This window comes from Strix aluco, chromosome 16, assembly GCF_031877795.1.
Source record: "Strix aluco isolate bStrAlu1 chromosome 16, bStrAlu1.hap1, whole genome shotgun sequence".
Lineage (NCBI taxonomy): Eukaryota > Metazoa > Chordata > Aves > Strigiformes > Strigidae > Strix > Strix aluco.
This window is the reverse complement of record NC_133946.1, coordinates 324,487-468,665: the sequence shown is the minus strand read 5'-3', so window position 1 is coordinate 468,665 and position 144,179 is coordinate 324,487. Positions and strand designations below refer to the sequence as shown.

The following is a 144,179-nucleotide window of genomic DNA, read 5'->3' as shown; positions in this document are numbered from 1 at the left end:
GAATGTAACCTGAGTGTCTTAGAAAGAGGAGTATGTGACTTGAAATTGTGTCTGTCTTGTCTTATTCAGTTGGTGGTAATTGGCCTAATACAGCCAAACAGTAGCTTTTCTTGTAAAATAACACCATTCCTAAAGTGTGTATGCTCTGCTTCATTTGTTGTAAAATATGTTGATTGCTTAGCTGTATCTAACATCTCTGTACTGCTGCCAATGTATACATCTGTCTTAAAAAATAAATCTGAAGTACAAAGTCAGCAGGAATTAGCTGTATTGTGTGAAAAAGGGCATTTTATCAGTTATGTTAAATAGTAGTCTGAGTAACGCTAGTTTTTTAATCTTCTTTTTTTGGCTGACTTTAGGCACTGAAAGGAGGGCTTCAAGAGTGTCTACTGTGTTTATGCAGGTAGTGCCAGGACATTTGGATGTAAATCTATCCAATAGCTTTGCTCGAGGAGGTTAGTAAGACTAGCTCAAAGTCTATTATTTGAAGTAATAAATGCTAACAAAATATTAGTGAAATGAAAATAATTACACTACTTACCGATTCATTACTCTCTAAAACAACAAAACAGAAATTACAGATTAGCCTCAGTTCGTAACATTAAGTCCTTTACTTACCATTGAAATAAAGCTTGTTTCATGTTGGAAATTAGTGGAAAATTCAGCATTCAATTAGGAATTAGTTTCTAAATACTTTGTGATTCTTCCATATTTTTAATTTGTCTAAAATGTATGGCCTGAAAATGCATATTTTGTATTAAGATTGAATGCACTTTAGACTCTCCAATTACAGATCATTCCAGCATTTGGCTGAAGATTAGCTGATGCTTTATAAAGTTACAAGTAATCTATCTGAATAATTTTACTCTAGTTAAAGGAGGGAGTTATGTGGCCAGGTGTAGTAAATAGGGAGATACAGTGCGCTCTTTGGAAATAATTATTCTGAAAAGGGAGCATTTTATATTTCGTTTATTACCTTTTAGCCCTGAAGGCTCCTCTTACAATTATTTCTAAGCATCTAAAAAAGTTGCTTTTCTTCCTTTTTGATACCTCATCTCAAATTAGTTAGACCTACATTGACCTGCTGAGGTCCATTCCAGCCTAAATTATTATACGATAGAAAAACTGTAGCTTCATATGAGGAAGAATAAAACAATTTTGTAGAGAAAACCTTCCAGAAGGGGTGGATGGGATTAGAGAAATGAAGGAAGAAGGCAGGAGGGTGGGAGAAAGGGAAGAAGGAAAATACTGAGAGCTGTATAGAGAAGTTATGTGAGAATTGTAGCAGAAGGGAAGAGAGGAAAGACAGTTGAACGGTGATCACCAAAAAATGGAAAATTCTGTGCATTTTCATTAATCGTAGTATATGCATATTTCATATCTAAAAGTTCTGTTTATGTTCTCTGCTCACTGTCTCATTATTGTAGTACATAGAGATGAAAACAGACAGTGATTTTAATCGGATAGGTAAAATGACTAGGAGAACAGGAGTTAATAGTTTCTGGAATTGTTAGATAAATTGGTGGCTGTGCCCAGCCTGACTTAGTACTGGAATAATGAAAATGCTGGGTAGCTCACAGCAGACGTTTGGTTGTACTCCATCTCCTCGTGTTGGGATAAAAGTGCCAACAGCGAAGTGGTGCTGAGGGGCGGTGAAGGTGCTCCAGATAAGTAAGGGAAAGCTTGCTGGTTGACTGTATGGAAGTTGTCTTTTGAAGATAAAAGGATTACTGAAATAGCTATTGCTGGTTTCTGGGATTAGAGTTTGTGGTAAGTGTGATAGGATGAGTTTGTTGCTACTCGGTGAAGAAAAAAAAGGAGTCTCAAGGCAGTGTTAGGTCACAGATGTGTTGTTTTGTTGGACATTGAAGTCTCTTGGCTAAATTTCAGCAGTAATCAGGAAGAGGGCAGAGAAGTTATCTTGTGTCTTGCTGGATTGATGCCACACCTGCTCTATATATCTGAAAGGTGTAATAACAGCCCAGTATCTGCAGTCTATTCACAGTTCAGCAGAATACATGAGGACTTTGCTGAAACATAAGAATGTTTGACAAGTACAGTGGGAGCCCTAGTGAAGGTGAGAAGTTGACTGGGTAAGAGAGAACAGGGAAAAGGAATATCTCCCTGTAGAATGTAAACACTAGGTTTTTTTAGATTAGCTAACACAATTCTTTTAGAAGAAGCTCTAAAATGCACAAAGTATATAGAATCTCTAAAATTGTTCTCAAATAAATTAATTCACGTGATTCAGTTTTTCACTACTTATCCACAGCTGGTTATTTTTCAAATGTGAAGTGGTGTCACAAGACAGTATACAGGACCAAAAATACAGGTTTTTGGTCAGCTGAATAAACAGACTTACGCAGGCAGTCTGAAAAAGATGATTTCTCTCTCCTTCATATTCCTAATAACTCAAAAAGCAAAAAAAGAAAAAGGAAGGAAAAAAAAGACAATTGGGTGAGCTAGTTACTTTATCATAGCAAGCAGCTATGGATTATGCACTACGCTGTACTACAATAGCAGTACTTTTGTGAGTTTGATTCTGGATCCCTCTTTCTTTCCTTGTTTTTATTCTCACACATACCAGGGCTCAAAAGCCAGGTTCAGCTATGATGCACCAATTGAAAATGACATTTTCTACTTTTTGTGCCACACAATGTATTTTTAATGCAGATCCTTTAAAAATTTTAAGTTAAAAGATATTTGCCAATGCTTGAATAGTATTTCTCATTTTTAAAAATCATCATTGTACTGAATACTCATCAATTGGCTGGAATATTTATGTCTGTGTCAGGTATGGGTTTTTACTTTACGTGGAACAGTGTAACAAAGTATTTGCCTAAAGTCCAGTTAAGTTATTTCTGATCTGAAATACTTGGCCAAATACTTATATTTCATAATATATTTTCATTCTTGGACCTTTTCTTTGGCAATTCCTTGGTTGACATCTTTCCTAAGAATTGTAAGTTCACTCAAAATACATACTTTTTCTTCTTATATTACTTTATAAGTATAGTGTGGTTCTATGGAACTGCACTTCTTACCTGGTATTGTGTAATTCAGTAGAATAAAATGTTTTCTTCTTGTGAATTGCTGCCGTTGGAAAAATACTAGGATATTTAATAAATACAGACTCAGCTCAGACATTTATTTTGAAAGCAGGAGACACTTAACACTTAGGGTGTATGTTTTAATAGAATATTTGTATTTTAAAAAGTTGCATTGATGTGCCTTTTGAGCCAAAAATGTACCCTCTGATAAGCATGTAGGGATCCCACTGAAAATGAAAAGTTTTGAAAGGGGGGGTGAAATCTCTTTGATACATATTACATGTTTTCTAAATTATATACCTTTACACAGTCCTTTAAAAATGTTTGTAGGTGTATAGAACTAACATCTTGCACTCTGATTTGATTTTGATGTCCATCAAATTACGTATCTAAAGTAGACTAAAAAAGAGTTTTAAAAAAGCACTAAAGTTGGGACTTTTAATAAAGCTACCTTTCAGCTGGATAGAAGCTTTCAATAAAGTCTTCAGCAGAATGATTTAATCATTACATTTCCCTTGGTATTATAATCATGGAAAAACACATGATGGCTGTGCTACATGTTTGAAACTATTGCAATGACAATGAAAATTACTCCTTTTTGATAAATGGGTACTTCATTCCCATTCTATATTGGTTTTCTGGCTTGATTGATGTTTTGTCTTGTGATGACTAAGATTTGTGCTGTCTGATAAATCATGTACTATAAAGAAATTCAATATATACTAGATCTTTGGAAATTAATAAGTAACCCTTTTCTTTTCTCCTGCAATGTGTCTCGCTGCAATGTGCATTCCATTCCTCCTCCTTCTGTCTTAACTGTTATCTACCAGTGCTTGGGTACAGAGATAAGTGTTTCACTCATTCAAATTCCAAATCAGGAACTAAGGGAAGAGTCCATCAAGGTACTGTATTCTGTGTCCTGAAAACACATTCATTTCTACCATCTCCATAACTACTACAATATCTTAATACATGCTAAAGTGATACTGACAGAAAGCCTTGATTCTACCTTAACAAAATTTTAGTTTTTTAGTTCAGTGTTGTGGTTTGGTTTTGTTTTGAGGTTTTTTGGCCATTGAATGTAGTGATGCAGTGACAGTGATTAGTCACATACTTGTTATTCGTTAATAATGTTATGATCTAATTCAGCATGATATGTAGAAAATTTTATGTGTGAAAATTTTAAACAGCAAAAAATTACTTTTGCAAAAGAGCATTTAGTATTTGTACTGCTTTAGTAAAATAACTAAGAAATAGTGTTCCCTAGTCAAAATTATTGTTAACGTTAGTGAACAAAGAAAAGTTTATTTCTATCAAATTAGAAAGTCATAATAATACGGTTTATGTCAAATAATGAAAGCTAGATACTGCGAACAAAAAATAAGGTACTAGGCAAAATTAGAATAGAAATATAATTGTGTATTTTAATCACTGTTATCCATTGCTGTTAAACATCTTCACCTGCATGTTATTTGTAACCAGTTTTGTTGCTTTTGATGTGCTACAGGTGCTAATGATGGTGTACATTTGTAAAATGTTAGAAAGTGACATTGAATGTTTGTATATATCAGGTTTGGGGACAGTTGTCTCTGTTTTAGTTCGCATTTTTTCATATCAAATGAACAAGAAATTATTTCTTATTATTAAATGCTTGCTGTGATTTCGGTGCTAAAGTCTTTATTTCATCTGTAGTAGTTGAGATGTGGAACAAAAGCTTATCCTAAACATACTACTTTACTGTATGAGGTATTTTATAGAACTGGCTGTCTTTGAAGTGGAAACTGTTTAGAACTGCTACCAATTTGTAAATTCCTAGCCAACCATTCTCAGTTACTCCTATTCGTTTGCTCACATCTGAGACTAGTAGCCAGACAGGCAGACAAGCTAAACTTTACAGAAAAGTCCCTGTTGAGGATTACTATACAGAATTATTCTTTTATAGAAACATGATCCTGCTTCTAAAAAATAGAAGAAAATTATTTTGCTGGTTGAGCTATCTCAGTGGAATTTTACTGTTATCTGCAGCTTTTTTTCTTCTGTGCAAGAAATGTTAACTATGCATATTATTGGATTTTCCTGAAGTGGTTGGAGGGTGTTTTTGGTACTGTAGTATCTAAATTTCTACTACTACAAGGGGTTTCTGGTGCCTCTTTTGGATATCTTGCTTCACAGATTTATGGACAAGAGCCTCTTGTGATAACCTGATTTATTGCATATTGGGTTAAAGAATTTCACACTGCCATTTGAATGCCAAATTTAGTATACTTTAAGGGATTTGATTTTCAAGTAGTGCTATTTATATTCTGAAAATCAAGTACCTTCCACATACCTCACATTGGACACACAAAAACAGCCTCACAAAATTTCTGTTATTAATTAAGGCACAAGAAACAGAAAAACATTTACTACTTGTCTTCTGCTAGTGCTAAACAGTCCTTAGCAATCTGGTTTATCACTACTTTATGTTGAAATCACAAAACTTGCTTAAGCATGATCAGATCAGACCATGTCTGTATGCTGAAGGAATTTCTTCCTCTGGAAATGACAATATAGCTACGTCAGCAAGGCACAATATACAAACTAGAAATGCTGTTGAGAGGCAGAGGTTATTAGGTTGGTGCGGTGCCATTCAGATATTGCTGGGCTGCTTTCAGATACAAGTCCGTGGTTCCACATCACACTGCACTGTTTCAGGCTCGTGTTGTTGCTGTCTTTGGGATCTGTGTACCATGCCTTGCTGCCAGAGTAATGCCAGATTAAAGCTGTAAGGCTGTGATCTTCTAGGCATCCTTCTCTCTACTCACACAACTATACCGTAGTCACATCTGCTAGAATACAGTTGTGAAACACACGATTAAAAAAAGAACTTCCGTACATTCGTTTTCATTTCTAATTGCCCATTAGAGATGGACAATTAAATACTAAAATTCATGGCATTCTGCATTTTAATCATGGCATTTCAAGAGTAAATACAGAATACTTTATCCTGAAATGTAATATTTGAATTGAACATAGTTACATACATTTTTATTATAATACAATGTGGTTGATACTATCACATTGTGTAGGGCAAAAGGAAAACAGGAATGCTAGGTAACAGGGAATTTTAAGTGATACTATTTCCAATTTTGAAGAAAGTAATTATATAATATTCTTACTAGTTAGACTTCCAAAATAATATGCCTTTGACAAGGAAATACATCAAATTTTTGACCCTACTTCTGAAAAGAACAACACTAGCAATTTCATTTCCATACACTTAAATGGACATTAATTACTTGCAAGTTGTGATTCATTTTATCATGATATCATAGCAACCATTTTCTCTACAGTAGAAAGCACTGTGCAGTTTGAGCAGTATCTTAGATTAAATGACAATGTAGTAGGATGCTTTTAACAATTTTTGTTATGAAAATATTACGTGCTGTTATTTATGTCCTATGAAGGATGCAAATGACATGTTTACGTACTTTACTTTCCAAATTCTGTTTTAGCATATGCCTTAATAAGTATGATCTCCAGTGCCTCACACAAAGAGGTTTTTAAATATTTTTCATCTTTATGAAGGTGTATGGGCAAGTCTTCGTTCAAGCAACCGATTTATCAACACTCAGACTCCATTCATTGATGTTGGCGCACGACTTGCAGGGAAAGATAATGCCACTTCCTACAGCAGCAGCACTTTTCTGCAAAGTCAGCTTTTGAGACGACAAGCAGCCCTCTATGTATTTGGAGAAAAATCTCAGTTACGGGTAATGGCAATTTTTTTTTTATATTAACATAGTTTTTATTTTGCTTGAGTTCAATAACCCTAATGTTGTTACAAAACAGTAAATAATATTCTAGATAAGGCAGATGGATAACTCTCCTAAAGGCGTAAACTCTTATGAGGATTATTCCTATACACAGGATAACAATGCCATAGAACTCAGTGGGCCTAGGATGGTGAAAAATCAAGCTCTGTGATTATACAGTACAACAAAGTTAACATAAATTAAAATATACTAAATTATCTTAAGGAGCAGTTAAAAATCAGGCTCCAACTCACAAAAGTTCTGTGAGTAGAGCCCTATTTGTTACTTTTGCTCAAGTGCTGACGTGTAGTAGAGCTAAGAGATACAAAGATGGGTAACATGACTAGAGGAATGGAATAGCTTTTGTACAAAGAGCATTCAAATTGGGAAAGACATGGCTAGGAGGGAGATACATTGCTAGGCAACAGCATCCAGCAAAGCCCTCCTATTTGGAAGTCACCATGTCTCAACTGTCTCCCTGCACTGGCTTTGCAGGGGGCAAGGGCAGCAGCTTGGCTGTGTTCAGTGTAGCTGCTGGGGTAAAGATGAATGATGGGACTGTAGACAAATGGAGCGGGGCTGGTGTAGCAGCAGCGGAGCTTGCAGCCCCTTTCACAGACTGTTCAGGGCTGTTCCAAGGGAAGAGCTGAAGTTCTGTATCTGTAAGTCCTTGCTTTCAGAGCCACTCTTGATTACACCTAAATACATACTACTGTACTCTGATTCTGCTAGTGTTCAGCTGAGTCATTGTCTCAGTGATTTCTATTTTGGGAAACATGAAACAGACTTATTTGGTAATTTAAAGTGCAATTTTATTTTTCCTGATATGTTGAAGTATGTTATGAAGCAAAGGGAATGTTGTTAGTCAGGAAAGCAATTACCAGAGAAGAAAACCTTGGTTACTGTGGGCAGCAGTTAAACTCATATGAGGCCAAACTGATGTGAATAAGGCCAACCCAGAAGTCTGTCCATCTGGTGTGATTACATGAAGAGGACCGTAATGTCTACAGTTTCATACATCTTTTTGGATAGATTTTATTTTAGATGCAGTTGTTTAAGAAACAGGTATCCTCTACATTAAATCTTGGTAGTTTTACTTCTTTTTTAGGAAATGTTTGCAATGAATTTTTTTAAATCTTAGCATTCAAAGATTGAAAAATCAATTGTTTTCTACTCTTATTCAAAATGTGAACATACATAAAATATTATGTATTTTTTGAAATATATAACTTCCCAAATCAGTTATTGGTAGTAGGAAAATACATCAGTATTCAATTCTTTCTGAATTTGTTATGTCAAGAGATGGAAGAACCATGATGTATCAGAATGATGACTCAAAATTCTTTGCAGATTTTGTTTCTATTTTGACTTTTCTTTGTAATTTCAAATGTTCTTTTATATCTTCTTTGTATTTTCAGTTGTATTTTTAAAAGATGACTATATAGCAGGCATTAGTTCTTATTCCATATTTACTTTCTTTTATAATTGATTTGTAAATTAATTTTCCTTTTGGTTTCGTCATTACACATTGGCACATAAAGTAGTCATTTTTAATTAGTTAGATTTCATTTGACATTCTATTGCTTTCTAATATAATTAGCACAGCAATAATTTACAGAAATAGACTGTTAAGTCTATAATCAAAGTGTTCTGATATGATAAAGCGTAAGAATATAACATAAAAGAGTAAACAGACATTTCAAAAGTAAACATCATTTATCATTATTAGAACAAACTGTTCTTTTGAACAGTAAGAAAGCTCTTTATTTTCCTGCAAAATTTTTCAGTTTTATTGAGTTGGCATTTTCATTTGCTGTTCTGTAGAACATTCTTCCCAAAGTTTTCAAGCAGGTCTATTCATACCAATTTTTCGTCTTGTTAAGTCATCTTTTAAAAACATAAGCCCCAGAAGACTCTGACCACAGAAACACTTTGATGAAAAGGAGTACAGGAAGAGTAACGCAAGAGAAACAACTACATAGAATTAAATTGTCATAATCCAGTAGTAACAATTATTCATGTTTCTATTTGTTTGATTTAATGAATTGTAAGTGAAGAGTTCACTCATGCACCTAAAGATACGTAGTAGAAACATCTTTAGTGTGCTGCTTTGAGGTGACCCTTTAGATCATTTGTGCAAAAAATGGAAGTTGTTTAATGTATCAGCAGTCACAAACTAGGCAGGGATAATACGTTAGTGCTTGGTATAGGTGAAAGCATTTTTATTACCGTACAGGTATGTATTATTATGCAGAATATAAAAAGAGCTGGTATTGGATGTGTAAACAACAAGAGTTGGACAAAATCAGCACGAAATGGTCTGAAGTCCATTATGATGTATATAATTTGGAAATTGTTTAAAAATCAATACTGGATTATTTTTGCTGGTTTAGAGTTTATGGGTTTTTCACTTTTTTGTTGTTTTGTTTACTAACACAATTTTGCAGAAGATTAGTCATCTCTGGGCATTTCTAAGGAAAAGTGTATTGTGTTAGCAAATGTGAGAATAAAATTACATAGTGATTAAGTGATTATTTTGGACCTTCTCGTTGATTTGTATCTAGTCTATAAGGTCAATTCAACTTTTGTTTTTGTATAAAGAAATCTTGTTGATTTTTCATTGTGAAGTATTTTCCTACCTTTTGCTAGCATCCTGCTAACTTGGAATTTGCTGGCTTTGTGAAGGGCTTGGCAGAGCGTGCGTTACTGATGTTGACTTCTCTAAGGACCTGCTTTATTCTGCTAAATATCATGTCACATAAATTGAGCGTACAAACAGAAATATATAACATTTTAAGGAAATTGTGCTAGTTTTCTGAAGTGCTTTTATCTTACATTATTACATCTTAGCATTGTAAAAAAGCAAGTTCGCTAGTTGAACTATTGAATTTATTTTTGAACCATGCCAAAATATAAGCAGAAGTAAATCTGGGCTTTCACTTTCCTACATTTTTGCTTGGCATCCCATGAAGCAGCTTATTGAAGATTATTTGCAGACCGAGTTTAATTCCATGAAAGAGCAATTTCTTAAGAAAACTGACAAAGTTTGCTGAGAAGATCTTCGGTGATGCTTCATACATGAGAATTGGTTTTCCTAAAAATGTTCTCTATATTATCCTTTTCATCATAGTTGTCGTTTTTTCAGTTAGCTAACTTGATCTCTTAATTAAGTCTTTTTCTCTTTTTGCTCATTTTCTATATGCAGTAAGTAAAACAAAGCATGAAGAATTCTGCTAGGAAAGCCTCACATACCTCTTGGAAAATATATCAGATATTCCCCGACTGCTGTTCTGTGTTGAACTAGGTACTTTAGGCAAAATGTCTCAGTGTGCAGTGACTGCTTAGATGAGTCAGCTAGGTTGCAGTTTTGGGCAGTACATTCTGCTGTTATGAGTTGTAGATGGGTACTTTATTATGGTACATTTTGCAAGTGTTGTAAGGATTTTTATTATCCTGGGCAGGTGTTTAACTAAACAGATTTTGAATTAGGAATTGAAATATTTAGCAATAAAGCAGGCAAGACTTTGAGATTTAATAAGACTATCAGTAAAAGACACACTTCCCTTTTAAATTACATCTGCTCTTGTCCTTTTCATACAGGGATTCAAACTTGATTTTGCTTTGAATTGTGAATTTGTTCCTGTTGAATTCAGTGACATCCGACAGACAAAGGCAAGCTTTAAAAAGCTGATGAGAGCTTGTGTTCCCAGCACTATTCCTACAGATTCTGAGGCAACATTCCTTAAAGCACTTGGGGAGTCAGAGTGGTTCCCACAGGTAATTTATATGACAAGTACTTCTAATAGTCTATATTCAGTACTGCTTGCACAAAATGAATTCCATGTTTTTCTGACAGGGAACTATTTGTTCTAACCAGCTGTTCTTCTTTGTTCATTGTAATTATTTTGCATGCTATCAATTCTGTCATTACATAAGCATTATTATTTTAATACAGTCATAACATTTACAAATGTGGGAGGCATTTTTTATAACATAATTTATGGTTTATAACATGGAACACATACACAATTTATGGTCTTGGTTTTAACTGCTTTTTCTTATTTTATATATTTTAAAAATCAGAAAAAGTTATATAACAATAAATGAGCCTTTTGATTTTAAAAACCATATCCTACTCCTCATATGTGTTCCCACCATGAATTTCCATGTGCACAAGTATTTCACAAATAAGCTAGCATATGTTATCTGTTGTGGGACATGGTGAAATGTTTGCAGAGCAGAGGGTCTGCTGAACTGTTCTTTCTGAATCTGTTCCTTAACTTCCTTATCTCATATTCCCTTACATAAAGATTAACCAAACAAAGGCAAGACTGGAAGTAACTTTGCAAGATTCAAAATAAGAAGGATGTGGGGAAGTCGGTTCTTTGTAAATCTAAAACCATTTTAATTATAGTGAATGTTTTTTTAACAGTTGCATGTTGTGTTTTGGAATCCTCTGCTGAATATATTCTTCTCAAATGCAATTAATCACAGCTAACAGAATAGACTCTTATGCTGATTTCTTAAGGAGCAAATACATGTGAGTAACACAGCCATTTCAGCAATTATGCACCAGAAAACGTACTCCTGGATGAAATGTGCTACCGTGCAAGGAGTGGCTTTTCTTTCCTTGAGGTCTGATCACTCCTTAGAGAGCACAGGTGCTGGTCACTGCTCTGTCTGGCCACTGCCTTCTTCAAGAAGCAGAGAAGTGGGAAGATCATGAAGACTTGACTTCCTCGTCATGTGAACATTTTCAGTCACAGAGTAGTTGAGCAAGTTGATAGGTGTAGATAAATGAATCGAATGTCACTTTGATGAAATAAACATGTCCCTATAGCAGCACAGAGATCCAGGGGAGATTATAACATTGGAGTTACTCTCTTTAAGAGGAAAAGTAATAGTTTATCACTCTGCTCAGGACTAAATCATCATGTAAACCACATTTCTGTGGTTTAAATCATGTTGGATGTGACTTATGTGAAGAAGTTAATTTATGACTGATTTGACACATTTTCTGCTATTACTGCAAAAGAACGTAAATCTGCCATCTTGGAAATGTGTTTTTATCGTATTAAGCTTTTCTCTCCTGGGCAATAAAAGTTACACAGTATTGGTTTTAACACCATATAGGCTAAATATTTCTTTATAAGGATGTGAATATAGAAGAAGAAATTTGAAATGCTGCCCATCTTCTGAATACAAATGATAAAAATAGTATTTTGCTTTTTTTAGTATTGAATCTGTATAACCAGGTTGCATATCAGTTTCTTCATTAAGGACAGCAAAAACCAGCCTTTCTTCTATTCTACTGCCTAAGAAAGTATAGAACAATAAACAAACTGCTTAGCTTTAAAAGGGGTTCTCTTTTCAATCTTTTTAATCTTCAATTAAAAATTGCAGGAAAATTAGTCACTTTTATTTTCTAAGTAATGGCTATGTGGATGTTCAGAGGAGTTAAGTGTTTTCCATCACAATTTCCATAGTAATATTCATATGATTGGGGTATTTTAAGAAGTAAAAATGGGACTGCCCTAAACAAGTATGAATTTTCTAGGGTTTAGCTGTTGATTGGTTGATCTTTTTTCCTCTTACTTTCTCCAATTTAATTTTGTTCTCCCTGAGTCACTTTCCTGTGCCTTCTGTACTTTCTGAACTTATTTTTTTCCTTGCATAAAAGATCTTAAATGTCTCTTGCCATCTTTTGTTTATTTGTTTTTCCTATACTGCTTTCTCCTTTCTTTCAGGCTTTCATCTTTCCTACTGCTGCTATTAGTTGGGTTGTATTCAGAGAGCAGTTTCATTCAACTGTAAAAAAACTGAATTGCTTACATATTGTCTGTTATGTTGTTAACCAAGAATGCCATCATAGTATGACAAAAATGGTAGAGGCATCATATAGATTTTCCTTTTAGTAACAATAATATGAGGTCTCATAGTAAGATAAAATTTCAAAAATTCACCTAAATTTTTTAACCTGCTTATACCTATGTTTGAATCAATCTCATTCAAGTCAATAACCCTTCCCAGAGAAATTAGCTAACCCACCTGTTCAATGAATCTGAGTATTACTGCATAAGGAATATTAGAATGCAAATAATTAATGTGACCTCTTCTCATATGTTTTAGCCAGTCTGCCCAAGTATAAGAAACACTGTTTAATCTATCTAAACTATTTCCAGATTATAGAATTAGGATTTTTCTGTGTTTGTTTTTAGGTTTGGTTTTGGTTTTTTTCATTGTTATTGTTGTTATTATTATTAAATTCATTCATTTCCAACTTTCATGGGATTAAGCATTAGAAATATTATCTTGTAAATATCTCACATGGGTTCTCCGATCAAAGTACTTAGTGACTTCATGGAACCTTAACATTTCACAGGAAATTATTTTAGAGTTAAGCCCAGGATGGAATTTCTCTACAATAAATCTGTCAGCTGTGTTGTTCCCTTTCTCCTTTTTATGACAGCTATTTTATTACCGTACTCATTGGTTTTAATACTTTAAGTTCCTATCTTCAAATCTTTGCTTACTTTTATTATAGTTCAGATTAAAATCCTGAGACTTACATTTTATAGCTTTCTGATCTGTTGCATCATTGCATTTCTCTGTGCTATATGTAGATTTCAGAATACATGTTTTAATATTAAATGTTAAAAGATTCTAGTATTGACAGTCTCTAGAAATTTCTCTTATACTTGAGTATGTTACTTATTTCTAATACTTTATAGCTTCACAGGATAATGCAATTGGCTGTGATCATCTCTGAGCTGCTGGAAAATGGTTCTTCTGTTATGGTTTGTTTGGAAGATGGCTGGGATATTACTGCACAAGTAAGCTGTTATTAAAGCCTTGAAAAAGCTAAATATTAAGAAAAAACACCAGGCAATACTTTTTTACACAAGTGACTGATAATTTGGTGTAACAATAAATTTGTGTTGTGGCAGCAGAGAAGAAATTAGAATGCATGAATTCTTGCATTCATTTGCAATTTACACCGTGAAAGAGTTGCTTAAAATGAATTTGTTCCAAGGGTCCTGATGGACTTACAGCTCTAAGGCTTAGATATAAAATCTGCATTCCTACACCTCACCGTATGTAAGAAGGAAAGCTGAAAGTTGCCACAACTGTTCATTTATCTTTGTAAACAGAGAGAGAGGAATTCTTTCTCTTGCCATTCACTTTCCATAAAAACGTACAGGGAGAAAACTAAATTTGTGCTAAAGTGACTGTAACACCTACTGCAAGGACAGATCACCACAACAGATAATTGTTTCCAAAACAAACTATGAATTAGGTGAATGAAGACCCGCTGCCTCATTTAATGGATGCATTGTGTCCATGTAGTTTTTTCATAATTCGGAAGATAAACACAGATATCAATAATTCTAGTAAATAAAAACTTCATGTGCAGCCAGCATCCTGATACCAGGTAAACAAAGCCAAAAAAGAATGTTAACATAATTATTGGAATCATTGTGAAACAATGAAGAATAGAGAAGGGGACCTACATAGCTGGAAATGAAAGAAATCTGTACTGTGTTTTAAAGTCTCCTGAGATGCTGTCTGTAAAAACAGGTTGAAGCTGGCTGGTGAGCACCATAGCATGGCAACACAGGAGAAACTCTAAAAGTCACCCTCAGAACCAATTCTTTAACACTTTCTTTGCTGAGGTAGCCGATACTATTTTATAAATATTTATTATCTTTGTTTTATTAATAAAATTTGTTTTATTTCAAGTGTAATTTAAATGTGGTAAGCATTATAATAACTTCCAAAGTCTATAGTTGCTCAGGTTTGACTTTTACAGTTATTGTAAAGTCTCAGTGTAATTGAAGCTTTTTCATGCGAGAGATTATTTGGTTTGTCTTAAAAAAATACTTAATGTATGTGGTAAAATACTTGTAATTGAGTTTACATGAAGGCTTTTGTTTCCTTGAACTATAAACCGATTATGGATTATTTATATTCATTGACAAAAGTGTTCTAACTTCTGTCACTTTTAACACAATATATCATGTCTTGTGATCTAGGTAGTATCTCTGGTGCAGTTACTCAGTGATCCCTTCTATAGGACACTTGAAGGCTTCCGAATGCTGGTGGAAAAGGAATGGCTCTCTTTTGGTCATAAATTCAGTCAACGGAGTAATCTGACTCTCAATTGTCAGGGTAGTGGATTTGCTCCTGTTTTCTTACAGTTCTTAGACTGTGTGCATCAGGTAAATTAATCTCTAATTTTAATTTACAAGAATTCTTAAGTAAGTGTGTAGATGCCACTATTTCAGATGTTATAGATAATGGTCTGAGAGAAGACTAGTAACGCCCTTCTCTAGGTTTTATTAAAGTGAATGGATTTCACCTTAAGAAGAGTTGGAATGGTTGCCTAGAGGAGACTGACCCATCCACGCAAAACAGACTAAGAGGGATGTTTGGCATTACCGATCCTCTAAGGTCATTTATGCGGAGATTTCTAAGTTTTTTAAGCTTAAGCCTGTTTTTTGGCAGTCTTGAAGTACCTTTATTCAGAACAAGAAACTGACTGTTAGTACAGTGAGTAGACAGTTTTTAATTCCTTGTGCCTGATGATGAGCGTTGTACTCCGTAAGTTCTGGAAACAACAAGCTACAAACCAGGGGGTCCTGACATGTTCTTATTTTTATATATACTGCATGTTCAGAAGAAGGTGAACACCAACAGTTACGTTGTGTAGGAAGAAGTTAGGTTAAGAATATTACACTCATTTCAGGTTAATTCTAAAGTCTGTCCTTTTCTTCATCTCAAACCAGTAAATTTAAATGCTTTGCAGAGTCTCTATGTATGCAAACACAATAGAGGAGCTTGCATAGTTCCCCTTGTACATATGTCTTTCTTCTCCCAGTTCTCTCATTTTTCTTGCTGAAAAAGCTGAAAAGTCTCTTGGACATTATTAACCTGTATTAAAATTTATGGATGACTGTGTCTCACAGAAGATGACTGTTAAACCAGTCTTACTGGGAACAGACATTCACAGCGAATACTTCCACGAAGTAGACTCTGAAAGAGAAGTCAGCGAGTAGACTTACTCTGCTACTGAAGCAAAGTCTACAGATTAAATAACTTGCTAAACAAGTGAAAAACAATCATTACATATCTATGGGACTGATAATGAATGAGCTTATAAGAAGATGAGTAAAGACTTACTGAAGAACACGTTGCAAAAAAGAAAAATCTTGTTTGTATTCCAACATTAAGCACCAACAGCCATCATTATTGCTGTCTTGCAAGTTAATCAATCATACACTTGGAATTTGGTTCGATTCCTACAGCATTCCCCATCAGAAAACCTTAGAAGTATTTGTCACGTCTCATGTTTCATTGATGTGTTTCCCAATGGCTGTGGTCCTCAGGTAATTTTTATTTAAAATGGGGAGATTTCTCTAAAGAGAGTCAGTACTGCATTTTTCATTCAAACAAGTTAATATCCCGAATTGTCACAGTAACTATTCCTTACAATAGCTTAAGGTTATTGGTCCTTTTCTGAAGTAGAAAAAACCAAATTCTTAGCTGCAGTGGCTACAACAGGACAGAATAGCCATGTCTTTTAATACTGAAACCCATCTGCTTGGTGGTTTGTGCAATTTTGTGTGTAAATCATTCATCTGGTGCTGTATTCTCTCTGCTGTGAGATGTCTTCTCCAAGCTTTAATGAGCTGACTGGATAACACTGTTAGTAGAATGGAGTAAACCTACATTTGATTTCAAGCAGTAGTGTAATTTTGAAGTGAATCCCTCCAGCATCTTCCCCTTACCATTTGTTGATGCTGTTTTGGTGCATGTGTACCAGATTTTTCCTGAAAGAATTTAACCTAAAAGGTCTGCTTCAGAATGTACTAAAAACTCACCAGCTCTTAAAAGGATCTGAACCAATGATTCATCACTTAAGTTATAACCAATGAGAGTCATAAATGTACAATGAGGTCATCAACTCAACTGGACTAAATCTAGTCCAAAGTAAAACAGTAAATGTGTAGTATAGCTGCAGGGACCTCAACCCCAGCTGCTTCAGTCTGCTCCTTTTGCTCTGAATTACTTGCTAATGTAGACATAGCCTACATCCTGTTTGTGACCCTGGAAATACTTTGTTCCAGTTTTACTGTAATAAATCTTAGAAAGTTGGCATAAAGAAAAGCAAGGAGATTATCCTCACATACTTGTGCAGTATTTTTTTTCTCAAGTCCGGAGATCACACAAACTTTGGAAACAAATGGATTATCCAAAGATTTTGGTTTATTCTCATAAAATAGAATGTACCATGGTTGTTTTCATGGCAGAATTCTTGGTTTTTCTTGGTTTAACACGATCTGCAGATAAGAACATGGAATAATGGATTATAATCATCCTGGCTTTAAAAGTTAGGATGAAATGTAAAGTGGTATAAACCCCTGCTGTTAACAGCTGTCAGGTATGATTTTTGCCTCCAGCTGCAAGGTGCCTAAACTATTGCTACTATACATGTGAATGTGTCAAGGAAATATAAGAACATTGCCATTGTAATTCATCTCAGATAGCAGCTTTGATGCATGTCACTAGGTATCTGACTCTTCTCTATCTTTAAGAGGCAGTATAAAGTATGCAAGTTATTACCAGATATATTTTACAGAAAGACCTGTATTTTCTGGGTTTTGGTGTTAAGCTGTGTCCATATGCCCTGGCTTCAGCTAGCAGAAAGACTACATCCTGCAGGCCATCTGGAGCTAGTAGAGGTAGACTTCTCTGGTAGAGATACTACCCTTCCAGTCAGTTAGCTAAGGGGTTCATGTGAACCTACCTCCTTTTCCAATCAAAATGGTAGAAAAAATTTTGTAGAAAAGACCATCTTATTTTGAAGGATGTGGATTTAGAAGCAGTTCAGTAGGTCAATCTGAAGGAGGCAGTAACTTCTCATGAGGAAAGATAAGGCTGTCTAGGGGTTATAAACTTTTCAGCCAGTGTAATCTTCAGCCAAGGGCATGGGAGCACAGGTTTACTGCATAATCAGTGTAATATAGATAATATAGACTTGTCTGTTATTAGGAAAAAAACTTTAAGATAAATGACTTAAAATCCTATTTAGAATACAACTCGTGAGTATGTTTTTTAGAAAACAGACTCACAAGGGTTGGTCTTCTAATTGATGATGGCATAGTATTGACTTACCAAATTCCTACAGTATGGTTGTAAACTCTAGGGAAATTAATTTTGATGTCAAATTAATGATTGAAGTTTCATAGGAGTTACTATGAAAAATTTACTTAACATTTGTACTTTAACATTTCTGTTAAGTTTCATTGGTTTCCATGCAGCTTGTTAGACAACTACAGAATCCAATTAGATCGCAACTTGACCCTGAAGTGTAATATATTATGATCAATTTTTTAAAATTGCCCATTCACTGGAAACAAATATTTGGTCCTTTCAAAATATTTTTAACCATTATAGTCTCGATATACTAGGTGCAGTAGAAAGTCACCACAGAGCCAGTATGTGCGTTAAATGTCATGGGTTAAACTAAAGATACAGAGAAAACAAATGAAGCAGTTACTTCTAAATTAGAACTGCATCATCTTGTAAAAAGTCATTGTTTATGCCAGTATCTCCAGGTGTCAGCTGAATTATTAATGTAAAATCATTCTTTCACAATAGCAGCATCTGGCAGATACACTCTCTGCTTTGAAGAAGATTGAGTTTATGACAGTGATGTCAGTGCAGGAAACTTTTCTTATTTTTTTCTGTATCTATTTGGTAATTTATTAAATATAATTAAACCAGAATGATTTTCTAGAGCTGACTTCTTCTAAGCTCAATAAGGAGCTGTGTTACAGCACCCTGTGTAAGAGGAGGTGACTGTGCTACTCCCATGGTAGATGTGTTCAGTTATTCCAGTGTTTGCAGGAGTAGCCATTTAGTGATGACAAGCCCAGGACATTTTGGAGTACTGTATTTCTTATTTAAACTAAGTAAATATTGGTATATAATGGGATTACAAAACGAAAATGTATTGGAAAACTAAGGAAAGGTGATAGAAGTGTAAGATTATTAAATCATCTGGGAGATATTTAAGTTAATTGGGAACATGGTGATTTGGAAAAGAATTCTAAAATGCTGAGTTACTCTAATCATAATATTGGAAACACCTACTGGTCTACTCGAGTTTTAAATGTTCATATATTATGGAGAATAAGCATTTTAAAAGATGACGCAGTTGTAATTTTCAATGATACTGTCCCTATAGACTTATCTTTCTAGGTGGTATGTGTTGAAATTGTATAAAACATTGCTTCTAACTTACATGTAAATTTTGAGTATATCCCTTAAAATCAATTAATTAACTGAAATGGCACCAAAGAGTTATCAGAGATAAACCAGCTGTATTTAACCTCAGCGTAAGTGGTTACATTGCCTACTGTAATAAAAATGTCTTTTATGTTTAATTGCTTAAATTAATACAATTATTTTCTCCTATGTTATATTTCTAATTTATCACTTCAGATGTTGGAGCTGTATTTTATCAGGAGGTTTTTTTCCCTGATAGCTCAGCCATATTTTAAATTTTGCGGACTGCACTGCAGCTAAACAAATCATCAATAACAGCTTCACCTAGCTGTGGCGTCTTTCCCATCTCCAGGTGTGCTGAAATCAGCCACAGCCATTAGAACACAGACAATAACAGTAACTACATTATTCATCGTTATCAAAGAAGAGTTCTAGATGATAGTTGTTTTCACTTAAAAAGTAAATTATATTATTATAACTTCTAGTTACTTGTAGTTCCAGAAATCTCAGAATTGGGATCATTCACAACACCTAGATCCATGACAGGATTTTAGTAGCAGCTTATTCTTGTAAGTGTTCAAATGTGTTAAAGTAATTATTGGACCATAAGTAGACATTTAGGACCCTGTATAAGTCATGTCAAATAGCAGAATGTAGCCTTTCCTTCTCATAATATCTTAAAGAAGACTTCTAACAAGGAAAAAACATATACTAAAGTATTTGTATATTTGTGTCTGTGTGTCTAAATGCACACACATCTGCAGAGCTTTTTATATTTCAGCTCAAATGTCATTTTTGAACAGAATTTGTGTACTTGGATTATATTTTAATATATGTCAGAAAAAATATTTTTTATAAAGAGAACTAAAAAGTTGCTCTGTCTATGAAGTCTTGAATTTATTATAGAAAAAGTTTTGCTTAGCTTTATTCCTACGAAACAGTGCAGGAATGTGGTCATTTGTATCAGGGGAGAAGTGGGGATAAAGTAAGTGTGGGTATATTGAACTGAGAAAGTATCTTAGCATTTTAAATGCCTAGCCACAAGCTAAGATTTAGATATGATAACAACAAATTCTTTAACTGAGGATAACAATTTAAGATGTTACATAGTTTTTACTGTTTTAAAAGAATAATGGCAAGAGACCTCCTCAGTATGGTGGGGATATTTTTGTACTATAATATTTTGGCACATATTTTGAAAAGGAAGAAATATGTGTAGACTAGCAAGTACTTCATAAATCGGGTGTTTCAGTGATGGTAGATGGAATATCATTTGCAGCATTACCTCTGTACATTTCTGCTAACGTTGGGATCTTAGCAACAGCAAGAAATCTGCTGCAAAACATTCTGATTAAAGTTTGGTTTCCAGCTACGCCCAGGAGTAGCATCTTTGCCTATGAAGTTACATGGTGCTTTAAGAGTTATCGTAAAAGATTTACATCCAGTTTGATTATTTAGAAGAATCCTGGAGTTTGTGTAATACTGCTTATTATACAGTACACCCTATCTGCTCTGAAACATTTTTTGTAGCATAGGCAATACATGAATTTAATTAGCTCTGAAATATTTTTAGACAAAATGTAGAAGGATCTGTATGTACAGACAAGACAGTTGTGTATGGATGTATTTGTTGTCAGCATGCACGGGGGAATTATTTTGCTGTCTTATTTCACATTATTATTTCTTACATATCTATTTGTATTATACCTCAATATCCTCTTTTTTTCCTTTCTTTTCCTTTTTTTTTTTTTTTTTTTTTTTAGATTCATAACCAATACCCAACAGAGTTTGAGTTCAATCAATATTACCTGAAGTTTCTGGCTTTTCATCACATATCAAATCGATTTAAAACATTTCTTCTGGATTCAGACTATGAAAGACTAGAACATGGTATGTGTGATGTTTGATTATTGCATATTGGTTTTGTAGTCATGGGTATTTTTCTCGTCAATATTTGGTCTAAAAAATTTCTTCAGTTTGAGATGGTCCAATAATTGCATCGTGATGATGTAATGAATTCCATTTTAGGATTATAAAGCAAAACGGAGGTGAAGAACATGTAGAATTTTCTGAATTAGTGATTCCTGAGCCATGCCACTGATGGGACTAAGAGAAAGTGGAAGAAATTAGTGCCATGCCTCAGGGGTTTTTAGCAATTTACCCACATGGTTCAGTTTCCCCTACTAAATACCTTATTTTAACAGAAACAAAGTCCTTGGGAATCCTTCAGATTGCATGAGGTTTCAGGAAAGGAAAGCCTTTTCATCTGTTATCTCTCACTTTTCTCTTGCATTCTCTTCAGTATTTCTCTTCAATATTTCCTTTTTATGCCATCTATCATGTGCAACCTTACTGGTTCCAAGATGTTATCTACTCTCAGAGCCCTCTTAATAAGACTGCACAATTACACTTGAGGCCGTTCTTGGAACTTGTTCACCAAGCAAAACACTTACGTGCTCTGAATTTCACTGCTTTGTGGGGTGGTTCTCGTGGCATATGGTCAATTTGAATGCTTTTCTTAAAAACTGTAGTACCTGTGGAACAGACTAAACTTGAGCAACCATTTCATTTTGACAAAAACTTAATTTTCATTATTAACCTTCATTTGACCAAAAGCAAGGAGTTGGAGTCAAATGACCTTCTGCTTCCTTCCAACCTGGGTTGTTACATGGTTCTACAGTTTGGGGGGGGTTGTTTATTCAGGGGTAAACTACCTTTCAAATAACATTTAATGCAATATAAAATCCTGTTTCCAGTAGTCTTTGGATAAACTATATGTCCTTCCAAAGTCATTTTGGATAGCACAAATCTATGGCTAACTTCTTTACACTAGCCTGATCTGTTTTCCTCAAAATGAGTTAGCAAGTAATTTCAGGTGCAGCTGGTCCAGCAGATTGGAAGGGCTGGTCCCAGTAACCTTGGGTGGTGGGGGGCAGAATCAGTTAGCAGGGCTTGGTGGTCTGCTGAGTCAGCATAGCCACAGGCAGAAAGGGATATTCATAAATATACTCAAGTATTTCAGTAAATTTCAGAACAGGTTTATAAATACAATGCTACTGAATAGTTGTGGTTGCAAAGCACAGCGGGTGTTTTATCAAATACAGTCTCTTGCAGGGGCATTTGATAGTAGATTTTACTATACATTTAGCATGTGAAATTCCTTTTGGCTATGCTTTAGTGTTTGTTATGTATTATCATGAAGCTATTTTTGCTGCTATTATTTTCTCTAGGGACATTGTTTGAAGATAAAGGAGATAAACATGCCAAAAAAGGAATTTGTATTTGGGAATGTATTGAAAAGATGCACAAAAGGAGCCCTATTTTCTTCAATTACCTCTATGCCCCTGCTGAAATAGAGGTATGATTTTTTAATACCGGTGGTTTTGTTATTCTCAGTGATTCCTTGTGTACATTTTGATACTTTAATTGTTCTCAACTGAATTAAGCATTTGGTGGACAAAGTTCACCCACCTTGATTGACTGGAGCAGTGTCTCATAGGTTTATATTCTCAGTCATCTTAGTTATGGAAATGTCATTTAAAGGGCTAAATTCTGGAACATGTATTTATGCATCCCACTGAGGTAAATGAGAATCTTCATTTTATTTCATTTAATTATACAAATTATTATAAAAATTATCTTAAAGTTTGCACAGATTGTTTAAAAAAAATTCCATACTGTAAACCACAGTTAGTGGGGAAAGGAGTTCAGAGTCGTAAGGGGATACATTTTATAATGATCTGATTGAATCACATTATCTATATCACTGTCTCATATGATAATGGATGTCGACTAGATTGGACTGTGTCTTGAATAATTATATAAAATTCACAATTCACTCACCATTATAGAATTCTGCAGTAGCTGGGGAAGAAGCAGTCAAGATATCTCAGGAACTGCCAGAAAAGGGTGCTGTTCTTACTGTAGTTCTGGAGACAAGGCTCTTTTAAGATATTTCTGCCATCCACTGCTGCATAGATGTTCATTCCTGTGCTGGTCTCCCCTGCTTTGGCAGTGAGCTTCACCCTGATAAATAATTTGTCTGCATGTCTGTCCACTGCTGGTGACCAGAAAACATAATGACAGGACAGTCTCCACTGTCTCAGAGGCCATGGCACCACTGATATTTTTGCTGGTGTTTCTTGGTTTCCCTTTTTCCTCAAGTTGTTTCACCACATTGTATCTTAGCATACATAGCACCCAAATATGCTGTATAAACTGACCCCATTAAAAAAAAATTTAAAAATATTATTTGCTTTAAGGTATTTTGAGTCTGCATGAGATCATTATTGCAGTCAACAGTGCAGCCACCTTCAACCCACACACATGTGCACACACACTTCCCTAATAAAATGGTGGTGCAGGAGGGAGGAAGGAGAAAACAGAGGGTGCATTCAGTAGATTGAAAGTGCTTCAGCTGTCTTTGTTTTAGAGAAACATCTGTTTTCTCTGTAGAACCATCACTGTGATGAATTTGGAGCTTGATGGGCTGCTTGTTCGTTGTATGTTCTATCCATTTTGCTGTAAGCAGTAGCCTGATCAGTAAGCAATTAGGAGTAGCTTTCAATATTTTGATAGTTTTCTTTCTTTTCTTTAGAAGAAACTATATTTCCTTATATGAAATGGTATCATAGTAGCAGAATTAGTCATAGTAGCAGAATTAGTCATAATAGCAGAATTAGTCATTATGACTGAGCATTACTCTTCAGACTTCAAAATTGCACGTTCACCTAAGGCAGTAATTCCCTTCAAGTAAGGTGCATGCCAACTGAAAGTCTTACCTTATTTTTTAAAAGAAAAAGAAACCAAAGCATTTTTAATACGAATTGATCTGTTTTAAACTACTCTGAAAGATCTACAGTTTCTGGCTGCCTAATTTATATTACTGTGTTTTTTCCAAGTGTCATGTCCACCTACATTATACAACCTGTCTCCTTTCTCTGATGGTAAAGGATCTTGGATTTTCTGCTGAGAAAAACTGAAGGGGGATTGCTATCGAGTGCCTTTTGTATCTTTAACAGGAGGCACAAAGACTGTGAGAATACCAACTATATATGCTGAATTAGAGATCTTGGTAGTCACATGGTTTAGTAGAAGGATAAAAATGAGCAGTATATTCCCAAAGCTAGTATTAGTTTTAGGTTTTGATCTGACTAAGCCGAGATCTTGCTGTGGAAATTATCAAACTACAGCACTAATCACAAGTGCAATATGATGTTTAGAACAAATTTAAATATATAATATTGTTTAGAATAATCTAGAAAATGTAAGTATTGTATTGTAAGTCTGAAATTCCAAGGCGTCCTTTCTGTCATTATAATAAAACTATGTTTCAAATAGGCACTGAAACCAAATGTAAATATGTCCAGCCTCAAGAAGTGGGATTATTATGTTGAAGAGATTTTGGCTACAGGTCCTTCCTATGATTGGACCATGGTAACAGCAAAATGCAGTGTTTCAGAGGAAGCTGACCAAACAGATGGTTCACTCTCTCAGACCAAGAGGAAAATAGTATGGCCATGTTATGATGATGTTAAAAAAATACAGCCTGATGCCATCAGCAGCCTTTTAAATGTAAGTGCGTGTGTTACACAGAACACTAAGTTATCTTATGCTCATTAAATTCATATTTAGTTTTTATTTAAGTTATTGCCTTATAGATACACTGTTATTAAAAGGATCGTGATAGATTGTCAAAAGAGGTGTTTAGTAGAACTGACTGGTTGATGTAGAGATGTGGTGTCTGGTCTGGGAATCAATCAGACTTCCTGTAAAGCTTATGTTCTGAATGAAAGCTTTTCTGGGAGTACACTTCAATAGTAGTTAAAAATTATGAGAAAGCCAGTCATGGATTCAGTTTTTCACTGTTCTTTTTAAATAATAAGGTAGGTAGAGTAATAAATTTTTAGGTTGCCTTTTGTAAGAAATGCAGGAACTGTTCTTTTCATTTGGGCAAATGTTGAATCTAGCTTTCTTGTCCTCTTTCTACTCAGTTTAAAGTAGGTGTGTGGTAAAATGACAAAGACCCAGGTTTCCAGACAGATCAGAAGACAGAATCTGATGGTTGTTGATTTTAACAAGTGGGAAACAGATACACAAACATAAACTGAACATCTTGACCCAAATTTCTCAAAAAAGCTTTCCATGATGGCTCTTATGTTTACTAGGACCAAACTGGTAAATTTAGATTCTTCAGAATATTTTGGTACTTGAAATAGATGCTTGATTTTGGCTTTTGTTTGGGCTCATGTAGGCTGTTTAGGTTTTGTCCTTTCTTTATTAGAAGATGAAAAAGGATCCTATTATTGTGATAATGGTTGTAGTTATTTAGAATTGTGTAAAATCTGTATTTTCTTAAATGTGTGTTGGTTGATTATAATTGACGGTCCTAATATTTAGATTATCATCTTGATTCATAGAGCAGGAAAACAGCAAGGACACTCTGCTTCCTGGAGTTATTGTTTCAAGCCACATGCATATTCAGATACACATCACCATGTACAGCTTTTTATTTTGAACACTATGGGATTATGGAGCCAAATATTGGAGTGCTTGGAAAATTGGGATATGCTGTGTGTCCCCTAACTGCCTTGAATCAAAGATGATTTTTAGCAGTCTTAAGGCAGGAAGTTTTTGACTGGATTTGAGTCCTTGAGGACAGACTTGCTTTTGCTAGAAAGTTTGGTTTATTCCGGCACATTTCTCAATTTTCTTTTGGTCCATTCCTTCCAATCATAATTGATCAAACATGGGAACAATGCCCAATTTAAAGTAAAATAATAATCATCACTTGTAAAACTCCCCTTGATTCAAAATAAGATAGCCAGAACTTCTCAGAGCTTGTAACTTCACAAATGCAAAGAAAGAGCAGTCTCTCAGCAGGGGTCATATCAGGGATTCTTTAGCAAAAAACCACAGAGCTTTCATATCAGGTAACTAAAGGCCAGAAGTACATCAGGAATATAGCAACAGTGTTGTTCTGTGTTTCTTTCTGAGGTAGATGCCAAACTCTCCATATCCACAACTGTGAGAAACTGCCATGTAACAGGGAAATTAGCCATATTATATTCTAAAGATATGTGGGTCAGGTTTTATAGACTTTTGAATGTTATTTGTGAATTAGATTATAATAATAAAAGATAGCAGTGGAGAAGAACATGTGGAAAACTTTGAAGAGGTGGTTTAAAGGTTACAAAAATATTCTAAGTTTCAAAAGCAACGTGAACCTTCTTTTAAAACAAGTTGTTAATTTAGGGCTATTGCTGATGCAGGAGAAAGTCCTCTCTTTAATGTTAAATCAATTGCGGATGTGTTGGTATCCAAAAAATGTTTGAACTGAGACTATATTTGCCAATGGTAAATTACTAGGGAAGATTGATTCTCCCTTAGTTTATAATGATAAGCCCAAAATTGTTTGTTTTAAAGATATTGTTCAGTCGAAAACTAGGTAGTGCTCTTCAGGATGTAAAGCTGAAACAGAGAGTTTATTGAGTGTCTTAATTCAGAATTTTCCTGGGTAGAATGTGGTGCTTTTCTGTTAAGAGCAAAAAGTGTAATTTTTAGCAGTAAATGTTCTAGTGTATATTTTGGGTACATAACAATCTGCCTCTAACCAGATGTGCGTGATGACTCTATGGTTTCCACAAATCCTTATGACTTTTAGGAAGTTAACCAATTTGCACATTTCATTCGTTTCATCCTGCATGAAGCCTTGTAAAGATTGCAGAAGATAAAATGCATTTTAAAATACAGATTTGTATACAAAGCTTCTCAATTCACTTCTCCCACATCAGAGGCAGCCAACAAATAAAAGTTAGGTTGTTCAAACCTTAAATTCTTAGAAGTGTACTTTGGAGACATAAATGTTCAAAAGCAGATCCAAACAGAGGTGCTTCCCTTTAAGACCATTTTCTGATGGCCTTTCTGCATGATAGAAGTTAGGAACGAGGTACCGACAGTAAGAGTAGCTACCCATCCATTTTTTAAAGAAAATGAAGGGTACTTGTGAAACAGCACACCTATGCCTCTGTTTCCTCTTTCAGAAATTGGTTGCAAATACTTTTAGAATAATTTCTCCATTAAAAAAAGGTAGATTTCTCCATAAAACTGAAGAACAACTAATTTGACAGGAAATTTGAGGTTCCTGCTCCTTTTTTTTTTTTTATAAGCACTTGCTTTCCCTTGCTAGTTAAATTCAATAAAATAATACCACAGTGTAGCATATCCAAGAGCTATGTCTTCAGTACAGGCTAAAGTGCTGGGTTACATGTTTCCCATAAAGACTAGCTCTTCAAATGATCCATGAGCTGCTAACTTTTCCGAGTGATGTTCAACAAAGGGAAGTGCAAAGTCCTGCACCTGGGGAGGAACAACCCCATGCACCAATGTATGCTGGGAGCACCCAGCTGGAAAACAGCTTTGCAGAAAGGGCCTAGGGAGTCCTGGGGAACAGCAAACTGACCATGAGCCAACAACATGCCCTTGCAGCAATGATGGCCAGTGGTATCCTGGCTTGGATTAGGAGTGTTGCCTAATCCAGGAGGTTGGGGGCGGTGATCCTTTCCCTCTATTCAGCCCTGCTAAGGCTAAATCTGGAGTACTAGGCCCAGTTCTGGGCTCCCTGGTACAGGAGAGAGATGGGGCTACTGGAGAGAGTCCAGCAAATGGCCACAATGATAATTAAATGATTGAAGCATCTCTCTTATGAGAAAGGTCTGAGAGCTGGGACTGTTTAGCCTGCAGATGAGAAGGCTCAGGGGGAAATTATCAGTGTATCTGTATATCTGAAGAGTAGGTGTAAAGAAGATGGAGCTTCTCTCTTTGTTGGTGCCCCGTGACAGGACCAGAGGCAATGGTCACAAAGTGAAGCAGAGGAGGTTCCATCTGAACATCAGGAAACGGTTTTTCATTGTGAGGGTGACTGAGCGCTGGCATAGGTTGCCCGGAGAGGTTGTAGAGTTTCCATCCTTGGAGATACTCAAAAGCCATCTGGCCACAGTCCTGGGCAACTGACTTCAGGTGGCCCTGCTGCAGCAGGGGGATTGGACCAGATGATCTCCAGAGGTCACTTCCATCCTCAACCATTCTGTGATGTATGCCTGGTTGCTGGTTATATTAGAGGTAGTAATCTACCTATATTTCAGCGAAAATGCAAATCAAAATCCCTGAGGGCAGACACATCTCCACTGTTTCCCACTAATTTGCTAACGTTCCTAGAAAGGAAATGTATTCAGTCCCCTTAATTCACTGGGAGTGGCTCAGATTCCAGAACTTTCAAGAACTGTGAGAGATAAACCTACATGTCCTATTCTTACATATCAGCAGTTACATCACTTAACATTAGATGGTGTTGCTCAGAGGTTGGCAAACTCAAACACTTCAGGATGCCAGTCACCCAGATTAACTCTGCCATAAATATAAAAACTGTAAAAAACTGAAGCTATGTAAGGGGTCGATGAATAACCAGCAAAATAATAAAAATAGAACTTATGATTGCGAGCTGGTTTATAAATTTGGGTTATGTGCCAAAAAGACTGATCCATCGAAGTGGACCCTGAACCAAAAAGTTTACTCCAAATATTGCACAACTAGTCATATACAACTTGTGGCACACACAAGTGATCACTTGACAGAGGCAGCAGTTCAGTCACTGGGTACATATTCAGCAGTTTTGCATTTGTAGTCAAAGTCTCAGAAGCCTTCTAGTCCAAGAGTTGAAGAGAAAATACTGACAAGGAAGGGCTTCCAAAACAGGGTGCTCTGTTAGAGACACTTTGCTACTGTAGGACTTTGCCCAGATTATTTTTTGTGTGCACAAACACACCATGGATACAAAAGAGGTGATTAGTCTCCACAGTTCTGGACTGTCTGCAGTTAACTCCTGTCAGTACCATTCAAATATTACAAAGCAGATTACTTAGCAGATACATCTTTTGAAAGGCACAATAATGCTAACTGCTTGTAATTACTGATTTCAGGAAACTGATATTCATACAGTTGTATTTGTTATAACCTTTCTTTTTATACATATTGACTTCCACTCCTGTAAGTCTAGGCAACAGGAGATGAACCAGAAAGATTAAGGAATTTTTCTTTCAAGGAAATGCAACTATTCATAGTCCATTCCACACATGGAAGGAAAAAAATCTGACGTTTTCAGTAAAATTTAAAACTGAAGGGTAAGAGTAAATCTTAGTGATTTACTGCCATGTAAGTTTTTTACATAGGGTTTGTTAAAGGACAATTTATTCCTAACTTTTCAAGTTATATATAGGAGATTGTTGAAAGTTTTTCATTTTAAGTTCTGGAAGCGCTACTCATTGTGGAGCCAAAAAAGAAAGAATGTGACCCAGTTGCCAAGTAACAAGTTTCAGTTACTTTCAGATTCTGCAGAGAAAGATTCATACTCAGCAGTCAAGACTAGGGCAGAAAGAGAATGAGCAGATTAAAACCTGACTAAGTACTAAAGAGCTTGTATCCTTTTGCAGCAATTTGGAAAGCCTTTTACATAAAAAGTCTGTGGTAACTTGTTTCAGTTATATGTATCCATCAGGAAGTGTTTTACATTCAGCACTTTGAAAGAGGAACAAGTGATCTAGAGAAGCCTTTAGTCTGGCTTGTCTTCACCATTCCTTATTTTTGTATCTACCTATGAAGAAACTATTCTGGTTTTATTTCTTGTCAGGAAGAGTGTCCCATAATATTTAATGTATATGTGGCTTTCAACTACCTTCAGTATTTAAAACTTTTGATTTGATTCTTGCTGTTAAGCCAGATTTCTTATATTTAGTTATACTTTTGAGTTTTCTAATATACCTTCAGCAAGGAAGAGTTAGTAGAAATATTTTGTTCCTGTTATACTGTCAAATACTGGCTTTTTTATTTTCACTTCCCAGTTCAAAGTTTAGTTCAGGAATTAATTTCCCAGTCAAAATGTTTTCTTACCTTAAAAATATAGTCATTTTCTGTAAGTCTTTTAATCAACAACAATTTCCTGAAGAAACTCTCATTCTAAGAGACCAGTAAGAGTTGGAGGATATTATGAAATCTACTTTAATTATTTGGTATAGTAGAAGTAAATAAAGTCTTTAAAGACTTACTGTCTCTACTTTGACAATAAATGTCTTGGGTTTTACTTGGCTTTCATATAGCATGGGAATTCTCTGTTCTATGGCAATTTTTTCGTCCAACAGCAATTCTTAATTGGATTTGCAAATTTGAGTTTTTAATTTGATTTCATTAAGAATCAGATTTTTATAACAATATAGTTGTTGAAAGAAAACATATAGAAAGAAAGCATGGCAAAGAATATGGACCATACCTCAAGGTAATGACAAGTGTATCCATGAGTGTTCACAAGTAAATATAAACTAATGAAATTGCCTCTTTTTACTTAACTTTGCATGTACTGTCTTATTAACAGGAAATAACCCTAACTGGAGGTTATCAACATAGGTCATATTCCCAAGTTCCACAACAAGAACATGTTGTTACAGTTTAGCGTCCAAATTGAATAAATCTTTCTGTTTCATTTCCTTCTTTTATTACAGCTGTGTATCACATTTTATAAACCAGGGTAAATGTTAATATTGGCAATGTACAATGCTGGTGTCACAGCACAGGATTTCTTCTTTGTAAATATTTTTATAAAATATAGCCTATCTTATCATTGTTGTGTTTCTATTATGGCAAGTGGTGTTGAATTTTGAATGTTCAGGAGAACTGGCAGAGAATTGCCAGCATAATGGCTCCTCCAACCTGTGACAGGCAAGAACAGCATGGCTGATGCTGCACTTGGTTGCCTTTGACTCCTGAGTCTGGTTGATTTCATTTGATAGCTGGTTTGACACAGGTTTTTGTACTTCACTGGGCAACATGGCCTAAAAGTTCCCTGTGTAAAAATATTGACTAAAAAATGGTTGTATAACAATGATTGTCAGGAAGTGATCAGTTAGAAACGTTTATCCTTAAGAAAACCCTTGTTATTTGTTTCAGGAAATCGAAAGATTGGAAAGTAAATTAAATCAGAGCTCAGAAAGGTGGCAGATCTTGTGGGAAAGAGTCAAAATTAATCTAAAGGATGACACCAGACAAGACAATGTAAGTAGTAAAAGAGTTCATCCAATAGAATAATTCCACTCCTGCTATATAGGCTACCTGGGGCACTGACAAAATCACTGTATTTCTTGGAGTAAAATACTGCTTTTGAAAAATTGAATATGTTGTTCTAACCCATGATACTGGTTCTGTATTTCTACATGTAGAAAACGGTATTTATACTTGTCCTATCCCTTTGTGCTATAAGGGATTCCTTTTCCAGAGTAGATCATGGCATGCAGACAAAATGAGCATGAGCATTTTACTAATACACACATATATGACTTGATATATTTAAAAGATGCTTGAAGTACAAAAAAAAATCGGTGCCTGAAAGTAGCCAGAGGGCATCACAGAGTTTCATAGATGCATAAAGCTATTTCCATGTCTAAATGGAATTTTGGAATTGTAGATCCTAGTAAAGGTAGGAAGTGTTCACGCTTGCGTTTCCAATTCCTGACAGCAGTAGAAAGAATAGCTGACAATATAAATGTTTTCTAAGTCAAAGGCTGCCTCTTTGCTATCTACATGCACTAGAAAGAATGTTAGATACTGCTTTTTGTGAGCTTTCCCTGTAAACTTGGCACAGTGAGTTACCAGCTCAAGACTACCCTAACTCTTCAGCTTCATGTGCTTGTTCAGATTTGCCAGCCTCCACACAATGGTTAGTCTGTAGCACCACTCTATTATTTGCCCTTTGCTCTCAGGAAAGCAATATGCTTTATGTCGTCAGAGTCATTCAAGTTCACTTTATACTCTAGACAAATTCAAGATGAAAAATGTTTTCTCTTAGCAAAGCAAAGGATCTTTTTATTAAATTGGAAGCAGAAAAGAAAATGCAAATAGCTAAGGGTCAACCCCAAAAAACTCTATCTCTAGGATGCTGTCATTTAGATTAAGGCTAAATTCAGGATCTCTCTTGTTCCAGGTTATTGAGATTCTACTAAAATGATTTGGAACTATAAGGTAGCTCTTGGAAACTGCGCTCTTTTTTCCCCCTTCCCCTTCCCCCTCAATGAAATTAGGGACATTTATTGTATCCAAATATCTGTCTAGTTCTAGATGCTTTTGAGAAAGCAAGGGAAACGTTGTTCAAGATTATGTCACTGAAATATACACAGCTTTTCTAAAATACTGATTTCTCACACCATGTGAACCCTTCTGTTTAAGAAATGCATTGAATTGCCATCCCTCTGACTTCTTTTCTGAGACAGCACTGACTTCTATTATGAAGACTTTTTTGGCCTCATGGCAGTTCACAACTTAAGTTTTATACCGTGTATTATCAGTATAATGTTGAGACAGTCTCATAATGCAAGACACATTGCGTTACCTTTTTTCTTTTATTTTCATCTTTTTTAGCTCCAGAAACATCCTTCTGGCTCCTCAGGGATGATGTCAGCTAATCTACATTCCTATCAAAAGAGATCTTTGTTGGAAATACCTGACAGTGGGCTGGGTGAGGAACAGAGTGCAAGCGTTTCTCCCTCTAATGGAGTAGATAGAAGAACAACTACACTATACAATCACTTCACATCAAAGACTGATGAAAACAGGTAAACTGAATAATCATAGAGTATTTGTGAACCTTGTATTAGATTGGTACAAGTCTCTGCCTTAGGGAAAAAAAACCTTAAATCTTCATATGCACAGAATGCTTTGTAACCACTTTATTCGTTCTTTGTGGCTTTGATTACATTTAGTTGTCTCAGTGGGTGGGCCTCTTATCTCCTAGCAGTATCTTTCAATCTTCCCCTTTATATGCCCAAACTAATCGTAGCTGCACATTTAATGCATCCAAAGTACTGAAACGGTGTTTATCAGTGTATCACAGTTGTGAATAACTAAACTATTGGTTTAAAACCAATTTGTTTTACTGCAGTAAAATAATTGTTTGAATCTATATGTAGTCATTTTGGGGCTTTTATGTATCACCACTATTCATATTATGGATTCACGTGCCATTTGTATTTTCTGTACCTTTCAGATCTTTTGAAGGTACGCTATACAAAAGAGGAGCTTTATTAAAAGGTTGGAAACCTCGCTGGTTTGTGCTGGATGTGACGAAACACCAGGTAAAACCTTTTCAGATAATGGATTTTTTTATGACTAGTTTGCTGCTTTTTTATTTACTGGGTTTGTATGGATTGATTTTTACAAATAATACTGATAATGATTATTTTCAGATGCGATGAAACCCACTTTAGAGAGTTAAAACTCCCTTCGTTTTCCCACTATGCAATGTGTGTGTTAATCATTATCGACCATATATCTATCTTTATCTTGTGTATCTTGTAGTTGCTACAGCATTCTCACTGGACAGAGGGTTTTTTAGTATTTTGGGGTTTTTTTAAAACAGTGATAACTGTTTAGCCTATAATCATAAAAGACTTCTTGGACTGGAAGTCATGCATTATTGTTTAGGCCCAAATATTTTTTTGCCTGCTTCATACCTCTGGAAAAAAAAGCCAGGTAGTGCCTGAGGACATTTTCTGGCATTGTGGTATACAAGCAATGCAAGCAATTTTTTTTAAAACATTGCTAACTCTAGAATGTCATTAAGCAGTTAAGTGGTGAGCATAATTTGCCCTTTAATATGACCTCTTTAGTTACCAAAAGAACTAAAAACTCTTTCTGAATTAGAGTGTGAAAAACTTTGAAGGTATTTGCTAGAGCTCAACTGGGATGCAGAGAGCTAATATGGTTACTGATAGCAAGTTTAATTCAGGCATTCATGTTGAAACTGTAGTAGTTATTGTATGCTCAGTGTGTATTTAACAGCCTCTTTGTTCCTCAAGCAATTTGCCATAAGCATTTTTATTCGCAAATGAAAGGGCATTATATACTCTGGAAAATCATAGTCTGAATTGCTTCAGCAGAAAAATCCATTTATCTCACTTGACTTTTTAGTGTTTTTCTGTAACCTGTATTTGAGAAAGCTGACCTGGAATCTCTGTATGAAAGTCTTTTCAAATATGGGGAACAGGATCACGGATCGCTCTGAAATGAGTTTGAATTTTGTAACTTACTTAAAACGTCTTAAAATTTAATCTCAATTCTGTCTTCCTAAAAGTTCTGAAATGCCGAGTTCCTGATTGAACAATAATTTAAGGTGCTATATACAGAAGTATTTTAGATGAGTCCTAGTGATGTAAATTTAGTGGCAAAATTATTCATAAATATTCTGACAAATCATTGTACATCAAGAAGCACTGAAAACAGAGGAGATCTGTTGTATTTTACCCAATTTGCAATGTATGCCAGAATTCTGCAGTGGAAATTTGTGGTCTCATGTACTTTAAATAATGTTGGGTCATTAGGCAGTAATCTTCATTAAGACAAATATTCCACACTGTGGATTGTAATCTCTGAAACTCATGTATGCTTTTGTTTAAAAAATATTAATTTATTGTAATCAATACACTTCAAAATATGTAATACAGGCAAAGACAGTCATCTTATAGAAATCCTCAATTAGCATTTTTAATTAGCGTGGTAAAATACCAACAAATGTGCTGATTTGCTGATTATAATTATTATTGCTGAAATACAGGAGAAGAGGTTCATTTTGCAGAAGAAAAAAATGCTTTCACATTTTTTGTTTAACCAAATATTCTCCTGAGTATCATAGATGTAGGAGTAATACCTGTCAATCTTAGTTGGAATTCTGTTGTTCAACCTTTGCTGTGAAGATTTGCTTTACTATTTTGCATTTGTTTATGAGATTTTTTTTTTTTTTAATTAAGTATCAGATTTTTCTCCTCTGGAACTTTTTTGCGTATTAAAACTCAGTTTACAGAGTGGTTAACATTCATATCACAGTATCTTTGCAAGGAGAAAAAAAAAAAAGCAAGCTTCATTCAACCGCGAAGTGCAGTATAGGAAAATGTGAGTTTTCTACATAGTTTATAATTATCTAAAATTATACTTAAAGTTTTGCTGATCATTTTAAATTCTTGAAATATAAAGAATAAGTGTTCTGTTAACTCCTTGGTGAAGTAAAGCTTTTGTGTTAGTTTCAATGTAATGAACAGTGAAGAGGTGGTTTCTGTTAGAAAAACTGATGAGGAATGCTGAATCCCACAGACCAGGTTCTACTTTCATCCTTCACATGTCCTCTGCCCAGAAGCAATGCACAACTATTTGAAGCTTCTCTGCTCTGAAACTCTGGTGACAAAATGCTTCTCTGCCAACTCCATGTCCACACAGGAGCAGATGTTAGAGACTTGGATGTTACCCAGAAATGTCAAATAGAGGACTGGCCAGTTAAGGGCTATCACATGTCCTACCATTTTGTATATACTAAATCTATGGTTTCTGTCAGTGGTGTCTTAGAAATTTCCCATGTCTGATGTCCTCGAATCCTAATATTTGTTCCTCCCACCCTTACCACACCATGCCCCCAGGTTGTGTCCAGGAAAAGGGAAGAAGTAGTGAAAGGTCTATCTAAATAGCATATTTGGATTTTTTTTTCTCTCATGGTCTAGCTGCGATACTATGATTCTGGTGAGGATACAAGCTGTAAGGGACACATAGACCTTGCAGAAGTAGAAACTGTGATTCCTGCTTCTCCAACAATTGGAGCCCCAAAACATGCAAGTGAAAAAGCATTTTTTGATGTAAGTATATCTGGTCTTTACATGATCTTTACGTAAAACTTCATCTTGATATGTTTAACCTACTACTTTCAGTCCTGCTGGAAGGTGTGAACTAGGAAGGAGCTGTCATGCCAACTCAAGACAAAAAGTATTTACACAGCTAGCATCTGGACCTCACTCCCAACAGCAGAAGTTCAAAAAATGTTACATTTAGACCCAACTAGTACACTGAGTATTACAGTTTAAAGTAGGGTTTGAAAGTTTTTTTCTATTTTGTGTGCCTAATTGTCTGTGTTCATGTTCTTATTTTTCTTTTGCAGTTGAAGACAAATAAACGTGTATATAATTTTTGTGCCCAAGATGCACAGAGTGCTCAGCAATGGATGGATAGGATCCAGAGTTGCATTTCAGATGCTTAGAAAGGAAAAACGTTCCACAATAAAGACATGTTTAAAGCATCTCTTTCTGCAAGAAGCTAAGTTCTGAAATGTTACTGACAGACAACCAGCCTGCCTTACATTTCAGCTATAGAAGTTCATGCTAAAGTTCCTTTTCTGTTTAATAATTATAACCACTGTAACTGCTACTTTTTTCTGCAGGGAGGACTTTGAAAAATAATAATCCATCTATCCTGAATTTCCACTTTCTTCAGTACAATTCCTAGCTACAAAAGTGGGCTGTATTTGCACTATCATCTAATCCTGGTTTTCTCATTTCAGAGCTATTCTGATAGGAAACCTGTCCAAAGGAAACTGTAGAAGTTTTCCCTCCAACAGGAAGTGTATTTTCACTTTATTTATATTTTTAAGCAGAATCCTATTTCCAAACTAGTCATGAATATGAGGGAACATGTCTACAATTCCTAAAAATAAATAAATAAATCAAGCTTTTGATTCCAGTGACATATATATCAGGTTGCCAACGTTTATAGACAGTTGATATTTTTAAAGACCAGAAAGTGAAATTGCCCAATGCCAGACTTTCAGGTGTCTTCTAAATGTGCAGGTCATTCTCTAATCTTGTGCTCTACTGAGTGCTTCTGCAATGTTGTGATGGAATTTCAAATTCTAGGTATTATCTGAAGATCATAGCACTTTTACTTTAGATTCTGTTTGCAATTACAGTGGGATAAATGAAAGAAAACTGGCCAACACTATACAGGAGAAATGGAAAACAACAAACTAGGAATTCAGTAGAAGAAAGATCTCTTATGTGTGAGTTGTTTATGTTAATTTATATGCTGTTCTGCTCACTGTAAAATAGAAAATAACGCATGATAATGCACTAAACAATGAAGCAAGCACTTGCACTGAAATCTTTAAAATGCAGACATTTTGCAGGACAGAGGTAAGTTATTTATAGCGGAACAATACTAGCTAGTTAACAACATTTACAGATATTAAATATGTACATAATCAGGTTTGATGTGTCGTGATTTGATACTTTTTAAACATTTTTTGCACATGAATTGGAAGACTGTTTATAGATTTTTACATTTGATAAAGTTGTGTTTGTTCAGCTTAAAATCCTGGCAAAACATTTTTAATAGCCCCAAATTAGTAGAAATATTACAGTCTACAAACAGTGATGACTTTGAGTAGAATATGTGGGTAATTAAGCCATTGTTTTTATTTTGAAATGTTAATATGTTAAATAGCACACTAATATTACAAAAGTTTGTATATATGATTCACTATTTTCTCATTTTTCCAGACGTTCTGCTTGTAATTTAATGTCATCCTAACCAAACTGACTATACTTATAAGATTTTTTTCAGTTATTAAATTGTTTGTGGGTTTTTTTAATAACTAATGTATTTTGTCAAAAAGGAACATAAATTTCTCACCACACACAATAGAAAATGCAGCTGTTTTTAATGCATTTGCAATTTCAAAACAAAAATATGAAGGATTTTTCTAGCATTTTTCAATTGACAGATTTCCACCTGTGACAATGGTGTTTGCACATTTGTATTTTTCTTTGTATATGAAGTACTTTTATATGTACTTTGTAAAATACTGATCCTGTTCTTAGGTTATATGAAAATATACATACCACTGCTTATTTTGTAATTAGTTAATTTTAACTCTTGTATGTTATGTGATATATGTATGCTAACCATCTTGTAATAAATACACTTCTTAAGGAAAAGTAAAACCTTTCCTTTTACTGTAAAAGAGAAAAAAAGCAAGGCCCACATGTTGAAATATTTCCACAGGCACAAGACAAATCCTTATTTACTCTGTATTGTGGGTGTATTAAAAAACCTATGTGGTCTTTTGTATCCTTGTAAATATTCTTACATAAAAGTTGCACTTGAGCATCCTTAACTCAAACACTTGTCAACAGTAACACTAAAGACTAAAGAAATCAGAATTTAAAGCAAAATTATCATTCTAACAAGTCTCAATGTATAGCCTTTACTAAAAGGCTAAATACGTGTAATGTTCATACTAAGTCATTGAATAATGATGTTAAATATATTTTTAAAAAACAATCCGATATGGTATCACAACATAAATGAACTGCGTACTTTCACCCTGAAACGTATCTCACTCATTTATACCACCTTATGCAAAAATTATCTAGTTCATAAGAAGTAAAATATAAAAAATTACAAGGTCTTACTTGAGAATGTGCATCTAAACTGAATTACTGAGTGTAGTGTGGGATAGCAGAGTTAAAATGGAAAGGGAATGTGTGATGGAGGTAGGGGACCTGTGACAATTCCTGGATGCTGTGGTGCTTAGGTTTGCATATTGAGCTTGGCATGGATGCTAATGTTGCCTTAAATGTTGATCTCAATTTTTAGTGTATGTATTGATGGAAAATGGACTTGAGCAACTTAACTTAAAAATATCCAAATAAAAGCTGAAATGAGATATATGATATCTGTGGTGTTTATATAAGGAATATACAAAGGAATGGTAGGCATAGCTCTTGGTGTGAATACACAAAGTTGCTGTGTCCCTGCTGGTCTCTTCTATACAAAATGAAGATTCAAACAGAGACTTAGGAAAATGTGGAGAAGTTAGCATAGTATAAATACAGGGTTTGTCAGTGTGTTTGAGCTGTGGCAGCAGAAGTAGAGAATTAGGAACAGAGAATTTGCTTGAGAAAAATTCTGTGTATGAAGGGATCTATCTTCATATTATATGAAAATTTTCCAGAAAAAGGAATCCATCCAGGACTTGGGGATGAGATAAAAATGTGCTCCCTCTGGTGTGTCATATCACTATTCCCATACTGTGTATTGTAACATTCCTACTGTAGAAAAGAGAATTATCAGGGGCTTTACATAAGGGAAGAAGATGGCTTGCCCTTCTCTCTGCTGATTAACAAAATGCCCACATAATAGGTGGCAGAATGAACAGAGTTTAAGTTCTGAAGAGTTGTTACTGGTATATTATATTAGTTATTTGTCTTTCCTATCTAGCATACAAGTATTTTCTATAAAAGTCCTTGCTTTTGGTGGAACTTTAGAATTAGTATAGTAAATAATAAAATACTTAGCATGCCACATGTGTGGGTCACTGGTTATGTAATAAATCACAAACAGCTCGTAGACCTAGGAATAAATGTTCAAAATTTTGCATCACATCCCACACACATTATTTGTATCTGATATTTTGTGAATTGCAGACATAACAAAAATGTGGTGATCGTGTCCAAAAACTGTCATTTTGTCTCTTCATCCTGTAATATTCTTGGAGTATGTCTAAGTGGCTGCACCACATTTCTCATTTTTCATATTTGTGATCATTTAGATATTTTGTCTGTTTATGATTATCCTGTGGTTGCTTTGGGGAGTCAGAAAACTGAAATCAATCTGCTAGTTCCCCAGTTATGCTAAAGTTCATGCTGTCACACCTACTTTCTGGGGTTTTGTCTGTGTTTGATCAGTTTCTTCCCAGGTTTTGTCTACCGTGCAAGCCAAGGGTGCTATTAGCATCCACATTCTCATTTAGGAAATTTTCATCTTCGAGTTTGTTAACATACGATTTTTTCTTAATTGACTATCAAATAAGGATGCTGCAAGTTCACTGTTGTTTTCTCTCTTTACTTACTAGTCCAGCTAGGCTCTCAAAGGAATGGATTACTAATACAAATACTGCTGATAAGAATTGGGTTTGTGTTTCTTTTTGCAGAATACTAAATCTCCAAAGACTAATTTTACCTTTTTTTATTTTTCTGCTGTAGACCTTTCCAGTCTAAGCCTCTATGTTTTTTCCCCCAAAGGAACACTTCAGTTCTTTAATTCACTACTCTTTAAGATTGTAAGAGCAGATCAATTAAGTGTAATCAACTATGGCAACCATCTTTATCCACAATCATGCTCAGTAATCAAAACCCAGATGCTAACTTCCCTTCTTAACCACTGACAGTTATGGAAGTTTCTCCCTTATCACAAGACTGCCCATCGAGAGCTGAAGGGACTGAACACTGATGTCATTTCAAGTTTAGCAAGCAACTATGAAATAAACACAGCTTTTAATGAGTTGAGATTGCCATCATGCTTATCTAAGTTACTCCTGAGAAGACAGAGTCTTTCTTAAACTGAGATATTTGATTTCATATGTGGAGTCTGTTACTCCTAGGAAGTTATCAAAACCCAGTCTTGGAACAAAAGGTAAAAGCTGTGTTTTAAAGGCAGACTCTCCAACATAATTTATTTGTTTATACCTTGATCTCTATGCAGACCCTACAAACCAGGAGATCTGCTAGTGGCAGCTGAATTATAATTCCAGATTGCTAGTTATATCTAGCCAAAGTACTGTTCTATTTATCTTTTTCACAGTGGTCTAATCTGTTCTTAACTAATCTCTGCTTCTCTAGAATATTGCTTATTGTCAACATCCAGTAGGCAATTACATTTTGTCCTGTCCCAGGTTGCACCATATAGTTCAAGATTCTTCCTTTCCCTTTGTGTTAAAAGTCTCCATTAATTGTCCAAAATTTATACTAGGTACAACATACCTGTTTAATGACTGACAGATGAAACTTCTTTGAATTTAACACCCGGGAAGAGTGTTCTGTGCAAATGCTTTCTCAATAAGGAGAAAATATCAAGTAGATCAAGAAACAAGTGTCACACTGACAGCACTGGGATTTGCCAGGTTACACTGACTGTGGACCATCTTCATTAGTAGTACTAGTGAGTTAAAAATTCTATTCACAGCAAGACCTCCAGTAAATTAAAATTTACAACTTCATAAAATTGTATATAATTATGAATTGAGCTCAATACAGTAAGCTGTAGTACAGGTAAAATTGCTGTCATGTTTAAAAACTTATGTGTTCAGGTTTTATATATGTTGCACTGGTTTTGTGCCATCATAATAGTTAAAACTTGGATTTTTATTTCTGCTGTGCTCAGATTATCCCTGGCAAATATTTTAATGCAGTAGTTGAAGAAAATGCTCAGTGCTAATGTTTTTGAATCAAAAATACTTACATTGTATAGCATAAAGCATTCAAATGTTTGAAATGTTTCGAGCAGGCAAATGATTTAGGATTGGAATTTTGAAAAAAAATTGGAGAGTTGGTGATGCATTTACCATTGAATTTTGATGAAGTTGGACAGCCTGTTCCTCTGACATGCCTGTAAGATGTTTTCTTTATTATATTATTTTTAAATTTTAAAAGGGCTTTTATTTAAAATATCCAGCTTGCTCCTAGTGCCTCCTGAATTAGAGTGTCAGTAATTCATGTATTTGATTCAAAGTGAAATGCAATTAAGTTCAAAAATCTCTTCTGCTTTTCTTACTTTACTCAAAACAACTAATTTTCTTCCTCTTTAGAACTGTTTTCTGGCCAAAAAAAAAAAAAGTTAAATTTTAAGTCAAAATTAACTTGACTTCTTCCACTTCAGGCTCCTGACTCAAAGGATTGCAAGTAAGTCTCCTTTTCTGGTACGAGTATGTAGCAATGCCTGAAAACCTGGAAAATATCCCATCAAGTGACAATGAATCCAAGCCAGGAATAAATTGAGGAGTTAGTTATGGTATGTAGAACCATGTTATTGACCACTGTGTGTATTATGTACATTAGCAGTGTCAGGACAGGCTATAGGTCTTATTACAATCTCAAAGTATCGTATGTTGCTACAGCAATCAGACATCTGTAAAATATCTAGGCTTTGTATCCTCTTCTTCCTGCAGAAATAGTTCTCTGACACTTTGTCTCTTTAGTGACACAAATTTCTGTAGAGAAAATAATTTTCAAGATAAACTCATTTGTACCAATTATTATTTCAGTTGTGAAAACCGCACAGCTGACCACACAGTGGCATAGGTGACAAGTTTCTCAGCCTAGCAATAAAAAACAAACATGTAGCTATTTCCTATGATAATGAATGTGTTTTAGTTCAAAGAATACTGCACACAGATTTTTGTCATGTGAGCAGATTTTCCATTTTTGATATCAAAACTAAATACTGCTGTCAATAAGGTCATGTATACCCTAGCAACTTGCTATAGACTACCACAAAATTTTTTAGCCGTTGTCAGAAAGGCCTCAGTTTAAAAATATTTCTCCCCTATTCTAGGTCACTGCATGCATGTTGCCTTATGATAATCAAATATTTTCTGAAAATACAGTCCTGTGCAACTTTCCCACTTTTTCTTCTCTTCCCCATTTCACAGTGAAACATTATGTGTATTTAAATTGTTATGTATTAAATTCATATAATACTTGAGATAAGGACAGCTTTCCTTATTTGATGATGGTATCTCGTGACAACTTGATAACTTTATTTGAAAAATGAGTATGTATAACCAAAACAGAAATCCTTCAGTTTATTTTGGGATTCCAGCCCACTGATTTCTATTAATTTTCGTTATCAGTCTGAGTTACATGAAAGTGTAGCAAAGCGTTCAGTGACACTTGAAATTACAAGTTGACTGTATTACAGCTCTCATTGGTGTGTATTAGAAGTTAGGATTTTAGATGAACGTTTGTATCTATTTTTTTTCTCACCAAGCCAGGATAGACAGACATTATGAAGGCTATGGACGTCAAAAAGTAGAGAGATGCAGGGGAAAAGCAAGCCCTGGCTGGAAGTTAGTGCCTCGCATAGCAATGACTTGATGCCAGCGTAAAGCAGAGATCAAAATAGCACATGTAAGCAGCTTAGTGCATATCCATCTATTGGACAGATGATAAAGAATTAGAAAGGAAGAAGGCAGTTATCTATGACAGAGTGGAGTATAGGAAAGCTCATACTGCAGATGGGAAGAGTTGCAGTAAGCAAGCCACGAAACTGGATGCCATACACCCACACCTCCAGCAGCAAAGGAAGACTTAAAATCTCCTTTGCTTTCCTCTGAGCAGTTGCGTTATCTGTTCACCAAAATCTCCCTCTATACTTGTCTCACTCCCTCTTTTGTGGTTTTCTGATCATGTCTAAATTAAGATGAGGCATTTTTGAGACGCAGAGATGATCCATGTTAACTTGTTCCCTAGAGGTGCCTAGAATACTTGCAGGTGCTGTGATATAATTAAAGCCAAAAGGGAGAGTCTTTGTTTTTCAAAGTGCTCTGAAACTAGTGGCTAATTCAAGTTGTACATCTGTATTTTGGGGGGTAGGGCAGCAGGGCTGGTGATTGAGTTTGGTCTGTCATAAGGGATAAGGGGCCAGTATGTAAAACTGGATTTGAGCCTGGATTTCAAACACTTTCAGCATCTGACATGTGATTATCACTCTCTGGAATTAGATTTAACAGCACTGAAAGAAAGAGGTTAACGTGAAGCCAACATCAAGTATGCTGAACTCTGGTCATTGAAAATACCATTACTAATATTACTATAAGTGTATTTCGGGTAGAACATCACAGCTTTTTTTATCAAACACAGACTTAGCCAAATTATTATCAGCTGCTGGAGATGGGTACAAAGGATGCACTGTCAAGTCTCTACTTTAATTTCCAAACATGGGCCATTCTTTCCATGATGTAATGTACTTATCTGTTATATGAATATTCTCAAATGTGGAATGATTAATAATATAGAATTTCGTCTATATGATAGAATATGGATGCCTTTGCTTAATGTTTGTTGCTTTAACCAAAACCATTTGTTTATAAATTTTCTTGTGCTTTCTTCAGTGTAGCTGAGCATGAGCTACTGTCAGAGACAGCACAGAAGGCAAAATGGACCAGTGGGCTGACCAAAAATTGCTAATACAGTGCTGTGTCCTATTACTAGGGTAATTACTGCTAATAATATTTGAGCTCTTATGTAATTAATATTGTTATTTCCTGTAAGAATGAGAGAATTCCTAGCAGTCTGGAACACAAACACAACACCTAAAACAAAGTCTCCTTTGATGCGTATGTTGAATGTTTTTCAGCCAGAAACCATGCAGCAAACCCACCTGTTCCATTTTATCTGCATAGGGAAGAAGCAAAACATAGAAGTGATATACCGGTGGAAGCAGACCCAAATATCACTCATCAGTGCTAAGAAATACTTGAGGAAAGTAATGCTACTTGAAACTGTTTTACCTTTCCCCCTCCTAAAGGAACTTGGTAGGTTAATTTTTCAGAGACTGCTTATACATGGTTAAAACAAACCTGAGCTTTTGCAGTATGAAGTAAAGCTGTTCCTTTTAAAGACACAAGCACAGTGGCACTGTGCATTAGACACTGTAAGAAGACATAGTCATACAGCCCTTGAAAAAGATGACCATTAAAACACTATGCAGGATTTCTTGCAAAATCAGAAGGAATCATTGTCAAGGCTTGAAGAGAATGGGAGAGGAGAGAGAAACCTGTAGTCCTTTTTTGAGAATAAACATAGATAGTAGTTACAAAGGCAGATGTGTGCTTAGGAAACAAACCCTCATATTGGCCAACATTCTGAATTATTCACTGCTGAATTAAAAAAAAAAAAAATGCTAATACGGTACAAAATACTTTTTTCTTAAATTAGGAGTGTTATCCTGAATTTCAATATGCAACACAAAATACGGGCCTTTACGAGAGGGCATGTACAAATACAACACATGCATAATAAAAGTATAAAGTAGATCCTAAAACTGTTAGCCCTTGCCTTGTTACACAAAGTAGCATTAAATGAGGAGGAGTGGGACAGAGGAGCTACCTGACCTAGAATTGGCAGGACAGCAGCCAGGCAAATGAAGAAAGCAGGAAATTATTTTTTACATACAAAACTTGAAAAAGGCTGCTATGTTGCTTGGTATTGCACAGGCTAGCAGAGAGCTGAGAAGAATGAAAGACTAAAAATGTTAAGCCCAGGATGGACAGAAATTGCAGACTGCATTTTTATCTAGGGTTCACATGGTTGAATTATCTTGCAGGAGGATGGCAACGTTTTCTTCTGATGTAAAAGACAGAGGACAAACTCAGAGGTAGAAAAACATGTGATTTGCATTAATTTTACCTTTTTAGTAGATGTTATGTCAATTAATACTTTGTTACTCTGAAAGGGAAAAGAAAATTGCCCCAGGGCAATTATTAAAGCCCTTGCCAGAAACACGCTCTGGATGGATAAAATGACAGCTTGTGCACCAGAGGAGTTGCCCTGGGATGGTGGCCTAGAACAACTTAAAATGTGCAAGACAATACAAATGCTTGGACATGGTTAATCAGTATGAAAGTGTCTGCAGCTGCAAACGGCTCTGGTCAGCTGAGGGCAGGGACTGGTGCCTGGTAGCAGGAGGAGGGGGGCTGCTAGTCTCCAGAAAGGCAGGTCTTAAATCCTTACAAAAAAATGAACACAGTGAAGAGAAACATGCCAAATGCATCCTGAAACCCACTTCCCATGCCAGGTGAGGTTTACTCCTACTTGTCCTGGGTGCCCTCTCAGGAAATAAAGAGGTCCTGGGTGCAGGTGTGCCTCCTGCACAGCCCGCTGGGGCAGCAGGCCCTGACGAGTGGCACCTGGGCCTGTGTCTGGGCAGGGCCTGTCTGTCTCTGGGCACAGACAGGATGGGAGCAGTGAACAGGCCCATGATTCTGCCTTTGATCCTGCCTGGGCAGGTGAAAGGTGATGAACTCTGGCAAGAGCAGTCCTCAGTGCCTGCAGAAAAGGTGAGCCTGTGGGACAGAGCTCAGTTGCCAGGAGAACTAGGGGGTTGGGGGTGAAAGAAAACTAGTCCCCAGGCTCTCCTCAGCTAGGTATGAGGCTGAAAATCTCTTTGAGAGGTTTGGGGACTGTGACCCTTGAGGTCTGGCCCAGTAACTCAGCAGCCACATGGCCCTGGGTGGTGGTAAGAGCCAGCGACTGGGAAGCAGCAGGGGTCTGTAATCGGTTACGAGCTGAGGCTGGGCAGGGGAGGGCCTCCTGCATCAGAGCAAGGGCTCCTGCTTGCAGGAGTTCCCCAGGTGCAGCAGGATTCCTCTGCACCTTGACTGAGGAGGGAGCAGAAACTGCCATGTTGCCACTGTGTAGGGCGTAACCCAGTGCTCGAAACATGGATTTGCCCGAGGAGGTTTCAAAAGGTAAGCAGAGGGCATATAGAGTTTGGAGGGCAGTGTTGGAAGTTTTGATATGATGGTGTAATTCCAAGAATTATTGTCCTCTAGAGACTGCTCAAATATGAAGGGCTTTTGAATGTTAATAGTTCAGTATGCAGCAGACTTCTAGCATAGTATTTTGGGAATATTGGTGTTGCTGTGCTTGAGGGTATGTTCTGCTCTAGATGGTTTGTCTGCAGCCTGCATTGGGAAGATACTCACAGATGTGTTAAAGGACCTACTACCTGAAATGAAGGAATGCCCTGGTGATTTTTTTTGTGTGCCATTTTGCATGTCACCTTCGGCTTGCTTCCTAGGGAGCTCTGAAATACATGGTGTAAGACTCAAATGCTGTGATCCAGGTGATGAACTCAGGCCTGAGAAGGGAAGTTTCTACTTACTGTTGAAATAGTTGTTCTAAGACCAGCTGTGTGCCTCAGTGGTTAGTGTTCGAGATGTGCTGCACCGGTCGGTCTCAGTATGTTTTACACAGAGTCGTTAAAGAAGCATGTGGATACTGCTTGAGCTGATCTCTATCAACTTTGAGGTAAATTCAAAGGTGTTTTCCCTTCCTTTAAGTGATAACCCCTAGAGCTTTGCAAAGTCCTCACAAAAACTGCTAATATGCTATAGAAATAGAAGCAAGCCAAAAGGTTGCTGCAGCTATTTGCTAAATTATTACACATTTTGGTTCCATATGTGCCTCTATTGAAAAGAAGTGCTTCAGAATAAGCAAATAAAAATTACACAAATTGGAGAAAATAAGTACAGCTAATCCACCTTCAGCATCTAATTTCTACATTACAGCAGAGCTTTTCTGTATCCAATCCCAACTCCCCAAAGGATTTAGTGTGGATCAGAAATACCTCTGAGTCTAATCATGTCAGTGGAGTTCTTCCACAGAAGAATAAAATAGCAAATCTGCACATATGTTGAACGTGTTGAAGTTGTGTAGAATAAAAGAGTTTGGACATTGTGTTAATGTGATGGAGAATATTTTGATGTTGTAATTTGCTTAAAAAGCATGTGTAAGTAATTGCTATATGAGGCACTGAAGTCAGACTGACTGTTCACAGATGCAAGTGTTTCCATCTCCCAACGAAGGACTCCTGATTCATTTTGCATTACAGTGTGTTATAAAGCACTGATAGGTACTTAGCTTTTTCCTGTTAAGTATGTCTTATGTTTTAATCTAAAAAATTTTCATGCTTTTGTCATCTTAGAAAAGATTTTTTTTTTTAAATTACCATTATGAACAACAAGAAATCTGTGCTCAGAAGGGATAAGGTGTTCCTCTCTATTTTGATCAAAGGAGTATATTTGCATGCTTTGAGTTTTGTGCGTTGCATATGTCGTTGATGTGTATGATGTGCCAATTGAGGTGGAATCTTTTTACATGATGTTGCCCATCCAAACAGCTCATACTAGAAACCATATGACTTAGTATGTGGCTAACTGAAGAAGTTGCCTGTAAGTTGCAGGTGAATGCTATATGTGAATTCCATATAAGTGGCTGGTTTCAGAGGCATGGAGTAGGATGATACCTGTAGATAGCCCTCTTTATGCGATAGGATAAGTACATCATCTTAACCCACTTTTTAAAGATCTCTCAGCTACTGTGTTTTAATGCTTGTAGCAATAACTTCAGATAAGCCTGCAATCTTAAAGGAGATGGATCTTTCTTTGCTTTACTGCAGTGCATTTGGATGTAGCTGACTCAGAAGGGATAAATTGCTCTGCTCTTAAATGATATTGTAGCCAACCAGAGCATTTCTCTGTGATTACATTAATATAAACAGCATATATTGGATGTTATAGTACTTAGTTTGACTTATAACTAACTTCCTGAATAGTATTGTCAACAGTAAAAATATTTGGAGTTCATTTTCTTGGCACATTGACAGGTCTGTTTCTTTGCTGTTGTAGGTAGCAAAATCCAGGAAAATGTGCAGCTGAACAGCTGTCATATGTGGGACTAGGAAAAGGGATATTTTTAGTTCCTTTAGTTTTTTACTCTTGTTTCTGAATTCTTTTGGGGGGGTTAGAATTATGGCCTGCTTAACTCTTTGGCAAAGCTCACCCTGAGTTCAGCAAAGCAGAGATTTCATCCCTCATGAAGGTTATCGTATCTGTTAAATTGAGTTTGAGCTTTGGTCACATGGAAACCAATACTTCTGTTATTATTAAAGCTGCTTTCCTTTTAGCAGCATACTTTGGAACCATGTTTCTGTCCTCTCTGGATTTACCATCATAAGTTCCAAAAAACTGTGTTTTGGAAAAAGAACAAAAATAATACATGTTAATAACCATGGGATGAAGGGAAATTTCAGCTGAGTTTGAAAGTAACACCATAAATTGCTTTTAATTCTGAGGATTTATGATTTCACAAAAGAAATTATGAGATAGCATTTGTTACAAGTAGTAATCAAGAACAATATATGATGCAGGAATTAACTTCTCGCAGAGTCAGCTAGTTTGATTGTAGCTCTTCACTAATACAGCAACTGTAGAAACTAGTTTGTACTTCATATGCAGTGTGTTCTGGTTATCTGTAAAATATATACAAAGCTTTTGTGTCAAAGCATTCAGCAGTCTTGAGTGCACAGCTAAAGGAGTGACCCTGAGTTCTTGCCCAGGTGGATTATGTTTACTGTGTTAAATGGGACTCAATCCTTCAACCCTTACTTACAGTGACGTAGCTCAAAAGAAACTAGTGTAAAGTCATAATTTATAATGCAGGCTACAGAATTTTTCTCAGTTGCCTCTGGAACTATTTATAAGTAAAACATATATTCCTAGATGTCGGGTCAATATTTGATGGTATGAGGTATATAAAATTCACTACTACGTATAATGAGCAATTGCCCCCAGAGCAGCAGAGGCTTTGACCCAGGCCAAGCTGCCAAGGGAGGGTGCAGGACTGTAGACCTGGGGCTGCAGGGATGCATGGGGCCCCTCTGAGGCTGGGCAGGTAGTGTCCTTGCCTGCCAGTGGTGGGCAGTGGTAGAGAGTCCATGTCACCTAGTAAAGGAGCAGTGGATATATAGGGGTGGTTAAAGTCTCCCATGAGTACCAGAGCCTATGAATGCAGGGCTTCTTCCAGTTGTCTGAAGGCCTCACCTGTTTATGCTTGATCATATGGTTTGTAGCAGACACCCACCACAACGTTGCCCATGTTGGTCTGTCTGCTAATTCTGACCCATGGGTGGTCAGCTGGCCCATTGTAGGGCCCAAGGCAGTGCTCCCTGCACTCCTGCTGCTCTCTCACAAGAAGGGCAACTCCCCCTCTTTATCTTCCTGTCCTGTCATCCCTAGAGAGCCTGTGTCCATCCATCATGGCACTCCAGGTCTGTGAGCTATCCCACCATGTCTCCCTGATGCCAATAAGATTGTAGCCCTGCAACTGCCTGCACACCTCTAATTCTTCCTCTGTGTTTCTCAAGCTGTACATGAGTGCACAGGCAGTTCAAGGAGGCATCCAGGTGTGTTGATTTCCCAGAAAAAGTAGCTTAGTATGTTAGTATTGCTCTCAGTATCACTGAACATTTTAAGATGGACAGCTCTAGTATTAGAAAACAGGTTGACTCAGCACATTGGATAGGGACCTGTTCCTGAAGTGATGTACAGGGCAGCTCTTTGGTTTAGTACAGCCTCTTACAGTGAGCATAAGTATTTACAGCTAAAGAGAAACTTAAGCAGGGCTATATTTGCTCTCCTGAAGTCCTGTGCTGTGAGATATCCACCTGGATAAGTAACACAACTCAGAAACATTCCCTTGTATCATGATTCAGTGCAGGACTGGACTTACTTGATGGGTCCCTCCAGTCAAGTTACAGACCAGCTGAGCAGTTTGAAACCAATAAATTCTTTAAAAGCACAGAGAAATTCAGATCTGTCGTTCTGGTTCAAGCCAAATTCTAGTGAAGCCATGTGATGTAACTTATGCTGGTTATGGCAAAGAAATTCAACATTCCAAATATTTTATGAAGCTAGTTGGAGTTTACATAAGCTTGACAGGCTATGCAATGTGACATATGTCCTGGTCTAGCTTAGTTGCCAGTGTGGTTTGCTAGTGACATTTTTGCTGTGGGAGCAAGATGTGCAATACTTCCAAACCCAGTTTTGCCAGTATTTCTCTACCTCAGACCCTTCAGATGGAGATATTTCATATGGTTTGCATTGCATTTCATATGCTTTGCAATGCATGTACTGCATTGCTCTGTATTTGGACATGGCTTTGTATTGGTCAGTCCTAGGGTCCCACTTCTGTTTTCTAGTCTATCTTTAAAATGTGTCACAGATAAAATTGCTATGTGAAGACACCACAAAAATGCTTCTGTCTCTTCGGCGTTGGTGCTCTGCATGCTGGAAGCATTTATTTAATTTACATTTTTTCCTTTTGAATATCCATTATTTCGAGTGTAGAAACAGTAGCACATCTTCCTTTTAACTCTGGTTTTGATAAAATTAAAAACTTCTGAAGGATCTGAGGCTCTGATCGTTGGAAATAATTTTGCATTTTTTGTGCACAAAGCAGCATAATTCTTAAAAAAGGAAAAAAAGCCTTGTTCTAAATACTGTAAGAGCTAGAGTTATGTCAGCTGCTGTCATCTCTGTGAAGGGTGATGCAGTAGCAAGGGTCCACAAGGTGTATAAATGAGTTCAGGATGTAGTGTTCTTTGTTTGGTTTGGTGGGGGGGGGGGGGGGGGAGTGTCCTCCCCCAGCTATGCCACCTCTGCTATCTTAAAAAACAAAAAGGATATGAGTCCTACTAGTTAACACCTTAAATGGTACTATAGTGTGTGTTAAAGCACGAAGCTCTTAAGTGCATTTTATAGATGGCATGATAAATCTGCATCATCTTCTGTCATTAACATCTGTAAGGCTTGCTCTTTCCTCTCTGCCCCCAGGAAAAAAAAAAAAAAAAAAAACCAAAACTTTCTTGGGTGCTGAAATTTTTTAAAAAGATAAATTGGTGTGAAGTTGCTATATTTACAGTAGAAGAAATAGACCAGGTGTTTTTTATATTTCCTTCATTTTCCCAAAGACACCAATTCAGAGGCATCATGAGGTCAGCTTCATGATTTAAAACAAAACAAGGAAACAAAAAAAAAACCACAAAACAAAGCACAGACACATAACAATAATTCAGTGTTAGACTTCTATAAGGAATTTGCTCAAGCCCACACAACCTCAAGCTGAATATGAAGTCTTTGTGTGTTTAACCCATGAAAAATTGAACTAAATCTGGAAGTGCTAACTAAAACCACTATTCTGTAGTGGAACAGGGAAGAGACCTTGTGAATCAAGAAGCAGAAGCAGCAGAGAATCATACTTGAGTATCCTTTGCTTTTTATCTGAGAAGTCAGTTTTCTCAGAAACTGAAATCATCCAGGTCTGTATCCCAACATCAGGCTTGAAGAAGCTGAAACAGCACAATGGATGTTTGTAAATGAGGAAGATTACATGAAGGCCTGCAGTTCTTCACTGATGCAGAGAAATCTCAGTAGAAAGCCTGGTACTTGGCAATATGGGCAAATATGCTCTCTTTCTGGACTAACTATTCCATAACAAAATACTGTTGTTGGTAATACCAGAGAGCATTTGCAGTCTCTAATGTCTTACAAAATATTTCACTGCACCAGGGTCAGGCTTTCAGTCTTGCAACATGATAGCTTACTCCTAAATTTTCTTTCCTGTGTTATCCAAATGTTCTACTTACTCTGATTATCCTGAGCTTCTCCTCTTGTCATCAATATCTAGAGAAGTTCTTGGCTCATAAAAGATGACTAAAGCAAAAACTTACACTCTGTAGTTTTTCTGGGTGGGCATTTCTAAAAAAATCTGGTGTATTTCAACAGTATTTTTATACCTTTATTCCAGATCTTCTAGTCTTTTGCACAGTAAAAACAAGGTATCAGACAATGTAGCATATTTTTTTCAGGTATATCTCTATGCACAGTTATCCTATGCTGTATGTATATTTAAAATACAGAAGAGATCTCATAATTTATAAAGAAGGTGGGTGCTACTTTGGGTTTGATTTTTTTTCTTTTTGAAGCTCTTTCCTTCTTAATACAAAACAGTTTCTAGACAGCAAATACGACCTTGTGCACTGTAGGAGATGAGTGTTTGGATGAGGGGGTTTTGGGTGTCATTTTTACTTGTTTTCATAGATTATTTTTTTTTCCCTTTAGAAATCTTATTTGAGAGACACTCTTGGCCTAAAAATTCCTTTTGCTGTTAAAAATGTCTCTGATATAGAGCATTTATGCAAATGATGTAATATTTGCTTTCCAACCAAAATGTTACTGTTTGGAAGATGAACTGCTTTGTTTAAATACTGATGGAAGTTTTTCATTTGCTACCCTGTTCTTGAGTGTAACAAACATTGTTTAGATGGAAAATCAAAACCAAAAAGGTTTGAGAGGTTAGTTTTATGAATGTCTTCCTAAATGAATCCTATGACTATACATTATGTTTCTTAATGCTTTTGAGAGTATTCCTAGGTATGACTTCAGATTGTTAGACAATGTCCTTCAGAAATTTTTGCAAAATATTCAAACACAATATACCTTTCATACTAGTGAGTGGAATTCACTACATGTTGTTTGATAGAAACAAATACTCTTAATTGCTAACTTTATAATTCGTAAAAAAATAGGTTTTATGAGGACTCAAAACAATTCCTATTTAACTTGCTCAAGTTTCCCAGGTATCTTATTTCAGGTGACAGCTATTTGTTTTTATGCCAAACTTTGAGGTATCTGTAAGATTGGGTTCCAAAATGTCAATGCCATTATAGAGTATACATCAAATTTGAGGCAGGAGGAAGGGAGGGAAGGAGTGACCACAAGAACCTAGTTTGTTTTCAAAGGACTTCACATACTCATGTGGCCTGGGACATACCTGAGGTCATGTTTCATTAGCCTTTGGTAATAAATTGAGTTTCGCTCTCACTGTTACTAAATAATGCTGATCTAACCTTGTGTAGACATGTTTGATTCCCCCCCCCGGAAACTTACTCCATCCCCCGCACCCAAAGATTAAATGTATTGTTATACTGGGTATGGATATTTATGCTTCAACAGTGCCTTGTGAAATCTTCTACAGTGTGGTTTGTTTAGGAGCAGACCATCTGAACCTAATTCAGTTTCTTGTTTTCAATTTGTTTGGGAACTATTATTATAAACTCTTCCATGTGGAAAAGTCATTGGCTTTTACAGTGTTTTAACCTTGTCCTCTTTTTGCTTCTTTTAGTAACCTCATTTAATGAATAATGTTGCTTGCTGGGATATGTGATTAGTTGTAGTTTCCTCTTTATTCAGTGGTTATCCACGCTAATTCCCTTAGTGTTCATGACAGAGACAGTCTTAGTTCACAGCCTCTACCTTCAGCCCAGCTTCCTCTCCCAGTTCTGTGGGCAGCTGGCACCTGCTCTGCCCAGAAGCAGAAAGGACAGTAGCACAGCCATGTTTCACTTCTTTTCTACTACTTTTGACAGTGAGGCAACCTTTAAAGTCCAGTCACCCTCCATATGTTCCTAATTGTGTTTATCTTTCCTATCGTGGCTGGCGAGAACAAGCAAAACCTTAAGATGTACCATCTTTCTTTAAATAAATCTATCCATATTCCAGAAGAGGTTTCCAGAGTCATCCAGGAAGTTATGAAGCTGTTCCTGCACGATACTCTGGTGCTTGCTATTAAACCCAACTTTAACATGACTGGCTGTGCTTCCTCAAGTGTTACTTTTCTTTGAAGGCTACTAAGTGGAAAAAAAGGATGTCAAATTTATCACATTAGTGCAGGACTACCTAGGCATCAGAGGGAGAACTGTCTGAAGTCTTCAGGATGCGCAGTGATAAAAGCAACAAATATCTGATCTCCTGAGCCGTTTATGCACCCATCCTCAGCTGCACCATGTATTTAGGGATAACTTGTATAGGAACCGTTAAGCCTGAAAAGGACTGATCTTGTAAGTAGGTACCAGCTTTACACAGTGTATGTGATACTTCTAAAACAGCTTACATAATGTAGCATCGTTATTTCCAAGAACATTCACTACTACAGTCTGAAATGCAGCTGTAGTACAGAGTTTACTTTTAGTTTTATTCCGTTATCGTTCCTCAAGGTTAAAACTCAGCATCCTGCAGTTTATTGAACATGAATGCCTTGACCATATAAGCACAGGGAAGTGTGTGTTGTTCTGCTCCAATTTCTTTATACTTTGATAATTAATTTGGAATTGTTTTTAGCTCTCCTGTGGCCCCTAATTGTAGGAATAGATGGAAATGCAAATGTTCTTGTTCAAAACAGCAGTATGTTCTTAACTTGTTAACTCAAATAGAACTTAATTATGGTAGACATGCATTTACTACTGACCTGGACTGAGGTCAGTAAGACCTGGCACTGACAAGATTAGTTTTTGATTTGGTTGCTACAAAATTATTTATATAGGTGAAAGAAAAACTTGGAGTTTGTTTTGAGTCCTAGGCCTCTTGATGCTTTATGACTAGTAACTTGAAAGCATAGTTCTCAGTATGTTCTAAAGGATTTAATTACAAATCTCTGTCCTTGTACACTTCTTCAAACTAGCCTGATAGGTAAACATTTCTGCTTATAAATATTTTTCTCTATTCAAGACAGATTACAACTGCATTTACTTGATTTTATTCAAATGAATATTAGAAATGTGCCTCAGTTGGATCCAAGCTTTTTCAATGTTCAGGAATACTCCTGAACACATCTGGGACTTCAAGGGGAAGGAACTATGAAGTTCTAATTCAGATCCAGATCTTTGCAAAGAGCAGACACAAGTTGTAAGCCCAATAATAAATACTGTGGAGAAGGAGAGGTACCCAGTTGAAGCCTCTTGAAGTTCACTGCATTAATATGTGTGAAACAGACCATTTTCTTTCAGGAGAGGAAGCTTGTGGAGGGGAAAGCAGTTGTGGTTTTCTATATATCCTTTATACTCAAGGGTGTTCTGGCACATGCCTTGCAGCCTTTCTGCAGTAACAGGCCCAAGTGATGGTGAGCAGAAAGTACAGTCAGGCTGTGCCCTTGATGAGGAAGCTGATCTTGTTACACTGTGGTTTGTCTAGAGGAGCTCAAGCCTTGTACTCTGGGGGTGGCATTTTTCTTATTTATTTGTTCTTTGTTTAGCCCTGCATTTTTATGTGCTGGCTGCAGGTCAGTCGTTGCTCAGCCAGCAGCTGTACTGGCCAATTCAAAGAGTCACTAAGCTGAACTAAAATGTTAGCTTGTCTGTTTGTCCCTAGGCTTCCCAGGATTTCCAGCAGTAAATCTGGAAAATACATCTAATCCCACAGAAGCATTCTCCAGCTTTTTTGACATGAAGGATCGTGTGGTGGCCATTGTGATTGGTCTGCACCAATGGAGTTTCTGGGACACAAACCAGTGATTAGGAGCTGTGTGATTTGGGGGGAAAGGGTAGAGTTTGTTTGCTATTTCTGGGTTAAGGAAGGAAGGCAGGTAAACTTTATATTAATGAACTGACTGCAGGAAACAGACCCAAAATCCAAAAATCCTGCCAGATATTAACTTTTTGTTGACGGTAGAATTTGTTCAGTTTATACACCTGCTGTAGAAGTGCTTTTTATCGGAAGTTGGATCATTTCCAGAGATGAATATAAGCCTCTGGCCAATAATAGACAGAACAGAGAAACAAAAACAGAATCACAAGCATCTGTCCATAATGATTTATTCACATTTTCGTCCACATTGAAAGCAAATGTTTTGATTAATTTGCTGCAAGTTTACTTCTCTTGTTTTCCTAACATTTTCCTTTATTATTGGATTTACATCTTAATACAAATAGTCTGCTCTATATTTAGATACATTGTTTAGCTTATAACAATATAATTGGAAAGAAAGATGAAATAGAATATAGCTACTGAGATACAATAAATTAAAGTTTATCAAATTTGTTTTCAGATCTTTTCTGCTTCTTAACTATGAAAGGTTGAAAACCAAAATTTCATGATAATTTTGTTTTCCTTGTTGCAGAGATGGTGGTGCTGACAGGAAAGTTGATGATGACAGAGTACGTTAAAAAGGAAACAAAAAAGAAATCTTGCAGTTTCTTAAAATGGAATGAAAGGAGATCTCTCCTGATGTTGTACTATAACTTTCTGTCTATAGATACGGTACATAACGGAAGCATTTCTCTTCAGAATGGTCTTGCTAAATAAACCAAGGGGGGAATTAAGAAGTTTGGTCTGATGCTGTAACTCCTTGTGAACTTGGACTGTCCTGCAGAGCTGGTGCAGGAAAACTGGGAAGCCTCCAGGCAGAAGTGAATGGATAGATATTCCTTGGTAGGCTTTTTTATTTAAGCATTCTGAACTGTTGGATCCAGTTTGGGACAGAAACTGAGGAAAATCTAAAGTGGTATTACTTGAGACTTTTTGAATTGTTTCCACAAAATTTGTGCAGTTGTATGTTTCGTATACTGGAATAACATACCAACTGCTGGGTGCTTCCCTTTGGAAGAATGCCCAGCTATTAACATCTTTTCTGATCTGCCCAGTGTTAGTTCTGTCAGAGTTGCTGATGTGGAAGCAAGCAGCTCTTTTCCAACAATCTGAAATGAGCAGAGGGATGCTTGCTTTTTCCTTCTCCCTTGCTGGCTCTGTCTGTGTGTGCCAGCTCCTGCCTGTGGCTTTAGAAGGGCCCAGCCTCCTCTTGGCCTCTTGATGCGCAGTGCCAGGAGAGGACTGCAGATCCAGGCTTACCTTTCTCTCCAGGACAAGCGAAGCAATTCTCACCAACTGTTTTGATCTAGCAGAAGTAGCTCTAAGTTATTGAAATAAATAGCACATCTGACTCTCCTGTTTGCTGTCTGAAAAGCTGGATCCTATTTTCCATGGCCTCACTCCTCCTTCCACCCCCGCTCTCTCCTCCATCCCCCAGAGGAGGACAGCGCTGCCATACGGCATAGCAATCCTCAGCACTGGATGTGGCCAGTTCAGGACAACTGGAAAGGAATTTGAGCCATTACTGGAATTCTAATCTCAGACTCTTCTAGAAAAGAGTTTTAACAGCTTTTTGCTTGTCCTCTTGGGTCTGATGTTTGACAGGAAATGAGCTTGAAGGGTTCAGGAGCAGGTCACGGAACTCGCCTTGCTGCCAGCTGCTCTGCCGACCTTAACAGAGTGTTTGCAGAAATCTGATACACTTGCTTATTATTAAAGCCTTTTCTCTGAGAAAAGTTACTTCCAAAGCCAGGTCCTACCAGACGTATCACTAGCATATTGCATCCTCGGCTCTCTGAGTTCTTCTCCACTGACACTTGTTATGACCTAAGACTCTAGCCATGTGAAAAATGCTGTTTTGTAATTCAAGGCAGAGTGAACAGTTGTGTTTGCAGGCATGTTTATGTTTGTCTTTTGCAGCACTTATTTTGTTTGTCCTTTATATGCCCATCTGTGGGATCTCAAAGAAACCCAGATACTTTCCTGATCTTGCATAATTATTGTTAGACTTCATAAAATACCTCAAATCTGGTCTCGAGAAAGCAATTTTAGTGGATGGGCTGACTGTTTCCTGTGTAGCAGCTGAGAAGTATATTCCCAAGCAAATTTAAAAATAAAGCAACCTCCATACTTTCTTGGAATCCTGTTGGCAAGTCAGTGTTGTTCAGACTAGTACGAAGTTCAAACAGGCCATGGAGACTGATGGCATGTCCCTCTTTCTTCACCACGTTTCTGATTTAGAAATCACTTTGCAAATTAAAAATATCAGAACAGGGTAGACCAGATCAGGACAGTGTGGAAGCCCAATAACAGAGCTACGCTGCCAGGAATATTGCAACTAAAAAGCTATCGCAGAAGTACCCTTGATCACCTGCTTTAAGTGCTACGTTTTCCCAAGAGGACAGTTTAGCAGCTTTGTGTGTGATCTTATAGAGGAACACATCCAGAGAACAATCCTTGCACAGAGCCTCTACTTTGAACCCCAGAGGCTTGCTTTTTCCCCTCTTCTTCCTCCTGCCTGTGAAGTTTAGGTGTTTTTGCAAAAATAATTAAGGAGATGAAATTAAAATAAATACACAAAATATGTTAAGACTGATTGTCTATATCACTGCATATTTTTAGCATCTTTGTCTTTTTATTTCTCTCTCATGTCTTCACTTCCGTAGGAATTTGGCTCATCTGCAGCTTCTGCCGCTTTAATCCATTGGTCAGTTTGAACTTCAGTTCAGCCTTCTCAAATGTCTGCTGTCTCTCCAGAACCAGTGTGTCCTGGACAACTAAATGAGTGCAAATACACTGACAAAAACCAGACACATGGAATACATAAATGTACTGTTATTTTGTCTTCTTAGTTTAACTGGTGAAAACTCTTCCAGAAATCTTGAACAACTGAAATGGGCTTGCAAGCTCAAAAGACCTATCATTCATGGATAACAGCTACTTCAGCCCTAATCATTTGTGGTTCCTGCCCCAGTTTAAAAATTACTGTGCAGTCCAGTCTGCTGTTAATTCTGAACTGAATAGTAACCCTCTGATTCAACAGTGTGATTACCAGATTTGGTAAATCTGAGCAAAAATAAGATGTACCTTTTGCTTCAGCACTACATATGTACAGCACTCTATAGAATGGAAAAGCCAGCAATTAATAACAAGTAGGATTCTGACTTGAAATGTCTCCCTGTCTTCCTCAGGGGTTCTTAAAGTCCTGCTGCCTATCCTGAGCTGCACTATTTGAGAGGAACTACTTCTATCTTAATAGGAGCTCACGTTTAAATAAAAGAAGAGTGGAAACGTAGCAAAACTATTATATTACTTTTTAGTGCAATGACTGCTGTGAGTATGGCTAAGTAGAATAAGTCATGAATGGCACAGACAATTCCAAAGCCAGTTGAAGAAGTTGAAGCCTACTGCCTGCTCAGGACCTCCTTCTCGTAGGATACAGGCAGGTGGGTTTCTGTAAGAGCTGGAAAGGGGGTGGGGGGAGAAACCCACCATGTAAAAGCAACAACAACCACCAATGCGCCAGCAGTCTGGTACTTTTGCAAGTGCATCCTTCCCCAAAAACAGAACCAGTTCCCTTGCTGTCGATGGAGGAGCTATAACAGACTGCATAGTTTCCCATAAGAGTGCTTGGGAACTTTAAAGCAGTAAAAAGGCTCCTTAGAATGAACCCTCTGTGCACCTCCTTACTACTGATGAGGCAGCAGTCCCGTCTACATGATCCCTCAAGTAAAACCTCCAGACTTCCAGCCATATAAAGTGACAGCTCAAATTCACATGGGATCCAAGCACTCACTTTCATGTTACAACCAAGTCTTCAGAGTAGAGGACATGTGGGCACTAAGAACCACTGACTTTTGGAATATATGAGCTTCTGTCCTTTTCTGTGGGGTAACAATAGTTTTGTATGCTCAGTGTATCAGGAGAGATGCATTTAGTGTGTGCAAGATGAGAAATTTTTGGGCAGTGTGGGTGGGGATTAGGCATGCTGATAGTGGAGTAAGTATGCATATGACATGCCTGAAGAAACCAGCTATGTTAATTCTTTTTCTAGATAAGATGAAATATGGGACCAACCTGAGCAGCAGGAGTCAGTACTACCTTTAGAATCAGAAGAGAACAAGTAATTTTTCTTGTTGAGATAGACCTAATTAAAAGATTTCCTTCCATAAACATCACTATTTCTAAGACCCTTTTTAAGTATGGACATGGGATGCAATTTGAGTTCCATATTTGTTATGAACAGTTTAGGTTACAAAGAAATGAACGTGTCAGTACAGCAATAATGGAGTTGTAACATACCTGTGTAGTAAGACTGGATGTATCTGGAAGCACATCTGTTCTAGCCATCCAATAAGGATAAATGTCTATTCTCCAAAATACAAAAGTTGTCAAAATTACCTAAATTAATAAAGTGCTACTGCCTAATTCCTTGAGAATATCATATCCTTCTCATTAAGGAAATGCAAAAGTTGACTTGTATTCATCTGTAGGTAGACTCATATGTGAAGTATGATGGAGATAACAAGACTGAAGATAGGCTTAAGAACACTGAAGTGAGAATGAAGCAATTGAAGGACAACCAGTTTGGTGCAAGAGGAAGAGATGCGAAGAGAGACAAAATCTTATCTCAGTAATTTGATGTACAGTAGGCATATAGTGGCAAAAGCCACAGTAGCCTGGGTCTTGGTTAATAGTGACCTTCTGAGACAAGGACGCAATACACTGTTCCTTTAGACCGTAGTAACTTGGCCATGGCTTTGCTGAGGGCTTTTGTAAACTTGGGGTTAAGGTGTGAGAATCCAAAAACTAACTACTTAGTGAAAGGGTGGTCAGCCTTCCTGACTACTTTACCAAAACATCTATGTGGCAGGGGCCACAAAACATGTTTCACTTCCACATTCATCTATCCAAAACCAGAGAATGGATAACCTTCGAAAGTAGCTCACAGAAAGGAGAGCAATAGCTCTGCAGAGGCCTTATCTCCCTGTTTCAGAGGCTGCAATTCTGCTCATAGGTTTACCCTAATCCCTGCCTCAACACAGCACTGGTGTGGTGGTGTTCTGTGGGCACTGTCCTGGAAATGTGCCAGACCCACAGGTTTCCCTCTTTGCCCACGTGAACATAATTAGCTAATTCTTTTGATCATTCAGTTGCTCCTCTGCATCATAAAGAGCTAAGAACTGCACCTTTTAAATTCCTCTATGCTAACTGACTTTTTCTTTAAAATTTTTAAGTGGATTAGCAAAGTACATGGATGAAACAAACATCAAAAAGGAAGTACAGTCTTGGAAAAGTTAAAGACAGGAATGTTTGTAGAGGAGCTTCAGAGTGCGGACCACTACTGACCCAGTGAAGTCACCTGGATGGAACCGCTGAACGTTGCTTCACTGCATACGGTATGGCTTTGGGGGATTCTTTTGCTTATGTTTTTGTGGTTTTGTTTCCTTAAAGAAGAACATTCCTTTTTACTGCAATGGAAGCTGAGAAACCAGTACTGTTCTTCACTGAGCCTTTGTTTCAGAAAGTTCATATCAGGAAAAAAAAAAAAAAGTGACCCAAAAGATAATAATGATTCCAAGAATTGTTAATTTTCCCCTTCTGGACAGAGGCCTGAAAAAACTTGCTTGTAAAGGCAGAATTTCAGGGGAAACTCCAACTTAAAGAGTCATCTTTGACTCACAAGCCAAGCAACTGTAAGCGATGAATTAAGAGCAGTTTAAGTCAAATCTGCATGTGGATTCTCCCATTTTTGTCATACACTATCAGTTTTTCACATTTAAGGTTCTCCTCACTGTTGTAAAAGAGCCACACAAAAATCAGAGGAAACAATGAGCTTGACTGTGCACAACGTGTTTATCAAATGTAAAAGTTCACTGGGGTGGAGAAAAGGAGCAGAACAACACTATTTTCTTTTATCACCTCTAGTCATCCCGGGTATGCTAACAGTACATGGGTGGAAAAAAATATTGAAAACAAATGTTGTTTCCTTAAATTGATCCTATTCACAGCAATTCACTCTTGAGTGCTGAGGCTAGATGCATTGAGCTTTTACTGCCTCATAGGGTCTCTGATTACCTTAAAGGAAAATGCTGATTAAATATATTTTTCTGAAACTAGCTTGATTCTTCCTTCACAGCCACTTTAGTAATCATCTCTTGTGGCCTGATCAAAAAAATCCAGTGGAGCTGCAGGGGGATTCATTTCATTGACTTCAATAAGCTCTGCATCAGACCCGTGGGGAATGAAGAATGACTTTCCCCTAATCTCTTAAATTCTTCTCCTCTCTCGTTCCAAAGCAATTACAAAACGGGTGAAATGGAAGGAATAGTTTCTCTTGGTCTCATGTTCATCATCAATCTTTGGGTTTATTTTAGGCTATAAATCGCCCTAATCATGGATGGTTTCTTGTTTTTGTCTTACAATGTTTAGCTGCAGAAGGCCAAAATGTGTGTTTACTGCCTTTCTGCAGCTGCTGTTGTACTGAGATTGTTTATCTGCATAGTGCCTGTCTGCTGTGGCTTCTTAGGTATTTCACAATCTGAGAAGCTCAAAACTCTTTAGTAGAGTTTTCAAATTGATAAGAGAACTGAACCACAATGTTCTGGGACAGATTCTATCAGACTGAAAAATCTAGGGTTTTTTCTCCTTTTGTGAAAGCATTGCTGAGGGCCAGCATAATAGCAATTTTCTGTGGCTGTGCTGTCTTGCAGTGCTACATGCCCCACTTCATTGCTGGCAGAGCACAGATGTGTGCAGCAAATGGTTAAGGGTTTGCATGAGTCTAATAACAAAATACATACAGTGGTTTTATATAGTTGAACTATGTACTATAAACATCGTGCAGTGAATACAGCCAAAGTAGTTTTAGCTATGTATCACTACAACTGTCCAGTGTTGCAGTGTTTCCAAGCAAGTGTTGGGCTCTGTAGCCAGGCTTCCCAAGATGCGTTGCCACTGCTGTGTAAGATCCTGGGACTTTACATACTGTGTGTTGTGGCATCCAACTGCAAGATGATGGAATTTTGAGGCTTGGAGTGAAATTTAAATTCCCATGATTCTTCTTATCTCACATCCATCTTGTTTTTTGCAACCCAGCCAGCACCAGTTTAAAAACATTGGCAAGCACTGAGATATTCATGGTGATGAGTATAAACAGGCTGTTGCAAACATATCTGAAGACATGCAAAGTTTTCAGGACCAGGGCAATAAGGACAGCCAAGAAGTCACTGCAGGCACACAAGAGTGCCACCCCTACACCTACCAGGGCAGCCTTGCTCAGCAGAGTGTGGTCCATCTTGAGCAGTCAGTGATGACTGGTAACAGGTTAGTTTTGTAGATTAGGGATTACAAATGGGTAGAATTCCCTGTGATCAAAGCCCTCTGAAGGGGTAGCAGGGGATTCGTTATGTAAAAGTGGTTCTCCCTCCTTAAGCACACCATGAGTTAGTCGCTGACTATCTGTGCCTATTGCATAGTCACAGCTCTGACTATCTGTTCCTATTGTATAAGAGCCATGTAGGCTGAACAATCCATAATAGGTACCTGCAAGTCTGTGCATTTGTGACTCCCCAAGTTGTTTGATTTGGATGACTCTATTGCTTACATTTGGAGCCCCTGTAACAATTCCATAAAGAAGGGGCCCACAAAGCCTGCAATTGCAGGTTCACCTGTATTAAGTCATAATGGTCTTGAAAAGCCCCTTGTGCCAGGCTTCCTGCAGCTGTGCTTGCAATTCTTGGCCTTATGGTCTCTGGCTGTGTTCCTCACTGCTACTGCAGAGGAGAGACTAGTCTGCATATTGTCCCTATGTCAGGCACATCACCATCAAACTTTACAGCGATTGCACGAGCTCTTCTGCACAACTTTTCATAAAAGAAAGGGCTGCAACCTCATGCAACTTATGGGGGGAGGAGGCTGGTAGACCCTGAAGGCAGACATCCTATAGCAATTCAAAACATTAAACAAATGCTGCCACGACTGGACTAAAGTCACTCATGCTCCTGCTTTGAGGATTAGGACTGCTCATGGAAAAATGTGTGTTGTGCTTTGTTTGGAACTCATCCCGCATGTTAATGTTGTGATGTATAGTCTCCATCCTCCCCTTAAGTGTGTGGCTGGAGTGGTGAACACGCAGAAATGCTTTATATGGGGGAGGGTTCATGCTTTGTACAGAGAGAGAAGATTTCTAATAATAAACACATTTTGTGTGGGTGTGTGGTGAGTTGTTTGTTTGCTTGGTTGTTCATGTTTTTTCTAAAGAAGTTGTTTGTGAAAGATCATAAGCATGTGTCCTTAGTGCACGCTGGTCATTGAATGCTAAACTGTCCTACTGGCAGGAGGTGGTGTTAAGGGCTCTCCCAGTGCCAAGGATTCTCTTTGCCATCACTTTGTGCAGAAACAGATGACGACGCAGGCTGGGTGGCAGCATGCGGTGTGCCCCAGAAGAGGATAGTTGCAGAAGCAGGGGCTTGCAGAGGGTGCCAAGGCTGCAGTCTGCAACCTGGTGGAGTCTTAGAGTCTGAGTCCCTAGCTGGGTGAAGCAGGCTGACTCTTCAACCTCTGCAGCAGCTGTGTCTGCAAGGCCACTTCTCTGTCCCCTGTTTTCATTTCAGGAACCCTTTCCTCCACTGCTCTGTCTCTTTATTCGCCTCCTGGGATGCCCTTGCGAGCATTTTGAACATGTCGTCATCTCTGGAGCATTTCTTTTTCCTACGTAGATTGAACAAGTATTTGCTTAACGACAATAGCAGCCCTGTCCTTAGTTGCCATGAGTTGTCAGCTGTTGGGGGGAAGGAGAAAATGAGCTATTGTAAGAATGGTGCTTTTGTGCCAACTGGAACAAAGAGCTTGGGTTGCTTCCCCTTCCCCCTTTGTTTTAGCTTTCTGGTTCTTCCCAGTCTTGGAGACAAGAAGACATTTTCAAAATCTTTTATCTCTGAAGAATGGGAGGCATCAGTCTACCTTGAGGAGTTTAGAAGAATTCACTGCAAATCAGACTAATGTCTGCATCTGTTCTCACAGAGCATGTTGTGACAAGGGGAAAACAATGGTGCATGCAGAGGCAAGGTGGTGTTTGCATGTTGGTACTGGCTGTCCTTACTTAAGCAGGTATCCCTTTTCCAAAAAGCATCGGACAAACGGAGCTCTTGCACTGGAGCTGAAGGACATCACTGGCTCTGAATGGTACCATCCATTATGAGTCACTTCGAGAGAACTGCACTGCTGTGCAATTCTCTTCCCTAAATTAGATTTCCTTAAGGTTGCTCCTATTTTTTTGGTTCTCTTACCTTTCCCAACAACTGCAGTCAGCACGAATTGCGCAACAGTTAAATGACCCAACAGTCAAGAAAGAGGCATGTGAAACCCTAGTTGTGCCTTGAATCATTTGTATTTTTGCAATCTCTGGCTGCTTTTTTTAATCTTCAGCTGCTTCTTTGCCAATACAGTTGTACAGGAGCTTGTATTTTGGTTCTGTTAATTGGTGCAGTGCTGCAACCTTCAGTTAGCTGACCATGTAGGATGGAGGGGAAGAGACAGTGTTAAAAGGAAGATGGTGTAAGCAGCCAGATGGTACATGGCTGGACTGAGCAAGTAAAGTGGTTGTTCTCACTCATAATTAAGGGAAATCCAGAGAGCCTGTACTTTTTCCAGCATGGCCTCCACTTGGAATGAGTGAGAGATACTGCCTTTGGTTAAAAAAAAAGGTGGGGATAGTGTAGATGAATAAAGCAGCCCTGGTTGGCTACCTGGAACCAGGCTGCCTTAATGATACAAATGTGGAAGGGCAAGAGGAGCTCTGACACAGCAGAAACATTCCCACCTTCAGCTCTGTGGTGTATCTAGTTTCACTGGTCAGCACCGTGGTCTTCAGACCATCTCTTCTATGGCTGAACATACTGAGGTTGAGAGTTTCAGTGTTATGTTGGCCCTGTTTGGCTGCCTAATCATCTGCAGCAGGGACAGATTTCTTCCATGACACCCACAAAGGGCTGTGATGGATTTTATTCCAACTGCAACAGGGGAGGTTCAGACTGGACATTAGGAAAAAACTTTTCACAGAAAGAGTGGTCAGACAGTGGAAGAGGCTGCCCAGGGAAGTGGCGGAGTCACCATCCCTGGATGTGTTTAAGGGTCGTTTAGCTGAGATGTTGGGGGATGTGGTGTAGGGGAGAACTTTGTAGAGTAGGGCTGAGGGTTGGACTCGATGATCGCAAGGGTCTTTTCCAACCTGAATGATTCTGTGATTCTGTGATTGGAAGTATATCCCAGTTCAGGGAGCAGTAAGGTTTGGGTTTCTGTGAGCACTCGGGTCACCTGGGGCTCTGTTCTATCCTATTGGCCACTGTTGGCACTATCATCTGGATAACTGCTTTGTGCATTTATTGCTTACAGTGGCTGCAGCTCAGATGTGTGCTGCTGCCCACCTCTCCCCAGAGCAGGGAAACCAAAGGCCTGGGCACTCTGCTGGGCAGGGGTACAAGCCATTTGACTCCTTGCCCTGGCAGGATGGGGAATGCAACATAGCAACTGGGAGATCCTCATGAATGGATCTGCAAAAAAGGTCCCAGCTGTCCATCAGCACTGTCAGTGAGGAGAGCTCTGGGTGGAATGATGGCGACACTGTGACGTGCCTGGCAAAAATTACACGGGTTGCTGGGAAACCAGGGGGATGTGGGGTGGGACCAGCCTCTGGCTTCACTGGAAGCAAACTGAACTCTCACCTCCCTTGTGCACAACTGCTAGAAAACTCATAAGTAGCAGCAACAAAATTTGAATTCACAAGCAACCTTTTGGGGTTTGGGATATTTGTTACGTTTGCTTTGTTGTTGTTGTTGAAGTAGAAAATTTTTCTGATCGATGCATGGTAAATTACAGCTACACATAAGTCCTAAAAGATGATATAGAGTAGATCATACAGTCTGCTGATAGAATCCAGGCATGGGGTTATACTGAGGATTTGCCACAGACGGATCATAGTTTAGACTTTATCCACCATAGGTTCAGGTCTGATTCCTAAAACTGTAGTTCATGCATGTGATCCTTTCCCTCCCTGAAGCCTTATTAAATGTATATTTTAGTAAATTGCTTTACGTTTCTAATACAGTTGACTGACCCTTAGTGCTTAATGGAATTTCTTGTAACAGGAGTATTGGAGCTGCAATGGGATGATGGATAGCATCAAACTGTAGGACAGCTTGTGAGATGCATCAAATGTGAAGTAAAAATGTGTGCACATATGAGGGACAAATAGTCTCCAGCAATAAAAATAGTTCCCTATTACCATATGAGTTAGTATGTCACAAAAACATTAATCAATAGGTTTATTTCAGGAATTATTCTAGGGCTGAAGGGCAATCTGATCATCAGCAGAAAGATACTGGTGCTGCCAGAAACAAAGCTGCAAACAGCATAGGAATTTGAGAAAATGCATTCAGTGTTGTATTTGTAATAGATTTACATATTTGTATAACTGCAGAATGAATTAATTATATTCCCACTGCTTGCAGTACAAGGAAATCTGAGAAGATAGTATTTTCCACTGATGGTGATAATAAATGTGATCTGTATTAAGTAGTTAAAAATTATTTGAGCCAAAATTCCATAAAAATAGTCAAATCGTGTATGGGCAGTTTTTCCTGAAAACTGGCAAGAAAGTGACCTCAAGGATCATTGCTGGCAATGTGTATGTTTAGGTATACTTCCAGTGATGCTGGAAAAAGCCAGGATGTTTTATACTGGCTTATGCAAAAATACGTAAAATGATGAAATGCTACAGGAAACTGAAATTTTTTCCCCAGCTGCAGTGTCAGCCACCTCGCGTTGCAGCCAGGAGGCACAGCTGCTTTGTGAGCCCTGCTGGGTTCCTCCATGCCAGGGCTCCCATGGTTGCCTCTGGTCTGCACCACCAGCCCCTGGTGCCTGGGAGATGCCTCCTCAAGGGCTCAGTCGGTGCTTTTGGATCAGGGAGGCAGAGATGTTTCTTTCAGACTCCTGTGGGAGCTTTTGTTATTTCCAAAACAAGGTGTTTTTTCCCCCATTGAGAGGGAATGCTTTCAAAACCTTGTGTGGATACATAAAACTGTGTGCATACATAAAATAAAGGTATCTCTTAATATATATGTTCAGACCTATATGTATCTATAAAATAAAGGTATCTCTAAACATAGACATTTAGGGATGAGGCTAAAGCCAAATCAACCTTTTAAACACCAGATTGCCCCTGTGCCTTTTCAGCCAGCAGATGCATCAGAGCCAGCTGCAGAGATAAGAGTCAGCCTCCCTGAGGCAGAGTACTTAAAACCTCCTGATCTGAACCCCCGCAGACTCCCAGCACTTCTGATCCAGATCTGAGCTTGGTGGCACAAGCCTGTTTCTAGCACCAGTGCAGATAGCTGAACCACTACAGCAATGACGGCTGAGCACTAGAAAATGGAAGAAGTGAGTCACATGAGGGAGATGAAAGCCAATGCTAAGTGCTGTGATTATTCTATCAAAACAACTGCTATAAACATGTATTTAAAAAAGAAAAAATCCTTAGCTAAACAATGCCATCAGGTGATAGTAACTGGTGACACTTTCTAATCTGGGATTGTGAACTAGCTGCATTGCGTATGCTGTGCTTTGCAGCAAACTGTCAGGAGCAGAGAGGTAGCAGCACTTGCCAGGCTGGAGGCGCACTGGGGTACAAAACACCAGCGCTGGAGAGAGGCTAGCAGCTCCCCAGCTGTCACACAAAATTATTTGTGCCACCCTGGAAAGTTTTGCCAGAGACCCAGCGAAGGGTGGGGGCGATGTGGCGGGTGGGTGGCAGGAGGAGGTACCCAGTTACTCTTGCTCTGGCCCTGGGTGATCCCTGCCTGGCAGCAGTGGGGCAAAGAGCACCGTGCCACAGGGCTGTGGTAAGAGATGAGTGTTTGACCAGGCATGTAACACCACTTGCTCACTCCATAAATGGGTTTAGCAGAGGTGGATTCAGATGCGGTTATGTAATCTGACAAATTATTTGCTGTCAGAGCAGGAGACCTAACCTGTAATCCCCAGGGGGGTTTTGTAACACCGCTTTCTGTACCTGTGCTAGAAGCAGCCAGAGGTTCACTGCAGCCTGTAGAACCTGGCCAGAAATCAGAGTGAATTTTTGGGACCTTGACTGGGATTGTTTCTGTCATTGCTTGGGATGATAGTTTGAAACTTGTTTGCATGTCTCCACACACAGTGCATTTACACTGTTTGAGCTGCACTGTCAATATAACACGCAAAGCTCTGGTTGAGTGATTTCAGAAGTCTGCCATGGTTTGGTTCAACTTTCATGGCTCACACAGTTATGGCTACTACAAATCCAAAAAGTCCAATTACTTTAATGCTTTGATGGGTGGATGAAACCCACTATTTTGCTGCAGTGGTTGCACTTGCAACTGCTGTCAGCAGCTCTTCTTGGGCACTTCACCAGCAGGCTGTTTTCTGGAGCCCTCCTCATCACGAAAAGCCCCTCCGTTTGTAATCAGAGATATTGACTGTCCCTTTCAAAGAGTTCAAGAACAGGGGATGGAGAGATTTTTTTTCACACCACTGACTCTCTTCATGAGCCCAGGAGAGTTAAACCCTAAAAAGTTCATTTAAAATGTCAAGATGATGTAAGGTACCTGTGTCCCACCCTTCTTGGGTGTTCTTGGCTCCACTGTCCTTGACCTGAGTAATTTCAGTACTATTTGTTTTGAGTAATTTTGGTTTTGCTGCTGCATGTCCCTGTGAATAAGAACAATGTTTCTATTGGCAGCAGTTAGTTCTCCATCCACCCATGTCTGCTAAAGTATGATAAAAGCGCAGGATGAACTCTCAGTCTCTGACCTTTCCAATGTGTGTGTGGGTTTTGTCACCCAAGTGGACCGAGAGCAACATTTCATCCTTTACGTGTTCAAGTGTATATGCTAATGCAAGAAGTTGTAAGATTTGGGTCTAGACTTTGAAGATACCTCAGTATTTGGATTTGGAGGTTTGGTTGATGCCACTTGTAAATCCAGCTCCAACTTTTGTAACTTGAGAACTCACTCTGTGAAATCACTGGGAGCTCTGCCATGCCTACTCATAATTTCCTGGGTTTGAGCTTCAGTGTTTCTATCTGAACCAACTTCAAGTTAGGGAGAAGCAGGTTATTAATAAGGTTAGTTCTCCAGGGATTTTTTTTTTTTTCTTTGCATGTTCACATTTCTGGGAAGGCCACACTGCAAAACTTCAGACTAAAGGTCTTCTGGTGTTTAAAAAAGCAAGAAGGGTTCTTGCAAGTCTGTAGGAGGCATCTCTTTGGCATCTGTATGCTCTTGGCTGCAATCTTCAAGCCTACTGGGAAATGAGTGAGAATCTAGTCTTCTGCACACGGTGTCAGAATGCCTGCTAGTTTTAAACTTAGGGGTTTTTAAATGGTTAAAATGCTTTCTGTTTAAGAAAAAGGAATCTCCCAAGAAGTATGTCTGCTGTAAATGAGAGGACTGCAGTTCCCATAAGCTTCTCCAAAGCTTGATGGAAGTTCCCTGCTAGATCTGTAATCACACCATGTCAAGTTCTGAGTTATGGAAAGTATCTCTGTTGAGTTCAGATTTCATGACCATTCGCTCCTTGCAGAGATTATAATTTGTTTACGCTTCACTGAGATGTTGAATCACTAAATGCACAACATTTACTGATGCCAGTGGCTGCAAAAGGTAGAAGCTGTCACTTACTAGGAGTGTTAATAGACATGTTGGATGACTTTGTGGGATGCCGAGCTTATTTTTGTTCTGCATTGCTACACAGCCATGGTTTTTATCTTGCTATATTCCTAGAACCAACAAGACCTGCTCTTGCATTTCTCCCACTCCTTTATTATGGCCTAGAAAGGTAGGTGTAATCCTGCTGCTGTTCATGGGGGTGCACAGTGATGGTGACTAAAAGTTCTTCTGTGACTGGGTGTCTGCCCAGTGGCGTCTTCAACTCTAAGCTCTGCTTTCCTTTTCCTAGATGGGATACTCCCAGTCTATGCTGGAGTAGCTACTTCTCCATGCATGACTGTAGCAAGACATCTAATGTGAGATTCTTGCTTGTGCTGTGCTCAGGACATAGGTTGTTATTATTCCAGAACAGAAAATTATATCTAAAGTATGTACCTATACAGTATATATAAAAAGTATATACCTAAACAGGAAAGTACTGATATTATTTGCAAGTGAAATGAAGTGAGGCTGGAGTAATTGTTTTGTTGTTGTATGCTCACCTGGGTCTCGTTTCCTTATTTTCCTCTCCTTAAAAAGGCTGCAAGAGCCTGTATTAGAGAAAAGAAACCCCTGAACTTTCTGTCAGGGTCACATAGTGATTACATGATAAAAAAGGAATGTATATCCTTGAGCAGACCGTAGCTTACTTGACCTGGTGAAATCTTAGGGCCTGTGATCCCATGAGAATTAGACAAACTGTGAAGTGGAGTTTGGACTTTTTCCTATGCATCCATGTTATTTTGGTTGGAGGCACCCTTCACAGCTCTGCTGCTTCTGTGTGACCCTCTACAAATCCCTCAACTTCTCAGTTCTTCAGTCTTATTCTCAGTGAAATACAGAAAATCTTTATCCCTGCCTTACAGGGTTAACAACGTGGCTTGTTTGCACTGTGTTGTGTGATCCCCTGATGAAAGCTATCATGTAAACTCTGATAATCCAGCATGCCCATACTGAAAAGCATGCAGTCTGAATAGTTATATGCTTTCTTCTCACTTTCAGAGAAGACAAGTCTTTTGACATGTTTTGTTTTCAGATTTTGATCTTTAACCTTAATACTTATGATGGTCGAAAAAGGGAGAGGGTTGGCAAGTGTGCTTCTGGTAGAGATTAACCAGACCAAGAGAAGTGGAGCAGCTGGGGGGGATCCCAGCTCTTTCCTGTACAGCACACCTAGCCCAAGAGTAAAGTCTGTGTCATGTCAAGTTGTCCACTTGGCAACAAGTCCGTAATACTAAACTTACTTTCTTGCTGTTCTTTCTCTCAGTATTGCTGGTATTTTCTTCACCTTCCAATGTCAGCTTTCTTCTCCAGGCACAAGGAGGTCATTGCAGTGTTCTCTTAACAAACTTGAGATGAGGAAGTAATGGCTAAAAGTCTTTTAACAGCACTTAGGAATCCTTCTTTTCCCCTTTGTGAGAGGGGAGATGATGATGTGGGGAAGTTTTAGAATTTTGTTTTTACTTTGATTTGCTGAGGTGTAGAAACTACATGAAGCAAGCAGTTTTAGTTTCATCTGTCCTCTGGTTTCGTCATTTTGGAAATGTAAACAATGCACAAACTGTCTTGTTGCAACATTTTCCAATAAGACCAGTATAAAATTGGTTTGGTTACATGATTGTTTTAAATCACTGTTGCCCGTAATATTCTTTCCGATTAAGCAGTTCAAAGGTATACGTCCAAATCAAGATTTCTTGATATCTCTTGTTGCTATAGTGGCTTCTACCGTAGAAAAGACTGTAAAACGTGGCCCACTTTCTGCAATGGTCAGTCTGCACTCCTGCAGCTTGAGTGTTAGTACAGTATTTTGAAAGCGCCTGATACCTTTGTAACACTGGGTGAAGTGCCGCAGCAGTACTCTGCTCCTTGGCTTGCCCCGGGACAGGGATAGGGTGGAGGGGCAGGGTCCACACCTACCGTGCTAACTCCTGGATGTGCAGAGAAATGCTCACTGGGTACATGGTGAATGATTCGCACCTACATCCCCAAAATGTTCTGTCTTAGTGAGGTTTTGCATGTATCTGAGCAATTCCCTGAACAAAGCCCTTCATCTGTAAATCTGATAACAGTTGCTATATACCCATAGCGCTATGGTAATAAACAAGTGACAGTTCTCACAATTAATGCCAGCACATGACTAGCCTCTTTCAGACTACAATAAGTAATTCCACGGTCTTGTGAGTGTGACTATGAGGAAAGAGATTCCGAAATACTAAGTACTTGAGGGGATTAGCAAAAAATGCGAACGTTTGTCTTTCAGGTTAATAGCCTGTGTGGATGCTGTCATTCTGCCCTCAGGACCCTGTGGGTTGGCATCAAGGCTGTCTCTGAGCGTGTTGAGAGAAGTTAAAGTATTATTAATATGGGCCACATTCCACTGATGTGCAGCTTCGAGGTGCTGAGGACGCCCTTGTTAAAATTTTGGCAGATCATCACAAGCATCTTCCATGCTTTTGGCCTGAGGGAGGTGTTCCTTCATGAGCTGCATTAGTCAGGAAAAAAGGGGAAGGTTTCAAAACAAAGCCAAAGTTCAAACTCGGAAAAAAAATTCTTTTGCCTTTTTAAACTAACGTATGGTTCTGGGGCATGTGGTGGCAGGCATGGGCAAAGCCACAGGAGTCGTGAGGAAGGTGTAAGGCTTGCTGAGAAGGGAGCTCTTGAGCTTTCTGCATGGTCTGACAAGTACCGACTCCTCTGTTAAAAGGCTTGCCAGGAAGTTTTCCAGCTCAAGCAGACATGTTCCTAGCAATGAGAAAAACAGCTTACTGAACATTGATGAACTTGCAGAAAATATCTGAATTTTTACTGTAAAAACCTTTTCACCATGCAAGTGACTGGAATGCATAGAGCTTTATGACTAATGGCAAAAACTTCAGAGCAAAATGAGAGTGTTATGAAGTCAAAGCCTGTTCCTTAGCACCTGGCCTGCCCAGGAGGCTACTTGGGGAGCATCCTCTTTGGTTGGCCTCTTGCAGCTGCATGAGGAACATGCTGAGAAGTGTTAATGTAATGGATATCAGTTCTGCTTGCTCTTCAATGGGGAATCACAACGGCTGGGTAAACACATCAGGAGCAGTGTCCTATGCAGTCTTACCCTACTAGTCCCTGTCCTTTAAGCATAGGGTACATACAGATGAATGTTAATTCTCTGGAAAGGGAACAGACAGGATAGCAATTTAAAAAACATTGTAGAAAAAAAGAGAATTCCTCTTGCACTAAAACTTTGTATCTGTTCTGCATTTACTTTGAACAGGAATGATGGAAGCTGGTTGAAATAAGTGAGCGTGCTTTAAGTTTCTCTCTGCTTTGTACTAAGTGTTTTCAACCCCAGCTCTCACGTACAGATAGATAAGTCCAAAGAACATGTAATTATAGTATATAGTTAGCTTTTCTCTCCACCTCACAGCTTGGAATCTTGGATCATTTTAACAGTTTTTTAAAATTCTTAATGTTGTTAGGCTTGGTTGGTAAAGCAATACTAACTTCTATGTAGCTGAGGACCTTCACTCCCCACTGTATTCTTCACAGGAGGCAATTCCTGACCACTGTAAACGCTCAAGTCATGCCTGGAGTGGTCACCAGTTCAGGCAGAGTTGTAGTTTGAATATTGCTATGGTTTTTATAGGTTTTTATAAGTTTCAACAACTTCCTGGTGAGTGGGACAGCACCTGAACCTGCGGGTCTGCTCTGGCATTGGTGATAGACCTGCTTCCAGCAGGAGGATGGGCTGAGTAACATTCAGTGATCCCTGCCAACCCATGTTTTGTGGTGCTTTGTTCATGGAGGTGACACTGAGGTTCAGTAACATGCAAAGCCAAGCAAGCAGGCAAAGTGCGGAAACCGAATGAATAATTACAATAGCATTAGGCCACAGAGCGGTGCTGAGATACGGCAATTGGGTTCACATGCCTATACATATGCTGGGGTTTGCCTACTCCTACTGTATTAAGCTGGAAGTGAAAAGATGTAATTCTCCATCTCAAGAGATATCTAGCCTGCTTGAAACGTTTATAGCAGTTAAAGTTCCTCTGTTCAGAACAGGCCAAAAAGATTGGTATGCTTTGGATGAGTGTGCCTCTATTGATATTTCAAAAAAATGCATGCATCTTAAATTACTTTCTGCAGGCTGCTATGAAGAGTGAAGTGTCAGGAAAGGGCCTTTATACATTTGTAAAGTGATACATCACATTGATGTTGTATTTGTTATCTGATTTTGAAAAAAATAGCACAAACAGAGGAGAAAAGGTTTCATATTTTAAATCCGTCTGATTATCTGTGAACAGTTTATGAATCTAGTTAGCCTGCTGTAATTCAGGGAGGGATTTTTTGGACAAAGCACCTAGTGTATTTTGTACTGTTTTAGCTGAAAACAAGCGATCTTTTGAACTACCCACTTTGAAAGGATGTTCACTGGCTAAATTCCAGAAAATTTTATGTGCGCATTGCAGGGTGTTAGGAGAAGTCTGAAAATAACACTATTTGCTGTTAAGAGAAAACTTTCATCAGGGTGAAGAGAAATTATTTGGGATTGATATTGAACTGTTAATTATTTCTGGAGGGCAAATAAAGTGGGGAAAAACAACTTCTGTCCCATATCTTATACTGGTAAGTAGGGGATGGTCGTGCTCAGCAGCTTACTGCACAGAGAAGAGAAACCACCAAAATTACTCACGACTCCCTTGTTCTCTCTGATGCATTTGCAGAACAACTTGTTGGTTCAGCAAGTGAAGTCTGAAAAGCTTGGTCATCACCCCCGTTTTCTTCCCTTTGGAGCCTCCAGGTGGATATAACGCTGGGCTCCCAACCATGGTCCTGCACCCCACTAACATCCTGGGCCAGGCTCCCCATCCTGGGGGAGGTAAGAGCTCTCCTGCATGGGAAGCAGCACCATATTTGCAGCTGTGCAGCCTGCCAGAGAGAGTGCATTAGTGGCAGGAGTGCGTGTGTCCCCAGCAGCCATGCTGGCTGCAACCCACAAGGAAGTCACAGCCCAGCCAAGCCTGACGGCAGGGAAGTGTCCAGCCCACAGGGAGGGAGAGCGATGGTGTGCTGGGCTGGCAGGAAGGTCTGCTGTAGGAAGGAGTTGACTTACCAAGACAGTCCCCCACAAGAAAGCTAGGGCATGTTTAACGTCGACTTGGTTCAGCATCTGCCAAAGACAGACCCAGGAGCCTCGCTCTGTCCCCTGGGGCCTTGTTGGGACAGTCAAACAGATATTCAGGGGTATGCTGGAGTAGAGCTAAGCCCAACAGCACGCAGCTGTTTTACCATCGTAGAAAGTCTAACTTACAAAGAGGAATTTTTCCTCGTTGATTTGTATGATTTTCTTTGGAGAGGGATGGTCCTTTGGGCTCTCTGCTTTTTCACTCATCTGTTAAAAAGCCCCATTTTGGGACATCCCAATTCTTCCAGCCAAGAAGAGCTGGATTCTGTTCCTGGCTTGCTCAGAAGTGGTTGCTCAAGAGCAAAATGAAGCATTCCTGTCAGGAATTGGATGCACAACATCCAATGTGCTCCTGGGGTCAGAGAAATAGGTCTTAGGCTCAAAGAGAAATCCTCCACATGGCAGTACATTACGTCAGTACAGAAATGGACCATCCAATTTTGCACTCTGATACGAAACACAGCAGCCAGGTGATATGTCCAGCAATATGGAAGTTTAATAAACTTCCTGTTCGACTTGCAGGCAGAATAAATAGTTCTGTGATGTCTGCTTAACAAAGCCAAATTGCACACCCCTCTATTTGCAACTAGAACCGCTACAGTTAAGAGACTGTCAATGTTTCCCATCTGGATGGATGATTTAGCTGCTTTCCTTCACATCAGGGCTAACTTGGCATTTGATTTACCCAGCACTGCTGCCAGATTTTGTTTTTACTGAATATAATTTGCATCCACTGGCTATGTCATTCTTGGGCTTGAAAAAGGAGTTTTAAGTGGCATTAGAGTAGAAAGAAAATTCATACTTAAACACAGAATTTTGCAAATCCCTGGAGAACGAGAAGAAGCTTGGAGGCAGATGCACACAGAGTCTGGAGATGGCAAACATTCCTTTCTCCTTGCTTTTAGTTTTAAAAAGGTCCATTGGATTCAACTATTACTCATTAGTGTCTGCCCACCCAGCTTTCTGTTCCATACCAGCCACACAGTGTTTGTATAGAAAGCAAACTTATTGCACTGTGTAATAAGATCTGAATGCAGACATTTAATTAACGTTATCTGTTCAGAAGCATTGTTTAAACAAAAATCAACCTCTCTGTGCCAAAGCTGAATGAAACTTTGAAACTGAAGGTTAGTTTTTTTTGTTTCTCTGACCAGTGCCATGGATTGATGTGCTGTTGATACAACCACTTTCTCAGATTTCACATATGGAAGTCTATGATGGAGTAGTAACTTCATTAATTTGGCCCATACTGATTCAGTTGAATACTAATATTTTGACCTTATTCCCTAGGAAATATTCTTCCCGCTGCACAAACTTGGAAAGTGTGGCCATCCCTGCGGTGTGAGCCACATTTATGAAAAGATTTCAGAAAGATAATATTTCACACATAAATACATGACTGTTGGTTCTTAACACTTTCTGTATTATCAGAAAGAGGTATGGGTCCTCATTGTACTGTAGTTTTTAAGTGTTCCCTTCTTTCCCTTTTTTTAGTAAGCTGAGATTTATATTTCCGTGTGCCTTGCAACCCAGGAGGGACGAGGATGTGAGTCCTGTGCACAGCTGACCTTGCCTGAGCTGACAGAGAATTTTGAACCTTGAGCCGCAGCACAGAGGATCAGGATGCATATCTACAAAGGTATTTAAACAACCCAACTCCTTTAATGCCTTCGTGCGTCTGAAGTCCTGTAATGGATCCACCAGCCTCCATTAAGTAGGTATGTGGAGAAGCTGGACATTGGTTACACATTGACCAACCCACATAGTCTAACTCAGTAATCACTGAGGTGGAATCTGCCTGGTTATCTCAAGGAGGAGGAGGAAACTGGGCTAGGAATTATGTTTTGTGAAAATACAATACAAATTCCTAACCCAGTTTTCAGTCAGGAGAGCATGTTATTGTTGAACAATTGATAGCACTTTATGGAAGCTTATTTTCTGTGCCTTAAGGGAAATTCAATTAAGTGAACTTCTATTTTAAAACACTGCTCTTTTCCTGTCACTGATGAAGCAATAATAATTACAGAACATGGGATTTTCTGGGACTGTTGGTTGTTTGTTCTCATTGATGTTGATTTTTCTGCCTGTATTTGAATCTTATCTATAATACTCTCTGAGGCAGCCCGCTAGAGACCTACCTGATTTCACTGGTGACTCCAGGCTGGTGTGTATTTGCTGCCCACTAAGGCAAGAAGAAAGGCATGTCCCGCAGCTGCAGTAGTTAGTGTTAGAGGTGCTATAGCCCCAGTGAATAGGGCTGTACATGACAGTAGCCAAGGATTGTGGCATACTCTACCCATGGGCTGTTACTGACATCCAGATGAGCTTATTTCTCTACATAGAGAACTGCTGCTGTCACTAACCAGCCCAGAAACCAAAATGTTCACAAGTGGTGCAACTCCATTGTCTAGTCTTTGCTTTTCCATGCTCATTACAGCTCAGCAAATGCTGAGATCTGAATCTAACATGACAAGAAGTGTCAGAATCGGGGATTAATTCTCTGTGAAATAATTTCCGTGATGGGATGCTGCCAGGAAGCTTGACTCTGCATTCCTTGGACACCCCAGACTGAGAGGAGAGGACTATGTGGGCAAGGAATGCGGCATGAGCTTGTAATCTTTTCAGCTAGAGATATCTTAGCACATAAGTGGGATGCTCTCAAGAGCCTGCTGTGCCAAAAAGGCGACCCTTCTAGGGCTGGGACCATTTATAGAATGCTGATTTTTAGTGCAGAGCACGTTTTTATAACTGGCTTCTATAAATGCTAAATACCAGGCCAATTAAGCTTGACAGTGCTGACAGAGTCTTAATTAAATCAGTGTGAACAATATCAGTCTTGCATAACTCTGTTTCCATCAAAAGCATCAGAAATTATTATTTTTTTTCTTTGTCCCTTGTAAGAGATGAAGTTCTGACAGCTTGTTCCCGTTTCCAGTACTGATGGTTCACTAATTTGTCCATAATTCTGAGCTTTCTACTCTACTCCCATCTCTTTGGTTCTCTGTTTTGCTTCCTTAGCATTGACATTTTGGCTCATTCCCTACAATGCTATATACTGGCTACAGAGAGTTCAAGTGTGCCTTTCCTGTAACCCTTCCATCCCCCCATTTAACGGTCGACAGTACAAACCTGCAGTCCTTCAGCAAGGATGGATCTTGCAGAACACTAACTACCAAGGGCTTATATTTGGTGTTCAGCACTTTTTGTTTTTTTGGTTTTTTGGAGACTGAGTCCCTAGGCAAAACTGTAATTTAAGCACAGTGGAAATTCAGCATGCAAGTACGTTGCTGAGCCAGGGCTGCTCCGGGATGTTGACAATCCACGTGACTTCTGTGAAATGGGTGCTGATTAATTACTGGGTATGTAAGAGTTAAAGGTAATGTAATGTCTAGTCTTGCTGTCAGAGTCTCCTACCTGTCTGCCCATGCACAAGGGGGACTGCTTCCATGCCAGCCTTTGAGTCATGCAGCAAGACAACGGCAGCCACACGTGCAAAAGAGCGCAAGCTAGGGCAAAGTCCTCTGCTTTCTGCACAGGTGAGGGGCAAAAATCCTGGCAGGCCCCCTCAGAGTAGCTCAATTACTCTCTGGTTTTGATATCTGCAATTCGAGACCCACCAAAGTAGCTGTTACCTGAGGTGAAGGCAGGAAATGCTCATGTCATTTTTGCAACTTCAGCCTGCTGGGCTTCTCCCCAGGGCAGCACAATGTTGAATGCTGGCTGTCCCCTCCTGTCACCAGATAGCTGGGGAGCACCCACTTTCTCAGTGAGGAGCAGACAGCACGAATCTGGCTTCATCTGGCCTGATGCCACCTGTGGGTCCCCCCAGGGAAAAGGAAATTCCTAGCTGCTCCCAAAGACAGCTTGAAGTCCTCTTTTTCTGGAAATGGTACAAGGGGAACTTAACCTGGATGCAATAGCTGGGATCTGGCCTGAAGTCTCCTCTTCAACTAAAGAAATAGTTTGCCTGTCTCTCTCTAAACATTTTTGGCTGCCTCTGCTTTAAAGCTTTATATAATTTCACAGAACTACTCACACGTCCGGCACTGCAAAACAGATAAACAGGGATTGGGGCTGAGTGTGTATAACAAGCTGGAATACAACCAAAAACTACTTAAAGCCTGTGATCAACTTGGTAGCACACAGGGACAAGGGTTGATGAGTTCTGCTTGCTCTCTCTTCTGCTTTCTTATCCCATATACATCCTTGATCTCTTGAATTACTCATTCATGACTTAGACTTGATCAAACCTTCCGCTCTTGTGAGTAAATGTTGTTAGTGTCTTCAAGGAACATGTGGATCAAGTTCTCAGGGTCTTGAAAGTCCCACCATGTCCTGAAATCCCATTTCTTAGACTGCAGTGAATCTTCTTGTCTTGTTCAGTGCCCTGTTGATTTGTGTTCAGAATCAGCCCATGTGATGTAGAATGCAAATAAAGAGGTTTTGTGGAAGACTACTAGAAGATTGTAATCAGGAGTCTTATCTCTCATTCCAGACATATCCTGAAATGACTCGTTCTTTCTTCTCCTTTTATTTCACAATGTAAGCACTTCACAGAGGAGGTGACATCTTTCAGTGCTTTAGCATTTCATCTCCCTATGTCTTCACATTTTTTTCCACTTTCTCATCTGCATGTTACCAACTTAATTAAACTGCACAATGACTTTAAAAATACAAACTCTAACAAAGACTAACGAGGATGTTTCTTGGCAGTTGGTCATTGTTCTGCCTTGGGCCCATAGCTTCGCTTGCTGCTCTCCACTGGGTGCTGAACCCATGCTTGTGTTTAAAGATAACTGCTCCAAGAATGATTATATCACAGTTACTCTGTATGCTTTCAGGAGGGTTTAATGTTGTATAATCGGCCCATTATAACCACATTTCCAGACAATAGCAGGCTGCAGAATACAGTGCAATAAAGTGTTAGCAAATCTTGTTCCTCTTCATTCCCTATCATTATATTTAGGTTCCAATAAGCTGGTTTAAGAACACACAGGAAAAAAAAAAACAGGCTCAAAGGAATGGCTGCCAATGTAACCAGTTTTCTTAGTCCACAAGCTAAGATGACATGGCCTCTGGCCGAGGTACGTGATATTTTTCCATCTGAATCAGTCTGCCAAAGCAGCATACGCTTCAGTAAGACCTTTTTTATCTAATCATGCAGATTGACTAAACATGTTGATTTGACTGGACCAGTTTTCAATAAAGCCATTGGAGAATAACTCTAGCAGCTATCATCTTTCTCTCTGGGATTCCAGGTAAATTTCAGCAGCTCAGTGTGTCTTGCAAGTATGAGCAAGCAGAGTCTGAGAGCGGAGGAAGCTTCCCATTCTTACTGTCTTCTTATGACCTGTTTTCCGCAAGGAATACCACAACGCTAATTACTTTTGTAGCAGAGCAATTTGTCGTGATTTACTTTTCTTCTATAAGTATAGTCAGTAGTTGAAAGAGTCAAATTCCATTCAAGATTGAGCATAAGTGACTTTGCCTCAGTTTCCTGTCTTGTTAAAAACAGAGCTGACGTTTAAAGAGTTGGGAAGTCATGTTCCTTGAAAGACCTGTTCCTTTGAATTTCTGTAAACAAACATCTTTAATTTCTGAGTGCCGTGTGTCAGCAAGATCCTGAAACTGTGCTGAAGGCATGTTATTGCCACATAGGTGCATGGGTCAGAACCATCTTTTGCAAGACTAGAAGGGATCTGATCTTGTCCCAAATTGTACTCCTGGTTCCTAGAAATACTCTTGCTAAAAGATAAGCAAAATGATGTAATCATGGATGTCCACTGGGTATTCTGGATTGAATGAAATCCTCCTTGTGTGCCATGGGAATGGTCATAGAATAAAAATTCCAGATGGGCTAATCATAACACAAACATTTATTGAGGTTTCAAGCTGGGATATGTGGGAGAAAAACTATGGAGCAAAATGATAAAAAGAAAAGGTGTGTTCATCCTGACTGGGGAAGGCTCTTACCTCAGAATGGCCAGGGCCACTTATTGAGAGGAAATGCCCTCTTCATTTGGCCAGCATTCATCAATGACAAGATTTCACAGCCAATCCACTTTTGGACTTGAAGTGAAGGTGAGGTCATGAACCTACCTACTGGGTGGGAGGAGGCATCTGTTGGGGAGCCATGTCCCTGGGGAGGGGCATCATGGAAATCCTTGGTGCCTGGGTGAGGCTTTAGATAAGTGTCCCCTATTTGTCTTCACTGATGTCTGAATTTGTTTTGTGGAGAACAGAGCCAAGTTTGAGTTTGCTCTGTATGCCATCTGCAGGTATCAGGATGAGAGACTTCTGCTGAAGCTGTCTTTATGCTTTGCATTTAATGTAAACAGGGTGTTTAGAAATGTATTGTCTGTGGCAGATCTGACATCACAAACAAATTCTTTCCAATAAAATGTTTAGGGGGAATCATGTGTCAGCTGCCTAGCACTGAAATGTATGGAATGGAATTAGGCAAATCTTTTCCTAATTAAAAAATGAGAATGGATTCTGAACTTTATCTAAGGGTCACTTTGGGATGATTTCTAGACAGAAAAAATCTTGGCTTTCTGGCAGGACAGCTGTGAGGGAGTGTTCTATTCATTAGAACACAATTTGTCCAAGAAAATATGTTCCAAGTCCTAATCAATTTAGATGAAAACTTGTTGGACAGAGTTCCAGCAGGCCAGTTATGGAGTCTTATAAAGCCAAACCCACATGTCTCAGTGGGCAAGAGGCAAGATAATCTTAGCTTACAATGGAATGTTTAAATTTATACAGCTAGGACTACTGACATAGGCGCAAGGGTTGGTTCTTCTGTGGGGTTTTTTTAACCAGAAACGTGTGAAGAATTAAAATTTTTAAAGAGAGAGAATGTCCCTTTAAGATATAATCATTCATGATGAATGGACTGTGGCCAGATTCATCCTTGCTTTAGCGTCTATAGAAAGATTTTTGGAAAAGACCAGCTTCCAAAGCACTAGAAACGTAGGTGTGCCTCCAAATGAAGGTCCTTGGCATCACAGGCTCTTGCAGTTTTATAATTCCCAGCTGTATAAGGATTTTTTTTAACGAACTGCTTCAGCAGTGGAAATTCAGCAGTTTGGAGAAGCTGTTGCACAGTTAGCCCTTGGGAAGGTGACACCATGCATGGCATTGTTCAGCCGTTAAATGTACGCTCTTTATGATGACACATCGCTACTAAGCACAGAAAACCACAGGATAACACACCCCCAGCCTTCCTGGTGTTAATGGTAACTATTTTAGGGTTTTCTTTTCTGTCATTCAGTTAGTTTCTCTATTATTGCAGCTAGTGTTTCAGGCTGCAAAAGGGTACTTAAAATTTTCAGACAATGCATTTGCAGATCCTTGCTAAAAATTCCCATAGGGATGAGATATAACCTGAGCAATCTTTAACCTGGGGAATATTTCATTTCTTAACTTGAAATAGTTTTCTAACTTGCAGAGTCTTAGCCAAGGTTAATCTCCACCACAAACATGAATCAAGCATGTCTTTCACAGTAACTGTTGATGCTTGGTAGAAAGCCACAGCAACAAGCTGATCTCTGAAGCGCCAGCTTACATCTGCCTCTTTGCTAGTGCATCCCCTGCTCTCCTGCATCCATCACTGGGAAGTGGCAAACACGCTATTTCTTCCATCTCATCGTTCTCTTCTGGCACTTGAAGGCCTTCAGGGAATTCAGGAACAAAAAAAATAAAAACCTTTCTAGCTACAACTGGCCCTGTCTACAGCACAGGGCAGTCCCTCAGTCCCTAATGTCACTCACCAGCCCTCTCCCATCCAGGGACGAGACCTGAGTCAGGAGTTCTCTTTTCTCATCATGACTCCTGTAATTTGTAGGGGCAGTGAAACACCCCCTCTGCCGGTCCTCCTCCTCTCCCAAACAGCACCGTCCACAGCACCACCCACATGCACCTGCGTCCACCCTCTTGATTCCAAGGGGGATTTACCCACATGACTGGGGCTGGATGCGAAAGAAAAGGAGCATACAGTATGGTTAAGCAACTTGTGGTTAATGTCACAAACTCTGGAGACTCCTCGACTACTGTAAACGCCAGCGGTTCGTTGTCCCACAGCCTCTTCCTTCCTTCACGCCCCACTGTGCCAAGTCAGCCACCTGAGACTCTGCTCATTGCTCTTGTTTTCCCTGGCTCTTCTCACTTGTTTACTTAAAAATCTCTTCCCCTCCCCTTCCCTTCATTTGAATTTCTTGTAGGAGGGTCTTATAAGGACACCTACTTTAATCAGAATTTCCTGTGAGTTAATAAGCAGCTTTTTGGGGGGTTTGCATGTTTTGAAATAAAAATGTAATCATTTCTTAAATGTCCCTTTCCCAAACTCTGCTTTAAAACAAACTCCTTTCTTACAGAAAGTAATGGCTTTAAACCCCAGTTTAAAAGACAAACTCTGTACAGAGGAGGAGGAGGGCTACTGTGGATGCAGCAGGACAGCCTGTCACCCAAGCGAAAACAGCCGACATGCTGCTGAAGCTGACTGCATATTTTCATTTTCAAAAAGCACTCAAGACTAAAACCACCTGTGAGTAAGTCTAGCCTCTCTGGCTGATTTACTAGGGCCCAGTGCAGAGTGTCCTGTCAAAAGGCACGCTTATTTTCACAAGGCGAATGAATCAGTTTTTATGTGGCAGGACTACAGCTCGTTGGGATGAACTCATTAAATCTTTGTAAAACAAACTGCAAGCAAGAGGTGCAATATTTCATTATTCAAACCCAGAGAATAGACAGGCGTCCTATGGAAAAGTGAGTCATATTCTCTGTGGTACATTCTGTTCATTCTGTTATAATAAACACAAGTGTTTGTTTGCTGAGCCCATTAGCATCCAGCTATAAACTTGATTAGGAGGACAAGTTCCTCGGCCCACTGCTGGGTTAGCGTGTGCACTGCCGTTTGGTCACTCTGTTGTATAACAGCACCAGTCATGTCAGACTGCTATTCCAAAAGGAAATAACAGCACTTTCCTCATTTCTTTCAAATCTGTCCCAAATTTCTATTAAAGACATCAAAGCAATGACTCTAATACTTTCCATGCTTTCCGAACAACTCATCTTTTAAAGAAACTGCTGGGAAATAAGGCACCACCAAGGTTCCTTAATTTCAGGGTTTGAGACTTTTAAGAATCTCATGGAAAAAAGTCAAAACAAGAAGCCACCTTCTCATAAAACCCTTTTCAATATTTTATATATTAGTATTAATTTCTGTGCTACTAGTCTGAGTCAGTTTTACAAGCTACGTGCCAGAAGATAAAACGGGTTGTTGGTCTAGCTTTATGATTGCAGAAGGTAAATTAGCTGATCAAATGTATTTATTGCTACCATTGTTGGAAGATGATGGCCAAGGGAATGGTTTTGAAGTGGCACAATGGTTGGCGTCATTTAGAACTAGTAGTGAAATAAGGGATTGTCTGCTGGAGACACAGGGACTTCTGGGAAGGAATTTTCTATGCAGCATAAATAGCATTTCGGAAATCTGACTCTTGCCCAATTGTAAGAATGGGGAAGGTCTCTGAATTTTAGACTGCTTGCTCTATTTCTAATAACTATAGATGAGGTGGGAGAGATTGTTGCTGACTTCAGCAGGAAGAGAGTTGAAGATTAGCCATGGATTACAAACTTGTTGGGTTACAGCTTCTTCAAGCCATTTTTCTCTTTCCATAGAATCACTTGGTTATTACAATTATTTGTCTGGGGCAGTGCTCCAGGAAGTGAGGTTACTATCCTGCAATATCTGAAAGGAAGGGCTGAGGACGAGTATCCACTGTCTGGCTCTGACGGGTAGTCATTCCCAGCTTCTGGGGTGCATGATGGTGTCCTTAAGACTGCTCATTTGGCTGACTTTTTTCCTCCAATTTCTATCCACATGTCAAAGGGGCAGTGGCATGTGTTTGCAGACTCTTTCTAGAGCAAGATGGAGCAGGCACTGAAAAGCTGTGGAGTAACAGCACGAGACTGCAGGTAAAACAGCTACTTCACTTCTCAAACTGAACCTACCTCAGGACACTCAAGTAAGAAATAAGGAGTCTTTTGTCTTTTTACTATGGCAAATATCCGCTGATAGTTTTTGCAGTGCTTTCTGTCCCTGATAATAATTTTTAAATTTTTCTTCAAGGTATCCAATTACTAAAGTCCGTTCCTCCTTTTAAGTCCCATATTGCAGGTATTTTTAGCAGTCAAGTAAAACCATGTATTGTCCCTCCTCAAAGTCTCCTCTCATGCCATTCTTTGTTGAAGCGAAGAAATGCTTCAGAGCCATGTCAGATGCTTTTGGCATGCAGCCACGTGGACAAGCCAGGCCCAGGAGCCAGTCCAGCTCCAGGTTCCCAGAAAGACATCTCCCATCACACAGCAAAGCAGCAGCCGAAGGCTCTCCTCACCCACTGCAGCGCCTCAGCTTACCTCTGTGAGTCACGCGTCGCAGGGGGGCATCTCTTAACTATAAATGGGATGTTCAGAAAACCTGAGGTTTTTTTAGTCTTTAGATGTTCACAGCTATTCACAAAAAATAAAATACATAGTCCAGCGTGATCAGCTACATGCTGGGGAAAAAATACATAGCATTGAAGCGTTGTACTTGAGCAGGGCCAGTATCTCTCAGTGGGTTCTCTGGCAGGAATGGGTGGTTGGCATCATATTTTTCTAGGTAAAATACAAGAAGGTTATCTAGTAATAGAGCCTGTTGAATCCAGAGCAGCCTGAAACCTTGTAACACCCCCTGCACACACATGCTTGTGCTGCAGGTGGAAACGCCACGTTTAAGAAATAGAGAATGACTTGATTTCTGCTATTTATTCCTTACTCTTCCCTGCTAGTAACTGTCGTCTTCCCATTGTGGAAATTGTCACCCTGTGGACAGGTGGTTGAAGTGATTTTATTTATTTATTTGCTCTCCCTGGAGAAAGGGATGCTGTATATGTGGGGGTGCTTAGACCAAAGCAGGGAATACGGGGAGCTGCTGGTCCCAGTCTTTGCTGTGCTGGCTCACGGTGAGGCATGGATGCGTAAAGCCCTTTGGTATGTGCTGCTGCAAGAAATACGTGTGCAAGCATGATGTGATATCTGTGGGTGTAGAAGCACCTCTTTGGGAACTCTAATGTTTGGTTTGCTGACAATATTGCTTCAGTAAAGAAGCTTTTAGTTGCTTCTCACCGCAGTTTTTTTATCTGTAAAATGGGAATAGGGAACTTCCTAGAGAACCCAAAGCTAACTTTTTAATTATTCATAGCTTTTGCATACCACTGAGGAGAGTATAAGCTGTAAATCTCTGAAGCTGCATACCAACATTTCTGTGGTTTAAGCATCAGGGGAGCCCCTTCTCTAAAGATGCTGCTGTATTCTCTTGGCTATATATTTTGTGGCAAGCCTGTATTCAGCCCTTGGCATGCAGAGTCTCAGCACCTAAATCCCACAACTCTTTTCTGTGTGCAGACCCCACTGTTTTTCTCTGTGGAGCCCGTCCTGCTGGGGGCTGCAGGTTCACTGTTGGAGCTAGGAAGGTGCCTATTGCATGCGCTGTGTGCTTGAGGTGCAGAAAGCAGCATCCAGGAGACCGGGACTCCACAGTCTGTCAGGGCACAGCCTGAACATGCACAGGCAATGGCCCCCTCCCAGCGTCGGCACTGCCCTTACCGAAGCCACAGCCACGCTCTGCACATAGGGCTGTTCCCTGCCGGGGCTGTGGGCATGCACAGTGCCTCCCAAACAGGCTGGAGGGTCAGTCAGGTCACCCCATGCCTTTTGGTAACAGGCCCTGATGCTTTACCATCGGCTCCTGGGAGGCTGTGACATTTGAGCTTACGCTGGCTGCCCCAGAGCGGGGAGGTCAAACAAATTGAACTGCTCTTCAAATTAGCTGGATATGGATTTGATCGCTGTCCATTTGAGACCTTGTGTGTTTTAGCTGAAAAAATGCACACCACGTTCCAGCCACCTCCTCCAGCCAGGGGAGCCGTGATGCCACTGGCAAACACGTGCGCTCACTGAGCGTTACTTAGCTGGAAAGTTACCGCTGAAGCATGTCCTCTATCGAGAACAATCTCAGCTTCACTGGGCCTATCTCTTACAGATGTTAATTCCTTACTATTATCTTTACAAGTTCCAACAGAATAGTAAGCTGCAGTAAAGAGAGGGGATATGTTCAATTTAAGCAATGAGATTACTATGTTCGGAATAAAGCCACTTTTATTAATAATTACCTCTCTGCCATGACTTTAAATTCAAACAGCTGGACAGCCTCTGCTCTTTGTTAATTTCCTTGGATCCTTGGCACAAAGCCCTCAATTCCTGTGATGTAATGGTATAAAAAGTTGGCTCCTGCCTGAGCTTCCACCCACAAGTTCTAAATTTGGAGCATGGCAAATTTCTGCAAATTCCAGAGACAGCCTATGCTCAAGACGTGCTGATGCCTTCAGTCCCATCCTATTGCACCAAACAACAAGATTGTGTGCTTTTTATAACTGGGACCATAAATATGACTCAGATGCACATGTTGTCTATGTAAGCACTTGGGGTTGGCTATCACTTTATGGCACTGGGAAGAAGCCAAGCCAAATAAAAATTGTTTTGAGTAAATATTACATTTCTAGAGCATGAATAACTTTTCTCTGCAGCCAACATGTCACTAATGGGAATAAGGAAGAAGACGGGGTGGGGGGAAAGCAATAACTAAATCATCCCACTAAGCACAGACAGTCTACAGCAAGACCTGTTGTTTCGACTCGTCTGGGGTGTAATATCCCAGATAATTCATAGCAGGTCTCAGCAAGGCCACAAGTGATGGAAATAAAAATAGCTATGTAGCTGAGCACCATCCTGCTGCACAGTGCTCTCTTGGGTGGGATCTCCACCAGTGGTATGTAAAACAGGCGACCGAAGAACCAAGTGTCCTTCTCTCCCCCGCTCCCAAATGTGCAGAGGCTGGAGCATGTGGATTGCTCCATGGAGGTCAGTGTTGCTACTCACATGCTCAACGCTAAGTGTGTGCACATGTCTGTTCAGGATCCCGGCCAAAAGGAAGGATGAGTTTTTCATCCTGCGACTTGGGGACCCCAGGGGATGTCTGCATTGCCGAACACGGGGAATCAGAAGATGAGCCCACATGCAGCTATGTGCTGCTGTGCCAGAAGGCGAAGCCGCTTACCAGCGGTTCTCTGGGGCAGCGATATCCCATCCCATCCCACCACCAGCACGCACCACTGCAGGGCTGGTTCATCATGGCTGCTGGCTCTGCTCCAGCTCTTCCAGCAAGCTGATATGTCTCAACCTCTCCCCACCCCCAAGAAACCCAATTACTCCTGCCCTTGAGCAGTTGTCAGCAAGCAGCTTATGAAATGCTTCATCTACCTGAAACACAAAGGATAAGAGCAATGCTCCTCTGTAAGAAGGAGGAAACATTCCCTGATGAACTCTCTCAGAGAGACTCTTCAAGTCTCTCAAAAATAATAGCCAGATAGAAATAACAAGTGAGAGCCTAGCTTTGAAAATCATTAGTGCCTTTCCCATTTTCCTAATGAGCATGTAATCCTGAGCGTTGTGCATTCCTTCATGTTGCACCTGTCCACTTTTGCATATGAGATAAGTGCTTTCTTGAACTTTGCTGTCTTTTCCTTTTTTTGTAGGCTTCTTTGGCATAGCAGGAAGAAAACCTGGCTTTAAAAGAGGAGTTCAGACAGGAAGCAGCAATGTTCCAGGAGGATTTCTGAGTCAAACAGGAAAGCAACTGGCTTCTCAAAGTGCACATTTCAGAGATCCCTAAAACATTCAGCTACGCAGTTGGAGCAGGTGAGTGGGGAAGTGTCAAGAGCACTCGACATTCTCATGTCCCAGCTGTCCCTATCAGAAGCGTTTGAAGAGCTTTACTGTTCAGTGGGCTGGACTAGGGCTTGCAGATAAAATATCCTAAGGACTGTGAGCCCAGGAATCATGACAGCCTTGACGTCAGCAGACCTGCATCTCCAGGGACTAGTGCTGAGAAATCAGTGCCGATTTGCCCAGCTAAGGCAGCTTTGACTGTGTTTCCAGGATCTGGGAGATATATTTCTTCCATGCCTTGCAAGCTGCCAGCGGTCATTTTCTGCTAGGAGAGCAACCCAAACAATGTACAAGGGACTGGCTCTCTCCCCTTTGTAATGCATTTTACAAATCAGAGAAACTTTTGTAACACAGGAAAGTGTTTTTGCATATTAGAGCTTCTAAATTGTTAAAACAGTTGGAAAATCCTAATTGCCTTTAGCAGACAAGAAAAAAAACAGTGAAAAAAACATTTTGGATTGCAGAATTAACAAAACTGGGAGCTGAAGATCAGTTTCCAAGATGAAAAACATATTCAGGGAGTCCTTGCAAGCTTAACACAAATACTCGAGCCTTCAACAAGTGATTTGCACCTACCTGCAAAACTTGTTGCTCTGAGGTGCGGAGCTTAAGCTCTGAAAACTGTCCAGCGATGGAATGTCCAGGTCAGACATGTTCAGTTTTACCCCAGGATGTTTCTGGGGCTCCATTGTGCACAAGGGAGGGGAAAACCTACCTGGGATTGATTCAACAGCCTGAATTAGAGATGATGAAAGAGGGCTTGTCTGGAGCACAGCATGACTTTATGACTACTGGCTTAAGTTTCCTGACACTTTGAGGGTAGCTACATGGTGATTTAACTCCAGTTAATTAGAGAGCTAAAGGCTGCTTCAATTTGTGGTTTTTACCCAAGAGCTCCAAGAAGGTTTTCTGGCTGCCAGGGATCATGCGTGAAGGTGGACGAGCTGGAGGTGCCCCTGCGAGGCATTGGCAGGGGATGGTGCCAGGGGGCTCTGGTCATGCAGGCATTGCCCTGGTACACGTGGCCCCTTCCAAGCCCTCAGGTAGCAATCTCCGATTTACACCTCGTGGGCACAATTTCAGTTTATCGTGGTATCACTTAGAGAGCTGTCTTTTTGGGGACAGCTGAGTATTTTGCAAATGTTTATTAGACTGTGTGCTTTTTTTATGGATAACTATCACTCACATTTCATCAATGGGCAATTGAGGCATAAGGAGGTTAAGGGACCTGACGAAGGTGATAGCAAGTCAAATTTTTGGAATTTTGTAGCTCTGAAATATCATCTTACTAAAACAGGAAACCCTCTCAGGAGTAGTAGGTTTTCATTAAAACAACAGTTCAAACCTGTCGATCTTGATGTATCAGGAAAAGGAGGAATGTAGAAAATGTGAGAGTTAGCTTAGTCTTCTTAAACTAAACCACCAGGTTCACGTTCCTGTGGAGAAACAAATACCCTGCAGGCATCATGGTGTCTTTATTTTTGGAAGTTGAGAACTCCCCCTTTTGGTATCCGAGTTAAGAAAAAAACAAGGATTTTGTGGGCCAACAAAAGGTTTCTGGAGGAAAAAACCCTCCAGTCTCACTTCTCAAAGAGTTTATGACATGAGGAGTTGAGCTAATGTTATCCAATTTAGCCTCCCCTACATTTCAAAATTGGATTACAGTTCATGAGTCTTTGAGGGAACATGTTACCCAACAGAGTTAACTGTGTGACGCTCAAATTAGCGTCAGGCTTTTGCAGCTGTGGGTGCAGACCCTGGTTTCAGTCACCTGGTAACCAGCGTGCCCAGAGCACAGGAGGGGGTGAGCAGCATCGCTGCTGCTCAGCCTTTGCCGTTAGGCAGAAGCCCACCGAGCTGTGATGGCTGGGTATGCTGACAGCCTTGTTGTTCGTAATCTGCTGGGTCCTCGCTCTTTTTGCTTTTCTTTGGCGAGATAAGTCATCCAGACCCTAAGAAAAGGTTTTGGTTTGGCATTACGTGTGCTTTCCTTGCCGAGGCAGAGTGGGTTTCTCCTCCTGCAGTAGCAGTGTGCTGCTGCACGTACACAAGTGACGCAGCTCCAAGCATGCTACCAACTCAGCTGTAAAAAACCCGTGTCGTACCGCATCTGGGTGAATCTGCCTTTCCAAACAGGATCCGCAGATGTGATTAATTACAGGCCTGCGGAGGAGCCGCTTCGCTCCCGTGCGCCGTTCCGGAGGGCCGTGCAGCGGTGTCCGGCTGCCATCTGGCGTCCGGGGCCGCGGCGGGGCCCCGCTGAGCAGCCCCCGAGTCACCCCGGCCCGACGACGGGGCTGCTCGAGTGGCAACCTCTGGTCTAGGTCCAAGCCGTGAGCAAATCCTGCCCAGGCTCACCAGAGCCCCCCGCCACGGTATCTCACGCATTCCTGCGGCAGATCTGGTATTTCTTATTGTTCTCCCCGTCTCTGGGGGAGCAGCTGCTGCTGCCTGGCCGGCCTGCCGGGGCAGGAGCTGGCAGAGTCCTGTGCTGCGGGTCCCAGAACTAGCCGGGGGCTTTGGAAAAATCACGTCAGTCTTCTCGCCCTGCTTCTGCACAAAGGGAGTCGGGGCTGATCAGGAGGGGCGAGATAAAAAGGAGAAAAGGACGGAAAAGGGGAAGAGCAGCGAGCGGTCGCACAGCACCGCTCGCCTGGAGGTGGTGCAGGCTCGGTGCACGCTGCCCTGTGCCCAGCGCTGGCCCAGGAGCTTTCTGCTAAAATAGCCACGTGCCAGTCTGCAGCAACAGAGCACGTCTGGTTCGCTGGGTGGTAAATGCCTGCTAACTGTCAGCTGGGTGGCAGGGACACCAGTAGGAGCAACTGGTCAGAGTAGGGTGAGGAGGGGAAGCAGAGGCAGAGCTGTCCTCGAAGGCATGCGGGACTGGTCCGCACTCTGCAGAGATGGCAGAAATGCCGGGGAGCAGCGTGGGCCGGTGAGGGCATTTGGCACCCAGTGTGGTTTTCTTTTTGCCTTTTCCTTTGGTGAGCTGTTCTGCCAAGCTGGTTCTCGTACCGCACCCCATACCTGCGCCCAGCCCTTGGCAGCCCAGCCCTTGGAAATAGGATTTCAAGGAATATATGTTCTGGACTTTTTCCTGCCAGTGAGGAAGCTTTGCTGGCTGGAGATGGCCTGAGAGCAGTTGTGGGTTTGGCTCTTGCCATCTGTAATGGTGACAGTGAAGGGAGCGTGTGGGAGCATGGGTGGGCAAGTTTCTTTTGCAAAGCGGGGCCACAGACGGCTATGCTGCAAGAGCAGGCTTGGGGTGATGGTTGTTTCTGGCCAACCCCAGGATGCTCCATGGCCCAGCAGCGACCCCCTTGGGCATCAGGCAAGGGCCCAGGCAGGCAGTGGCTATGCCAAAGCAAAACAGCAAACGGAGAAGATGCCACCTCCATCCCCACAGGGAGTAGCCCCACACTGAGTGCCTGGGCCCTGCCACACCACTCAGCCTTTTGGGTGGTACCTGTGTGTGAGCAGGCTGTACTCCCTCCCCCCATCATTTCCCACCTTCTCTCTGGGAGAAAAGCAGCCCAGAGCCAATGCAATCTTTCTGGCAGGGGTAAAAGCCCGGCTGTGAAATGAGGCATGCTCATCCCTTGCAGGATGATGTGCTGGCCAACTTCACAGTTTGGAAAGCGCAAAATGGCCCAATGCATCACTGGCAAAGGAAACGGCTGGGAAAACACCACCTTAGGCTGCTCCAAATGCAAAATTTCAGTCCCAGCTCTGCCATGGGAGGGACTTTCTAAAGGTGTCTAAGCAGAGTCTGACCTAAAATAGGTTGTTTTTTCCCTTTTTAGTCGGGACCAAGGAACCAATGCCTCAGAGGACCTGGGCTTCCCCAGCACTTGCACACTGTGTCAGGGCTGAGCTGCACAAGCTTCTCTGGAGTGGAAAGAGAAAACCCCATGCTCTGGTACACAGTGGAACAACTAATAAACGTCAACACCGAGGGAAGCCCAGGCTGCTGTTGAAACTGTCTCACGTCAGTGCTTGAATTTTTAATCCCATATGAGATACGAACATGTTCAAGTTAGACTTGATGGCCAAGTTAGGTGAAGGGACACAGGCATCCTGTGCAACTCTGGGCGAGAGTGGCCGACACAGACCTGTGTGAATTGGGCTCAAACATACTCACAAAGAGCCTGGTAGGTTCCCTGTGGTGAAACCTGCATTGCCTGAGCAGATCACTGTGCAACAGTGAAGAGGGGCGACAACAGGAATAATGGCAGGTAAGCATTTGCATGAAGACATTATTAGGCCCAGATCCTGTAAAAGCTGTTTGTGTGCTGTAGCCGTGGCCAGTAGCTCTATTAATTAGCAGTGATATTAATGACAGTGTATAAAGCTGGTGCTAGAGCAAGCTCCTTTGATAGGCGGAAGAGCAATGTGAGCAATGAGCATGCTAAGGTAGAAAGGGTTGGGGTTTTTTGTGCTTGTTTTATTTATTAAGGAATTAAAAATAATGACCGATAGGGAAAAGTGAGTGCAAGTGTTCTTGGGTTTGTGATTTTATTTTTTTTTCTATTTATCAACATTCTGTGCAGTCTGCCATGGGCTTTCCTCTGGCCAGCTGCTCATATCCTTTTACATTACCTCTGTCATTTAGGCTAAAATATCAGAAAGAAGAGAGAGAGGGCTCTCATCAAGCACTTTTGCTGTGGTTGTGCTTGTAGGTGTTAAAAACTGCCTCATTAAACCTCTCTCTCAAGGTTCTTCAGGATGTTTTTATCTTTTGTTTTGCATCATACCGTTCCAATCTAAATTTGTTTTGGAGGTGAGAAGCAGCTACCTTTTTCCAATTTTTTTTTCATCTTAAGTGTTAAAACAACCACAATGGGTTTTCCATTTTTTGAAGGATGTGAACTTTTGACATATCCAGAAAGCCAGTTTATAATATAAACAGTGCTTTTCTGCACTTTCGCTTCCTTGGCATTTCCAAGTAGTTGAAGTTCACAGTGAGACTCACTGTATGAAAGTCACAATAGTCTGTAAATTCATGCAGTGTTACAAACTTTCTGTTTGTTTTACTTTGGAACTCAGGGCCACATTAGCAGTAACAGGAGTCCTCAAGACACAATGTCTGTATGGCCCTGCCACGTGGGGAGCCCCAAAGTGTTTCAAAACACAGGCTGGTCTCTTTTATTTTTTTTTTTCCTTCTTCCCGCTACCCGCCCCCCCCACCCCCCCCCCCACCCCCGCCCTTGTAACTTGGGATGGGTCTGGGTACTGCTCCCAAAACAGGGATAGGTGTGAGCTGACAAGTTGCACGTACTTCTGTCGGCCCCACTCCTGCAGCCTCGGGGCTTTTTTATCCTGCCAGTCACTGAGCACTGTTCGGTAGGATGAGGGAGAACGGGATGGGGTGAAGGATGAATGAGGCATGTATCCAGAGCACCTCGGAAAACACTGTTTTCCTTCTGTGGCGCAGTGGGGTGGTGGGGTTTTTTGGAAAATATGCCTGAATTAGCTTCAAGGCTCTGAGCATAAATTTATCGCGGGCCAGTGGTAACACTCGTAAAATCCTTTTTCCGAGGCTCACGGGACGTCTCTGGGATCAGATGCACTGAGCTGAGAGGACCGAAGAACCGAATCGTCTCCCGAGCTGAAGGGCGGCAGCGAGCTGTGGTGAGGGGATGGGTACGGCGGGAGCCCCGGGGCGCCTCGCGGCTTCCCCCTGCCTTGGGAACGGCCGCGGCAGCTGCGGGCGGGCCGCCGAGATGAAGGGCGGTGTTGCCGCCTCGGGACGCGATTCCGGGCCGGCGGGGGGGGGGTGACTGGCGGCCGGTTCGTGGCGGGGCGGGGCCGCCGCCAGGGGGCGCCCGGAACCCAGGGATGGTGCGTGGCGCCCGCGGGCTCCTGCCCTGCGCGGAAAACCCAGAAAAACCATGGAGAGAGGCAGTTGTGGAATCACCGGCACCGCCCCGGAGGGCTTGGAAAGCCCCGAACTGATGGGCGGGGGAACTAAAATGTTGCTTGGCTGGGGGGGATTTTCACTCGGTTCGAGACGAGAACATACGGCGCGTTACAACCAACTCCTCCTGTCTGCGCCATTTACTTTATGAACCAACAACTACCTCTCTCCATGAAGCAGCTGACAGAATTTATGGATATCCCCTTTCCTGGCCACGCACCAGTTTGCTCAGAAATTGTTTACTTTACAGCTGCTTCACATATTCGAGATAAAAAACAGAGCAGTAATAATTTTCAGTTCACTTTTCCTGGACTGGATGCCGCAGCTACTGTTCCAGAAGGCCTGTGTGACTGAAGAGCTGCTTCTCTTGGGGTTGGGTCCCCCCACTCCAGGATACAGAGCCTGTCCTAACAACACGCTGTTCCTTTCCCAGATGCGCTTTGGGTTTGTGGCTGTTCATGCAGGAAGGTTAAACAGAAGTAATACGAGTTGCTGGAAACCTGCCTGTTACAGTTTGGGAATGTGTGAATGAGAATGCAAGCGTCTCATAAATCAGCTCCATAAAATGGTCACAGGGAAAAAAAAAAAAAAGTTCTGCCTGTCTGAGGAGAAAAAAGCATGGTACTGTGCTATTGGTTTGTAGGATTGTTCCACCAGCAGCAGGAGCTAAACCTGAATCTAGCTGAGGAAACAAGCGGACTATGGCTCCAGGGCATCTTCCTGAAGAACAACAGCCGCAGGGGTTGCACAGGCCTCGGCACTGGTAAGCCAAGCCCAGTGTGTGTGTGAGGGACGAGGATGTTGCAAGGCCTCTCAGGGTGGAACAGGGACAGCCATAGCATCGCCTTCCATTGCAGATATCCTCACCATTAGCAGTCTCACTGCTCCTGGGAGAGGAGTGCTGTAATCTCTGGGCTCACCAGAAATGATACCACACCAGGAGTGCAGTTTTCCAGCCTGCACTGTGTCATGAGATGTGGTGACTCTGACTCACAACTCTACTCTCTCTTTGAATGTTGTGTTTAGTGTAGCTTTAATGGACTTAGTCTGACATGGTATTTTTGCTCAAAATGCAGTTAGTTAATTTTTAAACTCCACGCAAAGCTTTCCTAATTGGTCGGAGCAAGCAGGGACAACAAAGCTAAAAGGAGACTGGTCTCATTTCCTCTTCTAATAGTGACTAAAAAATACTCAAGGCAGAGGTATGCGAATGACATTTTAACGAAGGGCTGTGTGCCGTCCCTGGGCCAAGGCACCCTCCTGCTGCAGCCCTTTGCTTGCGGGGAGGAGCAGGGCTGCCCCTGCCCCAGGCTGCCCTCCAGGCGGTGATGGGGTACAGGAGATGCTACTGTTTGATCAATTCACTTCCCCCCCTGGCCTGCTTTGTGTTTCAGAAAACAGCTGAACTGCACCCCCAAAATACTGTCATTGAGCAACACTGCCTGTGAGAGCTCAGCATCCCTATCCTGTACCAAGGTGTACTGAATGTGAACTGCGAGAGAAGGGGTGGTGGTAAGACGAATTACATTTTATTATCTGCATGACCACTGCCGTTATTACAGCTTTAACCTGAAGCCCACTGATCAGACCATTAAGTGTATATTCCTTCCATCACGGTAATACTTCCACACAACAGTTACTGGATTCTGAATAACCCAAAAGAAATCCATGCAAAACGACATTAATCAGTTCAGAAATGCAAATAACTTGGTATTACTTTATTAAACAGCCAATTCTAAAGAACAGTAAAAAATATGAAAACATGCATCATTTGGTGTTCTTAAAAAAACCATTTGTCCAAAATAAAAACTGTTAGAAAAATTAAGCAAGTTTAGCCCCAGTACACCTTCTGCTCTCCACATAAAAGATAAATGTTTGGTAGTTATAAATACTGTTCCATCTCCTTTAGCAAAGTTTAACAATGTATACATTAGTATTTCTATTACCGTTTTTTTCACATTTCTTCTGTAAACATAATCAATTCAAAAAATGCCTTGTTAGCAAGCTTAAGGAACTACTGCTTTTCTGTACAGTAAATACAAAAAGGAAGATCCTGGGTTTTCCTGCCTTCTGATCAGCATTCCATTTACTGAACCATTAAAGATTTCAATTAGTATGAAAATATAACCAGAGAATAAATGTCTGAGAAGATTCAATATCTGAGTGACTCTTAGTTAACAGGCAACTAAAATGCTATTGACTTCCAAATCTGAAGATCACTCCTGTACAGCTTCTGCTCTTCTGAGAGCCAAGTACAACGCTGTCTACAAATGCACTGGTTATCCAGCTGAAAAAATAATTTCTTACTTACTAAAAATAATTTAACGTTTAGCTGACCTAAAAAGCAGGTGCTAAGAGATGGATGCCCATGTTCCGTGTACGTACAAAGGTCAAAGCTGACTAACAAGCCACACGTATGGGCACCTGCTTTTCAGGAGAGGGGACTCAGTTCTCAAAACATCTGTACAATTCAGCAAGAATACTATTTTACTTAGCAGTAGACTGGCTTCTTGGCTGGTGTGGGAGATCTACGAAGCAAAATCCCAGACTTACTCCTTTTCCCTACAGAAACAGAAAGAACTGGCTTTGTCCCTGGAGAGAATTTTGAGGCAGAGCAGTAGGCTCTTTGGGAAGCCTTGTTACTAGAAACGCCTGAAATTGTTTTACTGGTGAGAATTATTTTTTTCTAAAGCGCTATTGCTACACATTTATCATTTTTATCTAAAATAAAAATGTCACATTTAGTTTTCCTCTTGCATTTTTTTTAATTTTACCTCCAGTTAAGAATAAGACAGAAATGCTGCATCTAAGAAGGTGGTATGTTATAATCAGATTTCTTGCACAAACATTGCCTTGATGCAAATGGTATTTGGCCTGTATGTGCTATCATCTTTCATTCATCTGCTCCAGAAATCTGTAAGTCAAAACTGTGCATCTTTTAAACTACGAACAAAATTCTCAAGGGGTTTTTTTAGCCTTCTCAACTATGAGACAGTACAAGAACAATCTCGCATGACTACTTTTTCCAAATGTTTTACAGCAGCATTTTGTACGTGCCTATTTCCAGTTCTTTTGTTTGGATTCCTGCAAACAGAGGAAAACAGGTCACAAAATCAGACCAGCCAGCAGGTACGCAGCGATGCCAGTCTACCCTCGTGAAGGAAGAATGTTTCTGAGCACTAAGCACAGAGCAACAGATGGACAGAGAAAAGTAAAAGGAGACTCGGTGGAAGGAAAGGTAATGCTCTATCTCAGAGTTGGACAGAACCTCCAGGACTGAATTATCCTGGGTTTAAAATACACTAACTGAACCAATGAAACAATTGCTTCCCTTTTTGGAATGAAGGTGACGCTGCTAGATTGGTTAGATGCTGTCAGGTTGTTACAGGCTAGTATAGAAACAACTCTGTCACAAGCTATATTTAAATACAAATCTTCAGTGGAAAAGTTTTGTATAAAAGAACAGAATTTCTAGAAATGAGAAAAAACAGCAAGTACTGTCAAACACGACATATTATAACTATGGAGCTCTGAGTAGACACTTCTATGTGGTCAGCAGTGTTTCCTTTGTAGAAAGGCCCAACCTGCTGAGCAAACTAAGCTCTTCGTAAGCAAGAAGCTGCTCTGTGCAAAGCAGAACGAACGAAGGTGGGCTTCTGTGCACAAACGGTACGTCAGCTACTGTCGTTACTCAGAAGTGTTTTTTTTCCCTTTCCAGCTCTTTTGTCTTTGCTCGAGTTCAGCTTCAGTGAAGGCGGCCGGGCCCCAGTTTGTGATTAGGTGAGGATTCTTGGAGCCTGGAAGACAGAGTGGGATACTTGAAGCAGGCATTTCTGACAGGGCCCTGGCTCACCCACCGTGGGTGTGACAGGCTGAGTGTCACCACAGGAGGATTTGGTAAGTGCTCTGACTGGAAACCCTCTCAAAGGTGGCCTGGGGACCTGCCCGACCAAGGAGGGAGGAAGGCCGGGGACGCCCTCAGTGAAGGCTTTGTGTGACAAGTTGTCAACTGCTGCAATCTTTCACATCCTTATCTCCCAACTTCCCCCCTCCCCAAATAGTTGTATCTTAGTAAACTCCCCTTCTTCTTGCCTTTAGAGATGTCCCTGAAGGAAAGTGATCTTCTTCAGCGCTGCGTTACAAAGCTACTTTCCTCAGGGCAGGCATGCTATTAAGCAAGCTAAGAAATTAAAAACTTTGCCCAAAAATAAAATATTTTAGCTATCTTTAGTTCATGTTTTTGGCACTTAGCCTTTATGCTAACTGCATTAAACACCCAAACCATGCAATGTTCAGGTTGATCTTTGCTTTATTTCGAATAAACAAATAACAATGATTTGATTTTGTTATAGTAGGGCCAGTAGCAGTAAAGACTTGAAAGTTACAATCAGCAGTTCTCACAAATGTGATACTTACAGGCTGCTGTGAAAGTAATAAGGTACAGGAAGAGGCAAACTTCAGTAAATCACTGGGTGATCTAAGTATATGGGACACAATGAGTACACACAGGGCGTAACTTTTCTGTTGTAACTTACCTGGCTCTATGAGTCGAATTAATCCCTCATGATGAGCTACTTTATCTTTCCAGCTCTTGGTGTTATTAGCTGCCGTTTCCAACTTCTTCTTAACCTCCTGAAATAAGATACAGGCCGTGTAAAAACAAGAATAACTTTACCCTGTTTATATCAAAGGAAAAAACCATCCTTTAAATCTGAAGACAGAACCACAGTACTTCAACCAGCACTCCCTTTAGTGCGGACAGGAGTACTCCATTTCTAACCATGCTAAGTAATTTAGTCGGTCACTAGCTGTACAAAATAAGCTGTCAAACCAGAATTCAAAAATAACCAGGCTTCACAAGAATCTGTGGCTGTGGAAGTAGGGATACGCTTCGTAAAGACCAAAAGCATAAACTGTAGTTTCAAAACAAAAAGAAAAATGCATTTTCTGTTCCAAACTAAGACCAGCTAGCTGGGTATCTCTCACTACCAGAAATCATAAAATATAAGCTAGGAAAAGGAGCACTGCTGTTACACCCAAGCAAAAACAAAACAAAAAACACAGAGGTCTTCTTCAGTCTAAACCAGTCTTTTGGTCAATTCCGAACAGGCGGCCAGAATGTTTAACTGTTTCTAAAAGAATGACTCAACTAGCGCAGTGACCTACTCTATCCTTTGCTTTGTGGACTTGGTTTTGTTTCTTTTTTTTTAACGTCTGTGGTAGTCAGCAATTCCTTTGGAGTAATAAATGCTGTTTCATCTACAAAAAGCCTGAGATGTCATCTAAAAAACCCAGTCCAGTATTAGCCAGTAGCACTCCAATGCTGGTGTGAGAGGTAATGCCACCACGGGTAAGTTGTGAAGGGGCCAGGCCCCCCCCACCTGGGCCTTGGCGGCGGTCACTGCAGCATGGGCGCTCTGCGCCCGGCCAGGCAGCTCCTGCCCTCAGCAGCACGAGACAGCGCAGACACGGCCCCGCTCCAACAGGCATCCAGGCCTCTTGCATTTAGTCTCTAATTACTTTTTATTTTTTATTTCATTTTATATTTCATTTTTTTAATTTTGTATTTTTCATTTTTCGTGTCATTTTTCATTTTACACATTTCTTACACTTTACACATTTTTCATATTTCTCATTTTCAAATTTTACATTTTTTACACTTCTCACATTTTTCAATTTTCACATTTCTCACATATTTTACATTTTTCAGTTTACATTTTTTCACTTTACTCACATTTCTGACATTTTTTGCACTTTCTCACATTTTTATATTTTACAGTAAATTTTTCACATTTTTTAGTTTATACATTTTTCACCTTTTCTACAATTTTCATTTTTTATTTTTCAAATTTTTCACATATTTCACATTTTTACATTTTTCAAATTTTTTGCATTTTTTACATTTTTTTATTTTTTTGCATTTTTCAAATTTTTCACATTTCATTTTTCACATTTTCCACTTTTTCATTTTTCATTCTTCGCATTTTTCAAATTTTGCGCATTCTTCAGTTTTTCAAATTTTCCACATTTTTCACATTCTTCACATTTTTCACATTCTTCACTTTTCAAATTTTTTTCACGTTTTTGCATTCTTCACATTTTTCAAATTTTTTACGTTTCACATTTTTTAAATTTTTCCTTTTTCATTTTTCGCATTCTTTGCATTTTTCACATTCTTCACATTTTTCGCACGCCACATTTTTCACATTCTTCGAATTTTTCACATTTTTGCATTCTTCACATTTTTCGCACTCCGCATTTTTCAAATTTTTCATTTCTCGCATTCTTCAACTTTTTTGCATTCTTCACATCTTTCACATTCTTCGCATTTTTCAAATTTTTCGCATTCTTTACAGTTTTCGCATTCTTTGCATTCTTCACATTCTTCAAATTTTTCGCATTCTTCAAACTTTTCACATTCTTCGCACTTTTCACATTCACATCTTTCACATTCTTCGCATTTTTCAGATTTTTCGCATTCTTCACATTGTTCGCATTCTTCGCATTTTTCACATTCTTCACACTTTCCGCATTCTTTGCATTTTTTGCATTGTTCACATTCTTCAAATTTTTCACATTTTCCAGATTTTTCGCATTCTTCATATTTTTCACATTCATCGCATTTTTCACATTCTCGCATTCTTCACATTCTTCGCATTTTTCAGATTTTTCGCATTCTTCAAATTTTTCACATTCTTCATTTTTCACATTCTTCGCATTCTTCAAATTTTTTGCACTGTTCACATTCTTTGCATTTTTTGCATTGTTCACATTCTTTGCATTTTTCAAATTTTTCGCATTCTACACATTCTTCACATTTTTCACATTCTTCGCATTCTTCAATCTTTTCGCACTGTTCACATTCTTTGCATTTTTTGCATTTTTCACATTCTTCACATTTTCCGCATTCTTTGCATTGCTCACATTCTTCGCATTTTTCAAATTTTTCACATTTTCCAGATTTTTCGCATTCTTCATATTTTTCACATTCATCGCATTTTTCGCATTCTTCACATCTTTCACATTTTTCGCATTGTTCACATTCTTCGCATTTTTCACATTTTTCGCATTCTTTGCATTCTTCAAATTTTTCGCACTGTTCACATTCTTTGCATTTTTTGCATTCTTCGCATTTTTCGCATTCTTCAAATTTTTCGCACTGTTCACATTCTTTGCATTTTTTGCATTGTTCACATTCTTTGCATTTTTCAAATTTTTCGCATTCTTCAAATTTTTCGCATTCTTCGCATTCTTCAAATTTTTCGCACTGTTCACATTCTTTGCATTTTTTGCATTTTTCACATTCTTCACATTTTCCGCATTCTTTGCATTGCTCACATTCTTCGCATTTTTCAAATTTTTCACATTTTCCAGATTTTTCGCATTCTTCATATTTTTCACATTCATCGCATTTTTCGCATTCTTCACATCTTTCAAATTTTTCGCATTCTACACATTTTTTGCATTCTTCGCATCTTTTAAATTTTTCGCATTCTTCACATTCTTCGCATTTTTCAGATTTTTCGCATTCTTCAAATTTTTCGCATTCTTCGCATTCTTCAAATTTTTCGCATTCTTCACATTCCTTGCATTTTTTGCATTGTTCGCATTCTTCGCATTCTTCAAATTTTTCACATTCCTCACATTTTTCGCATTCTTCACATCTTTCACATTTTTCGCATTGTTCACATTCTTCGCATTTTTCACATTTTTCGCATTCTTTGCATTCTTCAAATTTTTTGCACTGTTCACATTCTTTGCATTTTTTGCATTCTTCGCATTTTTCGCATTCTTCAAATTTTTCGCACTGTTCACATTCTTTGCATTTTTTGCATTGTTCACATTCTTTGCATTTTTCAAATTTTCCGCATTCTTCAAATTTTTCGCATTCTTCGCATTCTTCAAATTTTTCGCATTCTTCAAATTTTTCGCACTGTTCACATTCTTTGCATTCTTCGAATTTTTCAAATTTTTCGCATTCTACACATTCTTCGCATTCTTCAAATTTTTCGCACTGTTCACATTCTTTGCATTTTTTGCATTTTTCACATTCTTCACATTTTCCGCATTCTTTGCATTGCTCACATTCTTCGCATTTTTCAAATTTTTCACATTTTCCAGATTTTTCGCATTCTTCATATTTTTCACATTCATCGCATTTTTCGCATTCTTCACATCTTTCAAATTTTTCGCATTCTACACATTTTTTGCATTCTTCGCAACTTTTAAATTTTTCGCATTCTTCACATTCTTCGCATTCTACACATTCTTTGCATTTTTTCAGATTTTTCGCATTCTTCAAATTTTTCGCATTCTTCAAATTTTTCGCATTCTTCACATTCTTTGCATTTTTTTGCATTGTTCACATTCTTCGCATTCTTCAAATTTTTAACATTCTTCACATTTTTCGCATTCTTCACATCTTTCACATTTTTCGCATTGTTCACATTCTTCGCATTTTTCACATTTTTCGCATTCTTCAAATTTTTCGCACTGTTCACATTCTTTGCATTTTTTGCATTCTTCGCATTTTTCGCATTCTTCAAATTTTTTGCACTGTTCACATTCTTCGCATTCTTCACATTTTTCGCATTCTTCAAATTTTTCGCATTCTTCGCATTTTTCACATTCTTCACACTTTCCGCATTCTTTGCATTGCTCACATTCTTCACATCTTTCAAATTTTTCGCATTCTTCACATTCTTCGCATTCTACACATTCTTCACATTTTTCAGATTTTTCGCATTCTTCGCATTCTTCAAATTTTTCGCACTGTTCACATTCTTTGCATTGTTCACATTCTTTGCATTTTTCAAATTCTACACATTCTTTGCATTCTACACATTCTTCGCATTTTTCACATTCTTCACACTTTCCACATTCTTTGCATTCTTTACATTTTTCAAAATTTTTGCATTTTCCACATTTTTAAATTTTTTACATATTTTACATTTTTCAAACTTTTTACATTTCCCACATATTTCAAATTTTTTGCATTTTTAAAGATTTTTTCGCATTTTCCAAATTTTTTAATTTTTCATTTTTCAATTTTTTTACCTTTTTGGCAATTTTCCAAATTTTCTCATTTAAGTTTCCTGACCTAGATCACACAGGATCAATGACAGCTCCCTCACCATAGATAGTATGCAGCTCTTGGGACTCTCTACTTGCTGGATTTGGGCTCTTATTGCTTCCCTGAGTACAGCTACTGGCCTTCACCAAAAACACTCAGCGGAGCAGAGGCCAGGCTGGGCATTTGGGAGAATCTGAGCCAATTCCTCTCTCTTCTTGACATCATCTCAGTGCTTAAATACTGTGCTTTTTTGAGGAGCAAGAGCCTAAGCACCACACTGGTTTTTCATCTGTGGAAGACAATATTGCCTCATGACATCATCACAACGTTGCAAGAATAACTAATTCAAAAGCATAAGCCATTTAGTGGTGACAGCAATGGGACTGCGTCAGACCTTAGTCTACAGTAGAAGACAAATGTACAGAGAGTGTTTCAGACTATGACTGAGCCGGCTTGCGTGCAAATTGGGACAGAAGAACAAAGGAGGGGGTAGGTCTGAAGCATGTCCTTTTCTTCAAATACATCTACTCATCTAGGGCAAGAAAACCCCATCACCTAACTATCCTACCCGTTCCTACCATTTTTGTGCCGTACTCATCCTTAAAGAAGCAGGAGATTGATGAACTTCAAATTCAGTTAAACTACTGAATACCTGGCTAAGTATGAGAAGGTGACGAACGGAACAGCTCACCTCGTATTGCTCAAGGGCCTCCTTCCTTTCCAGTTCAAGTTGTTCCAGTTGCTGCATAGCAACTTGAAGAGCCTGTTCCTTTATCATTCTCTGGTTTTCTAGCTCTTGCTTCTCTGCTTCTGTCATCTGAATGGTCTGTTGTTGCTGCAAGTGCCATTTTTCCAGTTCAGCTCTCTTTGCTGACTCCTCTTCCAGTAATCTGCAATGGGGATTGTGATGTTAACTGCACTTTAAAAGTAACCTGTATCCAGTATATAGCATACATGTAGGGAAGCCAAGCTAATTATTTTCTTTTTTTAAAAAATACCTGGGAAGCAGGGAAAAAGTTATTGCTTGTTGGCTTGTCTTCAGTGTAAAGCTGAAAATCATGGCAGCAGTGCAAGCAGTCTGACTGCTACAAAGGGCTATTCAGAAAATGTAGTCAATAATGCAAGCACACAACACTGAAAACCACAGAAGAAACAAGCATGCTTAAGTTACCTCAATTGTCCTAGGAGGACTGAATATATAAAGAAACAAACCACACTAAACAAAGCCCATATGAGTAAGAGGAGACTTAACCCTTTATCAATTACAATTTAAACCTGTGATAAAATACAGCAGAAAGTCTTATTGACAGCTGCTGCTTTATAAAATACACAACTGCAAATTCTGTGGACTGATCTGTTTTTCAAGTGCTGACATGCACAACACCTGATGAAAAGTAAGTGCACCTGCTTTTCTGAAATTGCTGAGCACTCCCACTGCTAAGGGCTAATCAAACATATTAAAAAATCGTAAATACCAGCTTTAGCCTTCATAGCTTGGGGGGGGTGGAGGGGGGGTGTGTGGAATCCATCCTGTGTTTGGACTTCAAGCTAGTTCCCCCCTTCCAGCAGCATGTCCAAGATGCAGATGATTTTTAATACTATGGCACAGTTATTTATTATTGGGGGGGGGGTGGGGGGTGGAATTGAAATAAATCCCTACGAGGTCAAAGCCATACCTGGCTTGAAGTTTCCTCACAGTCTCTTCATCTTGACGCGCCTGTTTCTCATCCTCCAAAGCTTCCTGTAGCTGCTTATACATTTCTTCCAGTTCACATACTCTCTGTAAATACTGTTCCAGTTCGGATGATTTCTGAGCAACCTGCTCTTCCATTTTTTGTCTTACCTAGCAGCATAAATTGAAGACACATATGAGCTACCATTCAACTCAGGTTTCCAATTTTTAAAAGAATTGCCAGGTTTCCCCTCAGATAAGGTTTTCGGAGACAAACCTTTCCCTGCCACCTGCAGAGCAAAACTGATAAAATTGAGTTTACATTTGTTGATATGTAGCTAACAGCATTTAAAAGAGTAAATAATAATACAGGTTACTTACATTGCCCTACTTCATGCAGCACAGGATTTTTACAGGAGTTTGAAGCTAACTTCAATCAGTTTGCTCTTGTCACTTAGTTTACAGATACAGACTAAAGTGAAGGAAGAGAAAACCCGTAGAGTGCCCAGACACAAAGGTCAGGCAGATTTAATGACACCATTTCCACTCCTTTCCTCAGGCAAGTCTTCCCTTGGCAGCAGTGTATTTCACACACTTACATCCGGATGATGGCACCGCAACAGCACAGGATAGATAGATACAGGGGTGGGAATCTGCTAAGGAGGTTGGCTTTGCTAAGAGAACAGCAACTATAACAAAAACCAACACTAAGGGATAGAGGAAGGTGAGGGGATGCTGCGTACCACAGTCACCCAGCCTCTGAGCCTCACTGCCCCCCCTTCACTGCCCAGAGCCGGAAACCAGGGGCAATGCAGCACCACCCAGCCCCTCACTGCGCTGGGGACAACAGTCATCGGGCTTTGAACTGAGTCGGGATAAAGCACCAAAACCTCAGCATTTAGCAATACAGGAGGTGAGCACAGCTCCAGAATTCAGCAAGAAAGGCTTGCTGTCAGGCGTGGTAGGGTGGCTTGTCCTGCTCCACTGGTCTGCAGTCTGCTTTCCCTCTGCTATCCAAAACCCCACTGACCCAGAAAGCTATCGGATTCAGGAATCCGCACTCAGCCCATAAAGCAGCACTGCGTGCAATCATGTTCTGAGACATTCCATCACATTGACTCGACGATTCTTACTTCTTTTCTCCAGCTAACAGAAAAGCCTGCAAGTCTGACAAAGCCCCTGAAGACTGAAATAATTCTTTTGGAAATTCTCAGTGTAGATAACAGTAACAGCATTGTAAAGCTACAATATTTCCTTCATTTTTTATGTTTCTGTGTGTGTATAATTGTAAAAGAACACACAGTTAAAAAAAAAAAAGAAAAAAAGATTAGTTTTAGGAATATATTCCCAGTCAGAAAATTCATAAATGCATTTTGATTATGCCTGTGTTCATTTTGCATGTTCATATAGTCTGTACCAGCGTCACGTTCTTCATCTTTGAAAACTGCAAGGATAACTTCAGCCTGCATTGGACTCTTCAAAAGAGTCCAATTTTTCCCAATTTTCCAATAATACTTAAGCTTTGAAAGCTATACAAATTGTAGGCAAGCTGTTGCAGTATTTGAATTCACCAGTAAAAATATTTTATTCCTACGTCTCTAATAAACGCAACGCAGGTTGCGTTCTCCAGCCTCCCACAAAACCTGTGGAATCCTTTCAGCAACTGCCTGTGAGACAAGTCATTGCTGAATGCAGTGCTCACTGTGTGGAATCAGCAAAGAAACACTTGCACTACTCACCATTTTTTCTCTCTCCAGCTCCAAACTGAACCGATCTTGTAATTCGACTTGAGTCTGGAGTCTTTTCTTCTCTTCCTCAGCAGCACGAGCAGCTGCTGCTTCCAGTTGCTGTAAAAGAAGGGTGTGGGGTGGGGGGAAGAGAACAAGGAAAAAATAATTTGTCAAAACTAAAACATTCAGAGGGAATCTAATTTTATTTAACAATTTTTGGTTTTAACAAAAATGGAAGAAACCTTCTAAAGCATTAAGGCACCAACTTTATTCTTTTAAATGTCTGAGGCTAATCTCAATCTCTAAATATCATTTTTATTCTTATTGTTTGCAAGACCATTTTAAATTTACCAATGAAAAGTCAATTACAGACTTCCGCCCAGTCTCCTTTGAGTCCTGCTTTTCACAACCCGTAGAAATCACTGTATTTCCTTCTCTCTCTCTCTCTCTCTCATGTGGGATAGAAAACTATTATGGAGAACCACAGTGCAGGCAGTTCCAACAGTGAAAACACGCCAGCATGCTTACAGTTCATACAGAACTGAAGTGGGAAGCACCAAATTGCCATGGTAAAGCAGAAGTGCCACAAAGTTTGACTGTAATAAGTGATTGTGCTATTGTGAATCATATCCCTTTAACATCCCCTGAACTGCCATGTAAGGTCAATAAAATTCTAGTCAATAATCATCACTTGAAATTAGGGGAAAAATTAGCCTCATCAGAGCTAAGTCCTAGGAAACAGCTGCTGGTGCCTTCATGCCTTTTGCAACTTACTGAAATTGTTTTGCATCTTGATTTCACATACACAGTCATCACAGTTTCTCCTTTCATCAGGATTTCGATAGCATGTATTTTTAGAATGCACCAGAGGTTAGAAATGCACAAGTACCAGCCAAAACTTCACCAATACTGAAAACAAAGTAATTCTTTCACAGAATTTTCCTAAGTTATCCATCTGATGCTTCAGAGGAAACAGAAAGCAAGCACCCTTCTTTTGTAACACGCTGGTCTGGAGAAATTGTTTCCACAGACCTTCAGTAACAGCGGGCATTCCATTATCTTTAGTATTTTTGGAAGGCACCCCAGTTAAACCATCTTCCCTCACACAACCTTGAACTAAAGAGATGCCCATACAATTAAAACTGCCAAGCTTTCATTCCTTTAAGTGCTTGTGATATCTCTCTAGTCTGAAATAGATGGGAAGAAGGGAAGGAGAAGGCTTCTAGTTTGTTTTAAGCTGCAGAAGGTAATACAGATTTGCTCTCCTTTGAAAGGCTTAAATGATGCCAGTCTCTTAGAAGCAGTATTCCTCCTCTGCCGGAACATTTAAAAGCATGTAATTGTAGTCAAATCCAAGATGCCTATTTAAGTGAATTTTTTCTTTTGATTTTATTCCCCGCTTTGAAATTAAATAAACATTGCCAATACTGAGCCAAGAGGGTAGACGTGCAGAGTCACAGGCAAACGTGGGTGCTAGGCTTTTGCCAGAGAGCTCAACAAGACAATAAATACACTGTTTGTCCACTCTTTATCGGCAACTGCCTGCTTAATTCCATCAGAGGACATCAATTCCTGGCAGGTAAGGTTACTGGCAACAACTATGCAGTTTAGGGAAAAGTCCCAACTGTTGGGGGCAGGGAGGGAGAGAGAATGGACAGGAAGAGGCCATTCCAGCAGGGGTTAATGAGCACAGTCTCCAAATCCCATGCAAGACCCCAAACTGAAACACAGGGTACACAAGTCTTGTGCATGCTTTCTCGGCAAGAAAAACTTACCTTTCAGTCTGTTCAGTGTGTGTATCTCAAAATGCCATTAAAAAATATGAAAAAAACTATTTTAGATAAAGGCTCTTATTCTTCTGACATTTTCTACTGCAGGAGCTACCAAAACACAGACGAGTCTCACAATGCACTTTGGCAGATGCTGCGTAAGTGATGGCTCACTGCCATTAGGAGCAAATCTAACTCTGAGCTTTCCAGAAGAATTCAGTTTCCTGAACCATTTACAAAGCCTTTTTTCTTGAACATTTTTCTAGCTAATCAAACACTTTAAGTTCCTCCAGCAGAGTACCTCCCCACGAATTCCACTTTTAGTCAAAGTGTGGTAGTTCATGTGAAACACTAAACCACTCTCCTTGAGAAATCATTTTAATCCAGTCCACTTCAAAAGATGCTTCTTGCCACAACTCTCTTTAGTTTGCCCGTTGTGATTTCTACGAAACTCCCTGGAGCCTGTCAACATCCTACTGCTGCTGCTCTGGGGTTGCTCTCATGTTATTGTTCCCCTTAACCTTTTCCTCAACAGCATACACTCAACACTGAAATCCAGCCCTGTGATTTCTGTTAACAGGTGTATTATTTATCAGTAACGCGCAGGTAACACAGGCTATCCTTCAAAGCCTTTTTTGCATTCTGAATGTTAAACACATGCTAAAATTAAATTAAAAAATTATTTTCCACTGTCAGACTCCAGATAAGGCAGACAGAGTAATACCCACAGCAGTACTGTCAGTGAAAGGTTATTACAAAAAGACAAATTTCTGTGCCACAAATTGTGACTTAATGACAAGACTTTTAAAAAGATACATTTTGGATTATTTTATTTGCTTTCTAGACTCGGCACCTTTAACACACTCTCACAATGTTTATAGCATTCCCTGGACCCCCTGCTGCAAAGATCCTTCAAGTTTTTTCTAACTGAGGGCTAAAATTAGTTAGTGTTTTTCATTTATGAAAAACTCAAGCTTAACGATGGAGACAGGAAGTATGTCTGGATACTAATCAAGTCTCTGTGGAGAACTACTGTGGAGGTACCAGTTGTTCCAAAGCAGAAAGATTCATCAGCATGTTCAATCTACTGTTAAGAGTGTGCAGCCACAGCACCTTGGTGTCTCCTGCCAGTCCTTAGATGTAGACTAAAAAGGTGACTACATGGAACGTAATGAGGACAGCAAGTCTTCTGCTAATACTCTGAAATTTCTGGTCCCATTCTCAGTCTTTTAGAAGTCAATCCAGCATTTACAAGGAACATGCATTTAAACGGTTTATAAATGGTTGCTATGTGTCTCGCCTCTGTAAATATCCCCCAAACTACTCTAATAAAGTTACGCCTATACATACTCACAGAATCACTTTGCATCTTTGCAATCTTTGTAAATTGAATTTATATCTCTGGAAACATCAGTCTGGGTGAAGAGAAGAGTTCCCCCCACACATACAGTTCACACAACAGAACTTTGGAAAACTAGGTATGAAAACCTTAATGGAAAGCCCCAAGTTTGACAGCCACATCTGACAGAAAAGAAAAACAAATAACCCACAAATAACTGAAAATAATAGACTCTCCAGTCCCCAAACACCATCCACGCAGCTGGCGTTTTCTTTTACACGAGCTTCATAATACTCTCATAAGTACAGGGGACAGGGCTGCGCCACACGAATTGCCCCGAGCCTGCTGAACAAAACCGCTGCGGTCAGTGCTGACGGCTTCACCGCAGGCTCAGCCGGCAGACCTACTGGCTGCAGCGGGCTGATGCTGACACAAGCCCACCTCCTCTGGAGGAGTTCACTCAGTGTGTCTGAACACCTGACCAGCTAACAGATGCCTCTTCAAGAGGCCCAGCTAAACCACAGAGATTGATCTTAGAGCCTGAAGGTTAGCAGCTCCCACTCCCACCTTTCGCACGGTCTCCAGTTCCTTCTGCTTGTTCTCGTTGGCCGTCTGCAGTTCTTTCATCTGCCGCTCCAGCTCTTCTTGCTCAGCCAACAGCTTCTGGCGCAATTCTTTTCGTTTTTGGCGTGCTTCTTTGTGGGGTGGAGGGCTCCCCACTCTCAGCAGGTTTACAGTGGTCTGTATGGCTGGAAAGGAGTGTGCAAGACAGAGGGAGAGGAAGAGAACACCAGTGAAAGGAAATGCTAAACTTTCTGGATAGCCTCCGTGAATGAATGAATACCTGTGGTGTGTATTGTTTGTTGTTGTTAGGGTATTTTAAAATCAGAAATAACTGTTGTTAGTTCTCCTAATTCTCACCAGGCTAGCTGTCAACACAAACCAAAAGTGAAAGACACTTGGCTTTCCGTATTGGCTGTGCGCCACAAGGATAAGGTCTGGCAACTCCTATGTATTATCTCAATTCCAGTATCGATTTCTAACAGGCAGTAGACATACATATCACTTGTACACCTAGCTGCAAAAACCCCTAACACTTTAAGACTTCTTACTACCTAGATTCAGTGACTCTAATCAAGCAGTAAGATGTTATCTAACATATACATCAATTACTTCCCTAGAACCAACCTTAACCCCTTTATTCTTACTGATACTCCAAGGGAAAACGTACTCTCAGTAAGAAAGTAGCTCTCATTCACTTATATTCAGTGAGGAAATATTCACAGAGCAAAGCTGAGGAGTGGCAGTTGATTTTGATATTTTATTCACCTACTACAACTGTGAAAAAAGATCTCCTTTTGGAACTAAGTAATCATTTGTCATACTTTGTGACTTTGGTGCTTCAGGTAAAGAGGGAAGTGCAAATGAAAGCACACAGCTTCAAATAGTTAAATGCTGTACAGATCTCAGGGGAATTGGTAACAGTGGGGTTTTTGCAAGGGCTTCTGCCTCACTCCACAAAAGATGCATGTGACTATCACTCAGCATGTATCTGGGAAGGTCTCACAGAAGGAGCACCTTCACCGTGAGGAAGAAAAACAGAAAAGGAAGGCCCAATTCCCAGCCTTACCCTCAGCTCACCAAACCGTACCACCTCAAGCAAAACTGTAAAAGCACAGCCAGTATTTTACGATGCTGAAGTGAACAAGCTTTCCCTTTCTCCCCAAAAGCAACAACTGAATTCCCCTTCCCTTCCCCATCCCTAGAAGTACAGCCAACATAGGAAAAGCAAACAACAACAACATCCATTTCATTTTGGTTACAGCTGCCTAAAGTGAGGCACCTAAATCACAGAAACTGATTCCCCTTACATGGATCCTTAGTTCTTCCTGAGTCTCAGGCTCCTTAAAGATCCCTTCCATGTGCCCAAAACAGAGACACCAAAAATCACAAGACCGAGAATTTCAAATTTGAGTAAATCACAGCTGTAAGACCAGCTTACCTTAACTTTCACAGAACAAAGATTTTTGAAACCTACCTTGAATCCACTCCTGCTTCTTCTTTTTATCAGAGGCACTGATCTCAAAGCTTTTATCAAGACATTTTATGAGAAAAAGGCATTTCTTTCCATCTTTGTCAGGCAAGGCCTAGAAAGGGTAACAAAGGATTAGCCTTGAAAACACTGAAATCTAAGTTATATTGTCAAGCCCCACATATGCAGTTATCTGTTACAGAGCTACAAACACCAGCATCAAGAACCTTTATAAAAAAAGAACTGGTTTTATATAAAGTAAAAAATATACATTAATGAAAGGAGTCCATCCTGCACACAAAGAAGGATTAATTCTTATCTTTAGAGATATTCAAAGGTCTTGTTTGGTTGGTTGGGTTTTTTTACCTCTACACAACAGTTGCCATCCAGTACGATGTCTCCCTTCTTGTCCTTTAAATCTTCACTTACGTAGTAGGAAATAATATTGGGTTTTAGCACAAACCATCGTTCCGTCCAATTTTTCCTTTTATGACCTTTTTTCAACATATAGCCCTGTAAAAAGCAACGGATCAGCTGAAATGCTTGGCCTCTGTTGAACTGCCTGGTCTTTTGGTTATGTGGCTTAAAGGCCCAATGGAGCACACAGAAGAGTTAGCTCAAGGCCCTAAATATTTCACCTACACACTTCCATTCCTAATACCAGCACACTGCTAATTGTTTAGCCCATGAAAAATGACTCACTGCTCTTCTGTCCAGTTTTTAAGTAACTGGGTTATCTGAAGAACTGAACAATTATTACTATTACTACTATTATTATGTCATTATCAAGTAATTATGATGATTCTTCAGTCCTCTTTGATGACCTTTACTATTTAATTTTCTGGAGTGAAGCAGAGACATTTGCCATCACTAAGACTCACCTGTAATACTTTAATGACAGCCGTTAAAGATCAGTCCTGTGGGGACACACGCCCCGGTGGCAGATGCGAGCCTGCATCTCAGCACTGTAAATACAGCCCGTTACGGGACATTCCCAGGGACAAAACAGAAGCACCTTTGTGCTGGGAGTGGCTCCAGCCTGCCAACACACTCATTTAGCTGCACCCCACTGAAGAAGCGATCCCATATAGGATACTTCAGTGAGTATGTTAACAAAACTGGTAACGGAACCATGCTCCTGGCATCTTTACTGGACTGGATATGGGAACACTGCTGAAGCCTGGATCTTCCCTTAAAGGAACAGAGTTGTATTTTGATTTAAATAACGCCAAGATTTCACTCACTTGAAAGATGATCTACTCAACTTTCTATACGAGAAAAACACTTGCAAGCTTTAACAAGACTATTTCAAAAGAAGGAAGAAAAGCCCATACTTTGCCACTGAGCTTTATATAATAAAAGAATAGAAATTATAATCTCCTGTAATGACAATAAATAGGGCTGGTATTATGATCAAATCATTCAAGTTTGCCTCTATTGAGTATTAACAGATCTAAAACATAAGCGCAATACTAAATGCAGTTTTACTAGTAACCCTGTTATACATTATCGTGTGGCTATACGTCAATTCAAAAACCATCTCACAGAAGAGAGGGTGCACAGGGAATGATATAGTAATTGCTCATTCTTTCAGGCATTTGATTTTAGTGGTCTTATCAGGGGCACTGCTGGGACCTAGTCAGTTTTTAATCTAGAGTTTCAAAGTTTGCCAGTACTTCAGCTGTAACTGACATTTCTGAAACCATATTCCCCAATTATCTATATACTTTTGTCTGACTCCTAACTTCAGAAAAAAGTCAAATCACAGATGAAATCGAAACATCTACATCAATATATCTATGAACAAGACATACAGAAAGCACTGTATTCAAAGTATGCCAGATTAAGAGGACTGATAAGTTGGAAAGGAGACCAAGGAACATTTTTCTGTAATGCCTTTTAGCTACAGCAATTTGGGTACAAGCAAACAAATAAATGTGCGATGGCATATTTGAGTCAAAGGTGTCTTTCTATGCAGGTCTGAGGGGAAAAAAACAATTCATGACAATTGAGGAAGCTCTTTTGTTTATTAAAAAAAAAAACCAAACAAAAAAGAAACAATCCCCACACACACACAGCTTATCTGTGCTTAGCTTTTCTAGCCAGTTAAATGCAGCCAGAACCACAGCCAGGCCTATTCCCCTGTGCTATCCCACCCCCTTGCTCAAGAACAGGAATGCACAGAGAAACAGCTTTGTTTGCTGCCTCCATACTGAGGTCTGAGGTCTGAGTGGTCACACGGGTGTGTGAAGGACTCCTGCAGCTTCACTCTTTCGTGCCTTGGACAGTCTAAGTCATAACCAGGTGCTCTTCCCCTTCCTGACATACTACATTTGCTTTCAAAGCCAAGTCAAACTGATACTTTCCCCTCCAATTTCTGCCAAACCTTTATCTATTATTTCTGTGCATCAGCTGTTTCTCATCTTCTAAGAGCCCACTGACAGCTCCTGGGGATCTTTTCAGACCAACTGTCACATGAAGGACACATCTTTCAGAAAACTAAATATCACAAAATTCATCATCACCACTACCTTCCGTAAGCCTTGGAGATCCAAGAAAAGTGTAAAATAAAAAGGATAGTATGAGACTTGGCTATGCTACAGTATGTCATTAATTAATACCTTGAAGCAATCATATACTGCAATAAACAGGATAATTCTGGGAATCAACAAGGTATCATAGCACAAGCTGTGACCAAACCAGATGTCTGTAAGTCACACGGGGAACTCCATTCTCCATTAGGCCAGCGACTGCCCAGGAGGCACTGGGCCAAATCTTGACATAAACTATTTTTAAGTGTCAAGGAACCATTCAAAGGCACTCAGACATCCTTGAGAAAAAGGCCCAGCCACCAGGAGAGGAAAGAAAGGACACAGTTAAAAAAAAAAAAGAAAAAAAAAAAGAAAAAAAAAAAGAAAAAAGGGGGGGGGGGGGGCGGAGAGAGACACAACGCAATGCCAAAACTGAAAAGAAATCCAATTTCCTCACAAGTTTCAAGTGGAAGGACTGACCTGACACTGGTTATTTTATTTTCATGGTATTTAATAGCAGAATTACTTCATTTTGCCCTCGACTGTCTATGTGCATGCGTGTGTGTGTCCCCAGCCCTCACCTCCAACAGGCAACCAGCAGTTAACAAAAACAGATTTTTGCATTGTTCTGTGGATATTCTTAAAGAATTTCCTGTGCCAAGACCTTCTGACGATTTCTTCAGAACAGCTTAGGACAGCCTGCCAAGAAAGCCTTTATTTCTCACCTCACCAAGAAGCCAAGAAATCAAAGACAAAAAAACTCTCTGTCTGGTAAAAGTCATTTTTAAATAGCTCTCTAGGTAAGCTCTGCTGTGACCCCCTCAGGTCCCTGTGATATTTATACCTCCCATGAAAGAAATGCAGTTTTTAAAGCCATTCCTAAACTGACAATCCAGCCACTGGAAATTTGAAGAAACTCAAGATTGACAGAAGTCTGCTAAGAATACAGAGGCCAGCATGACTTCTCGTGCTTGAGTACAGGTAAATAAGTGGTCAGTCACGTAGCCTGCTAAGCAGAACAAGAAGGAACTCTTCTACACCTTTTTGCCCTGGTGAAGCAGGGCAACTTAGAAGCAGATCTCTCAGCTGGAGCAGACCCCCTCGTTTGAATACAGAGGTTATCATCAGCACAACTTGTATTTACTACAATGTGACTGAAACTAGAAGAAAGCATTTTCAAGGATTGAAGAGTTGTCGGCAGTTGAAGAACTGACAGCGTGTTGCAGCTATTCTATCAGCTAACAAGCAGTCGATACTAGCATGAAAATGCTGTTTCACATCAGCGCACGCTTCTATAAACAAACTTCCATCAAGCAACTCATTCATAATACTGCGACTACAACAATCTGAACAGCAACACAATTTCTCTTTTATAAAAATAAGCTCATATTAAACCTTTATTTACCTAATTGCCACCTGCTCATTAGCCGTTAAGTAAAGAAATTTCAGTAAAAGTTGAACATTTTCTAATTATGCAATGAGGTGTTCTATTTTAAAACATTAGTTCTCTGTGGTTCTCACCTGTTTGAGTACATCTAAGATGAGCTCATTAAAGACTTCATTGATTGCCATGGACACCGTCTGTCGGTCCATCCCTTTACTGAACTGTCCGCTTCCGATGAGATCAATCAGCTCCCATGCAGAAAGACCTTCTCGACTGGTGTTGAGAGCAATCTTATAATGGTCAAACTGCTCTTGCTGCCAGCCTGCTCCCATTGCTTCAGTGAGTTTTTTAAGTAAATATTCAATCTGTACAGAAATACAAGCAGAAATTAATCATTTTCAGCAGACATGGAAATCAAGTGTTTCAGAGCTGTAAACTAAGCTTCTCTAGAGACCATCATTACAGCTAGATTCCTACATTCCTATGTAGGCCTCTAAATGTAGGTGGTTTAATCAGCAAAGATTTTAGGCTCCTGTCTCAGTTGAACTTTTGACTGCCAAGCCCATCCCACAGCTACTCTCTTCGTAAGTAAAGAAGCAAAGAATTTAACCTGACAGCCTCTTTTAATATTTCAGATTCCTACAGAACACATGGGACCTTCCCTGCAACAGCTTCCAAACTGTGACGACTGAAGTGTGAGAAAGCAAGAAGTTTCAAAAAGTGTTCTTGTAAGATAAAAAGCAAACAAATTAGAAAAAGTAAGAAAATATGGCATCTTGGACAAGCAGTGAAATGAAAAACGACCAAGGTACAATCACATATCTTAATCTTCACCTGACGCCTCTTCTCCAGCTCTCAAGCACTCCATCACTGGACAGTCTTGGCAGATGTATCAAGAGGAGTAAGAGAACACACTTTTCACATCTGCTTTTATTGTTTCCAAAATAAACTCTCCTTTTCCTTTAATCTTTCATCATTCTGTAAGCATTATCATACACAGGGTAATAACACTAATAGTCAAAATAAACACAAGAATGAAAAAGAGGAAAGAAGACTGGGTTTCTTCTTTAGTCTGTTTTTTGCTGTTGTTTTCAAACTCATCACTGTTCACTCTTTAACCAACAGTATTTTAAACTAAGCCCATCTACAGCTTTGAGCACATGTAAAATGCTTTTAATGGCAATTTATACAAAATAATTGGTGAAAGCCTCCCTACAAAGACACAGCAAAGTAAAAGCCAGGCTTCTAAGTTTCTATGACTGAAGTCACAGGGTACCAATTACAGCGTTTAACCCAGTTTTGAAGACAGACCAAGCTAATGTGGCCCTCTGCTGTTTCGGGTAATGGCTCACTGCATCCTCACCATCTCTGTAGGGAACCTGACGGCCTTCGTAAAGCCGCCTGCACCCTCCCTAAGGATGGAGCCTGGGCAGAGAGTGCTCAGTAACCCCACAGCAGCCTGCCGCAGGGACAGGGCAGCACCAGCTCCCCCAAGGGCTGGCCTTTCTCTCCAGCCACTGCAAGGCCAGCACAGAACTACTTGCTGGCAGGTTGGTCCACCAAGCTGCAGGCCAGGGCTCCTCTTGGCTGCCCTGCTTCTCTACCAGCGTGCGGGATGCGATGGGCCGGGAAATGCAGGCTGCCCTGTGGAGGTGGGGAGGGAAAGCACCATGATCCTTTCAGGTACTCTCTGTGCACATGGAAATAACATGGATTTCCTAAGTGCTGCTTTGCTGAAGGTCAGTCCTTCCGGACAGCCTGCTCCACTTTCAGTTTAACCTATTTTAGGTGTGGTTTTGGAAACACTAAGTGACTCAGGAGTCTAAATCCCATTATCAAAAATGACTAAGGTGTACAGCATGAACATGACTCATTGAAAAGTGGTGGAAACCAAATGCTTTCCAGGACTTCATTTTTCTAATCACCAATGCTGGCTCACCTCTGCTTGAAAACACAATGTGATTTCTCCTACAGGTACGAAAAACTCCAGCTGAGAGAGCCAAGGGATGTTTCACCACAGAATAAATTAACTTTTCAGCTACAGCTCTGACTCCCTTTTCAGCTGGTCTAATAGGCCTTTGAGCACCCAGCAGTCTCTATGTAAAAAATTTGGGAGTACAAAGAAATAAAGAAGTGTTTTTCCCCCACACATTTCACCACAAGACTCCCAGGCCTCAAGGTTTTGATGCAGCGTACATGCTAATTTTGTGGCTGCTGCTTCTCTCTCTTGCAACCGGTACAGGCAAATCCCTTTCTTTCTCTCACATCTATGACCAAGAAACACACAAGCATGTAGCAGAGCACACTCATCTGGCGAAGCAGTAAATTACCAAACGGGTGGACTTTGCTTACTATTCCAGCTCAGTAACTGCTCTCAGTCTCACAGCCCCTACTCTAGTAGCACATGGACCAATACTAGACCAAAATGGAGGAGCTACCAAAAGCTGCTGCACTGTCTAGAGTAAAGTTCCCACTCCCTTGAATGAGCAGGAAGCACCTACCCCTCTGAAATATGGCTGCATATCCTCCTCAGAAAAACTGTCTTAAGACAAGATGGGCTAGCCAGGCACAGAATACGCCTCCGGGCGGGGGGAGGGGTACAGAAGTTGTAGACAGCATTGATTTTCATTTCAGCTTCACCAAGTAAGGCATTTAAGTATTTTTAGCTCCTCATGCAATTCTTACTAGCAAAGATAGGATCTGAACAGAGGGCTCTGGAAAAGTGGCATTCAAATTGCAGACAAGTGCAACTAACACAGGGCACAAGGTTTATGGTAATCGGCAAAAGACGACTTTGGGCTCTGTGCTGTGCCCACCGGCCATGTGAGGCAAACACCCCCCGGGCGGGCACACCTGCACCCCGCCTGCGAGCCAGTGGAGAGCAGCTCAGGCACCTGCTGCTGCAGTTGCCAGGGCTTTGCCCTGCCAAGTTCACCACTGCTCACCTTCATGCTCTTCACCAGAACACGTCATAAAACTGTGCTTTGCGGTGGTGCCACGCACAGCTCTGAATCACTTAAGTTAATACAGTCACATGAGAGGAAGAAAAGTTTAGCATGCCCTCCCAAGCTGCCAACATATAACTTTTATCAGATTTCTGCAAAATTCAGTAACTAATTCCTTTAAAAATCTTTAATACACGCTTTGCTGATTTTCACTCTCCAAAATCCTTAAGTTAAAAAACTAATCCAAGGCTTCTGAGCATCAACTACCATAAATCCTCAGCATTCAGTTAAAGGCAGGAAGCAGCTTACTTCCTACTTCAGACAAGTTTTATAGAAAAAAAAAAAAAACAATTCAAAAAAGCCCTTCACAGCATGCAAGAACAGTAGCACTACAAACTTGTTGCAAAACAAACCTCCTAAAACCTGGATTTGATGAGCTGAAACAAGCTCTAGCATCAATGCAGGAGTAACCTTTTACCCCATGTTCTAAACACATTCTGCGACACAGCTCAGTCCCTCTGAGCAGCATCAGTTCTGAAAGGAAAGCTGTAATTACTGAGGCTTAATTAGGTAGATAATATACCTGCCAAATTGCTAGATGGTAATTAAAAAAAAAAAATCATTAAAACTTAATGAACTTTAATTTTAAAACGTATTGTGCTAAGATTTCACAACCTATTACACTGCTTGAGGCATGCAGCTCTCAAATTCCTTTGGTTAATTATCTCAAAGTACTAGGACTCACTTGCAAAGGGACACACACAGACAAAATCATACCTGAATAGATTTTTTTCCACATTTTTGCTCAAACCATATGAACAAAATGTGTATCAAACCAATGGTCTGGAAAAGAAGCAAAGCAAAACTCTTGGCTAGTACACATTATCAGATAATGCACTAAAAATAAGTCAACATATCATTTCCTTAATGTCCTTTGTCCCCTATTTTCCCTTATTTTGATTATTAGAACAGATTTAAACATTTAACTCTGCTAAACCCCCCCATCTACAAGTCACTAACATGACCACAAATATCCTATAATACCATTAAAGTGCATAAAAATCTCATTATTTTAATAATACATTAACTCTTCTTAACTGAAAATGGACCTGTACATATTATAATTTAATTTCTAAACTAAAAAAAATAAAAATAAATTAAAAAAAAAAAATCAAGCTTTATCTTGCATTCAGATAAGTGCCTGGCTAACCAAAGTCCCCAGAAAAATTTTATCTAATGTATCTGCTCAATAGCAACAGTGAGTGTTGTGGTGGGGTATGAATATGAAACAGTGTGAGGTAAATACAAAGAAATAAGTTGCATCAGTGTGGAAGCAAGTAAGAGACCACTCATTATGTGCTCAAATGAGGAACCTCTGAGAGCAAACGTTTCCCCTCCTCCACAGAGAGACATGTCAACTCAGCAAATAACTGACAAATTAAGTCTTACTGGCTCAAACATGACCTATTCTTGTGGTTAAAAAGTAGAGGGTCAAAAAGCAAACATGAGGCAATGTTTGCTGCTATTCTGACTGGACCTTACTTTCCGTAAGGTAACGTAAAAACACAGGGGGATTGCTAATGCTACATATGCCAGTAGGGACCAACTGGCTCCACAGTATGAAAAACAGCTTCCGTCCCAAATCAACTGAAACTTTTCAGCCAGAATCTTGCCAAGAGAAAGCAAAAATAATATAAAGAACAGAGGCTCTTTAACACGAGCTATGCAGCCTGTTTGGTATCTTCTTTCAGAGGGCACTTTCTTTTACCATGTTTCGATACCTATTTGGTTTTCTTTTCCAGGTATTCCTGGCACTATCCTCCACGGGGAATGAAGCACTGTAGATGTTTCACATATTTTTCTGATGTACAAGTGGGTCTCTTAGAGGATGAAAAATAATGTCAAGGAGGCCTTCACGTCCAGCAGAGCACAGCAGACATGGCCACTTTTCATACTGTTCAAATAAGATTTGTAATATTAACAGAGCAGATCTAAAAAGTCTATTCACATTATACAAAATTCTGTGGAAGCATATGGTACTGGGCAAGAGACATGAAAACAGTCATATCCCCCTTTCAAAGACACCATCAATTCCTTTTTTTCATCCTATCGCAACATCACTTACTTTTAAAAGACAAATACTTGTTTCTTCTTTTCCACCAGCAGAGCTGTGCTCATTATCCAGTGTAAGCCATTATCTTCTTTCTTTTTTTTAATTAGCATTAAGTAGTATAATAGCGGTCAACTCAAAAAACAGTGTAACATGGAAACCCCAAGGACAGCCTGCTGCATAAGCTGAAAACTGTTTTATTTTTTACAGCAATCAGGAAAAGAATAGTGAAATGGGAAGAACTGATGCAAGTCAAAATGACTAAAAATCTTTTTAACCATCATCAACTTGTAGAGATCATGCATCAATCAAAACCCCACAAGCAGCTTTCATTGTAGTATCAGTTTTGATTTTATTTCTGAATGGCCAAGGTTCAATTCCCAGTATTTCCTTCACTGTATCAGTTTCTGATACTAGAATGCAGAACAAGGAAGCAAACATCACAAAAAAAAAAAAAACACCCAACACCTTTCTGCAAGAAATGCCTCCAGAAGAATCTCCACTGGACAGCTTCAGACTTTCACATCCTCAGTCTAAAAAACACCACCTCATTTTCAAATGCACAGAAAGCCATACAAGGTTTGGACTCCAACTAGGGTCGTCCTAACTAGGAGGATTAGAAATGCCACATGTTAACACAGTTAAAGGCTAGAGGGACAAGGGAAAAATGACTGTACAAATCTTTCCTTGAGAAGTTCTGCTTAAAAAGCAAAGACAGCAAATATGTTTGGCTTATTTAAAACAAGTAATGTGAACACTAGATTACAACACACAAAGACCATGCAGCTTGCAGTATACATATCTGCAAGTTTCACCATTAAGGATGGCCCAGAAACACAGCTAACCACATACCACAGCTTTCAGGTGATAAAGCATTCCCAAGGCTGCAGTCACATGGCCAGAAATAAGAAAGGGGAAGTGTCTGAAAACCTTTTTATAAAGTAGAAAATATCTGGTTAAACAATACCAAGGCACACAGATGAGTCTGCAACAACTAAGAGGTGAGTTGTAAGGAAAGATCATGAGAGACTAGAAATATTTCTCCTCTTATAGCTACAGTTCTCGCCACCTTTCTTCCCTTTATTTTATCCTTCTCATGGAAGAGGTAACGCCTGCGAGAGCTGAAGGAGACACACACTTAGATGTCTGCGTCTCAGATCATCTAGTGGAAAAGACCGGCTGTGGGGAGGGGAAGGAGCTCCCACCCAGCCCCTTGCTTTCCAGGAGTGCTAGCGGTATAGCTGCTTGGTAAAGCTCTGCTCACTGCACCAGGAGGCAGTTCTGTTGTTAGCCAAGAATTGTATTAATTCTGAAAGCTGTCCACCAGGTCTAATTTTAACTAGAGCACACAAAATAAAGCACTGTTTTCCTCCAGTCCATCTGTATCTCTTTGAAATACCACATTTACGCAGTTCACAGAAGTGTTTTACTTGGTGCATACCAAGGCTTCTCCCTTGAAAGGGGGGTTTCAGATTTGATCATTTTGCATTTCCCTGGGACATGAGCACCTTTGCAAACTAGACATTCGTGGATGTCTGTTCATTTCCAAGTCTCCTAACTCCTCTCAGCTGCCCACCAGTAGCCAGCAGAAGCAACACTGGAGCCCAAGGCCATTACCAGGTGAGCCCAGTGCCCTGCATAGCCACCAGCTCCTGTCTCGCTGTGACCTGACTTCTCCCCATAACATAGAAGGATCCTCTGAAGCTTGAAGTCACATCCCAAAACTGCACACCCCAACCCAAACCCTTCCCCATGCTGGATTTTACTAACCTGATCTCTCTCAAACGCAGGGCTGCCACATCTCCTTCCAGGGCAGGTGAGGAGCTCAGGCCAGACACTGCCTCTGCCTTTCAGTCTGGCCTCTGCTAAACAAGCAAGTTCTGTCCCTTGTGTCCTCTCCACTGCTTCCAAATTCCCTCTTTGCAACCGCTTTCCTCAGTCTGTGCCTCTAAAACTCTTCCAAAGTAGCCTGTTTTCCCTTCCCCAGTTGAGCTGCAGCTGTTCCCAATTTGCTGCTACTTCAACACCTGGGCAGGGAATCAACACTTAACACTTTGCAGATGGGGTAACAGCCCCACCACAATTAGTTGTCTAATATGAAAGGCCTAGCACAGCAGCAACAGTGCAAAAGTACACAACATGGGCAAGAAGGAACAGCAGCCTCAATCTCTATTCAGTGTAGTGCAAAGAAACTGCACCCAAGCAGGAGAGTTTTCCAGATATGAAATTGTTCAAGTGAGTACAGAAATCACTTATCTCATTTTAAAAAAAAAAAAAAAAAAAAAGGAAAATCTGACTCCCAAACAGATCTCAAAGAGCAGCTCCTCCAGGGAGGTGAGAGATAAGGCATCCTCATAGCCATATGAAGTTGTATCAACACATTCACAGGAGACCTAAGAAGTTCTCTCTATCTTCCTATCCACAAGATGGGATGCAAAAATCTTGAAGAGATCACTTTCCAACCTGCAAGTATGAGGCAAGTTTCCTAGTCACTTATAAAAAGGGGAAACAAAATCTCTGACACCTAAAAGCCTCCAAGGCAGAAGGGAGGGAGGAAGGGAAACAGCTGGATCCCACACAAAGGACTCCACGCCAGAATCTGCAGTAAGTTGTATGTTGCAATATTTTCAGCCAGCAATAACACCAACTAACAGGGAGGGAAGAAAAGCTTGCTCCCTGACTGGGAAGCTATAGTCACCCATGAGAGGTTTACACTGCTCTCACCAAAACATAAACATCACAGAACAGTGATGCTTCCATCACCCTCTCCTCTGTTCTTCACTTCGCAAAAATCCCCTTACTTTACACATGACATGCAAGCCATTTTGTAATTAAATGAAAGGATGCAATATAAACTGGTAAAGACTAAATACCTAATCAAGCTTTATTATGAACTCAAGAGGCATAAAAATTAAATGGAAAGAAAAATACCTTTACTAGGTACCAGTATCATTTTGAATACTATCAAAAACTACTTGAATACTATCCTCACTACAAAAAGGACATTGAATCACTTGAGTGTGTCCAAAGAAGGGCAACGAAACTGGTGAAGGGTCTGGAGCACATGTCATAGGAGGAGCGGCTGAGGGAACTGGGGTTGTTTAGTCTGGAGAAGAGGAGGCTGAGGGGAGACCTCATCGCCCTCTACAACTCCCTGAAAGGAGGGTGAAGAGAGGGGGGATGAGTCTCTTTAGCCAAGTGACAAGTGACAGGACAAGAGGTAATGGCCTCAAGTTGCACCGGGGAAGGTTTAGACTGGATATTAGGAAACATTTCTTTACAGAACGGGTAGTTAGGCATTGGAATGGGCTGCCCAGGGAGGTGGTGGAGTCCCCATCCCTGGAGGTGTTGTAAAGTTTACTTAGCGCTTAGGGATATGGTGTAGTTGGGAACTGTCAGTGTTAGGTCAATGGTTGGACTAGATGATCTTCAAGGTCTTTTCCAACCTAGATGATTCTGTGATTCTGTGAAAAGAGTTACTTCTCAGCACTAAGACAACAACCACAAGTTTGTACAAAAAAATGCTTTGCAAATCTGGAGTTTAGATTTAACATTAAAAAACGCCAGACATAAGAACTTAAAAGGCAAATACCAAAGGTCGCACAGAGAAAAAGCAAAACTGAACAAAACTGAGACTTTGCATCTTTACTTTTGAAATTTTGTGTAAAAGCGTAAATGAGTAAATGTGGAATTTTCCAGAAGTACAGAGAACAGGAGGAGGGTCAGTGCAAACCAGAAAGGAGTGCGTTCAACAGACAGGGTTCCTCCACCAGCTGATTACATTACCTGTGTGGTCTAAGGCAAAAGGTTAGAGTGAATACAGGCATTGTATATGGTGAGAACAGAGAAGCCTTTCTTTGTCAGGCTCCATAAGCTTTCTTTAAACAGTATTGCACAATTTAAATCTTGTCATAATCAAGGAGATGCAGACACAGATCCACCCTAGGAATTCAAAAAATAATCCAAGTAGAAGACCAATACAGGTTAACCCCAGACATTAAGGATGGGAAGGAAAGCAAACAACAGCAGCTATGAAACCTGGAAAAGCTTTTTTGGGCTCGGAGCCCACCCTGCAGCCCATCTGCAACAAACACACACATTGCCATTACCCAGCATCAGCTACAGAAGGCAGCACGAATCTGGGGGCTTGCTTGGCGGAGCGGGGGCAAGCGAGCCACGTCGACGCCCCAGAGCTGGGAGGTCTGAAGCTTTTAACCAGCCAACAAATAAGGAGCTGTGAAATATCTACCCTCAGGTAAGCCAGGGGGTGCAGTGGGGAACACAATGACAAACAAGAGATGTGGATTTAAGTCCCAGTTTTGATATTTATTAGTGACCTTCTACCAACACCAAATCTGGCACCATTAATAAAGGAGCTGTCTTAGCTTGTATAACCATAATCCCCATCTCTCAGAACTGATAGACAAAACAGAAAAGCAAGCAAGAAGACCGTCTCATTTCTCATGGGAATACAGTATCCCAGGTAGGGCCCGGTCATCACCAGTCTGGCAAAAACAGAAACATTGTACAGAGTGAAAGTTTCCTGCTATAAAGTGAGTAATAAGGCAAAACCAAACAGTTTATTTTGACAGGGGAGTTATCTGTACTTTATGGTTTGGCACAACACTTGGAGTCCAACAGTTATGTCGCAGTGGCACGTAAATCAGACTCTTCTGATCCCTGACTGTTCAACAAGTTGCCAATATTTATTAATCAGTACTCCAGTGCTGAACTGCAAACCTGGGATTTCTGTATACAGTTTTGCAAGATGTTATTTATGCCTGCAGTTCTGATCTTTCTGCTTCTTCCCTCGCCCCTCCCTAAGGGGAGAATAGTGGAGATACCAAAATCTTGCTTTAGGGTTAAAACACCTATTTGAGCGTTGCCCATACTTGTTCATGAACTTAAAAGTATAAACAGATCTTGCTGGTATTATTCCTTCAACCATTTCACACAAGAGTGTTCAGGTGGTGTCTGCTTTTGATCAGAAACAGATATCATCAGAAAAGTTCCCACTTCTGCTTTTCATCAGGAGGGTGACATGAGACTGAAGACTCATCTTGCAAGTCACAGTAACACAGAGCAGAGAGGAGAATTTTTTTTCAGAATCACACTGATGTAGCGTACAAAATTTTAATCGCATAAGCAAGCATTACTAAAGTGATTAAAGATCACATAAATGCACTACTCATGAGCAAAGCAAGAACCTCAACAGCTCTGAGTACTGGTGCTAGTCTCCCCAGCCCCGCTCAGTCTCACAAAAAGCAAAATAAGCTATTTACTGGAGGGCAAGCACATGTCCCATTTAGTCCAGGCTGCTTAAATGACAAGACACACACAGCCATCAACATCTGAAGTATCCTGTGGGAATCCCCACATATGCACCCTTGAAGACAGAGGAAAGCACCCGAGGCCTTACATCATTACAAGAGGGGAATAGCAGTTTTATATTAAACAATTATTTTCTCTCAAATCTCTAGAGGGTAGCAAACATTAATATAGTTCAACTGGGACATTAAGCAAACTGGTGTTAAGCAGCTTAAGTTCTTGTTTCTTACCTCTTCAGGTACAATGATTAAAGGGTATTTGTCCTCTGATAAGAAGTTGAAAATAACCCACACTTTAAATGCATCTTCATCACTAATCAGCAAAGGACTTTTAGAGAGGTTCTTTTTAGCACAGAGAGTCCAGCACATCCTGTTGAATTCAACTTTGTCAAAGTTTCCTTGAACCTAAAATGAAGAAATAGAACAACAAAAAAAAAATTAATATGCACAAATGACACAGAGTAACAGACTCTAGACAAACTTTAACAGGCTAAGTCATACAAAAAGCACCAAGAAAATACTAGTTTGCAAGAAATGTCAAGGCCCAAAAAAAGCACTGTAGCAGCCTAGTCTGATTTCCTGCATGGGGTCAACTAAGGAATTTCTTCCAGCAAAATCTACATCCAACTTCCAATTCTTGGTTGAGTTAATAACACCCTGACTTCATGTGAAGGAGGCTACACTGCATTCTGCATTTCCTCTAGTACATTAGCTTTAGCTTTCAAACCATCTTCATAACTGTCTTAGTTCCAACTGCCCTTCTATTGCACCAAGTTGCTGAGATTTTATATAGCAAATTTGGAAACCAATATAGCCAAAACTACATGTGGATATGTTAAAAGTAATATTGGAACAATAGCTGGGAAAGACCTCTAGCATGTTTCTTCATTTCATGTCACTCAAACATAACTCTCATAGGATATTCATAAACATGTAATATTTTTTTTATTGAATGCTAATCCACTTAGAACCTTTCATTTTTTTCACCCTTGCAAATCTTCACCTTACTGATAAAATTCCCTTTTGTTATCCTTTATCATACCTAGCAACTGTACCATCTGTGAATTACTTACACATGCAAAATTTATTTCCTCTGTTTTCTTTTTAAACCCTCATTTAAATTTGAGATTAAATCTATTTATCTCCCTACATGTTTAGCAATATCTTTGCCAACATGTAACTGATAAAGGCATGTTCCACACTATAACGTAAATCCCTTGAGATTTTGGAAAGCATGTCTAAGAAACAGGTTCTTGTACCTCTTGTGGTAATGACACCCATAATTTCAGTGACATTTTCTTATGATAGGCCAAACCATCCATCTTAGATGCTTCAAGGACGCTACTGCAAACGCTATGATTTCCTATCCAGTCTGCTAAGTGGTCAAATATAGTGGAGGGTGAGCCACAGTGGCTAAGTCAAAGACAGACTAAGGAAGTGGATGAACTGATGTGGGTGGAGAAAAAAAGAAAAAAAAAACAACACAGAAGTAAACAGGAAACCAACCCTATGCCAAGAAGCACTTTACAGTACAGTTGTCAGGACTAAAAATGAGACCATGAAAGAAAGCCATAGACTTTGCATGCTTGCAGAGCAGACCACCAATGTAAGTGACAATACAAGAGGACAGCTACAGGCTACAGCTGTCCTTTGAAGAAGCTGGAAGCTGTGGGAGATATAGCTGCCACAGCCACAACCTCAGCATCCTGGTCGTTTGAACAAGAAACATGGATCTTAAATGAAACACCAGCTAAGTGAACGAACACGCTTTGGAAGAAGGACTAGAAGTCAGCTGTACTTGTCCTTCCTTCAATTTGCCAGCACCTCATCCCATGGCTACTTCTGCCTGTGCTTCTTCCTGTCTATCCTCCCCACTCTGCCCAATGAAGCTTGACTTCTTTTCTAAAACAGCTTCACCTACCCAGATGATGAGCAGTTCCACCTTGAAGATGTCCTAGTAGTTATGCTACTCCTGAGGAAGATGCCAACAGGGTGGGAAATCTCCTTTCCTACAGCCACTGCCTGGCAAGTGCTCTAAGCACTATAAATAAGGTGGGTTGCTCTACCAGCAGCTCATGTTTTAAAGCACAGCAGCAGTCAAGGACCACAGGGAGATCAGTAGAGACAGGCACGGGCCCTGTCTGGGGTAAAGGAAAGTGTGTGGCTTCTGCTCACATAGCAAAGTCAGACTGCGTGCGCCTCAAAGTCGCATCAAAACCCAAGTCACCAGCAGCATGCTACTACCATCAGGATTAGGCAGCAGCCAAGCAGGAGGTTTCAGGACCATGTTGCTGCAGGGGACTAGGTTGCACTGTGCCAGCAGTCCCCCTTTAGATCTGTAAGTCCTCTTCTCAGAAACCAGACTTGATTCTGAAACGGTCTTCATGGGGCCCATGTGTCATCCAGAGCAGAGACACTCATTAGGAATTATTCAGGAACAATAATCAGATAAGCACACAAGCCCCAGCTCTCCAAAATAACTCTTGATTCACATCTGTGATTCTTTTCTAAATGATCAGGCTGGCTGTTAAATAAAGGATATAATCACAGAATTGTTTTTCTGGAGATATTGGGAGTTGGGGATGGAACTAACTATTTCTCTTTAAAGAAGAATAATTTTCCTTGGCAATTTCATGTAACAATGCCAACTATTCCTGGTACCTATGTTCTACAAGTACATTTGCATGAGGTAGGAGGGTAAGAAAGGTGAAAATCCCACAACTAAACCCAAATTACTTTAGAGCTAACTCCATACTATGAAAGTCTTGGCTGGGCTACTTTGGCTTCCTTGACTGGCAACACTCCACTATAGGTAGCTACATAATAATCACTGTGAATGAATAATCTCTCTGGTTTTATGACAGATCATTTCTAAGCATAGTTTCAAAAATGAAAAGTGTCTGAACAGTTTCTAAAGTTATACTTGAACTTATTTGCAAAAGTACTTCTAACTTAGTTAAGAAATTGTAAAAGTAGAAACTTTTCAAACAGGATGAACTGATGGCAAAAAAAAACCCCAGTCAGAAATCCATATACACATTGCTTTTTCATGACATGAACAAAACACATATTTATAAAAACAGACTTGGTCAAAGACTATCCTGGTATTTAAATTTAAAGAGAATTCCCCCAAACATCTTTAATTATAGTGAACCTCTATTCTGAATCCTACACTGAAGTCATCTTGATGTGAAACTAAAAAGAAATTTAAAACACTCTGAGAAACCAAAATTTCTTTTTTTTCTTGCTAGAATACTCATTCTGCTTGCAACCTGTGTCAACATCACACAATTCCATTGCTTAATTAATGAACAAATGCTTGTACAGATATTTTTCTCGTGCACTAGTACATGCTTTTAACTGTATTTCATAATTTGTCCAAATTATTTGAAGTCACTGTTTCATTTGGAAGCTTCTACAGTACCCCACACTATTAACTCTACAGCAACTACCACTTTTTTTTGTGAATCTGTTTGAATGATGAAACATGCAGATGAACCAACCCCTCCAACCTTAAAACTGCTTAAACTCAGAGATAAAAACACAATCGACAGAAGACACCCACCTCCCCTTTCTAAGAAGCTTCACAAAATAATCGAAAGAAAAACGTAGCAAAACCCATAAAATTTTCTAGATCTTTAATTTCTATTAATATGCAACTAAATAACTAAAACATAAGAGAATACAGACAATATTTGGCTTAAGTACCAGTGATCAGATCAGTTCCAAAAATATAACAAGCATTGGTGGTGTAACTAGCATTCACTAAATTGTCAGGAAGATGAGATAACCTGAGGTTTAGAACAAGGTTCTTCTTTGTCTCCCCCCATTATGACTCTTCCCTGCCATAAATAAGGCATGTTGTAAAATACCACCATCACCATCATTGAAAAAGAAACATTTACAATCGGTATTAAAAGACATACATTGTAAATAATGGCACATGCTAAAATATTGTTATAAAAGCAAGTAAAACAAATTATGAAGACAATATACTGGCAAGCAACAGCTCCCTCACTTACAGAACAAGAACAGATTTTGTTTCAGATGCAAGAAAATCCGGTACATCAATCTGCTAAGTAACAAGTAGCACAATACTGGAAATCATCAATTAGACAATGTTAATTATTCAAACTATTTATTCAAATTCCCTATTTGGATAAAGGAAATCAGATGCCATCAGTTTGTCTCATTAAACTACTGACTTGTGCCTTTCTTCCTTGGTTCTATACAAAGAGGCTTTATTGCAGGGTAACACAGGATAAGTCAGCACTAAAAAATATAAAAAACTACAACTGCATTTAAGAGTACAACAGAAATTATTTCAAAATGTTACAAGCTGCTCTCAATAAAATTGCAAGTCACAGTTACATACTTGTTTTAAAAGAAACCTAAGCATGCCTTCCTTAAATATGTTACTAATGTTTTAAAGCAAAATATCTTGATATCCAAAAAAACTCTCTTGAACAGGTCAGGTGGCTCTTGCTCAAATGAATTAATTCACCAGAAGATGTATGACTGGCAACTGAGAGAACTTCCTCTGTATTTGGGGGTATAAAGCACCAGTCCTTCTTTAGTAGCTTTACTTACTGGCATAAATTAATAGCAGTTGTTCTACAAGCACCCCATCTAAAAAAACAGATTACACCTTGGAAGAATGAAAAGAGAACGGGTTTCTTGTTTGCTTTTTTTGCTTTTTTGTTTTAAACAAAGGAGACATGCTATGAACCAGTGACTTCATCGCACTGCGTGTTGCCCTTTGGCACTGATGTAAAGTCATCTCTAAAAGATGAGATGTCACAACCAAGATTTTTCCAGTCCACAAAGATAGCTTTCTGTCTAAAGAATTTCACTAATTTTTAATAGTATATAACAAAACTGTTTACAAGCATTTAGTCAGCTTCCAAGCTGTCAGACTGCATTATATGTATCACATTTGCCATCAGTATTAAATGTAGATTAAAGCAGCAGCAAAAAGCAATAAAATCATCTAAGGAGTCTGCATAATCTGCAATTGCTGCATTGGACTTTTTAGCAGCATGTCAGTTCAGGACTTCATAACATTATAAAAGAAAGCAAGAATCTACACATCTCTGCAGCCATGACATCAAAATTTGAGGGTATCTGGGGTCAGCCCCCAAGTGTACTAGAAATCAGAGGTATTGAAGCCAGTATGTTTGCACTATCCCATGGACTGGTTTTTACTGTCTGGACCAGTATCTCAACAGAAGTAGTCCCAAAAAAAAAAAAAAAAAAAAGAGGGAAGAGAGTTTGTCTTTTTTTTTTTTCCCACTTTCAAACCCAGTGACTACCTATCTTAGAACAAGATGGAGAGTTAAGGGGAAACCCTGCTGGCTTTCCAGAGCTTCCCCAAAAACAAGGCACAACAGAAGGCTGAAGAGTGCTTAGACATGAAAGGAAAGAACTTGCAAGATGAAACTTAACAACACTCCCTAATGTCACCCACTGTAACTTTTTGAAGGGATCTATTTATTAAAATACCTTGTGAATACACATAAGACATTTTTGCCCTTCCTGTTTGCAAAGGAGTCTATGACAATATTCTGTTATAACTGTAGTATAAAGCAGGCCAATCTACAGCTCCAAGACACTTTCAAATAAATTCAGCTGAGGTGTTTTATTAATACGAACATCGTTCTGCATTAACACAGCTTAGACAATGACCAGATGTATCAGGAAATAGAAACCAAGGAGAGAAAAAAGAAGTAGAGAACAGTGCACCCTTCCATTTTAAGGCACAGGCGCTCCAAAGTACCCGCCCCATCACAACCCCACAAAGGCACACTCACAACCAGAGTCTCTTCACACCAAGCATGCTTCCTTCTGCAAGGAAGTACAGCAAAGACACAAATACAAAACCTGATAAAGGGAAAAACAAAACACAAGAATACAAAACTTACCTTTTCCAAGATGAATTTGTTTAGATAAGGCATGTAACCCTGATTGGAAACTGGTCCTTCATCATCATCCCTAAAGTGCTCTTCCAAGGCCACTGGATCGTGGGGAACATTTAACACTGTACACAAGTTGTGAGAAAGGACCTAAGGACAGAAGAAAAATCAGTGACCCTGCTGTCGGCCTTAACCATGCTGCATTCCCTCCAGAGCAGACCTGTGATTCACAAAACCACGCACAAAGTGACACTTTCATGTCAGCACAAGTCTTGCCCTGTGGATTTTTGTCAAAAAACAAAACGTAACTAAAAAAGTTGACTCCAGGGATTCAACAGCTTCAGCCGGTTTCATGTTTACATAAGCAATGCAATCACAGATAGGTCCATTCCTACAAAAGTACAAGCACAAGCTAGGGAAGCTACCCTTTGTACACAAACACTTAATGCATTTGAAAGCCAGGAGAGGCATACAGAAACACCAAAGAGTATTTACAGAGTGAAATTAGACAGCTATGGAAAACTACCACAAACACCTAGCCTTTGAAATGATGAATATTTACTATCTAGTGAAAACAAGTAATAAAGAAAACAACTCAATCCATACCTTTAGTTTACAAAGAAATGACCGCTCAAATTAAAGCATTAACTACAGATTTCTCTCATTTGCTTGATTTGGGTTGCTTCTCAACATTCACCCCATGTTTCAGTTGACAAAGGAAAAGCAACGTTACAGAAAGGGGAAGGGTTTAGGCATGCTTCTCAAATTTTTATTTTAAAAAGGTATTTGCATGAATTATATCAAGAGCTTAACACCCACCAGCACTCAGGTCTGTTCTTGAGAAATGACCTTCAAGAAGAGGTTACACACTTGATTAGTTTTAAGGAAGTACCGAATTATTGAAAACTAACTGGTAGCCAACGCATCTCAAGTTCTTCAACTTAGGTGGAGTTTTGCATGCACAAATGCACGCCTCAGTATCAACAGCAGGAAGGCAGAGCCTGGGTAGCAATGACTCCTGTGCCACCAGCACTTTCCTAAGAAAGGCAACGCATCATCCCTTTCATTGTTCACACTGTCTCAAGTCAAGTCAGTCAAGCAACATGCTGCCCACTGGGTCTTAAACACACTGTCACTCAGGAGTGCTCTCCCCTTGGCATGATGCAGAGGTTACACCCCTGAAAATCATATCAGAAACTGGGTTAAGGATTTAACTTCACATGCCCAGGAATGGTCTGCATTGAAAAGATGCAACTAAGAACCAAAGCCAAAAAACACAGGTAAAACAAAATTAGGCAGAAGTAAAACAAACTGCATCTTTAGAAAAGGCATGCTGCTAGAGGTATTTTTTTAAAAAAAAATTCAACAACTAGATAGCACAGACTGCAACTGAATTTTGGCATATGTTTTACTCTTTTACTATGGAGCATAAAATTAAACAAAATTGACTCAAATGATGCAAAAAGAAAGCAGTAAAAAGTTGTGCAGAAAATTTATATTTAGGTGAGTAGACATAAAGCAGTAGAGATGGGGTGGCTGCAAAACAAGAAACATTAAGCCACTGCAACTAACCAAGTGCAAAAGTTTAAAAACAGAAAAACAGTAGCATCAGCCATATTACAACAAAAGCTGTATTTCCCAAAGTGGCAAAATAGTATTTAGAAGTTATCACATTTCACACCACCTTCCATCAACAGTATATTTAATCCCTTCAACCCATCCTTATTTTTAATAACCACATCAAATCAAGTATTTGAGTCCATGTGATTTACATATGGGGGAAAAAAAACGTACTATCGTGCGTGTTTCCCCTTCTATTTAAGGGTTCTGCTGTTATTCATAGGAGACTGAGAGATTCTTGAATTTCTGAGAGATAATGATGATGTCAGTTTTCCAACCGGACTGTGTTGCTAATACCATATCTAAAAAAATACTCAGCTAATAAAAACATTCTAAAAGCGTAACTGATTTAAGCTTATTACCAAAATAACTTAAAAGCCTCAATAAAACACTTTCTCATCATGTCTTTTCTACATGTTTCTCTCCTCCCTTTTTTGGCCTTCTTACTGCGCTTCGGTTGTCAGAAACCTAGGTGGTTTTCCGCATCAAGCAACCAATTTACCAGGAAAGAATTCCACTTTCAATCATTTTCTAAGATCTGCCTTATCTGCGATCTCTCCTGTGCCCAGTGCTCTCTTTTCATAACTCAGGAAATTCCTCCATGCCTGCCAAAGCCTGCCATTCTCTAACACGGCCAAGCGCCAGCTGAATTCTTCAGTTGCAGGGTAAGCCTGAAAAATTCTGCACCGAGGTCTCATTTTGTTTTGTTCTCTGAAATCACATTATCTGAACCATGATATAGTCTATTTTAATGATCCATTTTAAAATTTTAAAAAAAAAAAATCTGAGTTAATTGGAGTATGAAAAATCACCTTGCCTTGCAGAAGCTCCCGTCAACCATGAGGAAGTTTTGCACCAGTAAGGATTATTTCCCCCATGCCCACAGGGTTGCTAGGCAGCTTTTTCTTTCAGCACTTACTATGCTCTGTATGCCACATTTAACAATCTACCCTCATGCCAGAGCCAACTCCTACCCCAGCCCAAAGACTCATCTCTGTGCTGCAGCAAATGGGTACAGCAGTGGTCCCCAAACTGTAGTCCATGAGACAGTGCAAGCAGCCTGCAAAGGGTCCGCAAAACCAGTGTACTCTTGGCAAAATTTTTCCATTTTCAATGAAAAGTTTCTTAAGAAGGATACCTAGTGGTGCCCAGGGAATACTGAGGGTGTTCTGCTCTAAATATAAATAACTAGATGAAACAAGCAAGCTGAACACCAAAGGTCATTACAGACTTTAGATTTACTTTATTTATGGCCAGTCTCATGCTGCTTTAACTGGAGTGCACATCTCCAGCCCAGCTCTACTCTGTCACAGCTGCTCCCCTTTGAGCTCCCATTTTCCAAAACACTGATCTTCCAAAACTTTAAACACGTGTTGAATCATTACCATCTGAGTAGTTCCATTTAATCTTGACCATAGAAGTGATCTGAGTTTCTAAAGGGGAAAGGAAGATCTGCTAGACTACTTACTGCTCAACAACAAAAATTTGGCCCAGATCATAGTAGAAGTATTAACAGGGCAGACTAATCCTACAGCAGCTATTGTCAGTTTCTTCAGTACTTTTTTCTTCTTCTTTTCCATTTTTCAGGGGGGTCTTCTCCTTCCCCCATCTCTTTTTAAGATTCTAAAATGTTGGCATTGCAGATCTCGACAGCTCCATTCAGTGCCTTCACGTGAATTCACTCCAAGACATTCTTGGCTCATCTCTCCCTGACATCCATGTCAGCAGCTAGCCAGCCAAAATAAGGCTACTCACAAGTACGTTCCCTTTTCCTTTTTTGACCAGTGTGGAAACCAGCATCGTATATGCCACTTGTCACAGGCACAAGGTCTTTTCAACCAGGGTAGGTCTAAGCATACAGCTTCTTGCATCACAGCATCTTCAAGGTACAGCTTCCTTATCCACTCAGGTACCAAACGCTCCATTCAGAGTCCCATTACTTAACATCGGGTTAGTGCAGCAACCTCTTTCCCAGTCAAATGAGCGTATTCAAGCCCAGCCTCCACGAGCTCAGGTTCCTGACACTAGCACCCTTCACCCACATCATCTCTCCGTTCCTTCATTTGCTCGCTTCTCCCTTGGGCATTCACAGACCCCTTGTCACCATTTTCGACCACCTCACCCTTCCTCTTGCTTTCATTATCATCACATCCCTTTTGGCCCCCAATCACGCACTGGTGCCAGCCTGCATCTGTGCCTTTCTGCCCTGCGGCTCCTGGCCCTTAGGAAGAGCTCCCAGTAAACATCCTCCATCTACTGTGCCTTTCTTCTAAATCTTCCTTGAAACCAGTTGACAAAACCTCAAGGACAAAGGTTAAGCGGGCTGCTGATCTACTGGCAGCTGCTCCTCTCAAGCACAGTATCAAGGCCTCATCGTTTCCTAACGCCTTCCCTTTCAGTCTACAAGCTGCCTTGCTTTGCTAGCTCTTCTGGAAGAGGGGCATCCCTCCCCTCACACCTTGCAGACACGATTCCTCATGGCTACCCTAATACAAACGCTTCTGAGCCGCATTAATAACGTCAGAGTACAACTCTCTCATAGTGAGTCATAATGACTAATTTCCTACCATCCTTCAATGTTGTACAAAGTCAATTGTCCAGCTGGGGTCCTGCCCACTCGTCACAGGGTCTCAACCTTTCCAGTGTCTTGCTACATTGTTCGAGGTCTTCCTCTCCATTTGGACCGTCCCTCTTGCCCCTGATTACACCATTCTTCCTCTTCCCACTGGCCGCTGACTTCCCATTTAGTAAAAAGGCAAAACAAAGATAAGAGGTATAACAATCCTGTAACATCCTAGATACAATTAAAGACAAGTTTAAATTTTCTAAGCCTGTCTAGTAACTTTGGTCAGGCACATATTATGGGCCTGCATGAGACCATATTTTCACGAGGTGCTCACCATCCATGTCCTGCAGATATCACACCAGGAACACAAGACTTTGAAAATCCACCCCAGTGACAGCACACAGAACAAAACAAGAACAGCCAAATAACCCCACTGCCTAAGCAGAGACAAGTTACAACGCAATGTAAGGAAGAGCTTCCAGAGAGAGTGTGAAAACTAGTTGGTATGCATTCCTTCCAGGATTCAATCATACACACATACTACAAGGAGTATTGCTGGCTGCTAAGTGTAACTACATTTAAAACCACAGTGTTTCAAGATCTGGATGAAAAGCAGATTGAATGTTGGTGCGTTACAGAAACTTTTAAAGTAAGTCAATTTTAAAATTGCAGATAGCAAGAAAAATGAAACTGGATTTAAATATAGGAAAGCAAATATTTGCATGTAGCTTGAGTTTGAACTACAACAGCAACTATAACCACATACACAAAACTTATCCTTTAGCTTTGCTGTATCAGTGTTTTAAAGTGCTGAAACACACTGACAAAATAATGGTTGTGTCCATATTTAAAGGTGTAATTTAAGAACAGAATACACAAATGTTTCTGCTTATGTAGAAAAAAGGGTAAGATCTGCAGCCAGCATAGCAGTAGAACTTCTGAAGATTACTGATTAGACAAACAAAAAAAAAAAAAAATCAGTGCATACTGGAAGAAGGTAATACTCAAAATTACACAGAGGACTGACTTGACTGTCTCTTCTCCCAGCAGCTCAGACCATATACCAAAGACACAAATGGATAAAAGACATGTCATGAAATCCTTACCATTCCAGGGAAGCTCTACTTCTTCTTCCAAGCATTTGTTGTTTCTCTAGACTATGAAACAGACCCAATTCACTCACATCCATCCCTTTGCTCTAGACATAGTAAAAACAATGTGTGATGCAAACGCTTCAGAGTAGGGCCTTAGCTACATAACACACATTAATTTTTCTCATAGTATTTAATTTGTGTAGTTTTATTCATGTAGTTGAGAACAGTCAGTGTTAGGTTAATGGTTGGATTAGATAATCTTCAAGGTCTTTTCCAGCCTAGATGATTCTGTGATTCTGTAATTAAAATTATTTATTTGTATGGAAGGCTCAAAGATCCCTTCTCGGTATAGAAACTAGAAATCACTCCCTAGCAACCAACATGTTATACTTAAGACATGACAGCCATACCTTATAGTGGATTGTACAACTCAAAGATCCATTATCAGTAGATTTTCTTATTGAGGAGGGAAGAGTTCAGCAAGTTACAACATGGCATGCTGTTCTCAGAAAGCAAACAGATTTTTACCATTTTGTAATAGGAGTTTCACTAAATTATTAAACATATTCTTCTAATACAACAGATCTCTACTACTGTGTTTATCTCCAAGCCTTGTCTCTCTATTTTATAGGGGTGCTGTATCTTCCTCATGGTAATGCAGATGAGAAACACTTTCCTGTGAAATACTTTCTTAGTACAACATAGCCCTAAATCAATCAGACAGGAACTTCCGGTTTGCTGTCCTGCCAACCCCTTCCACTGTATCAATGTGGGGCTGCTGCCATAACATACACCTTTCCTCCCTAGTAGGACTATCAGTTTGACACCACATTCATCATTTGCCACACAAAGGCCTATGGAAGAACACTCTCTACCCTTCCTCATGTCTCCTGAAAACTAATTCTTGGTGGCTACAGTAGAAGGCAGCAACCTTCATTTCAGACTTGTTTCTGCATTCCCAAATCCCACAGTTGACACTTCCCTCAGGAGTCTTTGTATCACAGACAGAACTGCACAGACCCACAAAGTCCCACTTTATTTTTATCCCTTCTCTGTCACAGATAGACAGCATGAAACATCAAAGCTGTTTAGGAAGATGTTTGATAGGTAATGAGGAGACAAGTTTAATTTCCCCTCTCCTTTTTATTCTTTTACCTTTCTCCATCAGAGCAAGTCGTACACAGCCACCAGCATCCTGGCTGCTTCTTTAGCCATTTAATTGACCCCAGCACCTGTGTGACTATGACAGCTTCTTCACCGACCAGCATGCCAACCCGTGCTGCGGACACACCTCCTGGGTGACTGCACTGAGCACAGAAATCAGGGCAGCGTACACAGGGTGTGGTGGCGTGACAGGAAAACGAGATTCCTTTAAAAAGCAGGACAATTAAAAAATACCTCTCTGCAACCTACTGTAGTTAGTCCTGCAACACTGCAACACAAATACTCACTTCCATGCCACCACCTGTAAAAGACCTGGGACCTGCACACGTTTTCAGCTTGAGCTTGCAGTCAGGTCTGGCCTCTCACCTGACTCCTGCCCCCCAGTCACCTCTGGCAGAGTTAGGCTGTATCTCACAGCCCGATCGCCCCGAGCAAAGAAAAGGAGAAGAGGAACGGGTGCCTTGTGGACGTTTATTACATAATGCTGAAAACAAAGTTCATTAGCTACTGACTACGCTTGAAAATACCGCCCACAGCACGACCACTCTCAGTCGGGAGTTAATCCCACAAAGGATGCAACCTTCGGCTAATTGTTGCAGCCAACACAGCTCCAGCACAAGGACCCACAGTCTCGCATGTCAACAGGTGTTGCGTTGTTATTCAAAATATTTATTTAACCAGATTCCTGCTATTATTCCCGGGCCAAGACAGCCCCATAAAGCAGGGCCAAGATGGGATCAGATTCAGCAAGCTGCCCGAGAGCTCTTTTAAGAGCACAAACATTACTTGAGCATATAAGCTAAGGAAAGAATGGCACAGTTGGAGCCTCTTGACTAATTCTCCTGTTTATATCCAAATAAGAGAGCACTGTGGAACCTCGCTCTCCCCTTGGCAAGCTATGAATTTCACTTGGATACAGCCAACCCCTATAGATGGGACCTTGTGGCTATCCCACAAAAGATTTTGGCCAGAAAGGGTACCAAGGACACGCAGTTGAAAGCGGACCAGAAGCACAAGAGTTTGTGCATTGACATCTTGGGGAGGACAAAGCGCTTGCCTGGGCACAATGAAAATAAGCCTCCTTGAGTGTGAGGAAGGGCCCACGCAAGCCTCTTGTGGGACAGAGCATCCCGGAGCCACAGCGACCGGCGGTGCCGCCTCACAAACGACAGCCTCAACGGAGAAGATGCAATCCACAGCCCCCCAGGCAAGCTTCAAAAACGGGCTGCCGTGTCCTCTCACCCAGCCCCGCGTGTGACCACCTCAGACGGGCCCCAGGCCCAGCACCGCCACGTCCACTGTGGAGGCGGCCGGTGGGGCAGCCCAGGCCCGCGTCACGCCCTCTCACCCCCATGGCGGCAGCCCCTCACACCGCCATCGGGCCCCGGCCCCGCGGCCCCCGCGCTCGCCGCCCGCGGCCGGGCCGCCCCGCTTGCCTTGAGCTGGGACTTGGAGACCTTCCCGCTGCGGTCGAGGTCGAGGGCGGTGAAGGCGTGCCAGATGGACTTCAGCAGCTCCTCCTTGAGGCCCACCATGGCCGGCGCGCCGGCTCCCGCTGCCCCGCTCCCGCCGCCGCTCTGCCTTCGCCTCGCCCGGCCCCGCCGCCGCGTCCGCCCCGGGGGCGTGTGCCTGGCCCTGCAGGCACCGCCCCAGGAGCCGCGCGCGTCCCGCCCCAGAGGCCGGGGCCGAGGGGCCGGGGCGGCCTCGGGCGCGGAGGAGGGCGGGAGCCTGGCGAGGGGCCGCCCCCGCTCCACGGCCAGAGCGCGGCCTCGCACCCCGGCCCTTCGCTCCCACAGAGAGAATTAACTCTCCTCGTAGACCGTTTCAGCCCCCAAGATTTCAAAAAGCAGCTGGCAACGAAGGCTGCATACAGCTGGAGTGGATGAAGGTCCATCAAAAGTAACGGGGGGAGGGCTAAAAAAAAAAGTACTTCACCACTACTTCCAGAGCAGAAGTGGTAGAAAATACCATCACAAGGACACAGTTGTGTCGTTGAAGGGTTTTGAGGTTGTGGGGGTTTTTTTTTTTGTCTTAAATGGCTGTGGGTCCAGACTAAACAATTGTGAGAGCAGCTGCTGTGCGAGGCCTTGGGACATCTTCACACTCCTCGTGATTCCTAGCAGATCCCTCAGGGGTGTTTCTGTGCTAACAATACGGTTAGTTGCCTCTAGGCCAGGAGTGGCAAGAAGATAACATGGCCACAACATATGTAGCTTTGAATGCTGCATCTGAGATATTTCACAGTACACAGCACTTAAGGTTTCATCTTCATCTTCATGGACTTAAAGCAGAATCATTAAGATGCCAAATTCAAGACATCTAGCAAACAAGGAGGAAAAAATATTTAACTTCTGTCCAATTTTAGTCTTCACTCAGCTACATCATCAGAACAAAAATGGCACTCTGCAAGTGCAAGAGTTCTGGCAAGTACTCCAAGATGACTTTTGCACCAGGTGGTGCTGATTCATTATGATCCCAGTACGACAGACACTCAGACTCTACCACTTAAATGCCACTTATTGGAGGTAACTCTATAACAGAGAGGACAGTATAGATAATCTTACATGCATTCCTTCAGGTGTTGGGAACCCCGAGCTGTGCAGCATCAGCCAGAGGTCTCTGATCAAGGTGCAGCACGTCACACAGATCCTGCCCATGGAAAAGTTACACAGTTTTGGTCATTCAAGCTATTACAGGACTTTCTTACAAGGTGTTGTGGTTTAACCCCAGCTGGCAGCTAAGCACCGCACAGCTGTTCACTCCCTCCTCCCCCACCAGTGGCACGGGGAGGAGAATTGGGAGGGTAAGAGTGAGAAGGCTAGTGGGTTGAGATAAAGACAGTTTAAGAGGTAAAACAAAGGCCATGCACACAAGCAAACCAAAACAAGGGATTCATTCCCCACTCCCCGTGGGCAGGCGGGTGCTCAGCCATCTCCAGGACAGCTGGGCTCCATCACACGTAACGGTTACTTGGGAAGACAAGCGCCATCACCCCGAACATCCCCCCCTTCCATCTTCCTCCCCCAGCTGTATGTGCTGAGCATGATGCAACATGGTCTGGGATACCCCTGGAGTCAGCTGGGGTACAGCTGTGCCGGCTGTGTCCCCTCCCAACTCCTCGTGCACCCCTGGCCTCCTCGGTGGGGGGGTGGGGTGAGCGGCAGAAAAGGCCTTGGCTCTGTGTAAGTGCTGCTCAGTGGTAACTAAAACATCCCTGTGTTATCAACTCTGTTTTCAGCACAAACCCAAACCACAGCCCCGTACTAGCTACTGCAGAAAAAATGAACTCTCTCAGCCAAAACCAGCACACAAGGAAACAACTCTATGCATTACTTCTACTGCCAAACAGAACGGATGTTAACACAAGAAGCTCTTGCTGCATTTTCAGACAAAAGGCAGGTCACACGGGGTCTAATTGCAGGTACCAATCAGGAGCTGCCCACAGGCTCCTCTGGTACCATCAACTGGGTAAACTTGTCCCCGGCCACCAGACACACACAGACCACAAGGGGCCTGGAGGCCAGGCTGGATGGGCAGCGCAGGGCAGCACAAGCTGAGTAGGCACAGGCCTGACTTACGGTGGATCACTAATCCTCAATGTACAGTGGTCTTCTGGTCAGGATCACTACAGATGAGCAGACAGCAAAGTCCACTGTAGGAAGTACTTTTAATGTGTTAATTCATAAAATGAGCTTTCTGTATGTGGGAAATTGGAGACTAGAATCATCCACAGATTTCCGATAATTTTTATCCTTTAGTGTCTTCTCTAAGTTATACAGCAAGCAACAAAAATACTCTAGCAATGCAGAGATGTTGTAGTCTCTCAGTAGCATAGTGAATAGTCAAACACAACCTACCTTATTCACTGGGTGTATCCTAGCAGCCTTTTCCCCCTCATTTTTCTTAACCTTTTTCTCCATAGTTTATCCAGGATTTTGTAATCCACAAAATTATTTATGCTCTTTCCTCAAAATGGATGGTGTGAACTATACATGAACGTCAAAGATTAATTGAATGAAATTTGCTAATGAACCTGATTTGCTAACATTATAGCTGTTAATATTACCAGAAACATCTATCATCTTGAAATGCATTAGCATTTCTCCCAGTTTGACCACAGCTATTCCACTTAAGGAGGAAGGAGACAACTTTTGTATATGCAGATAACCTAACAAACTATTTTATTGTATTTGGTAGCTGAGCAACCACAAGGACACCAGTAAGTACAGAACATACCTATTAAAGTGTATTAATACAGTTAGGTTCTGGTAAGTGTCACTGAGGAAAAGCAATTAATCTAGTTCACACATGAATCTCCTCATGGCAGGGACTTAATTTCTGTTTTGAACAGAGTTCAGTGATTTTTGGTAGCTCATTTTTATAAAAACAATAGAGTGAAAAAAATGAAATTAAAACAAAATGCCCCACAAAATAATTGTAAAAAAAACCCC

The 144,179-nt window shown here is 40.1% G+C and overlaps 2 protein-coding genes and 2 long non-coding RNA genes across 11 annotated transcripts in view; 3 read left to right on the top strand and 1 right to left on the bottom strand.

Annotated features, from left to right (window-relative positions):
* SBF2 (SET binding factor 2) overlaps positions 1–38,711 on the top strand; it is a 302,371-nt gene extending 263,660 nt beyond the window's left edge. For 4 of the 7 annotated variants that reach the window (XM_074841630.1, XM_074841629.1, XM_074841632.1 and 1 more), the window contains 14 exons: positions 360–455; positions 3,881–3,952; positions 6,618–6,802; positions 10,445–10,621; positions 13,576–13,677; positions 14,878–15,063; positions 20,899–21,025; positions 22,366–22,493; positions 24,476–24,709; positions 31,130–31,234; positions 32,594–32,787; positions 33,219–33,306; positions 35,719–35,850; positions 36,150–38,711. In XM_074841630.1, the coding sequence (XP_074697731.1) occupies positions 360–455; positions 3,881–3,952; positions 6,618–6,802; positions 10,445–10,621; positions 13,576–13,677; positions 14,878–15,063; positions 20,899–21,025; positions 22,366–22,493; positions 24,476–24,709; positions 31,130–31,234; positions 32,594–32,787; positions 33,219–33,306; positions 35,719–35,850; positions 36,150–36,248 (1,925 nt within the window). In that variant the 3' untranslated portion in view covers positions 36,249–38,711. The remainder of the gene's footprint in view (positions 1–359; positions 456–3,880; positions 3,953–6,617; positions 6,803–10,444; positions 10,622–13,575; positions 13,678–14,877; positions 15,064–20,898; positions 21,026–22,365; positions 22,494–24,475; positions 24,710–31,129; positions 31,235–32,593; positions 32,788–33,218; positions 33,307–35,718; positions 35,851–36,149) is intronic. The other 3 variants (XM_074841634.1, XM_074841635.1, XM_074841633.1) reach the window with 2 other exon arrangements.
* Positions 38,712–70,619: 31,908 nt separating this feature from the next.
* Positions 70,620–84,269, top strand: LOC141930701 (uncharacterized). 2 transcript variants are annotated; one of them, XR_012625384.1, is made up of 3 exons: positions 70,620–70,679; positions 77,208–77,352; positions 84,089–84,269. It is a non-coding gene; the product is annotated as an uncharacterized LOC141930701 (long non-coding RNA). The 2 variants fall into 2 exon arrangements; XR_012625383.1 differs by lacking the exon at positions 70,620–70,679 and adding an exon at positions 75,329–75,407.
* Positions 84,270–95,052: 10,783 nt separating this feature from the next.
* On the top strand, positions 95,053–96,966 carry LOC141930700 (uncharacterized). The gene is made up of 3 exons (XR_012625382.1): positions 95,053–95,174; positions 96,104–96,223; positions 96,855–96,966. It is a non-coding gene; the product is annotated as an uncharacterized LOC141930700 (long non-coding RNA).
* Positions 96,967–97,157: 191 nt separating this feature from the next.
* On the bottom strand, positions 97,158–141,330 carry SWAP70 (switching B cell complex subunit SWAP70). Its single transcript, XM_074841904.1, has 12 exons — positions 141,165–141,330; positions 133,294–133,434; positions 127,604–127,777; positions 117,128–117,355; positions 113,442–113,588; positions 113,082–113,190; positions 111,611–111,792; positions 107,945–108,052; positions 106,210–106,376; positions 105,225–105,423; positions 99,996–100,092; positions 97,158–99,257 (listed from the first exon to the last, which is right to left on the bottom strand). The coding sequence occupies exons 1-12, from the start codon at positions 141,261–141,263 to the stop codon at positions 99,148–99,150; spliced, it is 1,761 nt and encodes a 586-aa protein (XP_074698005.1). The 5' UTR covers positions 141,264–141,330; the 3' UTR covers positions 97,158–99,147.
* Between the last annotated feature and the right edge of the window lie 2,849 nt (positions 141,331–144,179).

What these genes read in the sequence shown, in the direction of transcription:
- SWAP70 (XM_074841904.1), bottom strand. Translation starts at nt 141,263, where the DNA reads ATGGTGGGCCTCAAGGAGGAGCTGCTGAAGTCCATCTGGCACGCCTTC. An exon ending in TCTCCAAGTCCCAGCTCAAG is followed by an intron (nt 133,435 to 141,164) that starts GCAAGCGGGGCG and finishes TTCTGTCCTTAG; the next exon opens with GTCCTTTCTCACAACTTGTG. An exon ending in AGGCCCTTGAGCAATACGAG is followed by an intron (nt 100,093 to 105,224) that starts GTGAGCTGTTCC and finishes ATCTTATTTCAG; the next exon opens with GAGGTTAAGAAGAAGTTGGA.